The sequence below is a fragment of the Xiphophorus couchianus genome, chromosome 9 (genome assembly GCF_001444195.1).
Source record: "Xiphophorus couchianus chromosome 9, X_couchianus-1.0, whole genome shotgun sequence".
Taxonomy (NCBI): Eukaryota; Metazoa; Chordata; class Actinopteri; order Cyprinodontiformes; family Poeciliidae; genus Xiphophorus; species Xiphophorus couchianus.
Genome location: NC_040236.1, coordinates 30533968 through 30665397, shown reverse-complemented (window position 1 = coordinate 30665397; position 131430 = coordinate 30533968). Strand labels below are relative to the sequence as shown.

The 131430-nt window shown below is 37.6% G+C and overlaps 4 protein-coding genes across 7 annotated transcripts; 1 reads left to right on the top strand and 3 right to left on the bottom strand.

The window, feature by feature from the left end:
- Positions 1–9750: 9750 nt before the first annotated feature.
- ccn1 (cellular communication network factor 1) lies at positions 9751–12623 on the bottom strand. Its single transcript, XM_028026712.1, is given in 5 exon segments — positions 9751–10763; positions 10884–11086; positions 11191–11535; positions 11814–12042; positions 12186–12623. Coding segments are annotated over 5 exon segments (1503 nt in total). The 5' UTR covers positions 12609–12623; the 3' UTR covers positions 9751–10460.
- A 6429-nt stretch (positions 12624–19052) lies between these two features.
- On the top strand, positions 19053–89624 carry ddah1 (dimethylarginine dimethylaminohydrolase 1). Of its 2 annotated transcripts, none has more exons than XM_028026714.1 (7): positions 19053–19068; positions 20191–20530; positions 68484–68583; positions 69890–69963; positions 74216–74335; positions 80003–80146; positions 86587–89624. In XM_028026714.1, exons 2-7 carry the CDS (start codon positions 20237–20239, stop codon positions 86701–86703), a joined length of 849 nt encoding a protein of 282 aa, XP_027882515.1. In that variant the 5' UTR covers positions 19053–19068; positions 20191–20236; the 3' UTR covers positions 86704–89624. The 2 variants fall into 2 exon arrangements, with proteins under 2 accessions (XP_027882515.1, XP_027882516.1); XM_028026715.1 differs by lacking the exon at positions 19053–19068 and adding an exon at positions 19811–20031.
- Positions 88324–99878, bottom strand: mpl (MPL proto-oncogene, thrombopoietin receptor). Its single transcript, XM_028026711.1, has 12 exons — positions 99683–99878; positions 97510–97630; positions 96491–96666; positions 95885–96036; positions 95281–95431; positions 95063–95171; positions 93701–93861; positions 93187–93329; positions 92354–92507; positions 92066–92147; positions 91784–91871; positions 88324–91163 (listed from the first exon to the last, which is right to left on the bottom strand). The coding sequence occupies exons 1-12, from the start codon at positions 99795–99797 to the stop codon at positions 90723–90725; spliced, it is 1893 nt and encodes a 630-aa protein (XP_027882512.1). The 5' UTR covers positions 99798–99878; the 3' UTR covers positions 88324–90722.
- A 3470-nt stretch (positions 99879–103348) lies between these two features.
- Positions 103349–127292, bottom strand: tie1 (tyrosine kinase with immunoglobulin-like and EGF-like domains 1). Of its 3 annotated transcripts, XM_028028285.1 has the most exons (24): positions 126986–127289; positions 125323–125613; positions 125127–125237; positions 124835–124990; positions 122118–122249; positions 121594–121740; positions 121373–121501; positions 120871–121016; positions 118670–118814; positions 118413–118571; positions 117802–117942; positions 114031–114333; positions 113365–113655; positions 112781–112974; positions 112524–112670; positions 112366–112429; positions 111728–111838; positions 109113–109303; positions 108677–108790; positions 107676–107746; positions 106404–106444; positions 106021–106117; positions 105770–105869; positions 103349–105135 (listed from the first exon to the last, which is right to left on the bottom strand). In XM_028028285.1, the coding sequence occupies exons 1-24, from the start codon at positions 127047–127049 to the stop codon at positions 105064–105066; spliced, it is 3417 nt and encodes a 1138-aa protein (XP_027884086.1). In that variant the 5' UTR covers positions 127050–127289; the 3' UTR covers positions 103349–105063. The 3 variants fall into 3 exon arrangements, with proteins under 3 accessions (XP_027884086.1, XP_027884088.1, XP_027884087.1); XM_028028287.1 differs by lacking the exon at positions 114031–114333; XM_028028286.1 differs by lacking the exons at positions 103349–105135; positions 105770–105869; positions 106021–106117 and adding an exon at positions 106124–106305 and having other exon boundaries at positions 106357–106444; positions 126986–127292.
- Between the last annotated feature and the right edge of the window lie 4138 nt (positions 127293–131430).

Genomic DNA, 131430 nt, shown 5'->3' with positions numbered 1-131430 from the left:
GCTCACATTTGTGAACTGACTCAGATCCACAGCCTAGGTTGGAAAACACCATATGACAAACAATTACCACAAAACATCAACCTAAACTAAAAGTGTCCGGTTCCATCCCCGAAGGGCGGGTGCCCTGCAGATTTTATGTTAACAACACAACTGAATTACCTCCTTAAAATGTCACCTAGTTTTGCAGAAGTCTGCCAAACTATCTATTTGATACAGATGTGTTGAAACATGAAGCATGTCCAGGCCACCACCTCCACAGTGAAACATGGCAGTGGCATCATCATGTTGTAGGAATGCATTTATCCACCAGGAACAGGTCAAATGGATCAAGCTAGTACAGTGAATAAAGGGCTCTAGACTGGGGAAAAGAAAGGTTTGTACAAGTGCTTGCAGTTCTTGAAAGTGATTGAATGTCAATAAGGTGTTTTCAATGTTTGGAAAGTGCTTGATTTCTCAATGATGTAAGAAAACCCCAGTCTGCCTTTTGATGAGTGAAGCAGGTGAATAGGACTGGCAGCTATAAAGGAGGTTAAGTAAGGATCAATAAATGAAGCCAAGTTTTTTTATTATTATTATTATTAATGATAACAGTGTTATTATTTTCCTTCCACTCCACAATTATATTACATTGTAATTTACTGTCATATAAAATTATCTCCAAAAATATGCTAAGGTTTGTGGTTTTACTCTTTTTTTTTTTTTATCAAAATTGCAGAAGGTAACAAAGTCCACCTTCCTGTAGCTTTGTTTAATAAGCCTCCCACAGTGTAAATCGAAATTGTCATTTTTGCTTGAAAGAAGTTATTAAAATGTAAGGATTTAGCCGGTTTAGCAACAGCTTGAAGACAACCTTGGTCTGCTGAAAGAACTGCCTGTCGGCACCAGCCACTGCAAAACTGTGAGTTGGCTGTGGCTTTGCATATATGAAAATAAGAGTATTATGTGCAAGACTGTTTTATGCAATTTTGATTGTTTCTTTTTTTTTTCTTTTTTTAAATAGCTGGGCTATAACAATTTTAGGCCACCCTATACCACACCTTGGCAGTTCTCACAACATCAACTGCTATTTACGAGAAAGTTTCTTCACATACATCTTTATTAGATTATAGTTAAAATCTGTTGTCCATCAAGTTTCAAAACTCTTCTGTAAAAAGTGACTTATCTATTTATAAACTGATATCATACATCAGCAGCCTGATGAAAGCATAATGTTCTAATCTGTGATGCCTGTACATCTGTTTCTCCATTTTTTTTACAACTTTGTTGAATTACTACACGCTTTATTTTATCAGATCTTTTAACTTTCTGTGTCCATAAAATGACTCAATGAGACCACACAAAAGCTTTTTTTTTTTCTGTTTGCTGTTAAAAGTAATCCAGAGCTGTTTATAGTCTTTTGATTATGTAAGTGTTGGAAATAATGTCTCAGTATAACTTAATGATGCTTTGAACTTTCTGAAATTGGTTTTCACTTAATTTGCCTTAATTTGGTGGTTAGGGCACAATTTTGCAGTGTGCAGAACGGGTTGCTATAAAGGCAGCTACGAGGGTATGAATTTACTTTGGTGGCCTAAACAATAGATTAGTTAAGTAAGGGTGAAATAAAAAAAATTAAAAAAAGTTTCCAAAAAATGGTTTATCCCTAATTTTCACAAATATGAGTCTAAACTAAGAGTCACAGTAAATGTTTGGGAGCAAGGTTTATAACTAAACGGAAAATTTCCATACAGCGTTTTAAGGTTTTAAAAACCATTCAGCCTGATGTAAATAATAATGAGCACTTATATTGTTTACTGTCACTCCAAGAAATGTTATAATGTGCTGGTTGGCATTATCTCATTATGCAGAGTCTTAGTCTTATTTTAGAAAAGACACATTTTGCCCAGTGGTTACTAGAGTATGCTTTAGAACAATAAGAACATTTGTCTTTAATTGATAAATATGGACTTACTGAATAGTATGACCTTATACTGTACCGTATACTCACTCGGTAGCCTACTTACTTTAGCTCATCTTGCATGAATTACCAGGTTCATGTGGTGTGGTATGAAATCATCAGAGGTGCCTTAAGGTTGCCTTAATACAAGCCTTCCCATTGTCTGCATTATTGAACATTTCTTGTTTTATTGCTGACATTACTTGTCAATCAAACACAGTGAAACTGTGAGGTAGCATAGTGAGAGTGGCAAGAAAGGTGATAAGAAATCAGCATCAGCAGACCGTGCAATGTTCCTCCTGGTAAATTTTATTCTTTGCCATCTTGGTTTCTGACATCATAGCGTCACAGTAGCCAAATTCTTACTGGTGTTATACAGAGTTGGCAACAAACTTCATTAAATTTAGTTTGTACCATTAGAAAATATGTCACAAAGAAACAGGAATAAGGTTACTCACCTAATTTACACTCATCTACTCAACTAAATATGTTAAACCGTCAAAAAGTTATTCTAACCCGGACCTACCAACTTCTATTAGAAGTATTGGTCTATTGACCTGGGCCTCTTCAGGGGCCTCATGCATAAAGCGTGTGTGCGCACAAAAAATGTGCGACGCCATATTTTACACACAAGTCGGCATGTATAAAAATGAACTTTGCGTCAAAGTTTGCGTAAATATACACACACTTTTTCACTGGCGTGAAAATGTGCGGAATCCATGCAAACTTTTTCTGTGGACAATATCAAACTACAAAGCTTCAAAACTCACCGAAAAACACTGAAATCTGACTACATTCGGTGTTATCTAGACCAAGAAGCATCAAACCCGATGTTTTTCATGATTTTAATATTTTAATGTTTAAACGTCAACGATGATACTGAACCGCATTTATCCTCAGACAATAAGCTAACACGCACACAAAATAAAGAAAATAAAAGTATGTGAAAACCTCGCTCGAATGTAAATAGTACTTTTTCTCAGTTTTTGTCTCATAAAGATGTAACGCATTGGTCCGTGCGCTGAAGCGCCTGAAATGCATCTATGGGGTCATTTCATTCGCACTAAAAGAAGAAAACAGAGTTAGATCAGCAGATTAACTCAAACCTGCTGATTAAAAATAATCAACAGGTTTGATTATTTTTAAAGTGATCAAGGTGTTTATGCAATCACAAGTATATACGTAGCTGCGCAAAGGTGAGCCATGTAATTGTGGAGCGCTTTGGCTCTGATGGAGCACATCGCCAATGGAAGGATTCAGAGGCAGCGATTGATCAGAGATCATACTGAGCTGCTGGGAAATGTTGATGATGGTTTATGAGCGTTTAGATTGCTCAGACTGATCATCCTGGAGATCTGAGCAAAAAAAACAAAGAGCCGTGCGGTCCAGCTCCAGTCTTCCTTCCACCCGCTTTGTGAATGCGCCTTATGGACATAAAGCATTCTACTATTTAAAATAAACGTCCACATTCCCCACTCAAAGGACTCTCTGACACGCTGTCTGTCTTTAAATCCCGGCTGAACGCGCTACTGTTCAAAGAGGCGTTTGCACGATCTCTTTATTTTTTATTCATCAATTTAAACAAGAAATGCTGGGCCGGTCCCTCCCATACACCTGCTCTGGCTGCAGTAACTAAAGTGGTGAGTGCAAAAGAAACAAAAGTAATGTACCAGAAATTTACCTTGCACCCCCCTCTCCACCCCCCGCTCCCCGACCCCATTAGGAACAAGGGTGTTAGAAAATGGATGGATGGATGGATGGATTTAATTTATTTAATAAATTGCAACAGGAGAAACAAGAAACATTCATGTGTTAGCTTTAAAAACAAATGTTTCAATGTAAACTGCAACATAATTCGATCACAAACAACCCCAGGATATTAAGTGAAGCAATGTTTAAACTAAAGCATATGGCCAACTATAGAAAGATTAAGTAAATCAGAAAGATGTTTAAGGGACATGTAGTAAATGTGTCAGATACCTAGGTTATTACAGCAGGTATTTGTACTTTTGGCAGTATGGACAGTTGTCATGTCGTGCTGGGAACCAAAATCCTGGTCCAGGAATGGCTTAATAAAAGAACTGTGACTGTTGTAGGCCTTGTTCTGCATATGTCTGTGTGTGGTGACTCTTGAAACAATGACTGGAAGTCTCTCAAAACCTTTTGCTTTATGAAGACTAGGATTTTCCTTAGTCTTCATTGCTTGTGCACCTTTTTCCTACTGCAATTTTACCTTCCTGTTAACTTTTTATTTATATGCATGAATCCAGCACTTTTTGTACCTCCAGCTTCTTTGCTAATGACTTTTTAATGCTAGTCTTCCTGTTGCCAACTGATTTACAGCTATCAGTCAAGTTATCCCCATTATTGTACATTCTGTGATCTCCAAATGTAACAGAAATAAATGCTTGAAATATATCAGTCTGTGAAATATTACATCTGAGTTTCACTTTTTTCAGATGAATTGCTGAAGTAGATAAAATGTGACATACATTTTCAACACTTTTCATAAGACTGGCATTGTACGTTAGGACTGAACAGTGATTACTACTGTTGCCTAAAAGAAAAATAGATCCTGGAGTTAAGTCTCGACTCTTTCTGAGTGAAGCTTGCATGGTTTGTTCGTACATTTGGAGGTTTTGTCCCTTTGTGCTCTATGTTTCACTACTTTAGTCTGCTGGTGACCTGTCCAGACTTTATCCCTATCCCGGTGTGATTCTGAACAGAATCAAACATAGATGGGCATTCTATCTGAAAGCGTTTTAGTCTTGTTTGCTTGAATGAATTAAATTTTTCTCTCAATAAAATAAATGCCACTGCTATGCTTCAGCCCAAACAGATCATTATCATTGCCCAGTGTCAATCATACAGTCTAAGCAAAAATACACAAAATGCAACCTATTTCTTTTTTTTCTTATCGCTGTTGACAACTCTTTGTTGGCTAAAAATGTTCACTTCCCCTTCAGATCGCTTTTTCATACTGATTCTTTCAGTAAGAAAGACATTTCGACTGAACTTGATCCAATGAGTCTTACAGCCTTCCACTCATTGATTTATCTGTCTGTGAGCTACTATGCCTAACCATCTGGAGAATGTCAAATTTGGAGGAAGCATCTTGTGCACAGGGATAGCTTAACATTGAATCATCACTCAAATCCAAGCAGTTTTTCACAAAAAGCTGTAAAACCTGTGCTATGTTTCATTGACTCTCTGGGTGGCCTTGCGGCTCTTAAACCTTAAACCATATAAGTAGAGTAAGTGTGGAAAACAAATAGCGTTGTTTTAGACTCTAAAGCTAGGTCACTGTTCTTCTTGAAGACTGACATCTTCACCCAAGTAACATGTGCCTAAAGAGAACGAGATAATAAGCAGTTTCAGAAACACAGACCTTCTGCATGTTGATTGACTTGTAGCATCACCAGACTAAAATAGTCGGTCATCCTCCTGGTTTTTGTTTGTATGGTCTTGCCCTTGGAGAAAATGGAAAAAAAAAAACAGTGATTGTCCAAAATCCTAAGTTCTTCTCTCACCATGTAAATTCAAACATTTTGAAGTTGGTTAAGCAAGGCTGAGCCTGAGATTGACAGTGTGAGTTGTGCATGATTGACTCTGGCAGTGCAGGGATTTTACTAATCTACACCCACATCTAAATGTTCATTCATGGTCATGAATTCAATACCTTCAAGACTTCAAAAGGAGAGTCAAAATGGAGCTCCTTAGCATTTAAAGAGACCAAAACAAAATAGAAAGGCTGCCAGTCTCTCGCTGCAGAGCTATAATTCACCAACTACACAAAACTCTGATAGTTTTTTTCACGCAGAATGTAATATTTTTTTTAATTTGTGGAGTTTATGTTGAGAATCTGGAGACTTAGGTCAGTATTTGACATGTTTTAACAAAAGCAAAAGAATAATAAAATGTCAGATTCACAGTCATGGAGCAAAATCAGTTTAGCTTTATACTCTTAAGATGTTGTTTTATCTCTATTGACAAGGAAGATAAGATGATTAATGCTCAGCCACAGTTGATAAGCAAATAAGCAAAATATGTTAAGTCTTAACATCTTTTTAAATTTAAAAGATGTTAAGCAGCGAAACTACTGCATCAAAAATATTGTCAGTATTTCAAATATTTTAAAGTATGGCACTGTATCAAAGAATATCCTTCTCATTATTCTGATTATTTTTATTATTTTCTCCCCTTATATGTGTCAGTGACTTTACACATGTAAAGGAGCCCTTCGTTTTTAAAAAAAAAATAAAATTACTGTTGCAATAATCAAGGTATGATGAAATGAAAGAATGTGAAGGAGTCTCCACTTTTACCTTGAATAGCAAAAATCTATGATTTGCTATCATCTTCATCTAAAACATTGAGTTTCTTACAAAATGTTAAGAGTGATGCTTAGGAGCTAAAGATTCCTTAGATTCAGCAAGACACAGGATCCTAAGGCCCCAATATGCTACTTAATTGAGATGATTTTATGATCTGGAACAATAATTTGGGTTTCTCATCTGTCAGAATATAGTTGTCAAGGTAACCACTGTTTGCATATTGTCAAGCAGCTGATGGAGGAAGGCATTTCGTAAAAAAACTGGAACCACATATACTGTACATCAGTAGAAAATGTCCTAAAACTGAACCTTGAGGTACATCACCGATAATTTCGGCACTAATTATTGCACTAAATTATTGTTTAATTTGAAAACTTGACTTTGTCAGCTCTATCAACGATGATGAGAATAAATTTCCCAGCAATGACTCTTACCTATTTCAGACAAGAATTGCAATTAAGGTATTGGTCAGCAGTTATGTACCTGTGAAGGTTTTAAAGTGGGCTTCTGGAGTGTATATGAATAATGTTTAACCCTGTTGACAATTAAAACAAATCACTAAAGAGTTCTCCTTTACAGTTTTAAGAGAGTAAATCTTTTATTGTTGGACTTATCTGGTGTGCCTGTGCCTGCCAACAAAAAGAGTAACAAAAGCTTGGTTGATGGTGTCCACGTCTTAAGACGCCCAATAAGTGAATCTGAGCTAATAATTTCTGCAGTAATAAGTAGTTATCTAGCTATAGTCACAAACAGGCCAAAGCCTGGGAGGAGAGGACAGATTTGCCCTTTCCAGACTGCTCATCAGTTATATTTTTTTATGTAATTACAGCTGTAGATCCTATGGGTGTGACAGAAGACTTGCATCACTATCCATATGTCTCCATGTGTCCAGACTCATTGCAACAACTTTCTCACAAATCCTGTGAAAACTTTACTCCATTTATTAATTTAGTTTAAAAAAGTGAAAGTTAACTTTTAAAGACACAGAAGCTGATTACTTGATGCAAGATGTTTTACAATGCACAGTTTAAAAACAGAATGCTGTTTCAACTTTTGACCAGCAGATGGTACTTTATGTAACAAGGAGCTGCCTCTCTGTTTTGTGACTACCTTCCAACCCTCGTTCCCTCCTGCCTGTATAACAGTAAATATTAACTGAAGGTTATAGTCTAGGGGACTGTAAAATTGTTGACATCAGCCTTTAGCAGTATCCAGCATGTTGTAATGGTCTCTCTCGGTTCTCTTAGCTGCTGGTTGCACACAAGATTACGTAGCTCTCGATGAAACTTGAATGCAAATGTGTTTGTCATATAAACACATATTGGGTTTAAGGAACAAGGTAGCTGGGGAATTATTTAATTGCAGGAGCACCTATGTGTTTCCAGGACTGTTAGTTTTCACATTTGTGCTCTGTTTGAAGTTTTGTCCTTGCAATAAACCCAGTTGTTTGGCTCCCTGAACATGCAGAAGGAAGGCCTGCCATAAAGAAATTTTATAGTTGATAGATGGCATCACTCGCATAACCTATATATACCATTACATAACTGAGTGCCCCACAGTCCGTTATCAGAATTGCTGATAACCAGATAGAACGACAGTTGGCAAAGTCTCTGAGACAAGATGGAAAGTTTCTCCTGCAGGAAGCGACAGAGCAAAAACAGGGCACCCTGAAAGTGTTTTGACTGTAAACCCTGGCTGCGAGGGGGGCAGCCACACATCTTTGTGATTAGGTAAACCTCAGAAGCCTTTCATGTAAGCAATCTGTAAAACCTCAGCTGGTACATCCTGTGAGGCATTCAGCTCAATCAAAGGCTATGCCCTGCTCAGTCTCTTATTAAACACACTTGATCAAGATTTACTGCCAGCAGCCTTGCAGGAAAGATAACAAAGATGCCATACAGTGTCAGCTAGACAAGTTCTTAACTGTCGCAGAGCGATAAATTGCTTTTGGTTTACACAAGAGAGTTCTTGGAGTGTTTGGCGAATTTGGAAAATTTTCCCAGCTAAAGTGAACATGTTGCTCTGAAATATTTTCCAACATCTGCCGCCCATCAGGATGTCTGCTTTCTGAGCCACTGCTGCATTCCTGAGCCGCTCCCTCTACCTGGGTCTGAAAAGAAACCCTTCAGTGTCGTTGCCCCTGAGCTGTACTCTGTATGCGTCAGTTCAAACCCCACTGGTGGTACAAACATCAAAACTGGGAAGAAATAAAAACACCTCTGTGCGATTTGTTGTTGTATTCTTTAATCATTAAGTTTATATTATGCAGTTTTCATGGATATTGAAGGTCATAAAATGATAACGAATACAGCTCCAGTGTGAAGTTAGGTCTAGTGCTGTGGTAGTAGATAAGCACATAGCAATCCCATTTCCCCCTCCATCTTTAGTTTTCTCCTTGTTTTGTCCTCATGATAGTATTTGCTAATGCCTGCTGATCTGAAACCTGAAAGGAATGGGTGACATTTTCTGCCAGCTTTGACAAAGTAATTTAAGGAAAATTTCTATAATCAAAGTCTATTGTAAAGAGATGTGTTTTCTCCTCCGATAAATAGATATGTACAAGTAGCAGGTAAAGTAGTTGACTGAACAACTTCAGTTACAGTTGATCAAACTGTAACTTCAATTTGATCAAGGGGCAACAAACCCAAATATGGATGAGAAAAGTTAAACCAAAATATACTTAAGCTTTTTCTACATCTCTCATGAAAATACTTTACAACAGGAGAAAGTAAACTGATATGCAGTGGTCAAGTGGATGGGTATAGACTAGCAGCACGTGGGCACAAAATCGGAGTACAAATAGACGAATGAGTGAATTGACCCAAAGCCAAAAGGGAGACTTGAGCCTTGTCTGCTCCTGAGGGCTGTTTACAACTGTTTAGCAGACCCCTGCAGTTTAAGAGCTTCTATAGACCAATGAAGCTAACTCATGTTTAAAGGCAGCTGCTAATGAATTGGGTCAATTTGGTAGAACTACGCTGTTATGTGTGAGAAGAAAAAAAAACATGGAATGCATTCATTAGATACTGGCTATTGTACACAATTATAGTCTTTGTCCATGTTGCATGGTGTCTAATCCCAGCACATTGAGAGCAGCACTTAAGATTCTTGGCATACTACTGCACTCATTGCTACCCATGGACTTAATCTCCCTCTGAACCCTTCTCAGAATCAGTCAAGTGAATGGCTTGGGCAGATCAAGTGAAAGCAAGCTAGCTCTCCCCAGAATGGCATTCCAAAGCACAGAAAGTCAGTGGAGGGAGACTCCAAGGTTGGGTTATATAAAAACACAGTGACCCTGCTCCTTGTCTGCCTGAGAATCTTTACAGAATGACATAACTTGAGGAGTTCCTCTTTGGATATCCTCCCCCACTTCTGCACATGCGAGCATTGTGTTTTTGTTTTTTTGAAGGGGTGGCGTTGAATGTTTGTACCATCCCACAGCAAACTTTCAATAAACCAAAGGAGGCAAGTGTAATATTTCATAAATAAATCAGTTTTATTGTTGCATATAAAATTAAATCATTTTACAATTTATTCCAGTATTACACCTAATATCCAAATAAAGTAGCTACATTTATTAGATAAATAATATTAATAATAATAAAAACATTCATCCTTTGACATGTTTCGCTTGTCTTTTTTTCATGAAGGGACATCAATACATCAATAGCTGCCACAAAACATGAACAATAATGCCCACGTCAGGAAGGAATGAAACTACGCGCCTGTTAGACAAGTCGCCGAGTTACATTTCGTTGTCTTGTTCTTTAAGATATACCATGGTATGCTAATTGAAGATGCGCGTGTGCATATCAACATATACACACACAAGTCTACAGTCTGGGTCATGTTGGAGAAAGGATCAAAATATACACAGTGAATTGATATCAGCATCTAGCATAAATGTACAATTAGTAATTACAACCTGCTCCATGACGAAGCTACTTTCAAAGCTCCAATAATATGAAGCAATTCATGTTAAGAATGCTGATGTAGTCACAGCAAACAGTGCACTTCATTAAGTCCTCATGATGTAAGTCCACAATTCCTTGGGAATCTAGTTACAACAAGAAGATGGTAGTTGGCTGATGGTCTGCCTTCACCCCTGCAGTCATCTAGACTGCCATTGGCTGCCAATGATGCAGCTGATCTATTTCTCACTGAGGGGTTTGGATCCTCTTCACCAATCAGTCTCTGAATTTGTGGATGTCATTGGAGAGGCGGTAGAAAGGGTAGGAGGCTTCGTTGGCATGTGGACAGTTGTAAGTGCACTTGCAGGACTCAATCATCATGACGTTCTTGTGGAAGGTCTCGCCGTCCTCACAGCGGAACTTGACACGGATGGTTCTGGTGTCGTGGGGACTGCAGCAGCGACCATCCACGCAGGCCCCGCAGTATTTGGGCCGGTACTTCTTTAAGCTGGAGCAACCAGCATAGTTGAACTTCACTGGCTGGCTGGACTTCTTGGTTCTGCTGCACTTCTTTCCTTTCTGCAGAGGGATGAGAACAAAAAAGATGGCGATCAGTTGTGTGCGCAGAACCAGCAGTAAGATATTTTTCTGTTTCATGCATATTTCTATATCATTCAGTTGTGGTTGGCTCAAGCTTACCTTCAGACTGGAGTAAGGTGACTGGGTGCATGGGCGCACTTCACAGATTCGTGTCTCTTTGACCAGCTTGCACTCGCTGTTGTTGTTGGTGACTCTGGTGGAGATACCGGTTCCACAGCTCTTGGAGCAATGGGACCAAGGTGTGGTTTGGACGATGCACTTTTGACTGTCAAACCTGTGGACTTCAGGTTCTGCTCTGAATGCTGAGAACAAAAGAAATAAACCAAATTAGCAAATCATTATATGCTTCAAATGTTAAGATAGAACCTACAACTATTTAGAAAAGATTGACTGAAATATTTCTTACCAGGTAGGGACTTGAGTCCTCCTTTGAAAATTGCAATGAGCTCATTCTTCTTGGTGAGGTCTTTCTCCAGCTCTTCACTCAGCATGTCTTTGCCAAATATCTTTTCTAAGATGTCGGTCTCCTTGCCATCATTACACACCCATTCTTCACAGCACTGGCCAGCAACTTTCACCAGCCTGGGATTGGCACAGCCCAGGTTGGGCAGGGAGAGCTCTTGTGGACAAAGCGGGACGCATCCCACTGCTCCATCAATGCATGTGCATTGGTGTTTACAGTTGGGCTGGAAGCTCTCTCCATTCTGGTAGATCCTGCTGTTGTACTCACAGGGTCTGCCCTCTGATTTAGCTGTAAGAGGGGGAAAAACAGAAAGAAAGGAATGTTATTCTTTCCCGCTCTTCTCAAAGATGTCTGCTAAAGACATCACATGGCTGCCAGATAAGGATCAGTTCAACTGAGAAATTATTCAGGCTGCCTGAGGAGTCTCCCTCCACAGTGGGCTTTGAGGTTTGGACTACTTGCATTCCACAGTGTTGAAATCACCTAGCTCCTACTCCTCTCATTTACAGAGAGGGGAAAACAGACTGCAGGCTAATTCAAAGAGCAAGTGTAGTCTGAATACATACCACGACAGATGCCTCGAGTTGTAGCAGCAGCAAAACTGGCCCCAAAGTTACACTCCAGCCCTTTGGTGTGATCACAGGGCTCGGTCAGACTGCAGTCCTCATTCAGCTGCCTGGCGCAGACCTTGCAGCACCCGCAGCCGTCCAGGACCACACTCACGCCAGGCGCGCACTTGGGCATCTCCGAGGGACAGTCACACATGGAGGGGCAAGAGGAGGATGAGGAGAGGACCTGCGCGGTTGACAGAAAAAAAATATCTTGATTTAGACTTTAAATCTTGACCTCAAATCTCAAGGAAAGAACAAGTTGTTCTTTTCTCAAACATAATATTTGAACAGTATCTGTGAAAATGAAAATAACGAATAAAAACTCACCACGTGATGGCTTACGAGGAAGAAAAAAGTAGAGATGGTAGACATCAGCATCTTGGACAAATTTTCTTTGCGCGTAAAGAGGAATCCTTGTGAAAAGTCTGCGCCCGGTACTATTCCCTGTCTTGGTCGTTTGTCTCTCTTGTTTGCTGGTAGTCTTTGTAGCGTTAGAGGCTCGTTTAGAGCAGATGAGGCTCTCAGTAAAGCAGTTGCTGTCTGCTGCAGTCTGGCCACCTCCGCGCTTATATTGGTTCATGGGAAGCTGACGTCGTCCCCGCTGAAAGTCGGCCAAACTATGCCAGGAATGTTTCTCGGCGCATTTTCCATCCAAGACCTAAGCTCCACCCTGTCTATACCTTTCTCTTTTTTTTCTTGTTCAGATAGATTCCCCTTCCTCTTGGATCCCATCTGAATACTCTTTTCCATATTTTCTCAACTTGTTTATCCTCTCTTTCATTTCTTCCTCTTCTTGCTTTTCACGTCTCAAACAGATTACCTAAGATACTTCCGAGCATGTGTGATTACCCTGTGAAACTTTGATATTTTTATTTAGTTCTCCAAATTAAGAAAAAACACGACTCTGTAAAATAATATACACAAGTTCCACTCAAATCTAAACAAATCTGCAGCTGGGTGAAAAAAGTGTTGGTTTCACCTTAATTTGGCTACTATTAGTGAATAATCCCGTGGCATCGTTTATGCACATCGAATCCATTCATCTTTATCAAATGTTGCAAACCATGTCTAAGGTAAAAAAGGTGTTTTTCTCTCTGTTAGTGTTGAAGGTGTGGGCAGAAATACGTTTAACAGCGTCTATTTCTGGCTCTCCGGTGCCTTTATTCAGAGAAGTCTAAGCGTTTCCAGATGCGCACCAAGAGCTCAGACGTAACAATATTGCCATATTTGGTATGGCAGTAGCCTACATTATTGACATATTTCTCCCTCTTTGGCCGGCATTCCTGACAGCTTAAATGCTGGTAAAATATGTTCCCCACGCAGGGAGATTCTTTTTTAAAAAAATTTTTTTGCACTCATTCCTTGGGTTCTCCTGACTTTTCACACAAACTGTCCACTTTTTGCTGGGTGGGGAAGAAATCTGCTCCTTTCGTGTGTCCATCTTTCCACATGATGTTGGTGGTGGGGAGTACAGAAAAATATTCGCCTACCTTTTACCTCGGGGGTTTCAGTAAGACCCTGCTACATGAAACGATTCCGATTTATTGATAGTTTTCAACCAGATGGGAAAGCTGTGCGTAAAGACGCAACAACATGATGCTTTAAACAGCTGGTAGACTCCCAAAACGTTTATAAGAATATGAACTTTTACCATTTCTATCTTGATATAGTCTTTTATATTTGTTTTAAATTACTTCAAATGCAGCGCCGACCAAGACGGCTGATGAGCCTCACTGGTGAGTTTGGATTTGGTTTTTAGTTTGTTCGTTTTTTATTTTTATGTTCTTTTTTTACTCTGTTCAATATTAAGTATATGTTAGTAGCTTTTCCTTTACATGTATCTGATCTCTTTTTCAAAAAGAATTTATCAAATGGAAATATTATTCAATACTATCGTGACTTGTTAAAATAAATTATTGAAACCTTTCCTCCTCTGCGCAAAATGTCTTAGGCTGGATTTTCTTTTCCTTTCCTAGTTTTCAGACTTCCAGTTGAGGACACTAGATGGTGATGTGACGGGATGAGTTTGGAGGATGATGTGTTTTTTATTTTGGGACTTGCAGGGCATATCTTCGTGGTTGCACTATAAACCCTCTGCTGATGTCTGTTTGCGCTCAATGAACAGCCTTATGAGTGAGTGAGTGCGTGTGTGCGTGAGTGCACACAGTCCGTTAGGGTAGGGGGTGTGTCTTTTGAGCACATGTGTGCTGTGCTGGACTGGAATGCAACTCACTTGTTATACAAAGTATTTCACAGTACTTTGCAAAAGTAGATCGTCTTGATATATATATATATATATATATATATATTTTAAATTGTGAGTTTATGTAATGGGCCAGCAAAGTATTTTATGATTGTGAAGTGAGAGGGAAATCTCAAACAGGTTGTCTTTCTGAATTAACTTATGTTGAGATTGTTTGATCTTTCCAACAACTTTGACCTGTTTCTTTGCAGAGGAAGGGCATCCCCCACAACATGATGCTGCCAACACCATGTTGTCTTGCTACCTTTCCGACAATGGATTATGAAGGCTATTTAATTTACCGCATACAGTCAGATTAAATGAGACTGACAACAATTTCATGCCAAATCTTTTAGTTTTTTAATGGTGAGAACGTTTGACAACCATATATTATTTTCCCTTGCCTTCAGAATTATGCACAACCTTGTGTTGGTTTATCTCAAAGCATCACAATAGCACATATCTCATATCTCAGCGTTTTTTCATTGTAATGTGACAAAATAGGAAAACATTTTAAGAGGTGTGAATGAGTTTACGTGTTTGTGCTTCTGACCCTTTGTTAATGTGACAGGAAACAGTGTTTTCATTGTACGTCAAAGGAAAAATAACATTCAGGAAACATCCCTGAAGGCCAATGCGTGTTTCTTTGTCCCAGTTACAAAATAGTTTCCATTCAGGCTTTTTGAGAACCTTCATAAATTATACATCACACCAAAGAGACAATCTTTAAATATTCCTAAATGTTCTTCAATGTGCCTGTCCTGGCAGTTTCTCTGTGTCCAAAGGACACGTTTAAGAAAATTCACTGTTCATCCCAATCCAAGACATTGCGTGACTCCTTATATCTCAGTGTAATGGAAACCTGTTGTCACATCCCATAGTTCAGAAGACAGCAGCTCTCATAATCAATGCTGAGGAAGTCTGTGGCCAGCAGCCCACCTGCCTCTGCATTCAGAGAAACAGAACAGGACGATGTCACATGTTTGGACAATAGATTCCACTGTGGCGTTTTCAGGATTAAATATCATAAGCAGAATACTTTGTGCATGAGCAACACATCCTTTCAGTGTAAGGACATGGAACAGCCGGAAGTCCAAAAAATTATGGTCGGCACTCTTAAGAATGGCTGCCAGAGTGAATCCAACAATCAAAGCAGAGTCAAGCGCTGAAGAAACGCAGATCTTTAAACACTGACAGAAGGCAGAAGTTAATGTGTACAGACCATTTTTACTGAATCTGTTTATGAAACAGTTTTCTGCAAAGGATTAAGATGCAATCCAAGACGATCCCTGTTGATATCTTGTTTGTACAAGGGCCATAAAAACGGACTATTTCAACAATAAATACCAGTAATAAATGAAACACTATTTACAAAAGCATATTACACAGTACATGTGTTACCTTGTCATATGGCTGTGTGGCACTGAGATGACAGAGAGAGCAGATTCCAAAAGCCTTACATACTCTGACTGACTGTCAAAATAATCAAAGTGAAAAATATGCATAAAAATCTCTGAGAAGTGATGACTAAGTTGAAAAGAATGGGGATTTCCAAAGAAAGTGGAGTAAAGAGCTTGATGCCTGCAGGTCAGATTGCATATCCTGTCAGAGCAATCTGGGTTTCTTTTTTATCATTTTACAGCTGATTGTACAGGCAGTAATCAAATACAAACTCACAGAGACAGCTGCTCATGCACAGCTTGGAAATGATCATGCGGGTCAGGTCAATCTTTGCTGCTTATCAATTAGGACAACATTTTTATCATATAGCAATAATATCAGTCACATGGTTGGAAAACCAGGGATCAGGAAGGCTTCCTGGTTCCTGGTGCAACCCTGCCTACCTCAGAAACACTCTTTGTGGGATGACTAAAGATGCCTGATCCCTAACAAAAGGCAGGTGTGGGAATAAGTGAAGTAGAAAGTGTTGTGCTCCTCAAAGAAATAGAATTCAAATTTTAAAAAGCGGACAGAAAATATGTATTACAGGAGCAAATAATACTAAAACAGCTCAATAAAACATTGAATAATAACATCATCTAGCTCATATTATTTATGTTTTCTTCTTGTATCATGTTGGTAGAGTTTAAAGCAGCAAAAATGCACTTTTCCCAGCTTTTCTTACTATATACTTAGCCAAATTGTTGACATTTTAAAAATTTATTCTTATGCATTCCTAATGTGACAGATCCAGATTTTCTGCTTAGATATTGAAAAGAAAATGTAATTATGTTTGGGTGTGTTTAAGTTACTGTCCCCTCCTGACACATGGTACTGCTCAACTGTTCCCTCACAAAATAAGCAAATTTAAAATGTTGCTTCACACAAACCATCATCACTATTGTAATTCTTTAAAAAGAATGTGCCAGATGAGGTTTGTAGCATTGAAAAAGGGGAAAAAATCCTGTTCAGTCTTTGGTGACAAGTTTACTTTAGTGTGGAAAGCACATATTGCCCCACTATGAGGAATGTGTGCTGTCAGCTGTGATGCTAAATACCAAAATTCAGCATCATGATGCTGCTTTCCATTCGTCAAGAACTCGAGCTGATCGGCCCCTAACATTAACAAATCCACACCTTATAAGTAAGCCATCACCTTGCAAAATAATTCATATCCCTTCAACATTTTTGCATTTTCTCAGCTAAAAAAAACAAAAAACATTTACAATTGTTGTGTCAGTCAAAAAGGAAAACTCAAATTTTTGTTCTTTACATTTTATCTTAAGGCACTGATAAATCAGAACCTCTAATTCACCCGACTTTATTCTTGACAGTTTCTGGTGGCAGAACAACTTCATAACTTTTTCTGTAAAATAGTAACAAGACTTTAAATGTATCTTCATAAAGTAGGACAGATGTTAATTGAATATTGATTTATTTTCCAGTTGCTCTGGCACAATCATTGGAAATGATTGATTTGTGTTGTGTTACTTGTATGTCAAAACTGGATTGGAATTTGATGAAAATTTAGACAGAATAACGTTTTTCACACAATAATATCTTAAAGCTAGTCTATCTTCTGGAAAGTAACAAACAATGCATAGGAAGGGATTTAAAATGAATGAAATGAACTCAGCCCTCCATCCTCTGCTATACAGGAATAAAAGTAAGAAAACTCACTTCTGTTCAAAGGGGGAAAAAAACATAAGCATTATCCATTCAGAACCAAGAATGATGGAAAAGAAGGGGGGCTGAGCAGGGGGCAGGTGCTGGTATTGGGAAGAGGGTGGGCAGTGTTTGGCCATCTTGGCTGGAGTGGAAAATGGAATGTGGGGCTCCTCAGAATGTGCTGGAATGTTTAGCACAGTTGAGGATAATTGAGTGAATCTGGAACAAGAAAAGACAAACCGAGATCTTGTGGTGGAAAAAAAGTGCTTCTGGGACGTCTGAACAAAACATTCCATCCATTCAGACGGCTTCGCCAGGCCCAGAACCTTCCTTAGATGGCACTGTAGGGAATAGAAGCCCCCACCCGCCCGCCATTCCTCCCATACTTGCCCTACACTTCACACAAGCAGAAAGCCCCTTTTGATATTCTTTGCCCTTGAAGTTTGTGTGTGTTTTTTGCTTGAAGTCTGCCAAGAGCAAAGCTTTTAAACATTGGGTTGAAGAATGGCGCTGTGCTCTTATCTTCTTGCTTTTGAAAAGCATTTTATTAAACATGGCTGGAATAATGAAAATCAGTGCTGCAGAAATCAAGTAAGGATACATTTGTTTTTCTAGAATTTGAACTTCTTGTTTTATGTTGGTATGCATGTGGTTGTTCTCATTCATTTTTTTTTTCTCGCTTAAAGGTAAATGTAACTTTTATATTAACACCTTCATTAAGGTGAACCTCCACTTGAAGCTCAAGGTTATTGTAGTTGTTATACCTTATGTAGGTATTTTTCAAGAGTTGAAATAGCTTGATCCATCTTCCCATCAACTCTGACCAAGTTCACCGAATCTACTGAACAAAAGAATCTCTACAGCATAATGCTGCCACTACCTGATTTCAAACTGAGAATGGTGTCTGAAAGGGTGGTGTCCAGTGTTTCTAGACCAAAAAGTGTCATTTTGGTTCTACCTGCTGTAGACAAGATCTCTTAGTAAAATGGGACTTCTTGTGGCTTGTTTTCAACAATGCCTTCGATGCCAAATAGACGTCCTAATAAGAGATTTGACCACCTGAGCGGAGCATTTAAGCAGCTCCTGCAGTTACCATTGGCCTCTAGGTGGCTTCTCTAAATAATGTTCTCCTTGCTAGTCCGTTTATCTGGTCGGTTTTAAATTGTGTCATACTCTTTACATTTTTGTATGATGGGTGGACGGACTTTGCTCTGTGAGATAATCAAAGCTTGGGAAATTGTTTTATGACCTAATGCTGCTTTAAACTTCTTGAAAACTTTATCCCTGACCTGTTTGGGATTTTTCTTGGTCTTGATGTCATTGTTTGTTCTCTGATTTGCCCCAACACCTCTAAGGCCCTCATTGAAAAGCTATACTTATACTTTTTTCCCCCACATTATTTAGGAGTATCATAGTAAAGCACATTAAATACACATGAATCCACATTTCTCACATTTTTATTGAATTTTTTAAAATTGATTGCTTCTACTTAGCTGGAAATAAGCACCAGCAACCCTCCCGACCCCATTAGGGACAAGGGTGAACAGAAAGTGGATGGATGGATGGATGCTTCTACTTTACAAATATGTGCAACATTGCACAGTAATTTACACCGAAGTGATAGTAAGATCCATCCATCCATCCATTTTCTTCCGCTTTATCCCTGGGTCAGGTTGCGGGGGTAGCAACTTCAAAATAAAACAAAATCAAGTCATGAATACTACAAGTATCATCCAGAATCAGTGTTACTGCTACTGAGTAATACTGATTCTCGGTAGCAGAATCTTTTTGGTAATGGTTTGTTTTTTTTGCTTTTCTGATTTTGAGGTGTGATGAAGAAGTTGACAACAACATCTACAGGTAAGCCCAAAAATATTATTTCCCCTGGGAGATTTTTCTTAAAATGAGTTTTATTCAACCAAAAAGCTGGTTTCTGATAAGAAACAAACCTCTTGTCTGATAAGTTTGTTTCTTACCAGAAACAAACTTCAGGTATCTCACAGAAGATAACTAAACAATGTAAAAAGACTATAAGGATTTTAAAAATATTAAAACTATGATTAAAAACAAGGGGCATGTTTGATTTTTTAGGGATCTTTTTTAATCCTTCTGGATAATCAACAGAAAAATCCTTAATTGTATTGCAGCAATTAAAGGATCAGGACCAGGATTTTGTATGTTTCTTTTTAGTATTTTGACCACAAGTCCAAAAAGTCTTTAAGGTTTGAGGCCTCTGTGCCATCACCCTAATCTTTAACTCTCTCCAGAGAATCTGAATTGGATTCAAATCAGGACTTTGGTCATGCCAATCTAAATATTCCTAAAACGTCAGTCAGAAGAAACAAGTTGATGTATTTAAAAGATTACAAATCCTGGTATAAAGATATTTGGGCTAAGTTACCGTTCTGCTAGTTACTGTTTGACTAACTGGTCAAGCTTGGTAAAGCTTAACGTTGCATATTTTCTTTTTGCAAATAATTAAAACAAAAAATAATTATTCATTTCACAAACTACTTCATTTTTGTAAACATGTTAACAGTAAGACGCTGGTTGTGGGTAATACCATACACTGGCACAGGGACAGTTTGAGAAAAAAAAAGAAAAGGAATAAAGGCGTTTTACTCCAGCAGTCCTTTGATTTGAAGGCTCAGCTGTGCTGAGACAGCGTGAAACTGATTAATCGATCAGCCTGGTGCGTTTCGGTCACTTGTTGGACTGATCGCCTCTGAGGGCTGACAGCCTCGTAGCGCTACACGTGATGATCGGCGCGCGTCACAGAAAGCTGTCGCTCGCCCAGAGACTGGAGCTCGGCTGACTGACACTGTGTGTTGCAGGCTGTTGTAAATAAAGAATAAAAACCCAACAAACTGACAGAAAATAAGCAAGACAGGCAGCACTGCGTCAACAGGGTGGCTTTTTTTTCTTATTCATTCGCTGAATTGTCTCTTAAGGTGTTTTTTTTCTCCAATCCCTTTTCCCCAGATTTGAGCGTGCCAAGAAAGAGAGAGAAAAAGAGGAAAGCGAAAACATGGCTGGTTTGATGGCAGGTTTTGGTCACTACACCCATGCGGTTGTCCGAGGAATCCCCGCGTCCCTGGCCAAAGAGGCGCTCAGGACCAGCCAGGCGGAGGTGGACCTGACAAGGGCGCGGACGGAACACGAGGCGTACGTCGAAGTGCTGCGGACGAGGCTCGGGCTGGAGGTGGTGGAGCTGCCCGCGGACGAGTCGCTCCCGGACTGCGTGTTCGTGGAGGACGCGGCAGTGGTGTGCGGCGAGACGGCGCTCATCACCAGACCCGGGGCGGAGAGCAGGAGGAGAGAGGTAAGGGATGTGTCAGTATGATTCAACGTGCCCAAAATAATACAATTGAAGAGAAAAAGTTTGATGTGGGATTGTATGGGTTTGCTTAATCCCTCCTCTCCTTGTTGTCAATTGGATGCAATTAATAGGTTTCAGGGATGCACAGAAAGGTGACAAAACCTCCAGGTGACCAACATTAGAGCAGATTACTCAACACATAAAGCGCCCATGTGTGTGATGGTGATGACATAGTTAAATATTAATTAAACCCTTTATCTCTCTTCAATGTGCAAATTGTGCACAACATCCTCAGTTATGGATATAAAACAGTAATAAATAACCAATATGTGCAGTCTGTTAACATGTTTTGATAACTTTGCAAGACAACATCCATGTCAGTCATATTAAATTTTGTAATTGGTGTTAATGCATTTTTTTCCTGTATATTTTATTTCAAATTAATTTGCAAGTTCACAGTGTTTGCTTTCTTTTATTGTAGATACTATGCATTTCAAGGCATCCAGTGTGGTGTTGCCTCATAACTTACACAATTTTACCTAAGTTGGAACACATGGCTTTGAGCGAAACACAGCGTCTCCACAGATATGTCCAAAAAATGAAATGACTGGAAAACAAAGGAAACAAATAAATACATTGTGTGACTGCACATGGTGGCCTAGTGAGGGGAAGCTGCAGTGTGGGGTATTCATGTGTGAGTGCTTGGCAATGAGAGGAGTGGTAGGACAGATTCTGTGAAAGCTCCCTGTCATTCCACATCAGAGTCACTTTACTTGGCTCACTGGTGATAATGGTCCTCCAGCCTCACTGACGGCACAGATATTGATCGGAAAGCTCAGTGCAGCCACCCTCAGCCCCGCCGCGTTTCACATCTGACGCACATGTTGCCAGTTTGGTTTGTATTGCATATGAATGTGCCCCATCAGCACTCTCATAATAATATGTGCATGCTTTTTGTGCACTGGTTTGGTTACTTACCTTTATTGCAGTAGGCAGGAAACATAGCAAGCCAGCAGCATATATAATGACAGAATACACGCTTGTGCAAATCGCAAGTGCAATTTAGCAAAATTAATATGTGACACTTATTTCTGCACACATGGTGTTTTAATAGCACTAGGAGATAAAACAAAGTTAGCTGCTTAATGTGCTGGTAAGGTTGCAAATGAATTTTTGCGTTAAAGTGACCATGAAGGCTTTTATTCTGGAATTGAGATTATGTATTTTGGTGGCCAATGATAAATTATGCTTTCATATAAAGTGTTTGGCAACCTTTTGCACTTTTGCTTTGCAGCGATGCATCCAAGCGCTGTCAGAATTACACTTAACCATTTGTGATGGGTTTTAACATTTCAGCTGTTCACAACTTTAACTCCAACATATTCCTAGACTTGTCTCCATTTTTTACTGCTGCCAGTTTCCTGTTTAGATCAGTAGTGCAGTGTTCAGGACTGCCCGTACTTGTTCTTCACATGGAATTAGGACGCAGCTGTGTCTGAACATGTGCAGACATTAATACTCCATTGGTTGTAGTCAGTTTGTTACAAGGTTTCATGAAAACAGCTTGGCTTTGTGTTCTTCAAGTGAAATTGTGAACTTTGCCCGAATCCTTCAAAGAGATTAATTATCTCTTTGCTTTGATCTTAGAGAGCAGATATTGTTTGTGGGACGATTGACATAGGAACCAAGGTGCTTGTCTAAGCTTAAAAGAAAAGCATTGAGTAGTTGGTTTATAATAGACATTTCAATCCCCAAAATCAGCTTAAAGTGTTTTCGTCTAATTATATCCCAAACTCACTTCAAAGAAACTTAATGACTTACTTGATGTATTAACATACTTCCTCCCTCTGTTCTTGGAATTGTGAGACCATCAATTCCTTAATAGAGCTGATGAATTATAGATTTTTATGATATGCCATTAAATAAAGGTGTAGAGCCGCAGCATATTCTCAGGTATTGGAGCAACAATCATCTTGAATGCATGTTGAAAATAAAATCTACCATGACTTGCTTTTTCTGTACCTTTTAGGGTAGAGATTATTGTCTTGATTTGAATAATGGTTAGTTATTGTGACAAAACATGTGTCTGGAAAATAATGGAAGATTTTGGGTGCGTATCCAACAAGGCCATATTCAGTTTCAAGCTGAGTTTGACGTGCCTGTGATTTATGTCAGGGTTAAGGCAGGATAAGAGACAGAAGTTAACCTGAGGCTTGTTGCAGCCCTGAGCATCCCAGTGAGGCAAACTCAAGGCCTTTGTAAAAAAGATCAATGATGAGCTGTAAAACTGAGCTTCTTTCAAAGCCAACATGTAAACCACTAGAGCAGGCATGTCCAGCAATGATATGTGCTCATATAAACAATGCCTGCATGAGGAAACTACCTTCCTAAAAGTACCTCTAAACAGTGGCACTGCTCACTCATTGGCCAGGTTCATTCCTGAATTCCCACATCATTTTACGGTATACAGTGGTTGATTTGTCAATATTGCTTATGGGGGTTGCTTATGTCCCAAGCTGGTTACATTCATAAAGTAGGCCTTGTCTCCATAATTAATTTAGCCAGAAATGATTACGATAAACGATAATATTGTTGTTTTGACACCGTTTTCAAATGATATAATGACAATGACACTATAATGCAGGAACACATCAACAAAGATCTTTAAACTTTAAATTCTAGTCATTATTTAACTCTGGAACTGGAAGATTTTTTTTAAATGTCCAAAATAAATAAACAAAGCAACATAAACCACAAATACAATGAATTATAAACAAAATTATCTGAAATAAAGGTCTAGTTGACATCAACGCACTAAACTGAAGACTTTTGTCCTCCAGAGAAGAGAAAAATGATAAATCATGCAAATGGAAATTATTGAGGTAATTTTAATTTATCAGGTGATTAATTGATTTCCTGATTACTGCGGCAGACATATTCACAAAATGCTAACAGCCCTACTGCTTTAGGTGAATCTGACAGAAATATAGGGTGTGTAGTAGTCAGAATGATTACTTAAAACAATATAAGTAAATCTAAAGCTTTGCTTGAACCAACAACTGTATTTGTTTTGCTATGGACTATAATATGTCACACCATGTGAGCTCTCCTCAATAAAATATCAGCAGTAACCTCTGTTGTGCTACAGAAGAAACAAGACTTCATGCTTGGATTTTTTATTTGTTTTTACTGCAGCTGCATCATGACAGACAGATCCAACAGAAATATGAGTCCAACAACAAAAGTACTAAAAGTTTAGGATGTTAGTCAGCTTGATAATTGAAAGAGGGAGAGACGACTGAAGAAAAGTAGAGAGCAGAGGACACTTAGGGCTTGAAAAAGTGGACAATAATCAGATGTCTGTCAGTGACAGTGGTTTTCACAGAACATTTCTGATACTGATTGATGTTGTTTGTTGGTATTTGTTTACGAGAGTGCTCAATAAAGCAGTCAGTATTTTTGTCACCCTCACGACCTCGCCTTATGATCATAACCAGAGAATTTATTCATTTCTTTTTAGACGGCTGATAACCATACAATGTGAACCCGACATTAGATCCAAGTATTTCTGACCTTAACATTCAAATATAAATGACATTTATATTGACAAAAAAAGTAGTATAGCATTCTAAAAATCATAAATGTATTTTTTCCAATTTACATAAAAGAAGGAAACGTGTGCTCTGCAGATATCGCATTGCCGGATGACTGCTTTGATAAATTCTCTGTCTCCTCTATTTTCCATTATTCTGAATAAGATCCTATTCAGGTTAAGGTGATAAGAAACATTTTTTTCTGTAATGTTTTTTTTACAAGTTGTTAATATCCTCATTTAATGCCATAATGCTATACATGTGAACATTGTCACTGTCCCTGACTTCTGATCACACAGTTGCTGCGTAATAAAATAGAGAATTGGAAATAGTAACTGTGGGGGGAAAAAAAAAAATCCTCAGCGCTTTATTTTCAGTAGTTGTTCGTACTGCTCTTTGCTCATTAGGTTACTTCTGTTTATGCATTTGCATTTTAACTGTTTTTATCCACTATGACTTTTAAATGAGGAAGAAAATTCAGGCTGCAGGGTTAAAGGAAACTCATATTCAGGAAGTACCAAATCTGTGTTGAGGGCAATAATACGAAAAGAAGATGTAAAATGTAGGGGAAGAATGTAAGAGTGCAATAGGATTTACAAGTAGAGGTTCCCTTACATGATACAGTCTGAAGATGTTGTGTGGTTTCCATAAAGAACCCACAGAAATGTATCTGACTAAAATAGCCTTTTGAGCAATCCAAAAAAAGGTTTATGTGTTAAAAGCTGCAGTCATGCAGGATCATCAACCCATCCAGCCAAGTCTCCATTTTGATTTGTGCTGCCATCGATTGCTAGCAAAGTTCAATGAGAAGCAGAGTGACATGTGACCTTTTGGTTGAAAAGACACCAGATTTATCTTTGCCTGGTCCATCTCTGGGGATCTCCTTTCTGGATGCTAGAGTAGAAAAACAGAATCAGGAGATAATCATATCATCTGGAGCAGGGGTCCCCAAAGTCGATCCTCGAGGGGCGGCATCCTGCATATTTTAGTTCTCTCCCTGGTGGTAGTAACAACCTTTACAGCAAGTCAATGCTCTTCTTAGGCCTCTAACGAGCCATCATTTGATCCAGGTGCGTTAAACCAGGGAGAGAACTAAAACATGCAGGATGCGGCCCCCGAGGACCGACTTTGGGGATCCCTGGAGGCAGGGGCGTAGGAATAAGTTTACAATTGGGGGGGACACATGTCGGAAATCTGAGATTCGTAAATATTCAACAGAAATATATCTTAAGTACGCTACTTAAAAAAAAGGCTATTTAATCTTTTACTTTATTCCTTTATAAATTGTGTCTTGCAAAAATAATGCATTTAAAACTTACATAATGCATTTGTTCATAAGATGTGAGCATATCACCAAACAAAATGACTGGAGTCTTTTATTAAGCAAAGGGAGATGTCTTTCAAGGGCTTCAGCCCTTGGCATATTTAGTGTCCGCATACACACTAGAAAATCAAATATTTCAGTTGGATTAAAAACAATTCAGTAGGCCACACAAGTGCAAAGTTTGATATGTTTTATTTTGTCAAACTTGCAATAATGGTCAAAAATGAATCTTTGATTAAACAAAATTCTGAGATGAAAGAGCCCTCACAGACAATGTAGTGAACAAATTATTCACACTTTTAACATTAAGTAAAAGAAGAAAAGAAAATCAATCAAAATATGCTTATTCAGTTTGTCGAACTGTATGACTAATTAAACCAAATCAAAAATGAAGAAATATTTACCAACAATAAATACACATTTAATAGACAAGCTTTTTAACTCACTGACTACAGTGTGCTTTAACTGTTGGAAAAGCAGTTAGCACAGAGATTATAGGCCACATAACCCTAGGTAGAGATCAACACCTCTGTGCTTCTGAACAATTGCACTTTACAGCCATGCATTTATAATTCGCCAAAAATGTGCCGGAAACATAAAAGGATGGCAAACACTGGCTTAGGCAAAAGAGCCAAAATGTTTTTTCCGCCTTTCATTTGCAGCCACAAATTGCTTGCAAACTGACTTCTTGTCCAGTAAATCAAGTTTATCTTTATGTACATGACAGACAGCAACATGATTAAGCCTGTTTTGAGTCATTGTAGACCGGAGCCACGTTTTGAGTCTACGAAGCGCACTGAAACTTCTCTCTGCCTCAGAGGATGAAACGGAGACCACCAAAAGCAACCTAACCAGAGTTTCCACTTGCCCAAAAAGTCTACGGACCTCTCCAGGCAGTCCACCAATGATCCCTGCAGCTTCTGCGCTGTTGCTAAATGAGTAGTTCAGTCTAAACATAGGAAGTTGCACTGAAAGTAACTCTCTATTCAACTCTGGGTATTTCCCAATGACTGCAGCATCAATCGTTCCACTGAGAAGTGTCTCTTCCAACTTTTGCAAAGTCAGCAAGTCATCCTGGTTAAATAGCCCAGTGAGCTGTGCATCTACAACATCCAATACTTTAAAGAATTCACCTCTGTAGTGGTCATTGGCACATTCAGGTTGATGTGTCTTAGCTCCTTCAGTGAAGCGTTTTGGGGGTGGCCTTCTCTGTGTAACTGTGATGGGTTTAACACCCAAAGACTGAACCTCAGCCATCGCCTTTTCAAACAGAGTGTTGAAACTTTCTTGATTTCTTTTAGCCTTAAGTGAAGTCTGAACAACTTTCACAGCAGTCCTCATTCCAGCAATGGTTTGAGTTCTCTTCTGGAAAGAGATGCTCAGGCATTCAAGCTCATCAATCACAGGTGAGGCAAGGATGAGACCCAAAACTGTTTTACCTTTCCTAAACTGCCCCAGCAGTCCATTAGCAGTGGATGCTGTGTTTGAGGCACCAGAAGTCATCTCCTGCAAGCTAGCCAGCACTGACCCATACTGTGACAAAACATCTCTGATTGCTTTGCTCCGTACTGCCCATCTTGTGGGGCAGAGGGGTTTTATTGCAGTGCACGATGGATTCTCTGTATGTGCTGTTGCTGCATGGATTGCCTTAAACTTCCCTGACTGAGAGAAAAGAACTCCAAGCTGGTTCACCCAATCCAATGCGTCTCTGATCAGAACTGAGGCTAAGCAAGCTTTCTGTGCAATTAAATTAGTGCAGTGTGCTCCACAATGAACAAAAAATGCTAGTGGCTGCTCTTGCTTTATCAGTGCCTGTGCACCTGCATGCTTCCCAGACATATTGGCTGCTCCATCATAAGTTTGACCTCGTAAACCATGCATTGGTAAGTTTAATCTGAGCAGCACATCTTTAACAACAGCAGCAAGGCTTTTTCCTGTTGTTTCAGAAACTGAGTACAAGCCAATAAACTCTTCATGGGGCTTCATGTCACTGTCAATGTATCGCAGACAAATGCTTTCTTGTTCTTTCCCAGAAATGTCCTGTGTTCCATCCATAATAATTGCAAACTCAAAAATTGGTAGGTTTCTGATTGTATCTGCTATTTCACTGACAATACTATTGCTCATAGAACACAAGATTTCATTCTGTATCTGTGGACTTAGGTATTCTTTCTGAGACCTCAGCAACCACTTAGCCAAAAGGGCATCATCTTCTGCCAGATTTTTTAACAATTGATACAAATTGCTGTCATCATCGTCATGCCCTCTCAAAGCTTGTCCCTGCCGTACCAAATATTTTATGGAGCTCACAATTTTCTCCAGACAGTGCCTATTGTCACCTTGCTGAGTTGCCAAAGCACTGGATAATTGGGCATTTATAGGATGACTTTCTTGTGCAGTCACAGAAACAGCATGACGATGTGTGTGACTATTTTCATGTGCTTTAAATTTTTCGCATGCTTTTTTCCAATTTTTAAATCCAGAAGTGATAAAGGCGGGTTCGGATTTTGCACCAAATGGTGTGAGTTTGTCCTGGTAAATTGCCATGCAATAAAAACACAAAATGCCATTTTTCACTGCATCATAATGTAGCCAGGGAAATTCCTTGTACCACTTTCCTTGGAAATGTAAAGTTCTGTTGGCTAGAGCTTGAGGGTCTATGAATTTTGGATGTGGCTGATTTGGCTCTGTTCTCTGTCCACTGACTTCAGAGTCTCTCAGCTGTGTGTCCCTAGTCTGAACTCCCTAGAAGGAAAAGTTACAATGTCACTCAATGCCCCTGAACTACACTTACTACAAGCAAAAGATTAAAATTTTCAACTTTTTTTGTGGACTCTCATGAAGTATCTACTCGTATGAGTTACTCTATCTTACCTGTTGCTCCACTCCTGTCTCTCCCTCACTCTGACTTCCTGCCTCTAGCCCGGTTGCACTATCCTCTCCTTTTCCTGTCTCCTTTGTGCTGTCCCTGCATTGTTGCTCCTAAACATATGAGATGGTTTCAGAAATGAGGTACAGCTCTTGAGCCTAACATGGCCAATTTTAAATCAAACAAAACATTTTATTTGTCACATTACAGACTTTACGCGCAGAGTTAATCGCAGAGGCAAATAAAATAAATCCATTAAAATCCTTTCAGAGTATTATCTTATGGACTCTGAACTAAAGTCTTTCTGACAGGGAGCTGACAGTGTGTTGAAGAATTATGGACAGGGCGCTTTGAAGCATCTGGTTCAAAAACGCATTCTAAACCTTTGGTAGAAATCCATCTATCCTTCCATTTTCTGTACACCCTTGTCCCTTAGTGGGGTCGGGAGGTTCTGGTGTGGGGTACACCCTAGACAGGTCGCCAGTCTGTCCAGACCTTTGGTAGAAATGGCGCCTTTAATTCCAGTTTGCAGTACAGAACAGAGAAAACTACAGAGTTGTCAATGTTGTGCTAATCTATTTATAGTCTAAAAAGAGGAGCCAGCAGTTTATTTGAGGAAATAAAGGTGCAGAAGTTAATTTGTTGGTTAGCCGCTGCTAAGAATTAAAATTAACTCTCCCTGTGGTTTTAACTAACGATCAGGAGCGCGGCAGGTATAATATCTGTCCATTTCGGCGAAGCAAAACCACGCAAAAAATAAAAAATCCTCGTAAAACGCACGCCCAGACCGGGCTAATTTCAACACAAGGGCAACACAGGTGTTGCCCTTGTGTTGTGTGACTGTTACTCACACTGACGTTACTCTTTTTAAAAAAGCTGAGTAAGTCCTGCTGCTGTTTCAGCCTTTTAGTTGGTGGTGGCATTGTACTGAAATGAGATATATATATAAAAAAAAAGACATTTTGGCTAGCGTAGCAAACGTCTAGAGAAAGTTAGCAGTTAAATATTGGATGAGTGATCATCTCAAGACTAAGATGATTAAACCAAAAAGATTCAGTTCCTATATATGAAAGTGAACTGACAACAAGACGTTATAAATAAGCAATATTCATAGCAGCATTCCCGACAGACCATTTTACCTCATTCGCAAGTTTCTGACTTCTGTGTCGCTGTTTCCCTCCCTTCTAAGTGCTCACTCAGCAGTTCAGAGAGGGGAGGGGGAGTACCGTGACGTAACGCGATGCTGCGCCTTCAAAATAAAAGCACGCTAGTTAAAAAAATGTCAAAATCCAATATTTTGCGGTACAATTTTTTGGGGGGGACATATCCACCTGGCTTCAATATTGGGGGGGACATGTCCCCCCCGTCCCCCCCGCTTCCTACGCCGCTGCCTGGAGGAATACCAACTTAAATTGAACAAATATGGAAATATCATGTATTGCTTTTTAATTTTGTATTAAGAGTGCAGCTGTTTTCTCTAAGCTTGAGTGTAAACAGTTAGCTGAACATTATATTTTTCTCAAACTATTAGTTTGAGACAGCCTACTTGACAAATTAGATTATTTTACTCTCATATTTTCATTATTCAGTGATTTGAGCTAAACATCATCTTAACAATTAGTTTTCAGTGGAATAGGGAGTTGTTGGAGTCAGGCGGAAAAAACAAAAACAATAAAGAGTCCACTCAGACGATTTCTTGTTTTTTTTTTCTCTGTGACAGAGTGGGCACTTGAGAAGTTTCCCATCAGTCTGCTTCTAATAAAATGTTTCCTTGATCTTGGTGATTCAGTAACATAAGGTATGATAAAGATCAAATTTGAAAGTGGCTTTCGAAACAGCAGCCCACTGTTTGTGGTTTTTCTTTGTAATAAAAGATGGAAGAACAATTTCATGGGCGAACGGTTTGAATGTTGCAATTCAACACACTATCTACTCAAACACAACTTTTTTGTTGCCTCTTCCCACACCAGGAGGTTAGCAGCTTGTCAGCTCTGAGGTTTTCAAAAACGTCAGAACATTTTCAAGAACCCCGACACAGGTAACTCCTGGAAATAAGAAATAAGATTTAGTGCAGGAGTTTCAGAATCACGTTGCTGAGATTTGATCTCATACCTTCAGTTTCAGCATTGGATTTTTTAGAACTAATGTTATTTAAAATGTTTTTAAATCAGTTAAAATCTGAAAACATTAATTTGACTTTAATATTAACTCTTCAGAAATATGTTCTGTCTATTATACAGCATTTTACAGAGCTGTAAACAGGATTACCCTTTTTCTTTTTCTATTTGCTAAATGCCAGAACAATGAAAAGGAGAAAATTTAAGACATTTTTTTATTATTCTAGCAAATAGAAAACATTTTGGTCATCCTAATTGACGTAAAGGGAAATGTTCATTCTGATTTCACATCAGACAGTGTGGAAAAAAATGCATGTCTTTTTGTATATAATGCATGCAAACTTCTGGTTTCAACTGCGTCTTCAAATATCGATTGTCAGCCGTAACATTAATATTAGTAGCAAATATGGATCCAAATATTTAGATCAATGCATTAATAATTATTTTTGCTGATGGACTGTCAGGTTGACAATGCTGCCAAATTTAATCACCCAGAAGTACAGTATTTTTCTTTCATTTTTTTCCATTTTATTTCATTTTATTGAAACAGCTAAAAGAGTTCACTTAACACCAGAGAACTTGGAAAATGAGTGCAATTAAAAAATTGCTAAATTCTGTTATAAAATAAGTATAAAATGATTGGGTGAGTCCAGGTCTGCAGTCTGGACGGAACCTTCTGCTCCACAGCCACAATATTTAGGTCATGTTTTTGTAGACCTAATATTTAAGTTTGGTCCTCGTTATTTGTGTTCCTGTGGGCCCCCTTTCCGGTCAGGCCTCACGTTTCCACCCCCAAACCATCACCAGACAGCAAAAGAGGCCTTGTTTTGACTAGACAACCTGCAGATCCTGATTCCTCTCCGCCCTCCTGCCTCTTATATGACTTCCTTTCCGGAAACAACTTTGTTTCCTACAGGGAGACATGACATCCGAGTGTGATCTGAGGGGAGGAAGGTGACTCAACTGCATCCCACCTGCAGCAAGTGGGTCGAGGTGATCATGCCTTGTTTGACACATTCCTCCCACAGTTAACCCACCCGTCCCCTTGCTGTTTTTTTGCCTCACTGCTCAAATAGATGAAAACACTAAATTCTCCATCCTAAAACACTTGAGGGGTCAGAAAAAAGTTTCAATTGACTATAAAGAAGGTAACTCTGTTTTCAACAAAAGAGAATAAATATATTACATAATGGTATTGGTAGAATACCACTCTACTAAAAAATATAAATCAGATTAGAAACTGGGTTTTAAGTTGGCAAAAGGTCTTTGAATTTAAAAGAGGCTTTGAATAACTTAAAAGGTGCCAAGACATTCAAATATATTTACAAAGACATGACTTTAAATAATTTAATGACTTCCTTTGGCAACTGCTTTTACAGAGATTGGCACTCATGTGTTTGGTACTCCTAGGAATAAATATAAAATATAACCAAACTATTAAATGGGTCTTAGAAGGGAGTTCACCCGATCATAAGTGGAAATTAACTGGGATAATTGGCTACTTTTTCTGTCCTAACTTGATTTACAGTGTCTCGCAATAGGATTTCAACCCCTTAAATTTTTTTTTATGTTTTTGTAAATAGAGATTGAAATCTTTAGAAATTCCAATAAAGTCAGATACTTAACAGGCTATTACATCTCGTTGCTTGTACTTGTGACAGTGCAATGACAATAAAGTTGAATTCTATTCTATTAATTTCTTATTAGTGCAGGGTTAAAAAACAGCTTTACAGTTTCAAAAGGGTCACTTGATCTGCAGAGTTCATAGCAAAGACAGTTGATTTTCTTTCCTGATTGATGCGCCTGGTGTTTACTTTTCATTTATGTGGAGTAGAAACAAAAATGTAGACCAGATGGCACCCTGTGCCATCGCCTTGACCTCTAGTCCATTTTAGTTTGGTCTACTGTAACCGCCACCTCCCAGTACAGTGGAGAACTCTGTGAAACAGCTGCAGGACACTTGCGAACAGGAACTCCTTGCAGGATGACCCGGTCACACTCCGCCGTCACTGTGGGTGTGTGAATGTCTGGCTCGGTGTGCGAGTCGGAGTAGTGGAAGACACAGGAAGTGAGCCAGGCAAGGCGGTGCTAAGAGAAGTCTTGCTGAGCCCAGTGAGGGTTCTTCACTGGTTGAGACAAAAGCCCTTTTACTGCTTGACGCCTTAGGAGCAAAAAACATGACATGTAATCTTCTTTTCTTTGTTTTGTAAGTTTAGCCTACTGCACTGTTATCAGCTTTCTTAGAAGACACAGTGGGAGGACATTTTCAGAAAATGCTGTTGTTTCAAGTAAACTTTATGGATAAAAGATAGGTACTTTTATGGCTTCATGTTCTGCTTCTGTTTTTCTCAAAAAAGGTTCAATGATTGACTGAGAGGCTGTTAATCTTTACCCTTGAAACTAGTTTGAACAGTCTCATGAAAATACTAGAACAAACACACTAAGCTTTGCTGTTTCATGAAGTCTGAAAGCAGAAATAATGTCCTAATTCCTATAGCTTTTATTCATTACATTTTTAAATCCCATCTGTTGAACGTTTGAATATTAAAAAAAAAAATTACATTCTTTAAACACATGGTCATAGATTTATTTGCATTCTAAATCTGGAGATTTCATTGATGTCCTTAAACTGTAGTTTGTGCCAAACCATACAAACAACTCAGCTGCAGCTGGAGATGCACTAATAAATTGGTTAAAATTTGTTGAGTTTTGTTCTTGTGACCAGCCAGTCAGACACTGAAAATACAAAATTTTGCACATAAACACATAAAGATAACAGGGCATGAATGTTGTTACTGACTGAAGAAGACTTGAGTGATAGCTAGAAGTACAGAGATGCAAGACATTTTTTAAAGAGACTATTTATATGTGATGCCAAGACTTGTGTGCAGTTCCTTCATTCTGCGAGTCGGTGAGAGAGTGAGTCTTTCAGCTGATAATAGAAAGGATTGAATTGGAAAGGACATGCTGGATTTGGACAGGTTTGCAGTCTTTAGGAAATATTTATGGTGAAGACCTAAATTCTCTCGGGGATAGACATGAAAACATGAAAGTAGGCATTGCTGTTATGGCAATGCAAGCTACACTAATTATCATAATCACTAAGATTTTGACTTTCTGTGAAATTCTGAAATCCTGTTTTGCAGTTGCAGGTTTCTCAATGACCAGTCAAGGGGTGAATTATAGGAAAAAAACATGTTTTAAATGCTGTTCTTATACTTTTAGAGAGAGATTGAAAGCATCTAAAAGTACTATGGAAAAGTCAAAACTGTGCAAAGCTGGAGATATTCCAATTATGAGTCTCTAATTGGAATATTTTTTGTCATTTTATCTTTGTCATATGTGTAGATACATATCTATCAAGACTGAAATAAATCATTGTAGGTTTTATCTTCAATATTACAAAACCGCACACTTCCTTCCTCTCTCTGTTTTCCCTCCCTCTCTCTCTGAGATATAAACTGTAAACAATGTCTTTATTGATTGCCAGAGATGGAGAGCCTGAGGGAATATTTTATACTTTGCAGGCTATTGCCATTAGTCTTGTCTGTCATGCCAGCTGTCAGCTAGAATTAAATGTCCAGTTAACTTGCCACAGTCAGTCTTTTAGGTTTTTCTCTTGAGGAGCATTAATGGGATTTAACAGTTACCATTATTGGCAGAAAAATTCTAAATTTAACCTTGCAGAACTTTTAATTAAATTTTAAGTTATTTATTATCACAGTTATTTGTTACCACAGTTGGTTTTTACTGTAGTAGAACATGCAGTAGAAGCTGTAACTCTGATTAAAGTTTTCTATCCTGTCTTTGCAGGTTGCCATGTCTTGATAGGTTTGCAACTGGGTGACAATTTTTCTGTTGGTTGATCAGTGTTGTTTAAAATACCCAAAGCTTGGCATGTTGTTTTATAATCTAGCTAGTCATCATAATGCTGTTTGCTTGCTGGTGTTCTTCACCCTTTGAGGCCTTGAGAGCACAGCTGTATTTAAACTCCAAATAAACTACACACAAATCAACTTTGTTTAGCTGTTTCCTAATTGCACAATATTGTTTGTTGAACAGTGGGCTGCATATAGAGGGACATCACAGTTTTCAGATTTTTCAGTCCTTAGAAAGTTGCAAGAAGTCAATGAACTAAAATGAACTTGGTACAACGCTAACATCCATTCTGATGTAGGCTGCATCTTAAAGAAAAGTAGTTTTTTTTTTTTTCTACAGTAGGGTGGGCTTCTTTCACCTGCACTGTTTAACTTGTACATGGATGACTTGTCAGTGGATGTAACAAATCGGCTTATTCAGTTCTAAACCAAAAGGACATGCATGTGTCTTTCTTTGAATTCCATTAATGTACAACACTTGTACATAGAGAGAGTCCTGTGGACAAACTTGTTTTGGCAACAAGTATCAAATCTATGGATCCTCAGTATCCCTGCTCCCATAGAAATACTGTTTTCACATCTGCTCAGAACATTCTGTTAATGTACCTTTAACAGGATTTTTCTGTCAACATCAATAAGCAATGTTTCTGTTGCACACACTTTATGCTTAATTTCTGTCAAACATTTTCATTCAGCTTTTTTCTTTTTTCCTTTCATACATCATTAATTTACATTTATTTTATCCACAGGACACCGGGGAACTCATTAATACAGCAGTCAGTCGATATTAATCTCAACTATGACTTCAGCATATAGCCATGTGAAAGTCGTTATCTGGAAACCTTACTTTGACTGAGAGCTAATTTTTATCTCATGGAAACTTTGAGAGTTGATGTAAGAAATGATCGGTAGTGTGTGCGGTTTGGGACCTATTTGTGATGAACTTAGTATGATCTTCATGAAGAATGAAAGGTGTGACCTGTGGTGCTATGCAAGTCGTTAATTTTTTCCATCTACTTTAAGATTAATTTATTTTTATTTTTGGCCACATTGCTCAGTTTTATGTTTTTGGCTTTTCATGTAATTTCACTCTTGATATTTAAGAACTGGTTATAACCACATTATTGTGAATCCTTACAGAGTTTACATTGTGTTCATTGAGTTGTTGGTCTGTGATACAACATAAAGCTGAACATTCCTGACAGTGTGATTATCATTTGCCTTGTAAAGAGCCAATCATCAGCTTTCAACAAAAGTGATAAGTCTGTGTTTAGTAGTGCGGCTTTCAATTACAGCCCACCAAAATTAAACTTTATAGTTTACAATTTTGCCAAACTAATGAGAAAATCTTATGTATTTTATGATTTTTGAACAGAACATTCTGTTTTATCTACTCTTATTTGCAACGCGAAAATTACATAAATTAGCCTTACTGGTAAACTAATTATGTAATTGGCAAACAAGAAGTCCAGTGATTTAGAGGATTGAGGAGAAGTACTCAGATCAAATGTAAGGAATATCCTGTCCTGGCTAGAAAACAAAATCGGTTACATCAGTTCCTTTTGAAACAGTTTGAATCTAAATTACGATACAGATTCATTCTTAAGTTGTTAATGTTCAAAAAGGTAATCAATGTGTCAAGAGGAATTCACATAGCTTCTCTCCATTAATGGAGGGTAGGATGAAACGGATTCCTAGTTTCACTGCAGGAAATTATACAAATGCAATATACACACGTTTTCATTCATACAAATATGACTAATATGTGTGCGTCTCTGAAGGTGAGACTGAGCTGTTTAGTTTCCACGTCAGGTTGAGTCAGAGGGAGATGTTATCTATCAAATGGATGCTAAAATGTTCTCTTAGTGTCAGGAGGCTGGAGGCCCCTGAGGAGAAGGCATGTCTCCTGCACCTCTTTCACCTACATGCAAGTTGTGTATGTGTATAACATTGAGACATACATCTTTGTGGGCTTAGCCTTAATGAATGAAATTTGAACGTTTATGCTAACCCTAAACAAAAAACAACCTAAAATCAAACAAATTTTGATGCTGTATTATTAATTGCTGGGGATAATCACTAGCTAAATGTAAGTGAAGTAGTACTTCACTTTACATTTCACAATTTGATTGAGCTAGAGTCAAGCTCAACTTTGATTCCATACGCAGCAGACCCTCACCTATAAACGGTTCAGTTGTTGCAGATTCTCCTGTTTGCAGATATTTCTATGGAACGTAACTCTAAACTATACGCAAACTCTAAACTATAAGCATTTGTACAATTGCAGATTTCATTAAGCACATCTATTCTATGCTACATGACATTGTATTTACTGGCATTAGCAAAGTGGCTAATCTGGAAGCTGCAATGATTTTCCTTTCCAATGATAACCTCAAGAGGGAAATAAGGAAGATAGTGGATGTTAGCTTCTGAGGTAGTGCCAAGATGGCTTTGCTAATGCATTTTAACATGTATGTTTATACCCATAATGTTGGTGGATGAAGTTGATTCTGATTGTGATATCAGAGTCAACATTACACCACTTGTAAGAGAGAGGTCTACATAGCACAAAGTGCAAAGAAAAAAAATGAACAGAGATAACATTTTTAATCATCCTGTTGGTTTGCGATCCAAAATCAGACAAGTCCAGCCATTATAGAGCTCTAAACTTTTCTTTATATCCGTTCTTTGCACATTACATGACAAACTGACAAACATTCCAAACAAGAGGGAGCCACCCCTCTGATTCAAACCACCTGGCTTTTAAAGCATGGCCAGGACTAATTAAGGGGCGGAGACAACAATTACATTTCCAGGTAAACAAAAGAACAAACATTTGTGCTAAACAATATTCCTAAACAAATATTCACAGAATTACAACTAACAATTTAACACAAACAAAAATAAGCTGGTACCAAACAAAAAATAAAACAGACATCTCTCCTTCTCAAAGAATGGACCTTCCCAGTAAGGTAAATTGGAAACACCAGGTCCGAGGCATCACTGCTCATGGGCGCGCCTCCATGGCAGCACATGACCTCAAAGGAAAGAGAGGATGATCAAAACAAAATATTAAATAAAGCAACAATACAGGAAGCACAAAAAAACAACAACACCTGTTGAGGGGGGGTAAATCCCTCACACATCCATAGGATCATTAATCTGAAAATCATCCAGTTCAGCAAATTTCTTAGTATATCTTGGCAAATATCTAAAATGTATGAAGCATATTCTCAGCAATACAATAAGTTGAGGCACTTTACTGGTGTCTGTTGCAACCAACTAACTACATTGTGTTTTAAGTCATGTTTCTATTTAGGCAAAACGGATTTGATATATGCTTTTTACCTTTTCAGTTTTTTCATGAAAAAGTTGTTATTACTTGCATTCATGTATGTAGTTACATGTAGCAATTTTATGTTGATGGGTGACAGAAATAAAAAGGGAAGCTAGGCCCGGAAGCAGGGTTAGAGTGTGATAGAGAGCCATAGGGAGGTGTGTCTGTAAAAAAGTGTGCATGTGGGTGGGCGTGGGGGCGTGTGTGTGTGTGTGTGTGTGTGTGTGTGTGTTCCCTCCTCTGTCTGCCCTGTGCTGTCACAGTCTGGTGTTATATACACTCTAAGTCTGTTCTCACGCCAAGCTACACACTGGAAACACTCTGTCTTGCTTTGCTCTGCTCTCCTCAGTCACGCATACTCAAAAAACGTTGATAATAACTGAATATTTAAAGCTCCATAATAGTCTTCTTTTTAAAAATATTTGCAGAATTCAGAGATTAGGCTCCATAAACCATATTTGTCTTAGGTTCTCAGAAATGATCCACAAGCAAAGTTGTTTTTGTTAGATGTTGTTTGATGATTCCAAGCCTCCAGCATCGAGCTTAAAGTAACTTGTATTATCATAGTTTTGGTGATCCTTAGGAAAATTTGATTGGTCTACCCATTTTTCATTTTTCTACGGATCATTCACTAAACCTTGCAGTCAGAAAAAGAAAACAATGCATGCACAGTAAGAATGCTGTGTTTGTGCATTTATGTGTCAGTGGAAGGGTATTCATGTCTAGGGCTGTGAAAACTTACTTTTGGGCCACTGGATGGCTTCTTACATAAGATCCTCTTTCCATTGTGTAACTATGTTTATTTAGCTTTCCAGCAAGTGGTTTGGTGAAGAGGTGAATGTCGCAGACAGGCTACAGAGGATACACAGGCCTTAGAGGTGGAGCAGATGTTGTATTTTGTTTTTACTGTGTTTGGAAAGAAGGAATTAACCCCGCCGAAAAATTCCAACGGACTGTTTAGAGAGCTGGCAATGACAGATTTATTTGTTTTTTCTTTCATGTAGATAATTTTAAGATCGTGTTTTAATTTGACCGTTTTTACTTTAGATGAGGAAAAAGTTAATAATTTTACTTACTCTAGTGTCATGTTGGGGCCAAATACTTGAGATTTGCTCAACCATGTGTTACCTCTGTTGATATCTTTTTAAGCTGCTGTATGTTTACAGAGACTCTCTCTGCACCCCATAAATACTCACAGCACTAACCTGTTACGGCAGTTTTATCATTTGAGAATAAACACTGTGATGATAGACACCTTAAATGTGACAGGAGACTCGGAGCTGCTTGCAGTGTTTTCCACTTTTACCAGTAATCTGATGTGTAAAAGGTTTAAGGTAATAACAGCTTTAAAGCAGAAGCCTTCTCCCACACTGACAATTTTGCCACAATTCCCAGCTAGTAGATCTTGTTTTTGTTTTTTCTTTTTGCACAAAAAATGTTCCTCCTGCCTTTATGCTTTTTAACTGATTGCTCTGACTGGCAAATTTAGGTTGGAATCTACTTTCTTGTCGTCTGATTTAAAAAGTTCAAGGCACCTACCAATTTAAGGTTAGCTATTAGATATGAGTTGCTGTGTCGAATAAAATGTATACCTCTCCAAAGAGTCATGAATAACTAATTAAAGGTTCCTGGAAGACTCAAAGTCAACCTAAACATATGTTCTTACAATTTCTTTTACAGCTTAGTCTATCTCTGTGCTCTCTCTGACGTCATTTAAACATCTCACTATGATTAAGCGTAGCAAACTTCCAGACACTTTTCAGAAAAAAAAAAATTAAAGTCTCTGACTTTTCAGGCAATAGACTGGGGCAATTCTTTTTATTGCATATTTACCTGAGATCTACAGTACTTTGATTGAAGGTTAATGATATTATACTTTGTCTTTTGAATAATATATTGCTTGACATTATAGTAACCATGTCGCTATTTTCTTCAAAATGTATAGGAACAAAAAATGTTGAACCAAAGTGAGAGCTGTAGGGTTAAAAACTTTTTAAAAAAAGTCCTATATTTGTCCACACTTTACAGCCCAGTGAAGTAGATGTTTGAAGTGAAAGGGGAAATCAGCTCTGACAGAATGGCAAGGTTCTCTGCCTCTTAGTGCCTACCATAAACTCATCTAATTGCTCTGAGGCTCCAAACCCACAATAAAAAGTCATCCGTTGGGGCCCAGAGCTGTGGGGGGCTCCGGTAGACTTCCGGAAAATTGGAAAGTGAATGAATAGCTTGCATACAAGTACGCACACACACATACACGCCCACATGTAATGTGCTTAGTTAAAATGTTACATTTTCCTCCGCTAAGTAACCAGTTGTCCACAACACACTCACTTCAAAGGGTCATTTAGTACATTTTTTAACATTAAAGTATATTTGATAGCAGGAAAAATGGGAGTGAGAGTTTCTGCAAGTGCATGTTAAACTCATGTGTGGTTGCCTTTGTGTCGTCATGAAATCAAGTTAATAATATAAAAACAGCAGGACAGAAATCTCACTAGTTAAGCCAGTCTGCTGCTTACTGAGTTCAGTGTAAGAGGAAACAGTCTTGGCATGTGATCACAGGTCAGGGGCTCCGGGGTTATGGAGACAGACTGATGAACTGGAGCCTACTGCCCAGTAAAGGATGTGGCATATCACCCTGTTAGCGGACAAGATTAGCACATCAACACCCCAGGAAGCCAAATTGCCAGTATCAACTTTAAAGGTCACACAGTTATATGAGCAGCTGTAATTGAGTGCCAGTGCCCTCGCTTTGACCAGCTTGATAGTGTGTATTCTCTACAGTGTACTTATTGTGACTTGTAAAAAGATTACTTCTGACTTCTGAGTCTTTGAACTCAGAACAAAAAGCTCACCACCCAGACTGATTGATTCTGATTCATTGCCATCTTGTTGTATTGCAACTTCTACCCACATATAAGTTGCAATAAATCCTGATTTATTTGTAAAGTATTAAATTTAGTTTTTTATAGGCACAGCTCTGTTCCTCATGCTCAGTGTATCATCTGCCTCTGCCACAATCTGAATTTCATTGAATTGCTCGGATAGAGATGCAGGATGAAGTGGATTGAACACAATGAAAAAAAAAAAATCAAAGCACATGACACTTCTTGCACTTTCTGTTGGAGCAGGTACATGATGCCTGAGGATATTAAAGAAACTAACTTCAAAGGATATCAGTAACAGTTTCAATTATTAATTTTAAAAGATTAATGAAACTGATGGCTAATCTGTTTGGCACGGTTTACAACACAAATATGAATTAGAATTTGTTATAACAAGCTTTATAATTATCCTGGAATGCATTAGTCACTGTCTCTCCAAACATCCACACACACATTTTCAGTCATCATGAGTGGTAGAGAACAGAGAAAAGTATGGATTTCTCACATAAGAATTGGCTAGAGCCCCTGCTTTACATAATATAAGAATACATACATCAGACAATCACAACCATGCAGTCATTATAATCTTTTTAAAGCAAAAAATCTGATTTTTTTTAGGGCCTAGAGCAAAGTAAGATGAGATCATTCATAGCTGTAACATTGTAAACTATGCTGTTCATAATTCTCTGCAGAAGCCGGCTGAGACTGAGAAATGGCCAAGCATCTAAATGAATGTCGGGGTAGCACAATGTCATGTAAATGCCAGGGCCATTACAACAGAACTACTCGGAATAATTTACCTGTCCTTCTTCAAGTTAATGTGTTCATTTCCTGGTTGCACCTGTTGAAGGATATGAGTATAATTGTCATATAAGTCTGAGGATTAGTCAGAATCTTAAAGGAGTTATAAACAGACTGTACATGGAAAAATTTCTAATACTTGCAGACACATGTCAATACTTGTGGACCACTGGAAATGTCACGCCCTGTTAACCAGAAGGTCTGCATGTGATGGAGATGAGAGTGCAGGGCTTGTTGTGAGTCTTGTTTGCCTTAAATGACATAGACAACTACAACAAAAAATTCATTCGGCAGATGAGACTGCAAAAATAGCACCGTAATTTAATAATGGAAGAGCAGATCTTCCTAAACATCAGACAGAATGTTTGTTCTCGGGGATAGGCTTGTGGCTGAATGTTCTCAATAAAATGATACTGAGATAAGCAGATTGCTGACAAATTAAAGGAATAGTTGAACTGGGAGTCTTGTTCTGTAAAAAAAACTCTTTTGGAATAATATTTGTCTAATTTGAGTGTCTGCAAAACTGCTTAATTATGTTTCTTATCTGATTAGAAAGACACAAAGTTCACATTTATGTAAGGACTTACCGAAGGGTTTGGCAAGCAGAAAACTATGTGAATCAGAATTTCTCTACAGATCTCAATCCAACAAACAAAGTAGGGCCAGGATTTTGAGAAGATGTATCTAAATGACAGTCTTTGAATTAGAGAAGGTTAATTCATTAAATGGTGCACCATCCCATTCTTTGGCTCCCACAGCGAAGACTCTCACTGTTACCCTTTGTTAGATCTATTCCTAGTTAAAACATTTCCTACTGGTTTTCTTCTTTAATTTTTTCAACATGCTAAAACTCTGTTGCCTTTGCACCAGATTGTTGCAGAAAAGTGTATTTTGAAATTTCCAACACCCTATCTCCACCTAAAAGCTATTGACATATTTGTAGCTCCAATAAAAAATGTTTAATTTGGTTTGCTTCTTCATTTAGTCTGTTTTGATTCATGTTAAGGAATACTGTAAAAACATTTTTGGTGGCCTAGACATGAAAACAGACATTATTTGTACGTAGCATCACCTTGATGCATTTTTTTAATTTTAAGAAGACAAAGCAAAGAATAATCAAAATAGATTTGCATGTCATGTTGTATTATGAGTATTGTTAATAACAAACTAATGGTTTGAAGCTCTCATCCGCATTCTTTGTACATTCCACTGAGTTCATGCTTTTTGTTTCTTCATGGCCACGTTCGTCCAGCCATGGCTGTATAATAGAAACATGGAAAGCCAGTTTTGACTATAGATGTTTGTGGTTGGTGCGGTTGTATCAGTTAGAGGAACGGCCTCAATGTCAGACATGGGAAATCTTTGCTGTAGACTACACAAACAGTTCTAAGTAGTCTGGAAGGAAACACTAAAAAGAATCTGCCAATTTGGAATCCATGACTTGTTCTGTTCACTGTTGGTCTTAGTCCTCACACAGACGCTCTCAAAAGATTAAACAGACTTTATATACAAATACACTCTCAGGCAGACAAATACATGCACATACTGAAAATAAGTTCTGAAGCTAAAATAAAACCCATACACACAGACATCCCTTTCAGACACATACACAGCGCAGTTCATTCAAACGGGCGTAAATGTACTTCCTTAATATTTTATTGTAGTCATAACAGGCAGCACAGTTCCTCCTCATCAACGCTACACTGTGGGATACTATTCCTCTAACCATGTCAGGTCAGCCTTTGCTGCTCTGTGTGCGAAACCGTTTGTCCCACACATCAGTCCGCTGTAAGTCTCAGGAGAAATTCAGATGATGACTGCCATAGAAATTACCCACAGAACTGCCCAGAAGCAACAGGAGCGCTCTGCTGTTGAAATCATCTGCCTCATTAACAACGACTACATAATAGCACATAGCACAAAGCCACAGTGTTAATCAACATCATAATGTATTTTAAGGACACCGGCTCTTGTTGAAGAGCTATGGAAAAAGTCATGAGACATATCACTTCTTGTTAGTAGCATGTGACATGACAGAAGAATAAAATAAGACAGACATAGATTTATAAGCCCCATGTTGGTGTTATGACAATTTTCCAGTGCAGTTAAGTTTTTACTGTGTTTTCTGTTATTTATTAGCTATATTCAATATCCAGGTCAACTGTTTATAGTACTTTGATTTATTTGATCCAATCTGACTTACTCAAGGCCAATGTAAGATGTATGCCAATGGGTCTCTGTTTTTAAACCTGCATTCACAATGTATTTCCCTTGTTTATTCTACAGCAATATAATTTTGTGGTGATTGAGCATGTGTTGCTTTAGGACATAGTTGAAAATATGCTGTTTGTGAGTGTGGCTTTTTTACTTCCGTTAGTTAACATCTTTCTTTTTTGTGGAGCTTTACAAAAATCTTTGAGGAAATATGAAGCATTATCCATTTTATTGCTGATTCTTGGCTCCCATTTATTTAAAAAAGTGCAGTTTCCTTTTAATTAGATAAAGTAGAGCAAAAAATGTACCTAACAATTATGTAAAAATACACTATATTTTAGAATTGCGGGGTTAGGCAATGTATTAATTTACTGTACAATGGAGCCTCTAGTACATTCTGTATTCTTCAAATAAATAAATTATAAAAATACAAGAGCCACTAACTATTCAGGATGCATGAAGATCCATTTCAAGATCAAGCATTTTTGAGGTCTCATAGTCAGATTTATTTAATCAAAGCTTAATGAAATGTCCCATATCTGGGTTTGTTTGGGTAAATTTTTATTCTATCTATGCTGATTTGACTCAGTTCTGATGTCTCTTGAAGATCTGTAACTAGATTTGTAGATCATAAACGTCAATCATAATTGCAGTACCAGTGTGTCCAATATCAATTGCAAAGATCTGCTTGGATGGCAGTTCATTTTATTTCAAGTGTTATACACTAAAGCTGGATATGGATATGAATATTGAAAATATTTATTGTTTTCTATAGTCTAGTCATGTTCTCTCTTGCTGTCATGCAGCAAGAATAAACTTCAAATGTGTCTGGACAAAAAATAAAGTTTTCTTTAAAATATTTTCATGTACTTCTATGAATTCCCTAACTTCATTTGAAATACTTCACATATACTGGAAATGGCAAACCAGGGCTCTTTGTGCAATACTAACTTCCACACTTTGTTATTTTCCCTCTAACCTTGTAATTCTTGGAATGTTAAAAAAAAGATTGGATTTCTGAGTTTCCAGCTACCTAGACACCGGTAAAAGGTGAAAATTGGTCCATTCTGGTCACTAGTTGAGTTCTTTGCTTCCTCTTCTAAAGCACATTACCCTTTAATTCAGTAATTGCTAAGAATAAGACTTATATTCTTATAAGTTATAAGTTTTAAGTTGCTTATATACAAGAAAGGTAAAAGCTATCATCAATAGCTCTACTACAACATAAACGAGAAGACTGCAGTACCCTCTGCATGTTAGAACATTTAATGTAGTTAAGCTTGTTGAGTTCATTGATTTGTCCTACTAACTGAGAAGCTAACTGAGGTAACCTTTACCCATTGCTGTAAAGTAGTGAGAAAGAACCAGATGCCATTTCCCTTTTTATCTCAGATAGTTCATACAAATTTTATAGCTTGTCCACAGCTGTTGATGTTTAATTATCAAACTGAGTGTGTTGCTGGTATAGAATTAAATTGTTTGATAATGTGAGTTGGATTTCTTTGTTGTATGTTTTTTTTTTTTTAAAAAGTAGCTCCCCATAAAATGCTTATGAGTTTGGAACTAAAGATAGGTATTACATCAGCCCTTTAAAAAAACATGACACACTCAAACAAGTATCAGCATGCTTTCTGCATGTTGTCATCCACTTTGAAGGGCCATTCTGCTGGCGTGTAGATAAAGTTGAGGTCATTAACCATTTCTGCCCCCTGAACTGCACAAAAGCCCATGTGTTGCGTCATTTGATGTTGCTCTGTGAGTTTGCATAATATTGATTGTTTCTCCAGGCTACTGTCTATAAAGAAGATGACATCAGTCTGATATCTGTTAGAAGACACTTCCTCTCCACACAGACGAGACCAAATATCCGCATCCTCTTCTTTTCCCATTGCACCCACGTATAATTATAAGTCTAGGAGTTGTGCTGGCCGGAGCAAAACTAATCCCGTTGCGTACTCTGTCTCCCACAGAGAATAAACTAATGCTCAATATGTTCCTATTTCCTCACTGATGAGCCTGCCAAGAGTTTGGAGATGTGAGGTGTAAGGATTGAGGAGGGGTAGGGTGGTTGAGTTTACTACAGTTTCTAAACTTTATTATTCTTTTCTAAATTGGCCTAAACTGTGAGATTTTACAACCGTTTTTTTTGTTTTTTAAACGTTTGGACTTTTCTGATCTTCCTTGTTGATGATAGACCAAATCTACTGATCTCACAGCGGAGGAAAGTGGCGGCTAAATGCAACCAGACAGAGTTGGACCTTGTCAGAGAAAATTAGGGTAAAAAATGATCATTGTTGTAATTTTTCTCTCTCTACCAACATTTCCCCTTAATTTTTTCTCCTCGAATCATAACACCTGTTTTACCCATCGTCTCTATGCATCCATCCTGCTCGGTACACAGTGCACGATGTGCTGTTGTACGGCCCGCTGACTTCAAACATGAGCCACTTCAGGAATGATAATGATAGAAACATGCTTGGAAAAATTCAAACTGACGACCAAAAATACACTCTGGTCTTTGTGTTTCACGTCCTTTTTTTTGTTGTTTTTATTCTTTTTTGCGGTTCCGCATTTGTGCATGTAAGTAGCAGGAGTTTGGCCTCAGTGTACAAAGTGATTGATGGCTGTTTTCGTCTACCTGTTCACCTGTGTTTTGCATGTGATCGGCTGCATACTGTGTGGCAATAAAAGGCTTTCTGGGCAATAATCGAGATGGTTCTTTCCCAAGAAAGCACACCTGTGTCATAGCAGACCTGAGGAGGGACAAAATCATTGCACACTCGCACACACACACACCGCAAATTATGAGACATTCCCACTGTGCTCGATTTCACATTCCAATCTGGTGACACCATGTCTGCTTAAAAATGATCATATTCAACCTTTGCAAAAAAATAAAAATGACACTTTCAGCTTTTGAAATAATAGTTCGTCTCTGATTTGTCTGCCATTTGGAAATAGAACCCAGTAATTTCTCAGATGGATATCGGTTTGGTTGTATTTCACAGAAAACCAGACAAATCAGTCTCTGTTTGACTAATTTTATATTTTTGGAAGGCAATTTTGAGTTTTCTGTGACATTATCCAGCTTTTCATGAGGTCCACATAAAAATAAGACCCGAAATAAATGGACAATTTGAGAAAGAGTAGTTATCTGAAACTGCAATTAAATATACAATTTCACATTATATACTCAATCTCAATTGCTTTTGACTCTTTTAATGGATAAAGTCAGTGAAAGTTGAAGAAAACTGTGCTTCAGTGAACAAAATAAAAAAAGGCATGGGTGTGTTTACAGAGTTTGGCTTTAGAGTTCAAAGCTGAAGTGTAGCACATTTACATGTAAAATGAAGTTCTTTACACTCAAGACTCACAAATCATTAACCTCATCAACAGAAAGAAAATTTCTGTATTTCATTAAATGTCAGTGTGAAAGGTTGAATCTACTGGCTTCATTGTTCATTTCCGGTGATAAAAGTTGAATATGTGAAGGGAGTCAAATAATGCTCTGCTAATGATACAAGTTAAGGTTGTACCTCAGATGCAACTGGAGGCAGATGATTAGCATCACAAAAGCTCAAATTATACATGAAATATGAAGTCTAAATCCTAGAAAAGTTTGGAAAGCAGTCTTCATGGAGGCAGAACAGAACCACTTTGTATTGCCTTTTTTCCTGAAAATGTGCTATATAAATAAAATTACCTTTACCTTTCCCTTTAACCAACGAGAGAGAGAAAGAAGGACAAAGTTCAAATCATCTCTTCCTATTTTGCGAGGATCATATCCGGTACTCCAACATCTCTTGCCATCAGCGTGGCTAAAGCAAGTGAAGTATTTTAGCAGTGATTGCTCACAGCTGATGGTGTCTTCCAGGACATGTTGATGTGAAATATAATCTCTGTTGCCCAGATATTGAGCAGATAGCATGTCTTAAAAATGACAGTGTTCAGTCAGAGGCCTCTTTATATTTGATATGGTGAAGGTTGAGTGGTACTGGTGATCACTACAGCATCAGCATCCACAAGGACTACTAAGGAAAATACTACAACAACATTTACTTTCCTTCTGGGTTAAATGTTTTTTTTTATTTAAATTGAATTAAATTTCAGTTGTGTAGACAAAGGATTGACCGCAATGTTGACAATATGCTGAGACTTCTTATTTCCAAAACATGAATGAACTATATTCATCTCACATGTTGAATGTTTCTGGTCAACATTGTGTATGTTTTCAAGTAACCACATGTGTTTTGAAAGGGGCGGCACTGACGTTTGCAAGTTTCTCTGATCAGTTTTTGGGAAAACATAGAACTTTTACTAATTTTAAAATCATTTGAAAATGGTGAAACATTATGTACTTGTGTAGTTTAGCTGCAGAAGCTTTCTTTATGGCCAAAAGTTAATGAAAATGTAAGATGTACGAGTTATTTAAATGTCACATTACCACTGATGTAACTACTGATAAACAATTATAAAAAGGCAAGTTCCTCTTCACATATCAAATTTATATATGTTGAATATTATTTTCACAAACCCTTACTGCTCCTTTTTTGCCCGATAAGAGTTATGACATCATGTTTGTCAACATGCTGAGCACATTAAAGATGCACACAGATAAAAATGTCACAATGGAATGTTCTTACTGTGGTCTGGTGGCATTAAGTTTCTTCTGGAATGCTGAAATATCCTTGGCCTTCAGCTGCTCGCTGTTAGTCAGAGTGACTGCTAGGCACACAAACAGATAAGGTGACCATGAAAGGCTCAGGTCCAAGTATGGAGGGTGACTCTGTGCCATATCTGTGACCTTATCATTCAGTCATTCACAAAAAATGGATAGAGAGGACTGCTTTATTAAGATAATGCAGTCATATTAATTGCTGAAAGTCAGTTTTAACCTTATTATTTGTGTTTATACAATCTGAATACTTCTGCTTAATATTATTTGTTAATTTAATATAGTCAATTTTTCAATTAGGGCTGCACAGTGGTGCAGTTGGTAGCACTGTTGCCTTGCAGCAAGAAGGTCCTGGGTTCGATTCCCGGCCTGGGGTCTTTCTGCGTGAGTTTTCATACCTCTCAATTAATGAATGGGGCCAATAGGGTCCAGAAAAACTGTAACCCTGCAGGGATAAGAGGGGGTAATAGACGATGGATGAGTGCATATTTTACTGAGTATAGGTTAAAGATTATTACAGGCAACCCATGCCAAAAAAAACCCAAACCTACTTTCACAACTCGGTTCTCACTTTCAGAACCAACTTTTCCAAAATGTTGATTGATTGAAGATTTTGTCCCCCTCCTCCATCACTCCCAAAAAGTATGAAAGAGTTTTACCAACAATGGCTTTGTACATGAACAGAAACCAGTGACTGACTCATGGGGGGAAAAATTTACATAACAGTGGAGCAAATAATGATGAGTCAGAAAGCCACAGTAAGACGTACATTTTGGTGCCCTGTCCTATTCACTGTTCAACATGTGAAAATGACCCCCTTTTGCTAATGCTGTAGAAGAAACATGCATCTCAATTGCTTGAGGTCTAAATAAAGAGTTAATATGATATTGTAGCTGTCAGTCCCAGTGTTGCCCGAATATTGTTTATCCAATTTGCAAATGATGTGGAATTTGTTTGGGAAAGTGACTGTGATGCAGCAAGAGATTGTGAGGGGGGTAACTGAAGCAGAGAAGCAATGTCAGCAGTATGGGTGTTTTTTTCTGTGTCAAAAGAGTAAATGTATACTAATTATTGGTGTGACAAGCTCACTTATGCTTGACTTAACTTATTAAAAGATTTAAAGAAAAACTATTTCAGTCACAGTTCCCACTTCCTGACCTCAAGAGGCTCTTATTGGAGGAAGACAAAGCCATTTCTGGACTCTGTTGGACAAATGAAGATGCACCAAAGCAGACCTTTTTGAAATAGAGACCTTTTTCATGACAGATGCTCTTAAAATAAACCCCGCTGAATGTAAATTATGTGTAATTTTCAAACCTGGAAGGTTTTATTTGTCACACAAACCATATTTTATCACTTAGTGACCTGAAGTATTTTGTTGTTGGAAAATGTGCTGCTAAGGTTGATATGTGATGGAATGTTATCACAATCAGTGGGTGGCTGCATTCTTTCACATCACTTATTCTTTTCAAGGATAATGACTAACATGACCAAAGTAATCAAATCTTTTGCTCTGATTGTTTAGCAGCTCTTTTTGTTCACATCCTTTTATTGTCTAAGGCTGATTTTATTATTTCCTTGCATCTTTAAGTCACAAGTTGCCCATGTTTTGGAAATAAAACCTCAAGGGTGAGCATTTACAAAGATGTTTTTTGTTTCCATCAAATCCTTCTCCCTAAGAAGGAAGAAATAAAAGTGAAGGCAAATTCCTTCTCATTCTTCCATAGTTTGTCAGCAGGAGTTCACATTTTCCTTGTGCGTACACTCAGTTCATGTCTCCTACCATCTGCGTGATCTCCTCATGCTGAATGCATGAGGTCATCGGGAAATGGAAAGCTTTCAATTTGCAAAATGTTAAAATGCTAAAAGGATTTTAAAAAACAGTTTCTGATAGGTGCCTTTTCTAAATGGCTACCAGTAACTAAAATTGTTTAGTTATATAATTTTTTTCTGTTCCTTTTGCAATCTATTTTTCCTATGCAAAAGTAGGATAAATAGATTTATCCTACTGATTTCTCAGAGTGATTGAGACTATATCCATATATCTATAGTATATCTGTGTTTGTAATGATGTAAAGCACTTTGAAATGCCTTGCTGCTGAAATGTGCTATACAAATAAAATGTGATTGATTGATTGATTGATCCACATAACTGTTACTGTTTTGCTTATGTACCTTTTTATACTCCAGGTGCCGTGTGCTCTTTGCTTTGCTGCAAACAATCATTACTTGATGAAGTGGATAGACTAAAACGCTATAAACTATGAATCTTTTCATGGTAATAAAATTTTAACGCCTACTAAGATATCTTGTCTTAAATGTCGAATTTCTGAAAATTTGTTGTGTCTATTGTTTGTTTTTCAATGGCTGTTTATTAATAATTTTCCCAATTTTATTCATTGAATAACTTTTCATATTTTGCGACATTTCTTATGTAATATAAAACTACCATAGTGTTACACATCTGCCATTTAGCAAACTATCATGGCTATGCATATTGGATGCAACATTGCAGTCTGTATGAAATAATAGTTTGATCACTTGTGAGAAGGTTTGACAGAAAAATAATATCACGTGTTTCATGGTATACTTGTCAGTGTCGGAACGCAGCCCAAACCTTATATGAACAGGTTTAATTTAGCTTCCACACAGGTATTTGTCTTCATGTACTACATAGCTATGACCTGTGATTCACTGAGTGAGGTATTTGTATAATCATTGGCACTAAATCAGCACACATGCATGAGTACCTCAGCAGCTGTTGATTGGACAGTTGTACAGCACATGCACGCTTAACTGATTATGTCAAGGCTCTGTGAGTTTGTGCTTTCACTGTGATTCACCGCTGGGGTCCTCGCTGTTGAACTCTGTGACCTTGTCCCTGTAAGGCAGCAGGCTGCACATACTTCTTCTTTGTGTTTGCCATAACGAGGACACACAGTGTATGACGTTACTATGCAACATCAAAGATCTAAGTGACTCAATAAGTATTGCATTTCAGACCTCCACAGCCATGAATATCTGTAACATTCTTTTGGTTCACACTTATTTTGTGTCCTTGTGCGACAGAACAGATGTAGCCTGGACATTTTCTACTATTGACATTACTTTTTCTACATTTGTAACTTGAATGAAAGATGTTAATCTTTCTTTTGAGGTGTATAAAAAGTTAAAATAAATAATACATCTTTTATAGTAACATAAACTCTATAACTCTCATAAACTTTATAATAAAAAAAAATGCACCTAAAACTTTATTTCATGCTCACAGTCCCTTTGGAATAAAGGTAACTGATGCATTTTTGTTATTACTTTTTAACTGAGTAGCTTCTGAAAACACCTAATTAGTAATCTATGTCTTTCAGTTTCCCAAAAAATGCTTGCCACAGTCACTGATTTCTCTTTGCCTCTCTTCAGAATGGGAACAGAAAGAGAGCATGTCATTCAAGGGCAAATGTGGATTCTGTTTAGGTCAGGAAACGGACAGAAAAAAAATAACCTACCACTAAACTGGGCAAAAAGATTTAAGTTTATGTTGCTACCAGGTGCTGTCATAGGGATGGTGAGCGAACCAAAGATCTCAACAGCTCACTGTCAGAAAACTGCAGGAATGAGCTGCATCATGGTCATTAAGTCTCCATAACAACCTTTAGATGTTATCTGCATGACAAGATGATATTTTGGAGGTGAAAATTAAAAGTTTGCTAAACTCTATTGAGACTTTAAAAGAACAAGTGATCCAAACACTCCATTTGGGTGTGAGGTGAGATTAAAAGGGCACATGTAGAAAAATAAACACTCCCCACAGGAAGATGTGTGATATTATGGGTTTGTTTGTTTTCCAAAGGGGCCGGGAACCTTTTTAGAGTGCATGGTATTATGGATATTTAAGATTTTAAATGAATAACCTGTTGGACTTCACTAGTAGACTGAACACAAAACATGAAATTAACTGTCAAAGTAAAGAGTTCTTAAGAGAGTATCCAAAGAATCTGAGGAGTGGTCAAAGATGGCTCTATATTTTATTTTCTAAGTGTACACTAAGTGCTTTCTCATTGGCAAAATAGGCCTGTGCTTTTAATATAATTTCATAACAGGATTTTCCCCTACTGAATAAATATACTTAAAGTTTTTTCTAAAACATAACAACATTCTGCTGCAATAAAAAAAATGCTTTTATTATTATTTCACTCATTTATAGCAGTGAAAATGTTTATCTTCTTCTGCATCTTCAAAGCTTGCTGATTTTCTTATGATATTGATGTCAATATTCCTAATCCCAAGAAGCAATTGCTTGGATGTTCTTGGATGTAAACCCCAATAACCTTTCCATAGAAGGATCATATCCTACTATGGAAAAGACCACAGAGGTTTACTGCTTACTATGCGGTTTCAACAATTTTCCAGACAACCGTATATGTTTGCCTAAATGGTTCAGAAGCTTCAAGAATCACAAAACCTTTGCATCAGTGGTTGCTTGGATTTCAACAATGTTCCACCTCAGACCACCACCAGTAGGTTCTCTGTGTGTATGGGGTGTGTGTTGATAGCATGGATTGGTTAAATGGAGCAATGTTGGATCAAGCAGTAACTGTGGAATTTCTTTGGTCATCCACCTCAAGCTTTCCCAAACCACTACTGACAGCGCCAGAATCATCATTTCTTCATGATAACAAAGACTCACCAGCTGGCGGAAATATTCTTCCCTAAAACTAAACCTGGCTTCCACAGCCTCCCTTCAAGCAAAAAAAGCTGGTCCAGTCATATAAACCATAGAGACCCTTATAAGGTAAAATCACAAGTAGTTCAAAATGCATTTGTTCAAAGTTGGCTTTATATTTGCAGCTGTAAAACGCATCAACTGCTCAGAAAAGACTGTTTGTTTATTTTGCTGCTTCCCAGTATTCACCTTGTGTATCTGAATTACTGGCTGCTGGCATTACGTAAAAGCCAGACTACATGCTTCTAAACTTTTTTCCATCTTATTTATGGTAAATGATTCAGCAGAGACTGACATAATGGATGTTTTTAGTTCCGGGATATTTCTCTTTATGAGAGTATGTGAGGAAGTTTTTTGTTGATAACTCAAAACTCTGGCTTCTTTGTGTTTTGTACAGCTAACAGCTTAGTGTTAGGGAAAACCTGGCTAAGATCTGATTAAATATCCTTGCCTTTTTAGGAAACAGATCAATCTGTTGTCATCTGCGTGTATTTGCATGTATTTGTGTGTATGTTAATACCTGTCCTCTTACACACAATTATTTGTAGTTATTCATATCCAGTCAACTTAATTTGGTAAACCCCAGTAAAGTAAGAGACCCACAGCTATTCCACAATTCAACATTCATGTCTGTTTTGTAATCACACGTTAGCAATTATGGATTCCAGTGAGAGGTCTGCAAATAACTCGGCACAAACAAACAGATTTAGCCTGATTAACAAACCTAATGGATCAACTTTATTTGTATTCCAGAATATTGCTTAAAGCAGAGATCGTGTAATTGTTTTATGGCGTCAAAAACTGCCACAAGCACAACTGCAGGCCACCTTGAAGGAATCTGATTGCATCACTAAATTATCTGATTCATTAAATAGATGAAAGCTAACATTTGAATAAAGACTTTTGTTAATTTATACATTGTCAAATGGAAGTACGTTAATAAGCTATTATCGAAATCCTAATGGAGTCTAGATTGTAAGCTAAGTTAGTGTACAGAATTTTGTGTGATTCATTAGCCTTTCATTTTTGTGGCATTTAAAAATAGAGTACATTATAAAAAATAGAGCTCAGACATAGTCTTTCTCAGGATTTAACGCTGTAGCATAAACATATTAACCAGCCTGCTACTAATTATTTGGACCTGTCCAAATAATAGTAGCAGCAAAGTTCTCACAAGTCATGTAATCTGCAGATAAGCACCACTTGAACAGAATCAGTGCATGCTACCTGGATATCACAGCTATGGCATTTTAAAAACAATATTTACTCTCAGGGAGCATTAGTGCACAAAGAAAATTATGAAGACTACTGAACACACCAGACAAGTTAAAGATGAAATAGTGGAGAAATTGAAATCAGGGTCAGTCCAGAAAACAATTTCCCAAGCTTTGAACATGTTACAGATCACTCTTCAATTTGTCGTTTGCAAATGGATAGAGTGCTGAACAACTTCAAACCTACCAGGACATGACTGACTACCTGAACCTACAGGCCTGACAAGCAGAGCAGCCAAGAGACACATGGTAACTGTAGAGGGCCACAGCTAAAGTGGGAGAATCTGTCGACGAGGCAACTCTTAGTCACGCATTCACAAAAATAGCCTTTATTGAAGAGTGGGAAAAACAGAAGCTTATACCGCTTATAAGAAAGCGGTAAGATGTCATGTTGGCAGTTTGCTATAAGCTTTGGGGTCAGATGAGAACAAACTGTCATTTTCTGGACTACGTGCAAAAATGTACAGTAGATCCAGCCTAAATGTGTTCAGATATGGAAAGTACAGAATGTGGCGTTGTCGGTGTTCATTGCTCAGTGTATCCTGCACACATGTGGAAGAAGTATAAGCGTTTCACAGCAAGGGTAGGAAATTTGAAGCACACAGTTTGCACATACAGTCTGATCATCAAACTGTCTGCAGAATGCACTTTCAGAAGGGAACATTTTGTTTTCACTCAAACTTGACCACAGCAACAGTCAAGTTAATACGAAGTCATGCATTTTTGTTAACTTAAGTTTCCATGTTGAAGCAAAGGCTCAGCCGGGGGCTATTTTCCTACTACCTCTGCTTGCCCAATGAGATCACACCGTCCAGTATCCAGAGAATGTGAAAAATGGCGAGGTTTAAAAGCTTCTGAAGAGCACTGCATGTTATCAGATGGAAGAGGCTTATTGAGAGGAGGGGTTGGGATGAAACGTGATCCACTTCTATTACAACAAAATGAAGGAGAAGGGAGAGACTGAAATGCTTCTTCAAGTTATAGCTGCTTCTCTAATCTGCTTTCACCTATAGCAGATGCCAGAATTCACCTCGACACCAGTTAATTTTCACAGTTTTAAATATTATTTGGCGCTTATGTGTTGTGTGGTTAAAAAAAAAAAAAAACAGGATTCAAAACAACAATCTGTATGATTTGAATTAGACTCAAATATCTGTTTAAATGTAGAATATGTATGACAAGCTAAAATTTTTACCTTGACTAAAATCTGGGGACATAAAATAAATATATGTGATATTACAGAGGTGCACTGTCTGGTTAAACTAAGCAATTATTATCCATTTAATAACCAGTTTCTGAAATTCATGCAGCATTTTTCATGAAATATTAATTTAGTGGATATATTCAGTACATGAGCTTGTCAGAACAGACATACATTCAGACTTAGCAAATTATTAATTAATCCATTCATAATCTATCAAAGATAATCCATATTGGACTGTTGATAGTCGTTTTTGCTTGCCAAAGCCCACATTGGGAAGTAAAAGTTACACTAAACCTTATCCTTAAATATGTGCAGACCTCTGCACTAAGTGTGGAATGTAACTTCCACAGCCAAAATGGGATACCTAAGATCCTTTAGGACTTGGAGCTCCGTACTTACAATCAGGCAACGGCTAGCCAAGCAGACTTCATAGTAGTGTCCAAAGTTGACAGGCAGGCAATAATAATTGACATAGCAACGCCAAGATAAAGGAACATTGAGAACAGGGAAAACAAGTGCCTTAATAAACATTGAGACCTTAAAAAGCAAAGATAAGTTATCAAGGCTTCAATGGGATCAAGGATCATCAGAGCACTGAGGGGGACACCCTTCCACTCTACAAGAGTGGCTATTGCAAATTTCAGAAAGAAACAATTTACCCAGAGGAGCACATTCTTTAGGAACACCTTCCATCTGGCAGGCTGCATTAATTTGCAATATGATTGTTATGCAACACGGTTTCTACAATTTGAATCAGAAACATGTCTCTTTTCAGCAGAAGCTCTGAATTCAAATTAGGAAGAAAACAACTGACAAAATCAAACTATGTGGTCATTTATCTACATTTTTGTTTTACTTAAGAATTGATATCATGTTGTTTTTGCTGTTTTTGAAATGTTAGATTTGGTGGTTCATTATCAATTGTGCAATTTTGTCATAAAAAAATCTGCTGTGATATTTCCCTTCAGTGTCCCTCAGTCGAGACATTGTAGGAGCCATGATTTGTGTATTTTTTTTTTTTATGGGGCACAGTCATAGATGCTTGTTGTCCCCTAAAGTGTCTGGAAAGTGTGCTGTTTCCATTACAGCCTGTCTCGTTTTACTGCAGTACTATGTTTGTGCGTGGAGAGCCAAGGTTTAGAGGCGACCATTGTAGCCTCCAAAGTTTTTGTGTGTGTTTGTGTGTGAGGAGTGATTGTGACTCTTGTGGTTACACACATGGGCTACATGTGGAACTTCAAAGACTTAGCGAGTCACTTTGACGGCTGGCAGTCGGTTATCACTGACAGGAAAGCAGAGGGAGGCTGCCTGGCACTGGGTTCCAACTAGTTATCTGGATGACTGTTGTTGCTGAGAAGTGGGATAATAGGGGAAGCCGTCAAATTGCTGACTTGCTGACAAATCGGAAGAAATACCATAGTGCATCATCATATTTGGAGCTACAACGTAGAGTCCCTGTTTAGACTTAGACTTACAGTACAGACCAAAAGTTTGGACACACCTTTTAATTCAATGAGTTTCCTTTATTTTCATGACTATTGACATTGTAGATTCACACTGAAGGCATCAAAACTATGAATAACACATGTGGAAATATGCACTAAACAAAAAAGGGTAAAACAACTGAAAATACCCCTTATATTCTAGTTTCTTCAAAGTAGCAACCTTTTGCTGTGATTACTGCTTTGCACACACTCTGCATTTTCTTGATGAGCTTCAAGAGGTAGTCACCTGAAATGGTTTTCACTTCATAGGTGTGCCCTGTCAGGTTAATAAGTGGGATTTATTGCCTTATAAATAGTCATGAAAATAAAGAAAACCTATTGAATTAGAAGGTGTGTCCAAACTTTTGGTCTGTACTGTACACTTAGACTTAGATTTTATTTTATCGTCATTGCTTAAAGAAACTAGTGAAATTGGCAATGAAATGTCATTGCTTGGCCACCGAAGCACACACTAAAACACAAGTGTGCCTATAATTACATAATAAACAAATAATATTTTGCTAAATATATAAAGCATAGTATTTTTCAAGCAGTCTCAGACAGTCTTAGTGATGGGATTGTTGAGCAATCTGATGGCCAGTGGGAGACAGTTATTTCTGAGTCTGGCTTTTTTGCAGCGGATGCTACAGAATCTTCTGCCTAATGCCAGTGGGATGAACAGACCATTTGATGTTTGATGTTGATGTTCATTAAAAACATTTGTTTCACCACAAAAGATTAATATCACGAATCATTATTTAAACCTGAATTTCTTTAGTGCTTTTCTGGAGATAAAAACAGGAGGCAATAACAAAAATTACATCCAATAGCTCACCTTACCTATAAATTGATTGATTAATAAGATGGGACATTTTCCAGGGGCATTCCTGATCTACAGTTATGTGCACCAGGAAGGAACAGTAGAGAGCTGGTGACAGTGGCACAGATGGCCTAAACATGTCCATGTAATCTGATCCAGGAAAAGCTTAATTTCTGTCTTGCATGGTGTTGCATTTATGGCAATCATGGGATTTGAACCTGGGAATTTCTTGCAAGAATGCTAGCCACTGAGTCACAACAACCTAATATTTTTGCTTTACAAACATGTCTCTCAAAATTATTAATAAAACATGTGAAATGGTCGGAAATCTAGATTTTTTTCCTTTTTTGAAAATGTCAGCACTACACATGTGAGTGCAGATGAGGTTCCTCAGGAGATTCTTTGAATAACAGATGAGGTGTAGAATTCAGCCTGTGGCACTTTAAGAAAACACTTTTTCTTGACACCTTTTACTAACTTGGGACTGCACCATTTTTAAATGTATAATTCAGTGGCTTATGAAGCAGATATTGACTGAATTTGTAGCGACACGTTGCTTAAAAGGGTGCTTGGTCAGAAATAATCAGTTTTTATTTTGCTACTACACAGTTATAGATTCAAACTTGAATGTTAGGGCTCAATGTCATATTGCTTTAATACGTTTCTAGGACAACACAGAGGTTTTCAGCTCTTATGCCAGTTATTTTTAATAGTACAAGATGATTCATGCAAGTCTGATTTAGGCCCTTTTATGACTAAGGCATGTTGGTTTCTCTGACCGATCAGGCATTGTTAGTCACCTCTGTAGTATCTCTGCGGTAAGATTATCTCCACGTGGTTTTTCTCTTGTGCACATTAAAGGAAGATTTCTTGATCCATCCCTGCTGTTTAGCATTAGCATTTGACCTCCTGTTTCAGTTTGTAAGAAGGAAAAAAAATCTTTCTTCTGGGAAAGCCCTTCATTAACATTTATGAGAAATCTTTTGGTCCATCTTTTTTTTCCCTTTCTGCAATAAACATAAGCTTGGTTTTCTAATTTTTCCATACAAGGCTGTCCAGTATGTTTAACTTCACATACTGTGGAGGTTCTTTTGGGAAATCCCTTTTAACTGGGCGTTAGTGGATAGCATGCATGGCAAACTGATTTTCCTCTTTTGGGACTATTTCCAATTTCTTTCTTTGGAAAATGTGGGTGTAGTCATAGTGTTATGATAGTGTTTCCTCTTCACAGAATGTACTTTTTCCATTTTTGCCATTTTTATGGAACGCTGGACAGAACAAAGGCAAACATCTGGTGGAACACCTCAACAATGAGAAGAATGCAGATGTGAAAGTGCATGAACACATTTTCTTTCAACCTAACCAATATGCACAGCTTCAAAAATTACTCACGTTCACAAATATTAATGAAATATTAGCTGCATTATGGGCTGGGCTTTGCTAATACACAGAAAATGCACTTGTTTTTCACATTCTTCAGCTTGTGCTGCTTGTTAATCAACTAGTCATGTCAACAACTCAGTTCAGTTGGACTTCTAGTCATAAAATAGTGGTAGTGAAGATGAGTTATTGAACTTCAAGTCAAGCATCAGACTGGGGGAATAAAATCTCCCAAAAAAGTAGGAAATATCCAATGAGCATGAATTATGTGAACATTCCTCTACCGTCACTAGATCTCAGTCCAATTGTTCACCTTTGGGATGTGTTGAAACTGGAGATTTACAACATGAATCTGCAGCTGATAGGTCAGCAGCCACTTCATGATGCTACAGTGTCAATATGAACCAAAATCTTAGAGGACACCTTGTTGGATTTTTGCCACAAAGTATTGAGGCAGTTTTGAATTCTAGGCAGGGTCTAACATATCTACAATTACTATTACTTCTTGCCTGGTACACTTAATAAAGTGGCCAGTAAATGTAAGTGATGTAAAGAAAAATAAACATGATGAGAGGAGTTTGAAAAGGAATAGTTACTTTTTCACGTAGTCCTTATTTATACTGAGGTTCAGATTCTCCCTCTGCCTCTGTGAATCCTCCCTATGGCTTTCCTGACCTTTGAGCCTGGGATTCCTCTATTTCACATAAAGCCAGTGACATACATAAAGAGGACTCCCTTCATGGGAGTTAAGAGCAAGAGAGGGAAATCCTGCAAGGAAAACTTTAACTTTATATGACTCACTCAAACTCTCCGCCTCTTCCTTTGACCTTCTCTACTCCCCAAACACAAGGCATATTTCTCCTCGCCTTGAAAGGCCATGATAAGTCAGACTCTGGACCACATAAATCTAGAGAAACCTTACAGACTCTGTGTGGTTGGACATTCTGTTCTTTGCCCCATCTTTGGCCTCACAAGTGTTGAGATAGCTGAACTGTGTCAAAGCTCTAGGTATTTTTTACTTTAGCTTTCCAGGGGCCTCCAGAAAATGGAACTAAAACAAACACAATGGGGATCCCTGCTCAAACCATCTCAATTGAATCATTTTTTGTACACGTGAGGCACATGTCGAGCTTTGCTTCTGTCAGGCTAATAAGAGTTTGTTGGCCAGAGGTCTGGGAAAGCCTCACAAACTTTGGGAAAATATTTCTTGTGACAGGAATTGTCAGGAATTCCAATTTCCATTTAGCTGTGAATTATCCAACATCTTCCAAAACCCTTTTTTTGCACGTCTCCTGAAGGTTGAATTGCTCTGCTGTCATGCATCAGCTCAATATTTTAGATTTTGAATCGTCAAATTTAAGATTTGCATATTTTATACACTTTCCAGATATTATGGTACAACTTTTGCTTTATAAAACCATTTTCTAATATATAAAAACAGAGCTTTAGCACTATGAAATGAAACTGCTTTATGCCGAACACTGTATTCACGTGCTTTTTTCAGACTCTTGGAGATGACACAAGGCAGAGTGTTTACATTTTTTTACTGATTTTGTTACTTCATACATTGGTTATTTTTTGGAAATTGCTTTTTGTGTAAAATACTTTGAGTACTACAGTACTATGTTAACTTTGTAGTGACATTTAAACTAATGAAAATCATTTGCAAAGGAATGAATGTTCTGCTCTCATGTAGTGTTAAAATTAAGCTGATAGAGCCAAAGGCATTCAATAAGTGATTTCCATCTTTTACTTTCATGGTGGTTGTTTTCATAATAAGTTATATTTATTAACTTATTGTAAAAACAATAAGTTATTACTAACTTATTATTTAATAAGTTAATAGCATAGAAATGAAGAACATTTTCTATGCTTACTTTTATGTTCATGTACTTCCTATTATTTCACGAATAATTAAAGAAATATGTTATATTCATGAGAAAAGTTGATTAGGTCTGTGGCCACACCCATGTTTTTGCATGAGTACTTCTACTAGATTCGCCTATCTTGTGGATGACTTTTCTTTAGCACTGAACTGTTAAGTATCTGTTCAGGGTTTAAGGCCTGACAGGCGCTCACATTCTTTTCCTTTAAGAAATAGCAGCCACTGCTGACGTTCTATTAACCTGCTGCAAATTGTTCCTCAGGAGATTGCTGCAAATGTTGGCCTTCCCCCCCACACAAATCAGTTCAGCATGAATATTTGGCCGAGTGTTTGGTGTGTAATAAATCTTCCCTCTTGTGGTAGCAATACTTTTAAAGCGCTATTGTTTTATAGAGCCTGTTTTGCCAACCAGTAATGAAATGAATTTCTCCATGAGATATAGTAGTTTATTGGTTTTTCCCACTTGTTTGGTATAGAGGTTCAGTCTGCAGGGGTCAGATCCAATAAACATGGAGGAGTCTGTGCCAAGCAGAGATGTGTTTGCTAAAGCCCCCCCAATGTTTTTCTCCGCACCAGAGGCTCAGGTCCATTCATAAGCTGCTTTCTCTATAACTCTACAGTCCAGCCGCTCCTAGCCTGCAGCTCTGCTGTGTTTGTGGAGCCATGACATTGTGGGTTATGCAGAAGCATATCTCCGCAGCCCCGCTGATCGGAGCAAGTCCTTTATTTGCTCTGGGACACACACTAGACTTGTCAAACATACTCATATTTCTGTTTATTTTTCTAGTGTTTGACCCTGCTTCGGTGTCTACGTGGGCTACGCTGTGAGCAGCAAGACGTCGCTGTACAAAATGTTCATTGAAGAATACAGTGCCTTATTATTAATTAAATCATGAAAAGAAAAATGTTGATAGATATAAGATAAAAAACATATTTTTATATGACCATTTTGCCTCCATCTTATAATGAAAAAGCTTCCCTTTTTTTTTTTTTTTTACAAATAACAGTTGGAAGCTTTTATTTCTAAGCTTCTATCTTACAAATAAAATCTACAAATTGTAAGAGGTGACTGCGTATATAACACAGACAGTTAGGGCGTCTCTTATCTAAACATTAAGTTGCTTCTTCCTTTGCCATTGAAACTGCTGTGTGTGATAAAGCGTTGCCATATCTAGTCAGAAACCATTAAGGTACACCTAGGCCTGTCAGCAAACAAATGGAACCATCTCAATGACGTCCGCTTTGCTGTGCCTCAAAGGTTCAAATCTTCTTATCCGTTTAGCTGTTGCATAGTTGAAAACATTTATGTGTTCATTTTGAATTCCACTTGCTTGATTGCCCTGATCTGGAACCATTATTCCAATTTTGTTCTCCATTGCTCTTTGAAGTTTACATGAAGCCTCTGATATCAGATAGTCTCATCACCGGTGTCTAAAATCTCAAGCCAAAGTTCCAGTTATGACGCACAAAGTGCATGCATCAAGCATATGTCTGTCTTATTTGAATAAAATCAGTTGGCCTCTCCGTCATGTCCGTTGACGTTTTAATGTCAGTGAGTGCTTTAATAAACGAACTTTGCAATTTAATCAGTTCTTTACAAAACTCGGATGTCCTCAAGTTAGATTATTTTGTTCATTCTTAAAGCTTTACATATCTAGTTTACTCACTTCTTCTTGGTTTGATGTTTCTCAAGAAAACTAAATGAATGCCAATAAACTGTAAAACTGAACTGTCTGTCAGATTTTTAATGAATGTAATAATTTGGCTAACAGTGACAGCTAACAGTCATTCAAGTAGGTTAATCCCATTGTGTTTGAGTCTGAGAGGAATGCTGCATCCCCATTATACTGGAGCGTGGGACTCTGTTGTCTGGTCCAGGGAGGCTAGGATGACCCTCAGGAATGCTATTGTTGTGTTCTCAATTCCCTTTTCCAAGCGAACCATGCTCTATCAGACTGATGGTCCTCTTTAGCAGAATGCGATATCCACGGGTACCAGGGGCAAGAGAGGGGAGAATCGCTCCATAAAAAGGCCCATATAAAAGGCTGTTCTCTCTGCTCCGTCTGTGCTGTCCTGTGTTGGAACGGCAGGAATGTGGCAGGCAGACCGGCTGGCCCTCAGACCCTTCAGCCCCTAATGAATTTTAAAAGGCCTTTTTCATTCAAAGTAGGGTGCTGACTAACAGCGTGTCGCCTGGCCAAGCACTCAGAGGGGAGAAAAGGGGAGTGAAGAGAAAAAGTAAAGGATGCCTGGAGAAGGAGGACTGGCAAAGTGAGTTAGCACCTAGATAGACTTTGGTATTGGATGTCCCTAACTGTAAGAGATAATGGCCACTCTGCATGAGAAGACACTCTGGAAGCATTCTTGACCTCGCCACGAGGGTCCAGAGAGAATAGAGAGAATGTGGGACAAAGAGCAAAGCGAAGAAGGTGAGATGAGGGTAAATAGGTTAGACATACTCTACCGAAAGACATCTGCTTACAGGGTGTTACACAGATGTTTCTGGGTCAAAATGTGTTTATTTTGTTTTGAATAAAAAGCTATCCATACCTTATGGATCATATGTTAATCCTCAAATGTTAAATAATAAATTAACTATTATAAATCATTTTTTTGGAATGCTGGATTTAATTTCACTAGCCACAAACTGAACTCAAGAAATCACATAAACAGAAACTTTCCTACAACAGTTAGGCTAAATGACCAAAAACAGATGCGAAACAACAATGTGGATATTGATCAGCCTAGGAAAAGGTTACAAAACCTTTGTAAGACTTTGTACCCCAACAAATCATTCTGAATACATTTATCCACAAACGAACAGTGTTCAAACATTGAATATTGGTCACCCTGCTGCATTTAAAGAATTATGCAACCATCCATGTAGGAGGACACAAAAGAACCCAAAAATACAGTAAGTACACTAAACAAAGTTTAGATGTAAATGATATTGAGAAATTCCATATTGGATGCCCTTTACATCATTTTTTCCAATAAATGTCCAATAAAACATGGACAGATGTACTTTAATCTTTTTAGGATTCTCTATGATTTAAGTGTTATTGGTTGAAACAAGATAAGAAAAGCACATGTGCTGATTTTTAGCAATTAAGACATAAAATGACTGAAGGGAAAAATTCTTTTGCACACAACACTGTAGATCCTCACTATTTTTTGCACTTGTGAATTTTTGCCAAGCATGTGGGGCTCAGAAGTCAGTGGAGAAATGCATAAATTTTAAGCCTAATGTACTTTAATTGGCAGTGTGTCTGTGGGGAATGTTTTAAACCATTCTTTTAGAGACCTTTGACAAAACCTATCAATCTTTTTTTCTTTAAACCAAAATGAGAATAGAGTTACATTTGAAAAAAGAATTTGCTTTCAGCATGAGCACACCTGCTGGTGTCTTCTGTCAGGAGTTTGGCTTTGACTTTAACTGTATGTATGGCAGAGATATGAGCTTAGGTTATACTTGTACATGCTGTAATAGTGCATGTACAATGATCTCATTTTAAGCACACTCATTTATTGGGATATACATATTTAAAATGACATGTCAGCAATGTTTTATAAGCAGTGAAATTTGCACTTAAAACATCGTTTTTTTGTGTATTTTATGGTGGCATCTTGAAAATAATTATGTTCAACTATGTCAATACAAAATGCAAAAGGTCCTAGATTTTACAGTTGTAAAAGTTGGAAATGATTTTATTTTAGTCTTGTCTGTATCTCATATCTCAGTCTTACCTCAGTTATTCAGTTGTGTGTATAATAACTATGTGTTGACTGCAGCCCCAAAACACCATGAACAACATGAGGCATGTGTTAGATTGTTATGTGAGTCATATTGCCACCAACCGTACTGCCTGTACAGACCTTATGACTGAACAGACGAATCCATTTTGGATGCTTCTTACATCCTTTTTTTTTTTTTTTTCCATATTTTTCTCCGAAGAGTTTTTGCGGCGCTAGTGGCTCGTATTTTTTGTACAGTAGGCAGACAGGAAGGTGGGTGAGGAGAGGGGGGAAGACATGCGGTAAAGGTCGTCGGGATTGGGAGTCGAACCTGCGATGTCCGCATCGAGGACTAAGGCCTCCAAACGTGGGGTGTGCTAACCCCCTGTGCCACCACAGCACGCCCCACATCCTTTTTTCCAATGAATATATCAGACATGATTTAATCCTTTTAACCCTCTAGGTTTCTCATGATTTTAACTGCCACTGCACTTATCTTGATTAAAACAAGATGACTGTTGCATCTGGGATTTTCAGCAATGTTAGAAATGTTTGGATGTGTTTAAAGCAAATTTCACAAATTCTTACCAATCCTAAGACCGTCCTAAGACCATCTACTGGTCTTAGGACGTAAAATCTTATAATCCATTACAATTAAAATTTACATTCCCAATCTGAGAACTAACAAAATGCTATAAATTCTACTCTGGAAATAAAAAAATATATAGTTTAAAGGTAATTACATATTGGTTTTTAGGAGACAACCTGTTCTAACTGGGGACATAAAATGTATTGGAATCATTGATACAATGATTATTGTTCAGATAGGTAAAAATGTGGCAGTGCTAATAACCAAGTTTTATTTACATGTTATTGCTGTTAGCTGAGGAGCCTCTAAAATGAGCCGAGTATTGTGGGAATATGTCTGGATGGATAGATGGATGGACAGTTTACATTTTACATGGCATCTTAAGGACTTTTGCGTGTAACTTGTTGCTTTTTCTCCTTTCAAATAAGTCTGTATTTAATTACAGCTAGAAGTGGATGAAACCTTTTGTCTCGTTCATTCTTACTTTTCATTTAAATTTGAACATGAAGTTTTTTGCAAATGTGTCAGCACATTTAGAAGATACCATACAGTTGAGTGGCGAGGCAGCGTAAACACATTTTGGGTCACATTATTTTCAGTGATGTCACAGGAAATACTTGAGTGTTGAAAGAAGGGAGTCTCATTTATTTTACAAAATTCCAAAGAAGAAGAATTCTTCAACAAGACCCATGAGATAAGAAAAAAGTATTCAAAAAATATCCATCCCACTGAAATAGACCCAGCTTTTTCACTGCACATGTGACCTTGGTGGAGGAGAGACTCGCTCAAACATTTTTCCTAAAGAAATGTTTTGATGGACTCATTTAGATGAAGTTGATAATGTTCGATGAATCACCGATTGCACAGGAAAAATGTGCAACAGTCATTGATTATTCCACTGAAATGACACACAGAGACAAACATCTTACCCACCTGGCTTCCTCTTCATTATCTGACTCAACTATGTGTTTTTCATTTTGCAGAAAACAATTGTTTTATCCCTACTAAATAAAACCAAAGGTGTTTGGCAGTTCAGAAATAGAAATGAAAAACAGCTGGATTTGTTTCGACCTGTAGTTATTATGCTGCATGCTGTGACTTTTAGAACATTTAAGAAACCATCAAAGGATTTGTGAGCACAGTTCAAAGCATAGAAGCATGCCGTGTTCTTGGAGCAATAATGCTAGTAAGTGGAGCAGTAATGAATGATATCTGTTAGTTACACCTCAGTGCACCTCAACAAGACTGTCCATACTTTTTCTTCATCTGAGATTGTCCTCATGCTTAGACACAGCTTGGAAGAAGGCTGGGTGGAGACTGTGCCTCCTTTGACAACTGAAAGAAGTGCAGCTAGTGTAAGGAACATCTTCTATGCTGCTACTATTCGGTCATTAGGAATGACCCTCAGGTTGCAAGTTTAGGGTCAAGAAAAAGGCAGCTAATATCTCTACAGACCCCACACATCCTGGACACAAACTGTTTAGACTTTACCTTCAGGTTGGGACTATTTGCAAAAACAAACTGCTACAGAGAGATTGTTGTGTCTCTGATGAACACACTAACAGGAGTTCCCACCTATTCTGCTGGGAGTCCGCAACATACATTTTTAAAAAATTAGTTTTATCACCCACCAAATTGATATACTTGTTTGAAAACAACATGTACACTGAGAGCAAAGTAAACAAAAGCCAAATTTCTTGTTTCTAGGCCAAAAAAGCTAATTCTGATTCTGGTATTTTTTACACAAAGCTCTGCCTGTGTTGTGCATAGGAAATTAAATCTGTGGATTCAAAGGGGAGAGAATGATCTCTGACCCCCGCTGCATTATCTGGGAGCACAAGCAGCATACCTGGATGACCTCATGGTTCAGTGTTTCGTGGCTGAGGAGAAGCAGAAGCAATGTTACCCAAAATCACTCTGAGCAATGGGCTGAGGTCATAGTGAGATAGGGCTTGTGGAAACACTGATGCTCACGGTAACATGGAAAGTACTCCCAGAGGAACCCCAAAAAGCAGGACAGTAAAATCTCTCATGGCGGTTCGACAGGAGAGCAGACTTATTGGGAGCTTTTTGTGTTTAGTAGAGATGATATGGAGAGAGAATGTGGATTTCCTCTAATTTTACTTCAGGTGATTCACAATAAAATACATCTTAATGTTAAGCCGGTGGCATGCCTGAACTTTCTCCTTGTAAATTTATGAAATGCAGGTGGTTCTGAAACAGGAGGAGAGGAAGAGGCATTTCTTGAGTTTGCAATTATCTTTTAGCATACCTATTTTCCCTGGTCACTGCCTTGTAAAACTTTTAACGTGCTTCCTACTAAATTACATCATGACCCGGCTCATTTAAATGATGTAATGGCAACCTGCAGGATAGAAAGTGTTTAGTTACCAGTCTCAGCAACTATCTTAAATATGTTGAAAAGTTGAACCTGTACAATTTTTTAATTATGTGAAAAATTTATCTTTTAAAAACTGAGTCTTATCATCGCATTACTCTGTACAAAAAATGGCTTGAGGTAGCGATTTCCCAATTTGGAAATATTGTCCTCAGTCTCAGTCTGAGTCATCAGACTAGGATTTCATTGAAATTTGTCTTGATTTGTAAAGTCAGAAATTCAGCAGCTTTAAAGGGCAGTGAAAAAAGTTATAACATGACATCAGTGATCTACATTAGTAGAGGGACTGGGTCCCACTTACCTGACTCACCTGTGATGTTGGTGATGTGTTAAGGCAGGGCAGCATTTACAGTATATAGTGCTCCAATACGGTTAGTTCAGCTACAGTGTTCTGACAACACAGTCAGTCCAAATATCCAAATCAGTCTGTCCTTCGCTGTGGAACATCATTGTAAATGGTGGAAAAAACGTAAGCTTTGGCTTAAGATATGTAAAAAAATAAATAAATAAATAAAACAAATCAGATCTTTAGCACAGTTGCCATAAGCACATATGCTAACTGTGCAAGCAAACAAAAATACATGTTTAATAACTGGCAACTGAAGACTCACTGGGTGTGTGGCTATCATAAAATAACAAATCACCTCAATACTAAGCATTTGAAAGTGGCTTGATTATAAGACCGTGACCTGATCAGGATAGTTCTACCTGGAAGAGCTCAATTTCGTTTTATTTACAAGGTATCCTTTTCTTTAAATATTTGTTTTGTTTCAGACTGAAGTGATGAAAGAGGCTCTAAAAGATCTAAATTTGAACATAGTGGAAATGACGGATGAGAATGCAACGCTGGATGGAGGAGACGTTCTGTTTACAGGTAGGTTTCAGTTGCAATCTGACTACTCAGCGATTTTCACCTGAGGCTTTTCTTCTGTGCTTAACTTTGCCTAATTATGGTTGACTCATAAGTCATCAAGGTATGTTGTAATCTAATTACTGCAAATATAAACTTGATCCAATAAAAGCACATCCTATCCCTTTGATTTAGGGAAGATTATGGTGAAAAAAAAAGGTCTATGAAAAATGTTTTAAAAGTGACTTGCTCAGCTGTTATTGCTTGAAATATTTTAGGACAGTATGATGAATAAATACTTTCCTGTAGGATATATCATTTGACTTACGCATATCACTTATAGTGCACCTTACTGTTAGTTAACATTCTGGTGTTTCATTATTTTTAGAGTAAGATACACTAAATTAAGAAGAGGACATTTGGATTTTATTCATGTTCACTTTAGTACACAATAACTCAGATGACCATTGCTTTTCATGTTGTCAGCAAATATATTTCACTTTATTTAAAATGTATGCCTTTAGTTACATTTTTCAACAAGACACCTGCAGAGAAAATATACATCACTTTGAGCTCAAGGTAAGAAAGTAAATGTATAAGTGGCAACTAAATGGGAAATTGCAGAGATGGATGAAATAAAAGAGCTCCTATATTCCATATGCGAGCAGATGAGTCAGTGCCTTTGAGCATGTCTCTGTGTTTTTGGATTCTCTAGCAAAACATTCCTATGTGTGACCTCCATGTCCTCATGCCCATGTACACACACCGGAGTTTCATCTTTAGTAAAACTGTTGTGCACCATCCTGCGGATCACTTCAACTCACCACAACTGTTAAATGTGTTAGGCAGCAGCCAACAAAACCAATGAACACACTCAAATCAGAAACATGGTGGTCTACATTACACTCAGAACATTGTGTTACACTCCGTGGCAATGTAAAATGTGGGTCAGTGGCGTCTTCACTGCATGAGCCAGATGGAAAAAGTACAGTACACCTAATTGAGTTCCTAGACATTGGCTCTGTGGTGTCTTTCTTTTCAGATGAAATCGGTTTCACATGGTAGGGTAAGAAACATTTCCTGCTGGCAGGGCCCAGACTAATGGCTCATATTGTAAAGGCTCAGCAGCAACATAAGGAACCCGTCCCTGAGCTCAGTGTGCGGCTGCATTCTTGCCGAGAGATTCAAGGATTTCTTTATATATATTTCCCACTATGTCTCCACCGTTCATGCTGAATGTAGTTAAAATTAAACTGATAAAACTACCTGATTTGTTGACTATTTCTGCTGACTTTGCAAAATTCTAATTTTGAGATGTTTTTTTGTCCAGGTCGAGAATTCTTTGTTGGTCTTTCTAAACGGACAAATCAGAGAGGAGCGGAGATCCTAGCTGATGCATTTAAGGTGAGTTTATGTTGTATATCCATTAAAACATTTAGAATACCTTATTATTCATTACTGGGGCACAAAGCCAACATGAGTTGAGACACAACCATGTACACACACACATCCTGGGGCAACCTAAAGTCATCATTTACCCTTAAGTGTATGTGCTTTACACTGTGGGATTAAACTGAATCACCAGGAGAAAACTTACCGGTACATGCATCTGAACCAACTTCATTGTTGGCCCCTTAGGAGCCAGATGTATTTAAATAAACAGAATACTGTAGGTGAGGAGCTCCATTACATTACATCCCTGGCTTGCTTGTAAATTGATGTTTTAAAATCCTGAAGGAAAAAGTGAAGTTTCAGAGTGAAGCTTTAAACCTTAACTTGATTGGTTGGTGAATGTAAAAATGTCTGTTTTCAGTTAGGTAGCATTGTGCAAAGTCTAAGATATTTTATTTGCTGTTGTTGCTGCTCAGCATCATTGAAGCGGATGTTATTGATTGACACATCTGTAAAGAGTCCCTGTGATAATTATCTTTTAATGCTTTGGATGAAGCCTTAGCTGGCTTCAAAGCATTTTTAATCAACATTTGATGCAAACTTTTGCCAGTTATGTCCTCGGTGATTAATAAAGCAGACAATAAAAAAAGATTTTAAAAGCTGATGTGAAGGAGTAAACCTTGCATTAATTACCTTATGAACAATTTCCTCTTTTGTCATTATTATAAATCATCTTGTTTACTCTTGGCTGATGTGTTGCTAAACTGTTTAAGTGTGCCACCTAAGCAGATGTTTCTCACTAGGCGCTGATGATTCATATTTGTAATTTGAACCTATAACTTGGGTTCAAATAATCCCTTCATAAGCAAGTGCAACCTGTGTCAAAATTATGCTTTTGACTATAACATAAAGAGTCATCCAATATGGCTCTTTATGTGATATTGCATAACACATGCAATCGTTCCAGCATAAGCACGATTGCGTGTGTAGGCTGGTACGTATCTCCAGTAGTCATTGGGTGAGAGGTAAGGTTCACTCTGGGCAGGATGTGGACAATTTAGAGACTGGCTGCTGTGGGAAGCCAGAGTAGCCTGAGAGAACATGCAAACTTCATACAGAAAGACCCCAGGCTGGAATTTGAACCTGTAGCTTCTTGCTCCAAGGCAACATTGCTAACAGCTGCATCACTGTGAAGCCCCATATAAAGAGCCCATGTTTCTAAGTATTTAAGGTAATAATTATCTAACCTCTTGGAGTTATCTGCATAACTTAATGATAGAGTGGCTCAACATATAAAACAAATATAACATTTATTCTCTTTTTCAATGCATGGCATACTTGAGCATCTTAGTAACTTCAAGACATCTAAAATATATTACTGCACAAAACGTGGGGCCATTCACTGAGTTGTAGAGTCTGATTTGATGGGTCAAACATCTGTTTGTGGTAAGTAAAGGAGCAACACCTATTGGCATGATTTTTCCTGTTTTGTAGAAGTTTGGTCTCAGTCTTTTCAATGAGTGTTTGCACAGAATAACTTCAGTTCATTTTTGTTTGGCTTGATCATACCATGCTCACCAAAACCTGCATCTAGCAGTTATAAAAATATGCCAAAAAGTTTTGCAACAGCAAGATTTATTTCAAGCAGGATTAAAGGCATGCCGCCTTCAAAAAGAGTCAGAGTGACTGATCTAATCCATCTCCTTTGCTGCCGGTATAAATTAGAGATACTTTCTGCTGCGATCTTTTGTTCATCACATTTGGCCTCTCTCCGAGAAGGTGTAGCAAAGCCGAGAAGCACGCTGACAGGCAGATTCAGCGCTGGGTCATAATGTCAAGAGTTCAGCACATTACGGTAACTTGAACTGCCTTATTCTCCCCTTGTCCCATCTGTATCTGATTTGAGAACCTCATTACAGATTCCTCTGTGTTTTCTGTTATCTTTGATAAGATGGGACTAAATGATGCGTTCCTGGCAAATAACAAAAGGAAAAATTACTTAGCCATCAATTATTGTTTTTTCCACTTTTTATCTGATTGCTCCATCCTATCACTGTTGGTTTTTCCTTTAATTATCAAATGAAGGATCATTCTGTTTCCAGGTTTGTTTAGTGCTACACAACTGCATGCAGATGTGAGGGCTCTTTGCTTTAAGGTTCTTACAGATGTTGGGATAATGGTGTTGCTGATGGAATCAATTAGTTTGGGAAGTAGTGCAGAGGTTAAATTATATTTTCTTCTATTTCCATGTTGTAAAAGTGTTGATTTCTTATTTGGGGTATCTAGCAAGGAACTGTCGGACTTTCTTCTAAGCAGTAAATAGACTCTTTTAGTTCAAAGTATGAAAGTATCTCAGTCCAGATGAAAAGTAACAGTTTCTGCTTCTTTATCACATTTATCTTGATAAGAGAAGAAGAATGGCTTCCATTTCTAATTTCACACAGACACTTCCTGTTTGTGGATAAGGAATGGAGAAAGAACATCCTGTAATTTCCATTGGTTCCCAGTTGAACCCATAAGCACACTCAAGAAAAATTGTTCAGGAGTATATCATACATGGCTTTTTTTGGCATGATGGAGTACAAAGTGCCATACTTCAGTTTGTTTGTAGCGATAAATAGAAGTATTGTGCTTAATTTGAACTAACAATGTGTTACAATGTGGTCACAGGAACCTTTCACAATGGAGTCTATCAGGAAAACAAAATGTTTGTAAGTTTGTGTAAAATCTGCTAATTAAAAGAACAAAAAAATATTATATCTATGACTTCAGATATTTACAAAATATTTCCTGCATTCAGCAACTTCTGGAATATTTAAAAATATTCCAGAAGTGTACTTTCAACATTCAAAAGAAAATTTCCATCATGGTTTGTCAGGATGTTGCTTCTAAAATAAAGTTGATGTTGGAAATACAATGTTTTCACAGGCTATGCAGTAAATTTTATAAGCACAGGTCACTTTTTAGCTGGCGTTTGAGCCTATCCGTCCAAGATCAACGGATGAAGCCTTAAGTTAAGCATGAATCTGTAGGTTCTAAAATCGTGCCTCTAAAATAATTCTGTTATAGACGGGATGTATTCAAAGTTGTTGATTTCAATACATGCTGCGAAAGACTTTGAGAGATTTTAATTCCAAAAAAGTTTATATTCAACATTATCTTGTAAAAACTTAATAGAAGCGTTGTGCGCTGATTCAGGTTTCTGTTCAGATGTTTCATTTTCTCTCTTTTCACAATATTGAATTCAGCATTCTGTTCATCCGCAAGTCTAAGTTAGGGAACTATTTGTATTACTGCTGTTTGGTTAAACATGTTCTTCTGCCAGTTTTGTATCCACTGATTAAAGATATGGGGGAAAAAAACAAACAAGAAAGAACCACAGTGGAATAATTTTAGACAGAAAATAAAATATCTAAATCCAAATTTAAGTACATGTGCTCAATGTGGAGTCTAAAGAAATAGTTGTTTATGCTATAATCACAGATTTCACTGCTGGCACCCTTTATAATTATAAAACAAACGTAAACAGTACTATTCATTGTAATTCCTGTGTTCCATTCCCACCTGTTCTGATGTTTTCTTTCACAAAAAAAGACAGTTTACCGCCTTCATTCTTTACTCACAGACTTGAGTAGTTTTTACCTTCAAACACGCTAGATAGATGGAAATAAACTGTTTTCAGTTTCCACTGTGAAAATACAATTTTATGTAACTTTTGTTTTTGTAACAATAGTAATAACAGCATTTGGCAAGCAGACTTCCTGCAGCCAGAGAAAGTGGCTTAAATCAGGTTCTTACAAGTCCTGTGTAATCTTCCCGTGAGCCTGAGGCTCAGTGACATCACCTCTCAGACACTTCTGCTGTTTCCACCCCTAAATGGTGTTACTTTATTATAAATGGGCCCTCTCGAGAGCCCTAAACACTGTTATTATTTTTATTATTATAGTGGAATCAGATGTACTCACCTTGATTTCTTCCAAGGCTTTAATTTTTAAACTCTATTACGATAATTATTTTTTTGTAAAATGCCTTTGTCAAATGTTCTCAACCCTATACAGCCAAGGTTATTTTACCAGGATTACATTGTTGGTGAAAATGTTAGACAGCAGGTGGAAAGGCACACTTCTGAAAAGTATTTTCACATCACTGGTTCTGTTTGACTCTGGAATGCGTAGAGACTACTGAAATCATTTCCATCCTGTATGCATCCTGTGCTCTTGGGACTTATTTTATTTAGCTCCTATAATTGGATTGTGTTTCACAGGACTATGCTGTTTCCACTGTGCCTGTGCTGGAGGGGCTGCACCTGAAGAGCTTCTGCAGCATGGGAGGACCAGGACTTATCATCATCGGCTCCAGTGAACCAGCTCAGAAGGCTCTTAAAGTAGGCAGCTGCTTATTCTACAACGTTGGTCTTGACACAAGTTGACAGATTGAACTTCTTTATAACTTTATACCTTGATGGCACCCTCTTACTGCAACCATATAAAAAAGCATTGTCCCTTTAATCCTTCTGCATTAATTCATATTCTCTGCTAATTTGCAGGGAATGCCTCTGGCATTTGCTCTCCAGCTTTAATTACAAAGGTTTTGTTCTCCTATTACACAGCTTGAGCTCATTACTGCATGAAAGGCTTCTAAATGGAAATTCACAGGATGTTGGGCGTCCAGACAAGAGACAGCTTACAGCCTGACAGAGACAGATTGGTGGGTTACACCAAGAGAGTACTAAATCTCAGCACATCCCGGCTCGAGAACTATCCCAAAAATTCACAACCATCTGCAAGTCAGTTGTTTGTTCATGCTACACTGAAGTGAAGCTCACACACACATACGCACACCCACCCCCACACGCCTACACACGTTGATTCTCTAATTCTATAAGTCCAAAAACATACACTAGATCATACAGTACACTCTTGGCGTTCTCCTGTCTGGTGTGACAGCTCCTCTCCGCCGTTGCTTTCAGAGTCAGAACTCCCCCTACAGGTCAAGCACATAATTTTTATTGTGTAAAATACTGGTTTGGTGTATCTCTGCCAAAGTGTACACAACAATAGAAGAATCCGTGAATAAGTACATGAGATAATTACATTTATTTTCCAGCTCCAACTCATTAAGACTTCTGGCTGTTTGATCACCCGCAGTAATTAGCTGCTGGAATGAGGAGTGGCCTTTAGCGATATTTAATAACAGAGGGTTCGCTTGCTAATTATGGCTTACGTCACCCTCTCTTGCAGCAATTAGCTTCTGTTTTAAAGGACTTTCAGCACCCCAGCATCTGCAGTTAGGCGATATTATGTCTGTGAGGAGAGGGTGCTCTTATGAATGCAGCTTTAATGAATTCGGACTGCTTGTTTTGGATATGGATGCTGGTCTCATGACAATACAGGTCTTCCTCTGCATACTTATGAAACAAACCTGAAGCTCAATGGATTCAGTTTTTTCTATAGACAAAGAAAATGTTAAATGGAAATTTTATGGAAAGTTCCACTTAAACCTTTTCACATTTTGTGCCTTTTTAAGCACAAACTATGGTGATTTTTTACTGGAATTTTATGTCACAGATCTACTCAGAGTGTTGCATGTGAAGTGTAAGAAGAAGAGTTGTTTCTAAAATGGTTTCTTCTTTCCAAGATCAATTGGATTTGATGGACAACATTTTGCATTGCAATTTTTAACACTTGCTCTACATCAGTGGTTCCCAAAGTGTGGGGCGCGCCCCCTGGGGGGGCGCAGTGACATTGCAGGAGGGGCACGGGAAGCGGTATGGATAACAAAAAAAAAAAAAAAAACATCTTTACAGTGAAACACTTTTGTGTTTCACTGTAAAGATGGTTTGTAGTGTGTTTTGTTGCAACCTGAAGTGTGAAATAAACTTCAGTGGAGTTTGAAAACAAAATATGTGTATAGATTTATGTCTGGTTGAACAATGTGTGTGCCCAGTTGATTTTTTTTGTTTCTGTTTTGGGGGGGATTTTATTGTAATCCATAGGGGGGTGCAGAAAATCTTTGGGAACCACTGGGGGGGCCCAGAAGAAAATCTTTGGGAACCACTGCTCTAAATTAGTAGTTAGATTTAGTTCTGGACTTTGACTGCGCTGTCCTGTTGTCCTGCCAGGAGATGTGGTTCAACCGTAGTCCCACATTTTTTCAGCCTCTATCCAGCTGCCTTCTGTGTTTATTTGGCTCCATCCATTTCCCATCAATGCTGACAGCTTCCGTGTGTTGTCGGTTCATTTTTGTGTGATGGGTTGAACAGCACTTTGTGTTATAGGCAGGGTTACAATCTAACCCTGCTTTGAATATTCCCACATGTGTTGTGTTCCTCTGTCTGCACGCTGCTGTTTTTCACTTTATAGATTTCCCCCCCCTTGTTTTATGCTTTTCTTCCACGAAAGATTAAGGGAATTAAATTTATCCCTCATAATGTTTAAATATCTATTATAGGATTTTTCAAAATAATTTTTAAAGAACCACCATTTTATTTAACTAAAAAAACATGTAAAACATGGTTTTTTTTTTACACATTTTATTATTTAGGATGTTTATTTGTAGAAAATTATGTAAAGTTTCCAGTTTCAATAGGCAGCAATAAACTACTATTTTAATTTCATTCTGTTGTGGAAATTCCCTGCAGTTATTTTATAAAAAACACAAAAACCTATAAAACACAAAAACCTGCATTTTTTATATTTATCTTTAAAAACATTAGTTACTTCTTTATCATTTTTAGTCAAAACTATTAAGAACCAGTGAGTTATGTCCAAAGAGCCTCTTAAGCCACATGTGGCAGATCTCGGGTCTAGTGTATAAAATCCCTGAAATTTGTTCCTGAAATGGGAAAGAAATGTGATAACGTTCATGGGGCATGAATACTTTTGATAAAACACTGTTGTTTTCTGATGCTTAAATAAGCTGATGGCTTTGCTTTTTCCTATGCAACGGGACTCAGAACTGTGGATCTGTGTTTAGCTCTCATAGGAATGGGAGTACACACTGATTTTACTGATTTCGTCATCTATCTGCGGCCGTCAATTCCCAGCTTCACCCAGAAAGTCATCATCCTAAATACAGCCCCTGTCACAAGCCTCAGCTCCCACTCCCTGTAATCACACATACACACTAACCACACCCTACAGCAGACTGCCGGCAGGTTTGACATCATCAGTCACCACTTCACATAGCCCTGCTTGATTTATGAGGTCATCCCTTCCCACTGGTCAGCATCTGATCTCTGCCTCAAGGATGCTAACATGCTTCAGTTTTCAAAGATGATGAGTTGACCACACACTAAAGGTCAGATTGAGTAATTTTTCCATATTTTGTCAACATGACTATAGATTTTTTGTTCCCCTCTGTATTTTCTGGAAACAATATATATATATACTTACTGTATATATATATTAAGTTTTAATATTTCTTTTTACTGTTTTATAAGGCCAAGATGTTAATCTGTAAAAGTAGGTACTTTTACACAGATTAGAAAAATCATCTTGCATTTAGGCAATATAACTATAGTTTCACCACAGCTCCATATAACTGTAGCATTTACCAGAAAGAGAGTAACTAACTGTGTTCTTCAGTAAGACAAGTCTGGCATTTTTCCTCAGGATTTTGTTGGAACCGTAAGCAGAATTTACTTCATGTGTTGCTGTTGCTTAGTGAAAAGGAGAGTTGTAAAACTTTTAAAGGCACCATGGGAAGTTTTAGAAATATTCATACCGGGGTTCAAAATGCAGATTATGCTGATTATCACAGTGGAGGGCATCAGATCCAGTAAATTGTGAGACTCCTTGTTATCTGCTTGCCAGTTCTTTGCCCAGTAGGGATTTAATTACTTTCCTGTAAATATTTAGATTTACCACCTTTGACTGGGCACTTTATGCTGCCCCGGTAACCACTCTCTGTATTAACTGGATCTAAGCCAGTGTCCAGGCAAGAGTCAATGTTTATTTGCATGAGACTTAGACTACCATTTGCAGCTAGGATGACTATATTGAACTTCAGGCCCAAGGTTTTACTTCATAATTTTTGCCTGGGATTCAGTCAACTTCTAAATTATTTGAGTGTAAAATTAAGAAGATTAATAAGGTTATGCTATTTGGAAAATAATGTGATGTTTGGTGGAATCAAGGTTTAGTGCTGTGATTTTAATCCCCCTTTATAAGAGGAAGCACACCCACTCATGACCTGAGTATTTACCTGGTATGGTTGCACATATAGAGATATTGTCACTCACACTGCCTATACTTAGCAATTTGGAAATTATTTTAGCACCATCAGTTCATTACAGGGTCATAAGTTGCCAGCTTTTAATTCTGTTATATGCATGGAATTATTAGTTGCACATAATAACTAATATGACTAGCAAAATTGACCTTTTGCTAGTCCATTTCATAAATATTAGATTCCTTATTATTAGTTTTGAGCATTTTTGCCCCCCAAATTTTCACTTTAATAAAACATTTATTAAAATTTAACTAAACCCTGTGAGTAAGTAAAGTGGGCGGAGCCAAGAGACTGAGGGACACTGTCAAGTGTGGGGATGAGTGCAGGGGGTTAAGCAGGACTGTTGCCAATGTAACAACTTTGTTGATATATTTAGCAACTATTCAGACCCCTTTGAAATTTGTTTTCTCTTTTTTTTTTCAAAAAGGCAACTTTTTTGTGTTATTGAAGACGTACAAAGCACCAAACACTACCTGTCTGGACTGTGTCAGAAGTGAGTACTGCTGTCAGTCCTTCCTACTTCCTAATCACTGCAGTGAGTCTCAAGCCGCCTGCAGTCAGAACAGAGGAGACCCATTCTACTCCGTGTACACATTGCAAATTAATTGCACATGTAGATAACTGAAAAACACTATCAATTAATGCACACCACAATCGCTTTTCCAACTCCATCTCAGGACTGCGACATAGACATCAACCAAGCTGTGCCATTGTAAGAAATAAGAGAATTCAACTGCAGTAACTACTTTTCAGCCCAATAAGACAGCAATAGCATGTTTTTAGACCAAATATTGGAGAATTAAACAAATTTACATAAAAATAACAATTTGCACAAAAGCATAAAGATGGCACTCTTATGGACCAATTTAGACAACTTTTCTAAAAAAAAAAAAGTATTTGGAGTTTAGTTCTTTTAGAGTAGTGACAATTTGTCTTAAGCCTTCTCTTTAAAAGTGTTATTTATTACTCTCTAATCACAGTTTTTTTTCTTAATATTATTGATACAACGGATCCACTTCCTGCGAGCTGTCTAGGTTCTCCTATGACGATAATAAATAAATAAATATATATATACTTTATACATATGTGTGTGCATGCGTGCGTGTGTGTGTGTGTCAGTAGAAAATTATATTAAAACTTGACCAAATGAAAACTTTGTGCTTGAAAATTTTCACCAGAAAAAAATCTATTGCTCCTTTCAAAAACACTTGGCTGAGTTCAAAGAATTCCCAAAAATCACAGTCAAAATATGAGAAGGCAGGCTAGTGCAAGCTGCTAAAATGTCATGTGCCACTATTTAAAATGCAAATCAGTAGCGAGTATGGCCCCCACATGTTTGTAGAGATCCAAATGTTTCTGTTGCAACGTCACGTGCTTCCAAGGTGCACAGAGATGGACAAAGAAAAAAAATATCTCTTGAAGAAAAGAGATATTCATCCACAGATGTTCTGCTCATAAACCTGCTTTACTTCTAGTCATAACATCCTCAACACTGACTTTTTCTCAGCAATATGACCATCTTCTTTTCCTGGCCCCCACTTCTTAGCCTCTCATCCCACCTTAAGCTCCTTCTGATTACATAAAAACATGACATCTGCTGAGAAGGAATGTCTGTCTGCTCCTGTGTTCTCCATTAAGCCCCCCCCAACCCCCTCAGTCACCCACAGCGGTTTGGCGAGTCAAAGGATGCTGAGCTACTTTTGGGATTGTGGGCTCGATCCTGAGTCAAGGAATCTGAGTGGAAGTCTGTTTTGTGTTTGTGTTTCTATCCACTGTGTGGACTCTCATATTTACATCAAAATGTATGTTTCCTCATCAGATTATGCAGCAAATGAGCGACCATCGCTATGACAAGCTGACGGTGCCAGATGACATTGCTGCCAACTGTGTCTACATGAATCTTCCCAACAAAGGACACGTGCTTCTTCACTGCACAGCGGAGGAGTATCCAGAGAGTGTGAAGGTAATATTCATCTCAAATCCCATACTTACTTTCTCTCAAATGCACAATTACACTGTCATCAAGGATGCTAACGGTAACACCTGCGGTAGGAAGGACCACCATCAGGACAGCCAGATTGGCTTGGCGGCTTAGATTTAAGGAGAGGCTGTCTATGTTGCACTTCATCCTCCCCAGAACTCTGAAAAAAACAATTGGCAAGAGAGAGAACCCCTGCATGAGCTACATAGTTATTTTCCTCTGACCACAGTGGGCTTTTTTAAACAAAAGAAGCTGCAATTTTCAATGAATTGAACTGTTGTGGACCAGGTTCGGACAAGTCTAAAACCAAGGAACACCAAAGCGTTTTATCTTCTCCATCAAAACTTGAGTCGTTCATTGAGGCGGGTCCAAATGGATGTTTTCAGTGACAATGAATCAAATATAATTTTATACACAAAAGAGTTTAGTTATAGCGATTACATTGAAAGTCTCCAAACCTTTACATCTTCGTTGAGAGGTGCAAGTTTTTATCATGCCTGTCCTATCCATTCATATACATCCCTTTGTGATGGTCATCATTATGGGTGAGTCCAGAGGAGTCCGAAGGAGTGGCACTTTTTGGAAATATGGCTCTCACCCAGGGCAGCATAGATAGCTCTGCAGAGATCAATAGTCTTCTCAGTCGCTCCCTGGGCAAGTTTTTTATTGCTTTTTTGCAGCCCAGCTCTTACTTAAAATGATTTTTATTCCATTTTGAAGGTCTTTCAGCTGTGTTTGAAATCCTAAATATTTAAACTAAAACCTTAACTTGACTACTCTAAGCTGAAAATTAATTAATTGTTGTTTCAGACAGGTACCAAGCTATAGATGATAAACTGTTAAAAGAGTACATTGTGAGAAAATATTTTTCTTGATAACTTTAAGAAAATGCCACATCAAAAATTATTTTAACCCCCCCAATAATTGGACTTTATTGAATGGTACAATTCCAAAGTTTAAATTTAAACCTTTTATTCTCAAATGTCTGCACAGTACTATTATGTAAACATGTATAAATAACACTGACCATTTTCAAGTATTTTTATTGTTGAATAATCCATCCATCCATCCATCCATCCATCCATCCACCCACCAATCCATCCATCCATCCATCCATCCATCCATCCATTCATCCATCCATCCATCCATCCATCCATCCATACATACATACATACATACATACATAAAACACCTTTCATTTGATTTTCTAGATTGAAGTGAACCAAATTGATTTTGTTACCCAGGTAGTCCTTGTGATTTGTGAGCCTCTTCTTCACGAGAAACACCATTTATACCAAGCTTACCAATGACCAGAGGAGTGCCATTAAAAAAAAATCTTTAAAATTGTTTTCTTTTATTGAATCACCCTTTGTGATTAAAATTTAATCACAAACTTAAGAAAATATGTTTGCACAGTCACTTGTCTAGAAACATACACGGCTAAATGTTCCCCACAAATATACAGTACAGTAGCATTAAAGTCTCAAACGGCTTAGATTTAAGGAAAATTGTGTCTCTGACCCATGACATGTATATTCCATGTGGCTGCTTGACATGAATTATGTGTTATTTTCTCCATTTGTCTGCTGGGTCAGGGAAGACTGAGCAGTAGCTGTGTTATTTTGATTCTTTGGGGTGACTCCAAATCACAACAAGTCATAATGGTTCTCACAAGATTAAACTTGGCAACACACAGTCTGCAGAGACAGTGTTCAAACCTCAAAATGTACTCTGTGGTTAAAGGCCCAATCCTTGCCAGCTATTTTTAGAAGGAGGAATTCACAAAATGATGTGTCTTTGGACCTAAATCTGCAAAGAAGTTTCTGTTTTTTTCCAGGAAGAATTGCTGATGGAATTTAGCTTGAGCATGATAAAAATCTATTTGTGTATATAATGCTGCTTGCTTTGGGAGTACCTTTTAACAGTCTATTTGGATAGGTTTGTGAAGAATGTACAGTGCCTTGCAAAAGTATTCCTCCAGAACCTTTTTGCCATCAGCCTCAAACTCCAATAAATTTTACAGCGATTATATTGGTAGACCAACACAAATTAGCACATTACTGAGGGTTAAAAAGGAAATGTCTGTGAACTAAAGCCTCATGAAGACTAATAATCAATCAAGGTCAGGGGTGAAGTTGTGGAGAATCATAAGGGGAGGTTACAGTATATAACAATATCCCAAGCTTTGAACATGCTATACACCACTACTCAGTTCAATGCAATGATAGTACTGTTCAGAAAAGCAGGTAAGAGTCTGATAGAGACTCTGAAGGAGCTGCAAAGATCCACAACTCAGGTGGGAGAGTTTGTTGCAAATTTGAGACTGAACACAATGACACGCCATGCATTTTTTTTAAATCATTTCTGAAAACCATGTAATATTGTTTTTCTCTTATTACCCCAAGTTGAGTTGGTCTATCGCATAAATTCCCCAAACATTTACATTTGTGGTTTACAATGTCTAAATATAAGTTCAAGGATTAACACACAAGGCACTGTTGCTGATTTGTGATACCATTTCATCTATGTTTTTCAAGCATACCAAAAACTATTACAAAGTCTACTTTCTGTGCCATATTTGCACATATATAAGATTTTGTAACTTAGGGAAATATATATTATTAACACCAGACTCAGTAAAACAGCAGGAGCTGCTTAATCAGAGCAGACTGTCATGTTTTGCGCAGTGGGTCTGGAGTAGGTAAATTTTTCCCAGGGGAAATTTTTGCTTACTCTTCCTGTGAGATGTGGAGATTTGTCTACATAATCACCGAGGAACTGTGCAAGACATCTGCCTCCAAACACTGACTGCCCTGACCTCCGCTCTATTTTTAGCTGCTCATGAAGTTACATAAGAGTTTTACACAAACAAAACCAGGGGGTCATGAGAAGATTGGTGGGGTATGACAGACTAAAGGTCTGGCATATGAAAGGGTTAGCTATGTCTTGGAAGTCCGGAGTTAAATAAATGAAGCATATAAAAGCCCCAGTAACTTATGATCCTACTATTTGGGACTATGTCAACCTGACCCAAAACATAAGTCCTTTCTGCTGTAATAAGAAATAGGCTTGATATGATTTTAAAAAGATGGAATATGAGGGTGAACAGGTTCTGTAAACAGAAGAAAAGTCATTAATGTGAATGTGTTTCTAAAAGCCATGCAAAATCTCGACCTTTCCTGAAAAAATTTTTATTTGATAACCTAAGGGTAAGACTTCTTGGTGGCAGTAAAGCAATCCTCTAAGTTTTTTTCTTGACTGAAAACGGAACTAAGAAAATGAAAAACCTGTCACTGAAATGTCTACTTTTGTGCACAAGGAAATCAAAATGGCAAGATAAAAGCAAATGCCATTTTCAAATATAGACTTTTCAGTTTGGCTGTCTAATGCTCCTGGAGTTCTGGAGAGTGCATGCAACTATGTCTCTTGGGCTATTTTGTATGGGTGTTGTGTTGGAGAATTAACGAGTGCTGTGTTGGAGCTTTAGGTGTGAAGGTTGCTTTTAAGCTGTTCGGTCCTTGAATAGCCAAATTTAGAGCTGCCTCAGCGTTTTGGACAGAAAAATGAAGTCTAAGCCTTGTGGCTTACCCTCGTCATGGATAAAATCTTAAAGTGTGGGGATAATGGGGTCTGATTTGGAATCTCAGGCTCTGTTTTTTTGCCGATGATCTGATTTTGATGCCATTTGAAGATAACAACCATATAGTTATCCTCGGTGAACTGTATGGTTTCTGAGCTGATATAAGAGTCAGCTCTTTTGCCCTACAGCTTAGTGCTGAGTCTCTTTTGCTGAGGAGTTGAGATATCCTGGAGTTTTCTTAACAAGAAAAAAATGGGAGATGGATAGACTGTCTTAAGGACTTGGGCTGTTGAGGTAAAGAATGAGCAGAGCCAAATAGGGAAATCTTATGGTTTATTATGACCGTTTAACGATGAAAAACTGAAAGAACAAGATTTCGGATATAAGTGGCTGAAATGTGTTTCCTCCATAGGCTGGGTGGGCCTTAGTGAGAGGGAGAGCACACAATCATCCAGTGGGAGCTTGAAGTGGAACCGCTGGTCCTCTGTTATGAGTCATTTGAGGTTGTTTGGGCATCCAATCAAGATGCCTCCCATTAGAGATTTTCTGGGCACCTGCCTGTGAGAGCAGACTCTTGGACAGAACCAGAATTTAAGGCTTAGGTGTTGGGGTCCTGCTGATGAGCTGGATAGTTTAAGTAAGGAGAGGATAAGCAAAGTACAATATATTGATGGATACATCAAAAACATAAATTACTTTTTATGGGTGTCTGTATTAACAAAAGGTCAAGAAGTACAGAAGGATGGAAATGTTTGCAAATTTCAATGGACAACTAATACTGCTGAACATTTTAAGCATTACAGCTAAGTTCGTCATCACATTCCCGTTGCCATGTAGACATTTCTTTTCAACAGACGGCAGTTGGGGACAAATGAGCACAGGCAGATTTCCACAGTGTAGTAATTTAGACAATGCACGAAAAAGGAGTAAAGTGAAAACTGTGTAGGAACATGCATTAACACCATAGTTTTGAACACTACAATACTGTTTGTGAAAGGGGAGTGTCATTGTTTCAGCTGAGATCTGGCTTATGTTGCTCCATTACACAACATTCTAAGCAGTCATTGTAGTGACGTTAAAGATATCATCTGCATCAACAGAAGCTTTGTACGCCATATTGCATCACTCCTTTGTAAGTGTGTTTAGTTGGTCCCCCTGGTTGTGCTTTAAGGCCTCACTTGATATCACTACAGGGTTGAAGCAAAAGTTTAAAGAGAAAAATGTCCTGGTTTGGAAGTGCAGTAGGAAAACAGTGGTTTTCTTTTGGAAAATGGCCACAGTGTGACACATTACTTTACAAGGGTCTTTCGAGAACGCTGTAATAGTTCTCACTCCATTTTCTTTTCTTTTTTTTTTGTTTGGAGAATTTGCTTAGAGATGAGAAAATGTTTAGAGCTGTTCTCTTGCTTAATATTTTGTGTCTCTCCCCTGGGATCTATGCCAACAAAAGCAATTTAACAATCACTTGTCTGTCCACAAATAATTGTATTTCATTTGTAAAGTTCATTCCGGTTAATGCTAGAAATGACTGGCGGAAGCAGTATTTAGTTTATTTATATAAAAAAGCTGCAGCTACAGTGAGAAAACCCTTAGTATGTTAATACTAAGCAAAATTTACCTTTCATATGAATAGTGCTAAATGTCCATAGAAGACATTTTGCGTATTTTGCACATTTCCCTGTGGCAGTTATGTGTTCCTCATACAACATCACTATGATGTACATTATTTTTAATTTGTGGAATATTGCAAACAAAAATAAGTCACTTTTTGGTTTCTTTTTTCTCTGTCCTGTTTTCATCTAAACTACAGATAGCCCAACTAGCATCTCAGGTGATTGGGATTTGTCCTGTAATCGGTGGGTTGCTGGTTCGAACCAGCCGCTCAGTTCTTGTCTCCTGGCTATGATGCTTTACTTGATTTGCCTGCTGGCTGTGGTTAGAGAGTCCAGTGGCGCTGATTGCATAGCAGATGTGCTTGTATCAGTCTGCCCCAGAACAGCTGTGGCTACAATGTGGCTTTCCAACATGAATGTGTGTATGAATGGGTGAACTGCTCTGAAATCATCTGACTTGATAAAGTGCTATACAAATTCAGGCTATTTATCATCTTACCTGTAAAAAAACACTTTAGCTTGTTTTTATTTACTTTATTTACCCAGGATCTATGGGGGGCTGGTGTCTAACTTCAGTGGTCAGTGAAAAAAAATTGGGGTACATCGTGGACAGGTTTTCAGACCATCACGGGACAAACAGCCCTAAGGGCAATTTAGAGAAACAAATAAATCTAAGATGCAAACTTTGGGACTGTGGGAGCAACCGAGAGTACCTGAAGAGAACTTGGAGTGTACTTTCTACTAGAAATGTGGTAATGTAAAGACTTCCCTTGGTAACGCAACTCTTGAATCACCATAATTGCCTGTGGCAATAGCTGTCATGTCTTGCAAGCTTGTTACGGCTAGAATTTTTGCAGCATTCAAATTTTATATTTGCATTTATTAAGTCGTTTAGCGTTTCTGAAATGAGACAAATGCACAAGATTTCAGGATAGGGTTGTAAAAAATCTGCTTTACGGAAGGATTCACTCTGAGTTCCTATCTACCTGACTATCTGGCAAGATCTTCTAAAAAATTCTCCTAACTTGGATCATCCAGACAACTTTTTTTTTTTGATGCAGCTGAGCCACTGACTGAACTGGGTCAGAAAAGTAATGAACAGAGTCAAATTCATAAGACATGTTTTCCAATTTCACTAGACTGAATGTGGCATAAATTTTCTAAATATCTTGTAAACACAAAATAAAATTGAAGGTCTGTGCTGATACTCTTGTCTTTGTGTCTTGCAGGTGTTTGAAAAGCTGAAAGACCACATGCTGATTCCTGTGTCCAACATGGAGAAAGTGAAAGTGGATGGAGCTCTCACATGCTGCTCTGTGCTCATCAGCAAGAATCCAAACATCTGAGCATGTTGAAAAGTGATCTTTCAGTGCATGGTAATCAAGCACTGCAGCTGGTAAACAGCTTAATGTTGAACAAAAAGAGCAAGTTAGAGGAGAGAGGAGCACTTTCAGTGGTTTTTATTGCATAAAATCTAAAGGGAACCATCAGGTCATCTCTCCAGTACACTGAAATTACAATAAGACTACCGGTAGTTAAAATGTGAGAGTAGTTTAGATGATCAACATAAAGCATCAGGTTACCAATGTCTTTATAAAAAATCAGGATTGATAATCGTGCTATTTTGCCCCAAAACTTAACACCGACAGTGTTCACTATGTAAACGGTGAACAACAGGACCAAAACAGCTGTCTCTTATAATGTTAGATATTGTTTAAAATCAGTAGAGGAATGTATGTGCCATGTTGATTTACATCCTTGAATCTTATGAGGATTCATAGCTTATGTATTGACTAATCTGTGAATACCATTCAGTGTTTATGACCCTTACAGAGAACCTCAATGAAATTAACACAGATTCAATAGATTCCTATTTTGTCATTGTAAGCTGAAATATTAATAACATTGTTCTGCAGATCTAAAAGAAGATGTGTATAGAGTTAGATTATATTGTTTACATGCACCATTTTGACTGTGATTTACCTTTTGTGTGCTCTTGTGCCTACATAGTGTGAGTAAACTTGCATTTTTAAAGAAATGTATTCTGGACCAACATCAAAGAAACCAGTTCAGCTAGAACTGTCACCTAAACCATAGTTTCACTTTTATTACCCATTCACAGCAAAATTCTGACTGTTTCCATACACTTGGTGCTGAATCTAATTCTGAAAATACATAAATATGTTTAAAAATGGCAATGTAGCAAAAAGCTTGAAAAGTCTTCTGGTATGATGATTGTAAACTTCTTTTTTTTAATCCATTCTTGTTTTGATGTTAAAATGTCTGCCCCTCAAAATCCATTATCACTCTTACTTTTAATAACTCTTGATTAAACAAATTGTTCGTTAAAATCCAGTTTGCTATGTAATACTGCACAACCATCAACAGTTACAGCATGTTTGTTGGAAAAAAAAAACAGTTAAATTAAAATATACTGTACCAACCATGCGAAGATCATGAATGTAGTGCCTTGCATAAGAAATCACACACATTCAACTTTTTTCACATTTTAGTCATGTTACAACAACAGATATTTCATTTCACTTTATGTAATAGACCAACAGAAATCAGTGCATATTTGTGAAGTAGAAGAAAATTACACATAGTTTTCATTTTTTAAAGTAAAACTTTGAAGAGTTACATTTATTAGTATTGAACCTTCTTAACTCTGATACCTCCAAATAGCAACCAATTGCCTTTAGAAGTCAACTAATTAGTTAATAGTGCCACCTTTGTGGGATTAAATTTCAATATTAATGCAGTAATTCCTTAAAGACCCAGTATTAGACCCTTATCAAACAATCATGAAGACCAAGAAATACAATCATTTTGTTGTGGCATAAAATACGAAGAAGATTATACAACCCTATGCCAACCTTTGAAAACCTCATTTCTGAAGTTGAACAAACCATTTCCACTTTGAAACAAGGTGTTGGTATCGTCATACTATGGTGTTGCTTTTTTACCATCTCTTACCAGGAGCTGGTAAAAGATGACAAAATGATGATGATGGGGAATATGACCATAGTTTAAGGCAGGGCAATACTGGAATAAAAGCTGACTGGGATAGATATTCATGTATTGCTTTGTGGTAAAATATCACATAAAATACAAGGTAATGTACTGTATGTACCTTATTTACATAAGGTAAGAACATTAACATTTGTGGTTTTAACATGACAAAATGTAGAAAATACTTTTAAAGGCACTGTATGTTTTTATTGAAACCAACACAACCTTCCTTCCTACTTCTGCCAGTGCCTTTGTGGAAAATCAATGACTTTTTTCCCGCTGAACGACTCTGAGGTTGCTGCACTTTCTCCAACATCATTAGTTCTGCCTGTGTTTTTGATTACACTGGATGTTTGTTATTCTTGTTTGGCAGTTTTTCCGTCAGAATCTGATGTACGCCATCCTGTCAGCACTCTCTATAGCACAAAATTCAACAGGACCAAATGTGATTGCAGTCAGAGTTTTCAGGACCAATTAACCACAGCCGTGTGATGAGCTTCCAGTAGAAGCCTACCTGATGTTGTTGCTGCTTAAGTAGCTTCATTTCCGTTGTTGGCGAATTCGTGTTTGAGGCCTGTAAACATGACAACACGATAAATACAAACACATGTCCACAACCCTGCATGTCCATCACATCTGAGGCAGCTCTGGTTCTCGGTGTGATTGTCTGTGAAAGTTGAGGAAATGACATCAGGAGGTGACTCAACCTCCCCCCATAGACATTAGCGTATGGGCAAGAGGGCAGTGATGAAACATGGAAAGAATTCATGTCGGGAGGAAAAGCAGCTTGGGGAGTAAACACTGGCCCTTTCAAATTTTCTTCTTCTGTTGCCTCTCACTTTGAACACATTCTGTCTCCCACCTTTCTCCTAATTCCTCATGGACAACGTTGGGCTACTTTATGACTGTGACATCATATGCCCTGGCAGACTCTGCTGATCTGCTGCTGGTGTGATAGCAAACAGTAGTTGGACTGGATAGTTTTTTTTCTAATGCCTTAGCTGCAGTATAATGATCCCCCATACTTGGACTGTAATTCAGAACTAATATAGATAAATTGCAAAATTATCTAAATTTGGGTTTAGATAAAAAATATCTTAAAGCTTTTAAAACGTCAAACATGTAGGGTTTACATCCACTCCTAGTTGTTAAGATGTTATTGTTCCATCTCAGGTGTTTTGGTTTTAATTCAAATTGTTGAACTCCTCTATACTTGAGCCTTTTCCTCTTTTATGAATAAATTAACATTAGCTTTCATCTGTGTTGTGAGTCATTTATTAACCTTAGAGTTGAAACTTCTTTTAAAACAAATAATGACATCTTAATCCTCATATCTCATATGAGTATGCAAAAAGTTCACAAGATCACAAAGCCTGAGAAAATGTGAGTTTATGATTTTGGTACAGATTCAGTCCGTGGCCCCTTGAAGTCCCTCATTGCGGTAGCACATATCGGCAAGTTGATGTGTGCTGCCACCTAGTGTTATTAAACAAGAACTACAGAACAAAGTACAAGGTGCCTGCGCAATGCGCATAATGTACTATATATGTTTCATACTTTTCCAGATTTACGACTTACTTTATTTAAAACAGCGACAGTATATAGTACACATTAACCACAAGAGGAGAGATGCACTGTATCAGGATATAGCTCATAGTACTAACTTTGCATTTCAAAAATTGCCTGATACAATTTAAAAAAAACACATAAAAACACCTGAATTATTATTATTATATTACTTCTGTTTTATTTTTCTATACTTATCAAAGACTTTGCAAGACTTTTCTCTCTAAGAACCCTGACGGCCTTTATTTTTTAAAAACAAAATTTCAAATTTATATTGTAAGTATACAAGCTCTGAGGCAATAAAGTAATGGATTACTATACAGAACAGCTACAAATAGTTTTAAAAAATTACTACTATATTGCCCCATACAACAGAATGTAAAGTTAGTTGCTAATATTTGAACTTAATGTTACATGAAAAATATAAGAACTGTTATTATATGTTCAGCATAATCCAAAATACTCTAAAAACGACTGCATAAAAAAGAGCATTTATGACAGCACTTATTTTTACACCAGTTATAATAAACATTTCAAGCTTTTTTCTATATATCCGTAGTAATGTTTTAACATAAAACTTCCTTTTCATTTTTATCGTCACCCTTCTTGTTTTTAATTGTTTTTCAAATGTAGATTTTACTGAAAATATAACAGGACAAACCAGCAAGATGATTTGTTCAAAACCTGCTAACTATGCTTTGGTGAAACCAGTATCTGTTAATGCTCTATGTGAATTGATCGCTTCTGTACAGAAAACTTAAGTTGGAAGCAGACTTGTGTTGCATGTTTAGTCGAGGGAAAGGTTAGTATAGAGGTTACTTTCATCGTCTCTGACATTAATATTTTTACTCAAGCTGTCTGTAGACTGAGACATCGGTAGGTAAGAATGGTTAAAATAGTTGTTGCACGAGCAAGGCTTAAGACAGCAGCATGTAGTATAAAGTTTATCTCCTTCTTCAGGATATTTTCCATCTTTAAACTGCTCATAAACATAACAGTTTTCCTTAAGGCAGTGTATGGAGAGATCTTTCTTCAGAGTTACATAGTCTCTGAGGGTTTCGCTCCCAGAACTTCCATCTGCCTGTTCCTCAATGGAAAAGCTTCCATCAGAGGAGAGGAAGTCAAATTCTTCAGTAGGCTTGTTGAGTACTGGAAGCTCAGCAGACATGATTTCCACTACAGAGGACGTTGTTTCTTCAAAATACAGCTTCGATGTGACTGGAGGGTCCTGTAAGGTGAGTACAGTAACTCATGTTGAATAACTTAGAATTTATTTAGACATTAAGCTTTAAATGTATTAATTCTGTTGACATTTATTATACATTTGTATTTGTTTTATGATGAAGTACAAAAAATAGTTTTTGTATTGGTGAACATGTGGGGGGACAAAACAAGATTATAATTTGTGTTTTTTTTCTTGAGGATTCTAACAAAATGAGAGCAATATTAAATAAATTAGAAGTTTTACAAAGTGGTGGATTTTTATTTAAAAAATGTCTCAGTGACAGCAACATTTTTTTATTTAATGGAGCCTCTTCTTTCATAGAACAGAATTTACTGGTATTTTTTTTTCTGGGTTTCCCAGTTTGTTTCCTGGTAAACTTAGGAGTTACTTTCTGGACTATTCAGTAAAGTATCTGAAATGTCTTACAAAGTAACTTACAAGTTGCAGGAACGCAACCACTGTGTTTCATGAAATTTTCACAAAGGTGGCTGGTAAGTCCTGGAAATGACTTTTAAGTTCTGGGAAATTACACACTGTGTTATTTTGTGCTACCATTTTGTTTTTATTTGTTGTTGTTTTGTGTATGATTGCTTATAATTACTTTAAATCCTGTCAGACATTACCCATTTCTGCTGGTTGATGTCTGTCAGGAAGCCCTGCAGAACCTTTTCAAAGTTGGGCACTGGTGGCCAAAAAAACAGCTTGAGCTTCCTAAAAAAAACAAAAAACCAAAATTAATTCATAAGGATGTTGTTTTTTTTTCTAATACTTTTCCATTTCTTCAAATACTAGATCAGTTTCAGAAAATGTATTATTTCTAAATAGTGATATTTGTTTTAAAAAGGACATAAAATAAATTTATAATTGCTTTTACAACAAAATGAAATAGTTGAAAACAAAAGTACCTGCGACAAAGTAAAATGGTTGTGATGAAGCTGATAGTTATGACCAGGATGGAAACATAGAAACACCACACGAGCTGCATGTCTGGAAACAGTGGAACTGAAGTTAGAATTATGCGTTTCTACAACTATGTTTTTATTCATGAAGCAAAATTAATAAAACTACATTTAATTAGGTTGCTATTTTTATTTTTTTTATAAAAATAAAAATGGAACATTTTCATTCTAAACAAATTAAAAAGTTTTTTTTAAAAACTTTAATATTTTTTTTTTTTATTATTTCAGACTTACCTGTATTATCAGTGGTGGTACCTGAGAGGACATCTGACCAGTCACTCCAGTGTCCTGAATAAATCGACCCATCAGGTTTAGCTCTAACTTTTACACTGAACTGGCCTCCTGATGAAAGACGCACACACATGCTGGTGTTTCGCTGTTTTGTTATCTGCGGGTAGAAATAAAAAAAGTAATTAAATAAATCCATATCCATACTATTTGTCTTCATATTTGATGCATGCATTCTCATTTGTTTATGCATTTTTGGTACATTATTTAAGGTTTTGTAGTACCTCATAAATACAAACCTTTAGAAACCTTAATTTTACATACATTTGAAATTTTGGAACATTTAAGGCCTATCATGTTGACGTGACAATTTCTTTCTTTTGGCGCCATCTTGTGGTATGATAATGAAACTTTCAAGACAGGATTAACACTAACATTGAGTACAGGGTTAAACAAAAGGTCAAAACATAATACTTTTTTTTTTTTTTTTGTTGCCTTTTTCGGATTACCAAGAACAACAAGACTGTACATGATTGTAGAACCGTCATGGTGAGCTCTGAACTTCTGCTTCTTTTGTTTTTGTTTCCATATTTACATAATAAATCCAATTAATTCTGCAAACCAACCAAAATTTGAAAAGTTTGTCTTTGACTAATGCTGAGTATTTTCTGTGTGTCTTGTTTTGTTTTGTGTGTGTCGTTTCCTTCACTCCTTAACTTTTTTCCAGATGAAAAAAAAGTATGTAGGGACGAAAATGTTGCCCACCATTGTTATTCTCATTGAAAGAGTATTTTTTAAGTTGTTGATCAGTTCCGCTTTTGTTGGTGGATCTAACTTACCCTGAAGTCTTCAACTGCTTCGATCTGAACATCAACCTCATACACCATGTGGTTTAACAGAGACAGGAGAGGAGCTTCCCACTCCAAGCACAACTTGTCGTTAATCAGTTCTCCTTTCAGATGACTTGGTGGGCCACTTTTAACTGTTAACATGAATCACAAAAGGTTATGTAAAAGTCTTACTTTTTTGATGAAACATGGCCTGTGAGAAAATCAATAACTTACTGCATTGTTTAAGAAATTGAGCACAAGAAAAGATTCCATTAAATTTATTTGTGTACTTTGATGACCTATAGAAATAAAAATATTATTGATTGTCCATGATTGTTTCTCTTACATATATACCAAAGTTGTGCATATTTGATAGATTTATAGAAATAATAGTGGTATTCTGTACTTCCTAATAAGGATTGACCTCATAAACACAACTTCCCATAAGAACTTGAACTGTTCTAAACAAAGAAAGCACATCTTAGAGTTTTTCTTCAGTGAAGTGTAACTCAGTATTACTCACTGGACTTTTTCAGCTCAATCTCTTTGCTGAAGAACAGTCGTTTGAGTGGAGCTGCAGTGCTGCTGAGCTTGACCTTCATTGCTCCAGACTTATCTCCATGAAAAGAACAGGTGTCAGAAAGATTTCCATCATCCTGACACTCCATCCAGTTCAAAGGATGACTGTAAGAATTGGAATATAGCTCATCAAAGTTGCAGAAAAACAAATAAAAATCACAACTGTTTTGACAAAATCTCTTTGAAGGCTCTGTATAATATGTCCAGAATTTAAGCTATATAAACCCTTTTTGCAGACATCCTAGATGCCCATATAATATCAACACGTAATTTATAGTCCTAGGAAACTGTATTATTTCACTTGTAAGACTCTATAATGACATATCAAAAATGCTTTTGTTGATATTTTTTTGTTTTATATTAAAAAAAGGTGTTTCCACCCATGTTTCAGTATCTTTAAGAACCACTGCTAATAGCAATGCCTTAGATTGTTTCTATTTGTTTACTTCCCCATATTGGCCAACGTTCAACAATTGGACAGATGACCTCATGATTTATACTAGAGTACTTTGACACAGGGAGAAATTTGTTGCCAGCTGAATAACTTCCCGCAGATTCTCTGCCTGCAAAACAAGACCAAATCACCATCACCGTCCCACCACCATGCTTGACAGTTGCTTTGAGGTTTTTCTCTTAAAATGCTGTTTGGTTCTCATATGGAAATCTCTATTTTGGTCTCATCTGCATTTATAAAGTTGTAGTACTGTATTGTTTTTTTGTGAGAAGTGTTCTCCCGGCACTTTAGAAACTTAGAAAGGAAAATGGTGGCATGGCTCTCCCACAGCTAAAGCATTGTTATTATTATTACTATTATTATTATTATTACTATCATGTTTTCCAGCTTGCTCCATTTCTCTGTTGGTATAATGAGGACTATATGTCTAAGTGGAAGGAAATGTGGGAAGCTGGATTTCCTTTAAAAGCCCTGATTTGTGATAGCAGTCTGTTGGCTCACTTGGGAGTGATAAATTGTTGGATACATCTAACATAAAAAAGTAATGAATGCTTACTCCAGTGGTGCCCAAAGTCTGTCCTCTAGGGCTGGCATCCTGCATGTTTTAGTTCTCTCCCTGGTGGTAGTAACAACCTTTTCAGCATGTCGATGTTCTTCTTAGGCCTCTAATGAGCTGTCATTGGATCCAGGTGCGTTAAACCAGGGAGAACTAAAACATGCAGGATATTGGCCCTCGAGGACCAACTTTGGACACCACAAGCTTACTCTTTTTCTATCACAAATATCAATATTTACATGCTGAGCCCTGCAGAGATTGAACACACACCTATATATATATAAGGATATTAGTACCTAGAGTTATAGAAGAGCTTGTATTCATTTTCTGCACCATATTTGGTGCTATTCCAATGACAGGTAACACGTTGCAGGTCAGAGGTGAAGCATACCAGGGAAATATCATCTACAAGAGAAAGGTTGTTATTTTTTAAGTATAAGCATCAGTTGTAAGAAAGTATGTATATGTATGTGCAGGCATTGCATCCAGCCAGTCTGTTTTCAGTCAGACACACCTGTACTTTGGGGAACTATTGCTCGCACAGGTTTCGACCAGGCACTCCAGTATCCAGGATGTGCGTCTGGTCCATTTTCACATTTCACAGAAACCTGAAACTCAACCTCCTCACCTGGTTCCAGTGAGAGCAGAACGCTACTGTCTTTTCCCTGCAAACAAGAAGTATTACTATACAGTAAGCATTTATCTTGAACTATTACCTTATAGATTGATTAGAAAGAAATGGTTCATGTTTTATCCTTTCTTCTTTAAAATAGTTCAACTTTCTAGCATAGGTTGGTCCCAGACTAATATTTGACCAGTCATTTGTTATTTATTCAAGTATGAATACTTGAATAAATAGTATTTATTGTGTACACAATGTGTGATTGTGTACACATCAGGAACATAAAAGAATGTTCCTATAAAAGTGAGTTGGAAATGCATTTAAGTTTTGACCAAAATATGATAAATTCATCTATTATAATGTTTTATTTCAAGGTGTTTTATGGCTCGGCTTAACAGATGGGCAAAATCTGTGAGGTGGCTTTACTGAGCACTGTATGGTATAAATTCAATTTAAGCAAAAAAAGTATAATAAAAGTACTTAAAACGTACATTACCTCTACTGTTTTTTCCCCAAGTTTCTTGGAAGAATAGCAAATTCTATATTTCTCTTTCCATATGTGTTTTAAATTTGTGTCCAGAGAAATAAGCATTTTTCCCACAGTGTCTCCTGGCTGTAGGGAGACAATGGAGGGGGGATCCAGAAGACCTGCACATAAAATATAGCAAAAATAAAAAATATTTATTCTAATACGACTGGAAGTTCTCAAAACTTTGACTAAGATACATCAAAAGGCTAGCCTTGCTTCTTTGTTTTACATCACAGCCCAAATTAAAATGCAAAGCAGACATGAAATTCAAATAGAAATATTGAATGGAATCAGCAGCTTGAGACGAAACACAATATCTCTAAAATAGATTTGATCTCTATATTTATAAAGTTAAAGAGAACTCAAAAGAACAAGTGTGAATCAAACACCCTCACAAACGGCAGTGAAAACTGCATTAAAACAATATAAAATGCTTAAAGGGGGAGATCCATCTTTATACCTATGTTTATGCACTATCATAGCACTGAACACATCAAACTTTGAGCATACAGTGTTAATGTTTGTTTATGATTTCACAAGAAAAAATTCACAATGTTAAAACAAGTTTCTTACAAAGATCCTCCACATAGACTGTCCGCTTGTACAAAATGATGTTTTTGGTCTGATCCACCACTTTCACTTTAGTCCCAACGTATGTAAAGATATCCCACCGTGGAAACGAACAGACATGTAGGAAAGTTCCGTTTTCTGTTTCATCGATGGACATTTTACACTTCTTACTTGGGTCCCTTTAGTGATAAATTTGTGTACACAAGAAACATGATATATTAGAAAAGAAAGACATTTTTACAGAAAATGTCACACAGATCAAAAGCAGTTTAAACCAAAATATTCTCAAAAATATAATTTCAACATCCTCTGCTTTAAGAAAGCTTAATGATGATCCTTTTGGTTGCAGCAGGGAAACAAAACAAACACATATTGGAGCATACACACATTCTACACCTCCCATATAGTGTTTTTCCTCCAAGCTCTTTGTACAAAAGTAAGTTTCCATCAGACTCCAATTGATATTTTTCAAACTGCAGAATAATGGACCTCTTGCAGCCCTTTCTAGATTGATGCTATTCTAAAATAAGTAAGTAAATAAACTGTACCTTTTACAGGTAGGAAACAACAGAGTGCTTTACAAAACATAAAAAACTATGAAGATAAAATTTAAGTGGAGATAAAACAGCATACATGTGACATAGGACAAAATAAAACTACCGTAATTAAAAGCCACTCCGAATAAATGTGTAAAAATAATTTTTTACACATGTACATGCTGTAGTTACTATAAACATGGTTTCATACAGTAACAATGACATGTTGTTTTATTAGGGGTGGGTTCACCTACAAAAAGAGAAAAAAGATTTACTTTTTATTATGACTGTTTATATCAGTGGCTGACAATTCTGGTCTTCGAAGGACCAAATTCATGCATTTTCTTGCAGAAGTTGGTGAAAGGCTGCAGAGATAATTGAACTATTTGATTGAAGACAACAGGTCCAAAGAGCCCAATTTGTGTACCTGAGGTTTAAACTGACTTACAAGTGTTACAGAGAAAAACTGGACTATTAAAAACATACCCTTCAATATTATAGAGAAAATCATACGTCCGGTTGTCTGTGGTCTCAAAGAAGCAGGTGAAATCAGTCATTGTTCGAGTGAAACACTTTGGATCTTCTTCATCTTGTATGAGCAAAACATCTGGTCCAGAAAAAAAATCACATAAATATGATGCATATATGACAGACAATATAGTTGTCAATGAGAGCCATTGAAACATCAGAACATCACTAGTTGGTAATATCCACTTTGACAGATAGGAGAACACTTAGGCTTTGTCTATGACATTTTACAAAGTTTGAGCATGCAGAGAAAGAAATCTTTGACCGTTCATCTTTACACAATCAAATGACTGAGATGACAAGAGTTCAGCTTTCTGGTCTGCTCAATTATTTCTGAGTTGATTTGGTCAAACATTATCCTGCTGAATGCGACAATTTCCACGTAGACCAAAAACGACCTTGTATTTTAAAGCCCTCATGACACCATGCAACAACAAATGGGAAACAAATGAGCCCACAGCATCACAGATACTACACCACGTTTAAAAGTGGGCATGAAGGTCATGTCTACTTTCAATATAATAAAACTTATGTACAGAAATGATGTAGGTTATTTATTTTAAATGAATTGTTGGTGGTGCCAATCAATTGGGGCAAGGAAAAAAGTTCCCTTTTAATATGGGTTTGTTGTTTCTCAAGTTAACTGTTTTCCAGTTCAACCTGCTGGATTGATAATTCAGGGAATTACGAATATCCCAGTTTATTTGGTAAGGAAAAAGTGAAGGGTTCAGTATGGAACTTTACAACTTAGAAAGGAAATGGGTGGCATGACTCTCCCACAGGTAAAGCATTATTATTATTATTATTATTATTATTATTATTACTATCATATTTTCCAGCTTGCTCCATTTCTCTGTTGGTGTAATGAGGACTACATGGCTAAGTGGAAGGAAATGTGGGAAACTGGATTTCCTTTAAAAGCCCTGATTTGTGATAGCAGTCTGTTGGCTCACTTGGGAGTGATAAATTGTTGGATACATCTAACATAAAAAATTTGGCAGAAGCTGGGTAATTTGACAAAAATGGATAAATCATTAAACTTATTTAGGTGAAACGTATTTGTTACAGAATTCCCTTCCAGACTTCAATTTTAAATCCTGTGGATAAACAAGGGTCTTACAATCTGCCTCACACTTACAGAAAATTATATTCCGTTAAAAGTTTCCAGCTTATGCAGAACATACAGTATATGGCTTAAGGAAAAAAAGATTTCTTTTAAGATCTCTAAAATTTTACTGCAAGTGGCAAAACTACAGGGTCTTGCGACAGTTGATACAGAATTCTATGAGATTTTAAAGTCAGCGTATTGGTCAAAGACACATTTATTAACATACACCTTTGTTTATAACTGATAAACAAATTATGGGTTATTGTTCCACTAGCTCCTCAAAAGCTAGTTTGAGCTTCCACTGGCTCTTCATTCTGGAAAGAACATTGCTACAAAGCCCTAATAAGATAAACTAAGACACCAGTCCAGGATAAATATGATGCGCATAGTTTCTATCTTTACTATTTGGAATTAAAAAGATGCTATGACACATCTTAGTAATATTTGTAGGCTAAGTCAAATCTATGTAAGAATATACTATCAGATTGTGCAGATGTTTTGCAGTAAATAAGTGGTATTGGAGAGTTTGAAAACAAAAATAGGAAAGATGTTTGTAATAAGCAAAATGTAATTTTTTGTACAGCTGTCATTCTCTAAATAGAAATGAAACAATTTCTAAAAATTCCAGTGTGACATTAAGAATTTATTTTTAGACTTTTCAGGTCTCCTTGACAATAGGTGCGGACCAAAAATATCTCAACAAAACTTGTCATGTTTTTGGGAATACAAAATCAGGCATGAGGAGTCTTAAAGAAAAGTAATATTTGTTTTTCTCCAAAGCCAGAGTTGCATTTTTTGCACCTTTGTCTTCTGCAAGATGTTATCTTGTTCTGACAATTAACCCACATTAAATTAAAGATAAAATTATACACACAGTCTGACAACAAACTTAAAATATACAAAACAAATGTCTCTATGAATTGATAGGCATTTCCAGCAAAAGAGAAAAAGTGCAGTTAGTACAGCAACAGGGGTAAACATAGTTTAAATTTCACCTGAACATTTCAACATATGTACACTTACCTTGCTTTGACAAATTATGCTCAATGTCAGCATTGCAGTGCAAGAAGGGCATCAAGTCAAAATGCATCCACAAGCTAAAGAGAAATATCTTCCATATGCAGTGCTGAGTCATCATTGACTGAGGTGTTGTGCTTCCAATCCTGATTTAAGCTCAGCTCATGTTTGTGTTTATTGTGTCTACTTCATGCAGTTTTGAGTGGGTGTATGTGGGTGGGATTTAAGAAGTTCAGAAGGGTTGAACTAAAAAGCTGAGCCTAAAACAGGAAGTGCACTCTATCTGTGGTGGAAGCTGACACCAAAAAAGGCAAAATAGGAGGAGAAATGTACAGTGTTTTTTTTCTTCTTCTTCTTCTTCTTCTTCTTCATATTTTTAGGACACAAGAGCATAACAAATGACTCCTGGAGATTCCAATTATCATGCTCTCCGTTGTATGTATTTTTAGATATTCTTATTTGTTGTGTAGAGTAAAAGATTAGTAAGTGAATAATGATAGTTAAGCCAATATAATCTTTAGAAGACTTGGGACTTACCATTTCTCGGGATAATGTACTTTACAATATAAAGCGCAGAATTTCATAAGCTTTCAAATTCTTTGTTCTACAGTTCATGAGACAGTGGTGCCATCCTGAAAAACAAATAAAAAATGTACCCAAAGAGAAAGCCATGTGTGCTGATTAACCACATCCTGACCTACTGCACAGCACATTTGGTTTTATTTCTCACGTACAGAGGCAGGCCCCTGTTGCTCATAGCCCTGGCAAATTTAGACAATATTAATTACTTTCATTGGTTTGTCTTTGATAGGAAATGAGACTGGCATCTCCCGAAACATAAAACAGCACAAATTATGTATCAATGTAAAACATATAAACAACGAGAGTTTTTATTTATATATATTTTTTGACTCACCCCACAACAAAATGTGACGGTGTTGTGGGAACCACTGAGGCCAGAAAGTTAAAATTCTCCTGAATACATGTTTATGCTCTAATTTTGTTGTTACAGCAAATAAAAAATACCATATTTAAAAACTACAGAAGTCAGATGTTAACAATGTGTGGATTATAGTTAAATATTGACTTTGTATCGCAGTAAACGTTATAGCAAGTCCGTTATAGCAGCGGTTACACCGCTCGCTGTTGTTTACATCTCTGCTGTATTTGCAGTTTTTCTACTTCTTTCAAAATGTCCTATTTTAAATAACTTGTCACATGCTTGTCATGGAGGTCGAGCAGTCATGGAGGTCGGACCCAAACGGTTGAAAGAATAAAGCACAGATTGATATCAGTTGAAGCTTCAATGTTAGTGCAACAGAATAGCCAAACCACACTAACCACATGAACAATGAAAGACAAACTGCTTAAGTAAGATCAAAAGTAAGAAATCAGTATAAGAGAACTACTAAACTTGCTAACTAAAGAAGAATATTTATATTAAATGAAAAGCTAACAAAACAATACATTATTTATTTACTATAATGTATTTACAACAACACATTATTGTAAACACCATAATACGTTTACAGCCTACTCCCTGGAGTTGAGTATTCATAAGAACAAACTAAACGGTCATATTTTACTTCCTTAATATGTTTACATTTTGTGTAATTATAGTTTCATTTCATTAAGTACTGAAAAGTTAAATGATCAGTTGTATGCTTTTATCTGTGTGCTAATCTGCATGCATTACTTTTGCATGTCACTGCTGCTGACTCATCTGTATTTCCCCACTGAGGAATAAAAACATGTTTCTATTTCAAATTTTCTATTTCTAAAAGGGACTTTCTCACACTAAGCACTACTGCTTAAAATGAAACTTCTGAACAGAAAAACAAAATGGCTGGTAAAAGAAAAAAAAATTCAAGAGGTTAAGTGTCAAAGTGATTAAATCACCTATTATCCGAGTTTCTGAAATCAACAAGACACTTCTTAAAATGTTATTTTTTTAGGGGAGGGGTTATCTTAACATCTACTGAACATTTTGTGCTAGAGTATGAACTCCATTTGATTAACAGAATGTAATCAGGTGTGGCTATACTATTTTATTATTTGAAAGAAGTAAGATAGAACCGGAAGATTTTTATTACACAAAATTTACAGCTGAATTGCAATGCTTTCCTGCAAAGCTTTACAGATGACAGATCTGTTGCTGGCTCTGATCAACCAAATAATGGCGGCATCACCAACCACACTGGTAGATACAGCAGCTACTGGTACTCCAGAAAGTTTGTCTTTCAGATCTAACAGTGTTCTTTCATAGTGCTCTGCAAAAGTTGAAAATGTTTCACATGCTGTCACGTTACATCCACAGATTTCTTTTAACAAGTGCATCCGGCAAGTATTCACAGCGCTTCAGGTTTTCCACATTCTGTTATGTTACAGACTTGCTCCAGATTTTATTACATTTCCTCAAAATTCTACACATAAATACTAAATTAAGACAATGTGAGAAATTGTTTTGCCAATTTATTAAAACTAGAAAACCAAAAAAAATAAGTTAATACTTTGTTAATCCACCACTGGCAGCAATTCCAGCCATAAATCTAGAATATGACACCTCAAGTTTAGCTCACCTATGTTTATGCAGTTCTTCCCAAGCTCCATCAGGTTGGATGGTAGATATCCGTCAGCCATTTTCAGGCCTCTCCAGAGATGTTCAGTTGGATTCAGGTCTGGACTGGGCCACTCCAGGAGATTCTCAGTGAATCTGAAGCATTGAGTTGTTGTCCTGCTGAAAAATTAACTGCTTGCATTGTATTTCTTTGGGGCTTCATGTGATAAAACATTGCAAATTAGTCTATTAGTCTGGAAACTAATGAGTCCATGACTAATGGTATCTCTGCCAACAGATTCTCCCACCTGAGCTGTGGATCTCTGTAGCTCCTCCAGAGTTACCACACACCTCTTGATTGAATAACTGATGCTCTAAATCAGGGGTGCCCAATATGTCGATTGTGATCGACCAGCAAAATGATACGTTTTCTTCTCTAATCTTCTCAAATTTTGTAATATTCACCCATGAGATACTGAGTTGTGTCTAAATTCATCCTCCAGGGTTTATAAAATGTGTTCAGTTTTCAAAACATATCAAAACGTTTATGCGTTATTTACAATAAATCTGCTTAATGTAGGTAAAGAATATTATATGGTCAGACAAAACGGTAACACGTTAGTATAAAATCTTCATAGAGCTCACATCATCGGGGTCAGAAGTTCACCCAGACTAGTTCTTTAACGTAAAATTTTGAATGCTGTGAGCTATAAATAAACCTTGGGCCCATGGTGTTTTCCTCACATGTTAGAAGGTCCTCAGGAAGCTTGGTCACAGAAACCGTGTGTGACAGACAGCTCTGTGCATGTGGTCGGTTTGTGGAGGAAACCCGGTGACAGATCAGTTCAGCGCAGCTGGGCAGATCAGGATTTCTTTTTCTTTTTTCACGTGTCCTGTTGCAGCATTTCACACACACACCATATAGAAAAGCCAGTTGTCGACATGTGCGAAGACTGTTCTGCTCTACAAAAATGTTACCTCAAGACAAACTTTATAAAATCAAGACTGCAGATCAGCTTCCCTTAGCTCTCCCAAGACTCCAGTTCTCTGGGATGTACTTTTTCTTCTCATGAACAGACAAAAGACGGGAAAAAATAATAGTTTAAGAACCAATATAAATCCATGACAACCATGCTAACATTTTTATTACATGTTTCCTAACAGTACAACATTCAAACTGATCACTGCTCACACAGCACACTCCATACATAATGACACCCCACTAAACATGAGTAAAAAGCTTAACAGTAGATTCATCTTTGATTGATTTAGATTAATCACACACACAGAATCACTGGTGGAAAACTTCCTAGCACCTGCTGTTAACACAAAAGCATCTGACATACATTTCTCCAGTAACACTCAACCAGAGTCCTGGATCCTTTGCGCTATTATCCTCAACTCACCCCAAGGTTTACACCAGCGTTTAGACCTTGGGGTTAAGATAAATGTATTTTCTATTTGATGTTAACTGGGCCATGCATTTTTTAAATCCTCCTGAGAGATTCAGTTATGACCCATTTTATATTTGCTGGCAGAGCTCTTTTCAATTAACCCTAACCCTAACTAGTTACATTTCCAGGGCATTTTGTAGAGAAACAGGCCCACAACATCATAGATCCTCCTTTGTACTTGGACATAAGGTCTTTCTTTCCCAAATTTTGTTTTTCAAAAGCCTCAATTTTAGTCTCTTTTTCAGATTTTTACCTAACATTCCTCCCAAACTATTGGTTGTCGTGTAGAATCCAATAGAATCTATGAAAACTTGATGACTGCAGCCCTCTAATAGTGAACTTTGGGATTTTTTAATTTTACTTATTTATGTTCTGCTTTCTTTATCCATCCTGCTCATCTGTGTATGGTTTCAACTTTTAAGAGTTCCAGTAAGTGTGGCAACATTGATTTTGTAAAAAAACACAAACAACCCCGCTACCCCCAAAAAACTCAGAAATGTTTTCCTAATAATCCAGATTTTTTTTATAATTCTGTGTGAGTGTGAGATAAAATATAATTTCATTATAAGGCTTTTTACACATATTTACCAGGGTTCCTAAAAGTGTTGAGTGTGCTTTATGGTGTGGAGATAATTTCTGATTTCAACACGCCTTCCACATTGTCTAAAAAATATATTGTTCTACAACTCTGCCTAATTTGAATACATGGCTCTAATACTTTTTCAAAATTCTTACAAATGTATCAAAATACAAACAGCGGTATTTTCACAGGGCAGCGATAGGCAGTACACGGATAATAACTATGACAAATGGCACATATCATGCTGCTGTAAGTGCTACAATGGTATCTGTCACAATTCACTCTCAAAAAAGTTTAGAACTTCTGTTTGCAGTCCAAACTGTGTCCTTTAAAGTTTTCTCCACAAAAATAGCTCCTCCTCCACGAGTAAAAAAAATAAAAAATCCAGCAGACACCCCACAGACCCGTTGGTGTTTTAGCAAATCACATAGCTCCACGTTTGTAAGTCCCCCCCTCAGGGATCAGAGGAAAATATAAAATCAGAAGAAAGAAAGTTACGTCTGTTGATTTTTGTTTTTACATTGAATAGAAAGAGAGGGGTATTTCTTCCAGAAGGCTTTCTAGCAAATGCGTCTTTCCACCGAAGGCTCAGCTATTCTCCACATCTCCTCATGCTTTTGGTAACCCAATAAAGTGTCCTGTCACAGTCCTCCATCTATAGCTGGGTGGTTGCGGTGAAGCGCCCAGTCCTCCTGTGTTGCCGTTGACTGGCAGGATGGTGGCAGTAACGTGGCGGCCTGCCGCTCGTCTTTCTCTTGGAGCTACGTGGCGTGCGAGGGTCTGGGGGGGCTGGTAGTCAGGCCTCCTCTGCGGTGGCATCTATCCCAGCGTAGGTGAAGTTCTCAAACAGAGCCATGTTAACGTAGGCCTGGAAGACAGGTGAGGTTTGGAATTTCAGGGAAACCGATGGAGAAATATAAAAACTATTTACAGCATTCAATTGAAATTAGCAGCTAAACTTCACGTAAGTGACCACATTTCTACCTCGCTCATCGTGACTGTTAATTTGTAACAAAGGGAAAAGAGAAATTGCAGCAACATGATGATTTATGATGCAACACTTTTTGTAATACAGTGCATGGTGCAAGTTTTTATACCCTTTGAACTTTTTCACATTTTGTTAAACTGTCAGAAATGTTACAGATTGAAATCTAAGAACTATTATGTGTTTTTCTAATCAACCGTGTCAAAGTTGCTGATTGGAAATAGACCTATGCTTTGAGTAGGCCATTTTAATACATGATTAGGCTTTGGTCTAAACCATTTCATGCTAGCTAAGGATGTATATTTAGTGTCATTGTCCTGCTGAAAGATGAACCTGCAGTTTCTCTTCCAGTCTGGAACTTCTCAACAACTCTGACTAGCTTCTCTCTACCTGCTGAGGAAAAGCATCCCCACAGTATCATGCTGCCACCACCATGCGTCATTCAGGTAATGGTGCATTCAGGGAAAAAGTGAAAAAACTTAAAGCGGTTTGAATGCTATTGTGAATCAAGAATTACCTTCCTGGCTTCCTGCATCCGGCTGAGTTGGACAGAGATTTGTGAGAAGGGTGGTCTCTCATAGGGACGATCCCTCCAGCACTGCCTCATTAGTTCGTAGCTGGGATGACAAACAATGACAGAACTTCCTAAATAATGTTTGGATAAAAATGCTAACACCCTATCATTTTGATAAAACTCCTAACAATTACTAAAATAGTAGAACAGAGTTGAATAAATCAGTTAATTGCCTTTTGGAACAGGATACTTACACCTCATCATCACAGTTTTTGGGTTTCTCCATCCTGTAGCCCTGCGGCAGTTTTTCATACAGTTCAGCACATGTCATTCCACAGTATGGTGTACCACCTAATTCACACACAAACAAGAGGCAGAAAATAAATGCAATGTAAAAGATGAGACCAGGAAATGCACAGCAGAGGTTAAAGTAGATCTATTATTCAGACAGTCAATTGTGCTACACGAGTAGATTTGGAGAAGATAGCTCTTCCTGAAACTATAAAAAGAATTAACGAAAAGCAGAAATAAAAACAGAACTTTTCTGGGACTTGCATTGAAAGGCCTTTGGCTTTGCAGTCTGTACAGAAAAGCAAATTGAACCTGCATTTTATTACAATGTTGTAAGCATTCTTACCCAAGCTTACAATTTCCCAAAGTAGAACTCCAAAAGACCATCTGTGAGGAAGAAGGTCAAAAAATAGTTGAGATCAAGCAAGTTAGAGAGAACATAAAAGTTTTTTTTTAAGTCATAAAAGAGCAGATGCACTTTGTTGATGATATCTGGTGCCCTGCAAACAGAAACTAGCTGTGCTAATCTAGAAATCAAAAACCGTACAACTTCAAAACAATCTTATCTTGCATTCATACAAGTTTTGGCTTTGACAAATGCATGAACTCAAAATGCATGAACTAAAAAACTAGAAATTAAAAAAACTACACAAAGTTTTTAATTTTAATCATTTAGTAGTTGAGGTTTCTATTTAAAAATGAAGATGTGTTCATGTCATTCATTTCCAAACATAAAGCCACAATCTTTACTAGATTGATAAGCAAAACTTTCTGACACGAATAACCATCCATCCATCCATCCATTTTCTGTTCACCCTTGTCCCCAATGGGGTCGGGAGGGTTGCTGGTGCCCATCTCCAGCTACGTTCCGGGCGAGAGGCGGGGTACACCCTGGACAGGTCGCCAGTCTGTCGCAGGGCAACACAGAGACATACAGGACAAACAACCATGCACACACACACTCACACCTAGGGAGAATTTAGAGAAACCAATTGACCTGACAGTCATGTTTTTGGACTATGGGAGGAAGCCGGAGTACCCGGAGAGAACCCACGCATGCACAGGGAGAACATGCAAACTCCATGCAGAAAGACCCCGGCCGGGAATCGAACCCAGGACCTTCTTGCTGCAAGGCAACAGTGCTACCAACTGCGCCACTGTGCAGCCCTACACGAATAACCACCAGTTTTATATGTCACAAGCTGGTGTGGTAGATTACAAAATCAGACAAAATGTTGTTTGTGCTCAGTCTGTCTTTTTGCCTCACAGGTATCTCTGCTGCACTGGTTCCTACTAACATTTCACTCATTCTTTTTTCACTAATTCTTGGTACTGTTTTGGTCCTCATAAGCAAGGTTTTTTTCTTCTTCCTTTTGCTGTCCTGTGCTCTGCTGGCCTGCTCTCTGCTGTATAAACAGGCTCCAGTTGACAGAGAGTCAACTGGCAGTCTGTTTCCTAGGCTTCCTGGTTTGTGCTTATCAGTTACGTTGCACACTTTTATCAGTGTAACAGTGACAGGGGATGATTTGTTGTTTTCTGAAGAAAGACACTTTGTGTTGTACATAATGAACAACTTTACAACTTTAATCCCATCCTTTTGTTCAAATAAAAGACTCACACGTCACTCTTGCTTGTATACACGCTGTAATTCAGGGACTCAATGGCCATCCATCGTACAGGCAGTCTGCCCTAGAAGCAAACCAGCACATTTATGTTAAGGTGGTTAATTTTCACAAAGTAACTGGAATGTCAAATCCTGAACAATATTACACTGTCTTTGAATCAGTTTAAACGTACATCTGTTTTCTCAATGTGATGATTTAAGCAATACAAAACACAATACAATTACTACACACGAAGACAGTTTGCATGTTTACAGAACACTGCCCTCTAGAGGAGAACCTTTTATTGATCCATTACTTGTCTGGATGTTTCTGTAAAAGAAAATGGACCCAAAAGTTTAAAAACAATTCATGGGTTATGTGCTTTCTTTTGTGCTGTTTATATATATATATATATGTACATATATATATATATATATATATATATATATATATATTTATTAAGGTAAGATGTTAAGGTATTTGTGTGTGAATGGTTGTTGTTGAAGCACTTGACAAAAAAATCTGTCATTAACTGGGTCAGATAATAAAGCTTTTCTATTCTATTGTAAAAGTAAATTAAGATTTGTTCATGCTGGTGGTTGTGCTCTAAGGTCTGGATCAACATAAAAAAATTTGTTTAAGGTTACTTTGCCATTCATAATCACCTTTTTAACCCCTCAAATATTCAGATTATGTCATCTCAATCAACCTGACTTACCCATTGCTCAGGGCAGATTTAGTTCCTCCCCCAGCCGTTCCCCCATTTTGTGCCCAGTGAATGTACAGTTTAATTAAACTGTATGTGAGATTAGACTATGTTAATGAACATGTACAGGATTATAGTGTGCTAAACTAGCAAAAGATAAAGAAAAAAAATGCAGGACAGCAACCCCCAGGTTTGGTATTGGACACCAAATTACACGACTGGTGTAATTCATCTACTCTGAGATGCTTTCATTGCCCTCTCTTGGATTACTTTGTTAAAAACAACAACAAAAAAACCCAAACAACTCACCATTGTTTTCTTGACATACACTTCTTCTCCTCTGGACAAACCAAAATCTGCAATCTTTGCCACTAGGCTGTCCCCTACAAGAACGTTCCTTGCTGCCAAATCTCTGTGAATGAACTAAAACCAACACAGAGGAGATGAGAAGGGAAGTAGTGATAATTGTAAAATGAACATGCTTTACAAAAGGGCGAAAATAAACTTTACCTGAAGTGTGAACATAATTTACAGACAGAATAGAATTTTGAGTGAATTAAGAGTCATTACTGAAGCCTCTTTGCATAGATTAGTGAAATCTAGTATGTAACATTTAAAACATTATGCAGCATCGCAACATACAATGACATCAACTATTAGAAAACAGCTGTTTTTGAAGTCCAAGCTCAATCAGAAATAGACTATTCACTATGAGGCAAATTAGAATTTTTTTTCCCCATCTTACCTGCTTGTCACTGAGGTAATGCATGCCGGTTGCCACATCAACAGCAAACTGCAGCAGCTGCTGGGAGGTGAGGGTAGAAGCAGTCCCATGTTCTTTTGCAAAAGCAGGATCGGTCTCCAACACGCGACTCTTCCTCAGAAAGTCCAGGAGGTTCCCATAGGGAGCGTATTCTATGGCTATGTACAGGTAGCCTGAAAAAAGACACACAGTTCTCGAAAAAACTTCCTGGCTAGCTCGCCAATTTTAACGCGTAGTTCTGTTACTGTCAAAGTGGCAGTCACTACCGCTCCAGCCTGCTATGATACACATACGCTTGCTGTAAGCCGGCATATCATGCACATTTAGGGTTTTAATGATTTATCTGAAGCATAACTTTTCAAATTGGCCAATAGCATCCAAACAAGAATTAGATTTTAAAATTCATGTTCAAAATCAACTTCCCACTTTGGGTAGCTGAATGTCGTCTATAAATAACTTTTATACTGTACTTTGATAACAAAATGAAGGTTTAATTATTTAGTGGCACTTCTACAAATTATGCTTCTAGTTGTTAACTGGAGATTTTCAAATAAAAAAACACCAACAACTGTCTAACATGGTGTCATCCTTTGGTAGTAGTGCATTGCACCATGGAATAAAGCAGGAGGACAATATCCAAGTTCCTGTACTTTATGTTAATTCAACTCAGCAGATCAGCATTACTCCCACCAAGGAGGAAGACATACCAACCAATACCATGATATAGATACTGTCAGGCCCAATCAATATTTAAAGACCAAGAGTCTTTCAGCATCGCATTCAAATAGTTTAAATTATTCATTTTTATTTTTATTCCACAACAATATCCTGTCTGTCTACCTAAAAACCCTGAGTGAGGCCTTGACAGACTTGGTTGCAGTTGCTCAGAGAGGCAACCGGCTACAGATGGTAAGGGACTTGGCCTTGAACAATTTAAACTTGACTCAGACGTAGGCCAGACCTTTTTATAAAATCCTCACTGAACTCAACCAGATGGCTGAATCTCTGTCAACAGATGACAGCTTTCAGCCTTTCCACAGGCTATTAGGCATTTGTAGCTGTTGGAAAGGTTTCATGCTGATTTCACCAGGATCAGTAAGAGTGCCAACACAATTAGTGAGGACCGTATGGGGAAGGAAGGAATAACAGTCTGATGGAGAGGCTGGATAAATATCTCACACAGAATATTCGGTATTTCCAGCAGAAAAAACACAAACATATCTGCCACACAGGAAAAATGTAACAAAATATATTAATAATTAAACAAGATTTGAAATCACTAATCTTATCAAAACTTAACAGACTTTGATCTTGCTTCATGTTTGTAATTAAGAAGCTCAATACATTAATAACAACCATGATAATCATTTAGAATTTTATTGTGAAAGGAAATAATTGCAAAAGGTACCCACTTGTAAATTCTATGCAAATAGTTTTTATTCCACTGTCTTATGGCTCCTTATTTATTCCCTCAATTATTAACCCACACTTTCTCCACTGTTTCCCCTTGAAAACATATTTAGCTTTCACACATTTGTTGTTGTAACTATTCACAATAACCTAGCAAAGCTCTTTTTGCTTTGTTGTCTTTTTTGTTCATATTATTCAGTAGATTTGTGGCGTAGATTCTTGAATTTGTCAACCGTTTATATTTCAAGGCTAAATTGGATTAGTAATGCTTCATCTAATGTGCTTACCACTAAATTTCCTCTCTCATATGTTATCAGACTTTGATCAAACAAAAGTAATCACATTATTTGGGTTGGACTGCTATTAAAAGAAACTGATACATCATGGCAGGAACTGTTTTTCAGTTCAGCCATGGAAAACAGATAGCAAAGAAGTGAGATGTATGGACAAATCCCTTCAAGCCTCTAGAGGGAGAGAGGTTTTCATTTTGGATTCCTTCCTTCTGGTGCCTTCAGTTCAAAGATGAGAGGAAACAGTTGGGAGGAATGGCCACTTATTATTATTATAATTATTCATATTACAAAATTGCACAAACTGATTTTCATGAAAAATACCAAAACCTGGATGATCTTTATTAAAAAGAGTTTTTACAAAAATGTTTTCATATGTTTTTTAGGTTGTAACATCAAGCACCTCACAAATGCGCCTCAATACCTTTTCACCTTTTGTTACGTTGCAACCAGATTCAATGTATTTATCATGCATTGTTTCAATGTATGATGCTACCACTGCTATGTTTCAGTATGTAAAATATGAGGTGGAATGATGGGAAAAATTAATTTTCCTTCACTTAGCAACTTGTATGAAGGCCAAAGAGTTCATATTTTTTCACGAGATAAAAATTGCAAACTAGGTTATTCACAGTTTTCTTTTTCAAATTTGTGGACTTCATAAAAAAAATTTTCCAGCATTGTTATGCTCTTTTCGTTTAGGATTTTAAATTGGGCAAACAAAGCTTACTTTATTACTTCATAACTTATTGTGGTGAGTTGTGTAAGCAAATAGGTGCACAGGATTTTATTTAGGGGCTCAATGGTGGAACAGTTGTTGGGACTTTTGGCATGGGATCATCATCGACTTCAAAACAATTCCAGACCCAAATGCACCACTAGATGTCGCTCACTCACCTCTGTTTTCACAGGCTCCTATCAGGTTGATAATGTTGGGATGCTGGCCCAATTTGCACAACACTTCCAGCTCTCCAGCAAAGTCTCTGTGGTCATTCTCTGAGGCAAACTCTGCAGGCAGAACAGCATGCTTCACATTCTTACACAAAACACAACCAAAAATAATGTTCCAGAATAAATCTCACAGGTGTTCACTAGAATCTCAGAAACTTGTCTTTTAAAAATCTTTCAAGCTTTTCTATGAATATTAGTGGCTTATTCAGAAATATCCAGAACACTATTTAAACGTTTGTATGTAAACATTTGCTCTAACCTCTGAGCTCTCAGTCATTTGGAAATGAAAGAGATTCCTAAATTTCAGCTCTTTTCTCTCTAGATACAATGAACAACTAAGAAAAGAATCAGTTTCACTGTACTTTAAACAATGTAGATCTGTTTTTTTTTTAACTTGTAATGCTGTCATAATTAGGTAGAAGGACAAAAATGAGTTTAAAAGCTGTTAATATTCAAAGAAAACCTTGGGCTTTCAGTAACCTTGAGAATGTCTGATCAAGACCATTTTAAATATCAAACTGTGTCTCATTGCAAGAAAAGTATTAAGAAATTTGAGTTGGTTTAAAATGTTGAAAAGTACTTACCTTTTAGCATCTTGATGGCTGCACTCATTTTGTTGCCATCCTTTTTGATCATAGCTTTAATGACCTGTTATAAAAAATATGGTTAGCTTAATTGCTTAAAAGCTTGATTGCCATTCATACATTGATCAACGTAGTAAAAATGAAATAGCAGTATAAACCTGGCCAAAGTTGCCCTCTCCAATGACATCTTCAAATTTAATGTCCTCCCATTCAAGGATTGGATATGTGAGCGGTTCTGGCGTGGGCTTGGGTCTCCTTGTTAGGGTCAGGGTTCCTGAGTTAAACTGCAGAATAGTTTCTTCTCCCTACCATAAACGTTGGCAAATAAACAAATAAATGTGAATGTTTTGTTTTCACATGTAGTCTTGAAAAAGGTTTTTATATTCTTCCAAAGTTAATACTAGCACACCCTCACCGATCCAGACTGATAGGTAAATGTGCGCCGACGGTTGAGCAGCATCTTCCTGATATAGAACAGAGCCAGCAGGGCGAGCAGTATGGTCACACAGGTAACAGTTACTGAGCCCACCACTGCCACCAGGAGCTGATTACCGTCCCCGATGGGCTTTCCAGAAACACCTTGGGTGGTTGGTGCTAAAATCTGTGAGTCTGTTTACATAGAAGAGAGAAAGTACAAAGGAAAAAAATGAGAGGAGAGACGGGGATTATTTCTGTCTAAGGAAGCAGCAGATGTAGTTTTAGTAGTCATCTTAAGAACTTCTGTTCCAATTGCCAATGTTATCAAAAAAGAACATAAAACCTACTTCAAAAGAAACAATAAAATATTTATTTCCTTCTTATCATAATTGAAAAAGCAACCCAAGGACATTGGGATTTTCTCTTTCCTATCGTGCCCTGAGACGCAGTGTTGTGAGTGTGTTTTGGTTAAACAATGTTAACGTCATGCAATGCCTTCAAAGAATTTTTACGTCCAACTACATTATTACAACCCTAACCCCCCAAGAAGCACTTAAACATAGAGAAGAAGCTCCTTCTTACCATCTCCTTGTGTCTTCTCCTGAACAAATGTACTCCACTCTCCAGGCACTTTGGAGCAAGCTCTTACTCTGAACTGGTAGAGGGTGCTGCTGTTGAGCGCCGTCACGTCTTTTGTGGTCTTGTTTCTGTCATTGATGTCCAGCCAGTGATGAGGGCTTCCCTGGCCGACTGGCTGGTACTCTATGACATATTTAATTATGCCTCCGTTTGGATTCTCTGGGGGCTGCCATGTCACCTGGACGGCAGATGTGGAAAGGGCTTGGGCCTGGACACTGCGGGGAGGTGAAGGCCCTGAAATGCAGACACAGTTACTATTAGCTATTTTACAACAAGTTTTGCAACAACAACAAAAAGGCTGGAATAAGATTTTTTTTTCAACATTTTCTTTTAGTTTGTGTTTTATGCTTTTTAGTTTTATGTGCTTTTGTGACTTTCGGCAGTTTTGATATGTTATTTGAGACACCAACATTTTTGTGTCAAAGAATTATTTAAATTGAGTAAAAGAACAAAAGTTGGGTCTCGTAGCTCCTGTTTGTCTTGTAAGGTCTCTAAACATCTGTACATATCCATTCAACTATTTTAACAGTAAAATTTGCAGATCTCATTTATTTTTCCACAACCATGAAAAAAATTGAGCAATAAAAGACACCAGAGGTTTCCATTTACCCTGGCTGTTGATGCGGAAGAGGAAAGGTTTGGAGGCTGGCCCCTGGCTGCCACAGTTGATGAGGCGCACCACCACACTGTAGTCATGATGATACTTCAGGTTGTGAAATTCGGTAGAGAGCACATTGAGCAGGGTGGTCTTCTCCCAAAGTTTTTCATTGGACGGTGGGGGTTCAAAGAGCTGCACTAAAAATCCAGTGGCTGTGCCAGGAGTGATGTCACTGTCTGTAGGTAGTCGCCACCACACTTTAGCATTATGGCCGTCTACTGTCCTATTTTCGATCTCGGGCTGAACCGTGGGTTCTGCAGCAAACAAGTAGAAACAGTTACACTTGCACTTAAAACCAGAAGTTTACATGTGCTATGTAAAAAGTTTTATTTCTTGCTGTCTGAAGTTAAATCAGTCCAAACTTATTTTGATTATGTCCGTTAGAATTACCAAATTTATTTCTACTTGCTAAATGCCACAATTATAAGAAAAATAATATGTGATAATTTTTTTATGAAGTTTACATACATAATGATTACTGTCTTTCCAAGCTAAGAGAGTCACCTGGAAAGCACAGATGACAATATTATGGCTTTCGAAATTTCTGATGGGTTATCTGACACATTTGAGTTGAGTAATTACACAGGTGTGAATATATTTAAAGGCCACACCTGAAGCCTGCTGGTTTCCAGTTTGACAAGACAGGAAGGTCAAAAGAAATCATCCTAGATATCAGGAAAATAACTGTGGAGCTGCACAACTCTGATTCATTCTTTGGATCAATGTCCAAATGCTTGAAGGTGCCATTTTCATCTTGTCCAATGATTAAACGCAAGTTTAAACATAGTGGGAATGTCCAACCATTATACTCCTCAGGAAGGAGATTGGTTCTTTGTCCACAATGTGCAGAATAAAAGCCAAACATCTAGTTAAGATGCTGACTGCAGCTGTTAAGAACGTGGCATTAAGACGTTAAGACGGTAAAACGTATCCTGTACCACCATGGGCTAAACAGTCATGCTGCAAGGAGGAAGCCATTAATCCAAAAGAAACATATAAGCAAAAGATTGCAGGTTTACTAACACATACAAAGACTGTCATTTTGGAAGCATGTTCTCTGCATCTGATTTAACTAAACAATTGCACTGTTTGGCCATAACGGCCATCATTACATTTGGAGGAAAATTTGGGTTGCTTGTTAGCCTGAGAACACCATCCCGGGAATAAAATATAGAGTCAGTAGCATCAACCTGTGGTGCGTTTTAGCTGCAGAAGGAACTTGTACACTTCATAAATTTCAATGGCATTATGAGGAAAGAACATTATGTGGAAATATTGAAGCAACATCGAAACACATCTGCCAGAAAGTTAAAGCTGGGGTGCAAATGAGTGTTCCAAATGGATAATGACTCAAAGCACGAAGCCAAAGTTGTTACAAAGTGGCTTAAGGACAACAAAATCAATGTCTTGGCACGGGTGTCACAAAGCCCTGATCTCAAGCCAATGGAAAATGTGAAGGGGGATCAGAAAAAGCATAAAAATAATAAAGGGTGAAAACTGGGACATCAAAGGTTAGCACTGTAAGTTCAAATAGGAAAGCTTTAACAATGTCAGTCTTCTCTATTTTACCTCTCATTTCTTAAACATAAGATTTAAAGCATATCTACATGGACTAAAGAAAAAATACAAACTTTTCCAAAATGCCACATTCATTATTTCAGTGTAGACAGGTCATTCTACGTCAGTAGTCTTGCTGTGTTTTGAGTTTTGGGAAGTGTTATAATGGTGACGTCCCCTTGGCATTTTTTGTGTTGGCTTATGATTTTGTCACTCACGCTTAACCCTGTTTCTGTTTCCTGATCTCTGTGTTTAGTTTTTGTTAAGTAATTTCCACCAATCAACTTCTCTAACTTGTCTTATCCTTTTGATTCCCTCTCATTTGCTTCCATTCTGTTAATTAATTAGTAATTAGACTTTCAGTCGCTCCTGGTACCCACTCAGTCTAAATGCCTGTTGTGCTTCCCTCGGTCCCCATGTCTCCATGCAAGTTATTTCAACTCATGTTGCCTGATTTGACTTCACTCCTTCTCCCTACTATATTGGGTTGATTTCATTTTTAAGTTTCTTTACAATTAAGTGTTTTATTTTCCACCTCCTTTGGCTGTTCGCCTACCTCTTGTATTTGGTTTCATCACTGGAACAAATCTTGATAAAAAAAGATCAGACCTGAACATGGACCTCAAAGGTGAGCTTATAAAGGTTTTGCAACATGTGATAATATAGGAAAGCAGCGGCTCACCTTTCTAGGATTGAAGACGGGAATTTGAAAAAGATAATATTGCCCCAACCCAGCAACTCCATTGTTGCATGTCCACGTACCTTTCCTGCGTTCAATACTTTATTGCCACTGCTGTCTGAACACTGCAACGTGTGCTGCACTTCCTTTCTGCCGCAGTTTCAAGCATGACATCACAAACACAACCAAAAACGTCATTGTAAAACTTTGTCAGAAAGCAAGAGTTTGCTAGATGCTTCACTGTAAGTCTTTAAGGGTCTGATCAGTGACAGCTTATTGTGTGTTTCTAGCAGCCTTCAAATGCACAACCTAGACCATGGCTTTAGGATTCTACGGACTCCTCATCGTCACCATATTGGATTCATCATCATCACAAACATACCTCCACCAGTCTTTGTTCCTGTGCTCTTGAAGGAAGTTGTGGATGAGTCACATCCACTACAGCATGTTTCAGTGTTCTTGAAAATAATCTTCCTCTGCCAAAGACTCTTTAAGCAATTTAAGTATGAACCCAGATCTGACTGTTTCTATGCTTTGGGAGCTAGTTCACTTATTTAAATGGCCCACAAGTTATCCTCTAGACCTACCCTTCTGTCCTATGGCTGTATTCTGCTCATACCGCTGTAGCTGTAGAGGGCTCCCCCTTTACTTCCACAGCTACTTGGCCTCCATTTCTAATCCTCTTTGCCAGATCCTTCAGCTTCCAGGCCAGCTAGTATTTCTGTCATTTCTCGTAATGGGCTCCAAACCACCCTCCAGAGCTTCATCGTTGGACCATTTAGCTCCCCACCTGAACTCGCAGCATTGTTGGGCCAGCCTCCATGCCCCCCACCTGAATTATTTGCCTCATTTGCCCTTGTGAACTCTCGTTTTTTCTTTTTTCTTTTTTTTGCTCTGTTCTTCAGGCTTTGCTTCCAGTTAGTTTTATTTGGACCCTTTTCAATGCATCTAGAGAGGTACATTGGGAGTGGTTGTACTATGCGTAATGTTGAGATTTATGCTAAGTTTTGTCAGCTTTATTTTCACATTAGGATAATATCTGTCCAATGAGAATAATTACTTTCCCTTAAGCAGGTGTTTTGAGTTAAAATTTACAATGTCCATTCATATAGCATAAAACTGTGATTAATTCTTGTATAATTATAGTGTAATTAAAGTGCAACTGTAATAATATAGTAACTGTAATAATATGTAGTTAAGTGAATCTTATTATTCTTTCTCTACTATTGTTGTGCCGCCCAAAGAGGCAGAGTTTCTTTTTTCAATATCTTTCTTGCATGCACATACTAAGACAGTTGTTTCATTTGTTATGATTGTAATCACAATACTAACTCATGTTTAATTAAATTATGTCTTTATTCTCTGGCAGCTTTCCCTGTCCAGAATATGCCTGATTGTGCTGTGGTATTTTTTTCAGATCAACAAGCATTTGTTTTGAACGTGTGTGGCTGTCTGAACTAACAATTCAATTATACATTGGTCTCACCAGGACAGTCTGTCTCCATAACAGCTTCTGGTCCAGATTCTCCCTCACCTCCCTCCCCAGGACGACTCAGCTGGACGCGTACGCGATACCTTGTTGAAGGCTCCAGGTTCATCAAAGTGATGGGCTCCTTGTCACTATAAACTGAAACAAAACAAAGAGTTGATATGATTACCAAATATTTCAATTGTGGTTGTGATGTTTAATTTAAAGTTTGGCAGTCCACGTTTGTGTCCCTGGTCCAATTCACCTTAATGTGTATAATGTAAATATGTCTAATCAGATACATTTTAGTTTAAGCAACAAAAAATGTGGATATTGGACCCTCTCATGACCATCTGTTTAGAGATTATTATAAAGAGTATTCTATGTATGTTTCTCACAAATATTTGTTTTGTGAGCAGTCTCTGTGTTTATGATTAATTCTGATCTATTTGTTTTACTATCCCTTTTCCTTTTATCGCCAACTTAAGCAAAGCTTTGTTGCTTTGGCTTTGGCTGACATGTTACAACATTTGAGACTCCAGGTTTTACAACTGCTAAGGGGGGAAAATTGCTTAAACATAAAAATCATAAAAGCAATTGTACTGGCTTTATGTTTTTTCTCAGCCCACCTATAATTGAGGACCAAAAGTCTCTGTTCTCCACAGGCTTGTACAGAAGTTTGGTTGAGATTATGGGGCCATCGCCTTTGTGTGACTCCACCGGCATCACCAGCAGCTGCTTACTCCTTTTTTCAAGCAGCTTTGGAGCTGTAGTTGGCACTGGGGGCACTGTGTAGAAACATGAGATGATTCACCAACAAATGTGACAAAATGTACTCTTTGTACACACATGTAAGCGCTGCTCATAAGTAATTCCACACCCAGACCTTTAATAGTAACGTTGAATTTGCGAGAGTCCCGGCCTCCATTGGTGGACACCCGGCACTCCCACAATCCCCCTTGTTTAACACTCAGTGGAGGGATCTCAAACAAGGCTGTGCTCCGATTCGACTCCTGAATTGTTTTAGAGGCCTAAGTGAAAAAGATGGAAAATGGCTGAGCAATACAGGATGAAAGTCACATGTTCATTTCCTGTGCCCACTTCTGTTCCTGCTTAACTTTTCCTCAAGAATGTCCTCCGAAGGAAAACGTTCTTTGTTCCTGTGGGAAATGCTGGGACAACTATTCATCAGATTGTTTCTGTTATTAAGGAAACAGAGCAGTAACAATAACATAGTCTGAACATATCACATCAAGGCAATACATGGTGACTGCTGCAATGTAGAGTGATACAGCCTTATCTGGTCAAACCATTGTTGTGTTGACTTCCTCAAAATGTTACGCCGGCTTTGAAAGCATCACTCAAGGCATAGTTCATGTACATTTTCCCTCTCAACTTCCACATTTCTGAAACTTTAGTCCTTAAATCTTACAGCTGAGGGGTCTTTATGCCTCTTTATGAACATTTCTTCTCATCCATTATTGTCAGTTCACGTTTCTTTGCCTTTTTGCTGTTTTCAAAGCGCTAATTAAATGATGAATTGAATTGTCTGACACAAAGCAGGGGAATGGGATGAGGCTTGAAAAGAAATTTGCACTACTAGGAAAAGTGATTACAATTTGTGAAAGAGAAGAGAGCAGTTTTCCTGAAACATTTTGTAGCAGCAGGGTTATTAAACAAGACAAAATCTTAACATTGTATGAAAGAATAACACAAGAATGACTGAGGGGACAGTGTCTATGTGGCACACCACAATCAGCAGCCAGACCATGAAGACTCACTGGGAGTCTTTGAGGAAGCATGATGTTTTTTCAAGTCAAAATATGCATTACAAAACAAATAAACCAAAATGACATGACAACCCCCCCCCCCCAAAAAACAGAATAAATATTCTCACATCCACAGACTGTATAAAACTGAATCAACTACTGTCATGTTCTGTGTTTTTCTGTGCATTTATTTAGAGTTTTCTGTGTCCCTGAGTCCTCGTGTTGTCCTGTCCTCCCTTTGATTGTCCCCAGGTGTTTCTCGTCCCCGTAATTACCTCCTGTGTATTTAGTGTCACCTGTGTGCCTGTGTCTTTGTCGGGTCCTCGTCTAATGTGCGCTCAGTCCTTCGTGTTGTCCTGTCGTCATACCAGTTGCTACCGACGTTAAGCCCTGGCTTCCGCTCAGTCGTGCTGCCTGTGTTTTTGGACTGTTTTGGTTTTTGTTAATTAAATCATCATTATTTGTCTAACCTGGTTCCATCTGCGTCTGCCTCACCACCCTCAACACGCCATTTCATGACAACTACAGCTCTCTCCAAACTTGTGTTTGACCCATAATTACCCGTAGCATTTTAATGTACATATGCTAGCTGTAGAAAAATTCATATAATTCGAGTGGAGTGACAGACGGTGTTCTCGGATAATGTTTTAGAGGCAACTTGTTTTAGAGTTGCAGAACCCAAATACAGTGAAACTTGAACTAGTTGTACACAGAAAAAATGTTAAAAGAAAAAAAAAGTTTTACATTACCATAAGATGCTAACACAAATAGTTCTGGTGACATAGTCCATGGAGGACTATATCACCTGCACACAGGTCCATCATTTCTGTGCACTAGAGTAACACTGGTAGTTAGAATTGGATCACTTGTGAGATATAACTACATGCTGACTGAACTTCCGTATTTTTCTTTTTTTAATTTATCACCTACAACCATTCACCGTTATGGTAAATCACAGATAGACGAGGCTCACCACAGAGTGCTTTTAAATCCCTGGGTAAAGTGCCAGTCTGTTAGCTCCCCAAGGTAGTTTCAGCAAACTTTTCCCCTGAATTCAACCTGATCAGAATATAAATGAATTTCCACAGCAAAAACCATGTATGATTTTTCCTTCATTACATTACTTTGTGTTGGCCTATTACTTAAAATCCCAATAAAATACATTCACGTTTGTGATTTTAACATGAAAAAATGTGAAAACAAAATACCATGCATTGTGTACATTTGCATTTTAACTAATTTATATGCTATATTTTCATGTCATTTTAGCTAGGCCTTCAATGTATTATCCTCCCAAGACTGTTTCTGATCTACTGACCTTCAGCACAGTGTTGTCCAGCTTTCGAAGCTCAAAGCTGTTGTGGCTGGGTAGGGGGTTGCCTGTAGCTGAACATTTGACCTTGGGACTGGAATTCAGATTACACTCCAGGTCACAATCCAATTCCAAAATTTGAGGAGCCCGTTCTGGAAAAGAATGGAAAATATTTGGATTAATGGTTTATAGGTGATATGAAAAGGTTGCAGTTTAATCTATAAGAATATTTTGAAAGTTTAGATTTTGAATCATTGGAAAAAATACAGTTTTATCAGTTTGGTGTTTGGTTAAATGTGGTGTATTTATCACTACATAAAAGCTGATTAGCCTTTTAAAGCTTCAGCTTTCAAATGTTTGGTGAGCAACACTTAGACTTTAACAGCTTCTACATCTTTCGAAAATTATGCGAGACTGCTATTTTATTTTTGTTGCCTTAACTCAGAATAGTAAAGCTTTTATTTTTTATTTTTACATAAAGGGTTAATATGTCTGTTATGATGCTCACCAGACTTCTCACAGTTCTGTCCTCTCCACCCTGTGGGACACTGACATCCACTGAAACGGTTGCAAACTCCTTCATTCTGGCATTTGCAGCTTAACCGGCAGTCTGGCCCATATGTGTCATTAACACAAGCTGAAAAAAAAAGACAAACCAAACATCATATAAAATTTAGATAGTTGAATTCAACTCTAATATGGCTACAAGGAAAGTCAGGTTTTACACACCTTTTTCACAGAGCCTCCCAAACCAGCCGCTGGCACAGGAACAGCCATAAGGGTCTGGGAGGCAAAAGCGAATCTCTTTGCAGTTGCTGTTGTGGTTGGTTCTGCAGGACTCCTGGCAGTTTCTCCCAAACATTCCTGTCCTGCAGGCTGCTCTCCATCAGTGGAAGGTAAAAATTACAAATGTATTTATTTGTATTCCTAAAAATGTGCTGTCTTTCAAACTGTGTTGCAAAACACCCTGACTGTAACCAATCTGTCACCATCATCAGCCAGAAAAGCTGCTGAAACATCTTTTCAGTTATTTGTTTTGTCACACAATAGTCAATGACGTTATAGTGAAAGCAAAACACTCGCAATCCAAATGTTACAGAGCATAACATTTACATAGACTAGGTGTTTAGATAAAGTACATTTAAAAAATACAGATGACCTTTTTTGTATATTTTTAAGAGACATACAGACAGATAGATAATCAACTTTTATGGATATTATTCTGCTGTATTTTGTGTCAGTGTAGTACAAACCTGTCTCACAGCGTGTCCCCATAAATCCAGGAGGGCAGACACAATCCCCATCTAAATCATGACAAACTCCTCCGTTAAGGCAGTCTGGGCAGTCTTTGTCGCAGTTATGACCCCACTTCTTACTGGGACAGTCTGCAGAAATAAAGTACTTTATTATAAAATATGTTTCTTACTTTGTCATGACTTGATAAGGTTTTGATATGTCTAAAAAGTAATTCCTGTATATGTGTTTTATTTTTTTAAGCATCTACTGCATAACCCTTCTTTACAAGGATGCGAAACATTTTTACATGCTTGTAAATATTAAGGCTTGAATTAGAAACATTTTCATAACCTATCTTTTGTCTTCAAGGTCATTTTTCTTAGAGGTTTCCTCTTTTTCATGTAGAGCTTTTTGACTCACATTATGTATGAATGGGGACACATAAATCAACTTGCTTATATTTTGTCCACATATCATCTTTATAAAAACATAGAAGTAGAACGAACACAAAATCATGAATCTTAAGCTTACTGTGAGCAATTCTCCAAAGCGTCTCAGTTTCAGATAACTTTGAATATTCAGAAACTCCAGTGTACATTAAAAAAAGAGACTGAAGATCAACTAATGAAAATTATCCAACAACATTTGGGCAACAAGTTGTAAGTTGTAAGCAAGTTTTATGCAAGGAAGAGTTTTAAGAATGAAGCAAAAATAGCAAGGACACAAGCCAGGAGGCAACTGATAAATGTTTTATGAATACGCAACCGCATGAGTGTTTTTAGAGCAACATGTTCTGCTTTTTTATGTTTCGTGCAAACCACATGGGCGAGAAGCAGATTCATACCTCTATCTGAATGTCAGCAAAAAGGCAAAAAACATCCACAGAATACATTTGGATTTAAAAATCACAGGCATCACCTGTTTTCTTTCCACAACAGACACAAAACCAAATTGGCAGGGTTTTGTTTTGCAACTCTCTATAAGTGCATAAGCTCAGCTGAAACATTACTAGTTGGAGAAACCACAACAGCTTTTGTGAAGCTATGAGAAACAATGTGAAACATGAAAATCTCTCAGACTGGAATGCAATCTCATCTGGTACTGTGGTAGTATTATGGTTTGGGCCGGCTCCAACATCTGGGCCAAGAAAGCTTTCCACAATTAATGAAGTAATTCTGGATTAACACAGTAAACTTTGAAGAAAACCACTAATGTGTGATAGAGTAAGACAATAAGAACACAGTGGTTTTAGGAAATACCGTGGCTATTTATTTTCCCAGGGAAAATCTTTTTTTCCCAATATAAGGTTTTTCAAATATATATAGCAAGAAACCGATTTAAGAAAACCAGAAGGTTATTGCACAGTTAAGTCGGGCTCATACAGAGCAATGGTCAAAAATGAATTCAAGCTGTTGGAACGATCAACAGAAGCTGGAAGTAGTTAGTCGGAGTTGTTGCTGCACATGGGCTCCATGCAAGATAGTGGAACTGATGGTTAGTGCAATTCTACCACTCTTAAATAAAAGGTTCCCACTTTCAAAGAGCCTTTTTAACCTCATGCTGAACAATGTTTTAAAATGTGCTTCTTATTCTCCTATTGCATCACACACACTCAGAGTTTAGTGTGCTTTGTCACACTTTATCACATTTATGCATCAACAAAACCAAAGAACCATGGCACTCCTTTCAGAAAGGAAAGAGCACAATGCTTTTAAGGCGACTGAAAAAAAAATGGAAAAAAAAAAAATTCAACAGAATGACTTTTATTTGAATTCAGCTCCCCAGAGTCAATATTTTATAGAATCACATTTTGATGCAGTTACAGCAGCAAGTTTTAGGGAGTAGTAGGGACCTTTGCCTCACTAGAGTTTGTATTTTGCCTATCTTTTCTTCTAAAATAATTTTTCTCCAAAGATTGACACACATGTACCTCCACTCATGTTTCTACTATCCCTAGAGCATAAGGCTGCACTACCATCTTTCACCATCGGGCTGATGTTTGCTGGCTTTTTACTCCACATAGCATTCATCAGATACTGTCAGTCAAAAACCAGAGAAGCATCTTCCACTGCCGTCCCCTGCATACGAAATGACAAACTGCAAACATTGGGGCTTCTTGTGACTTTCTAGAAACAATGTATTTTCATGAAGCTCTCCCATAACAACCAGATTTGTGAAGCATATGACTAATAGCTGTTCTTTTTTAGAAATTATTCCACCTGAGCTTTGGAACTGTCTAGCTCCTCCAAAGTTACTAGAGTCTGTCGACTGCTGCCATGTCTTGGTAGGTTTGAAGTGTTGCTACAATCTTTCCATTTTCTGTTCATCGAACTCTGATATATTGTTTTATAACCTAACCTTCTTTCAATTTTACCGCAACTTTTCCTGTGTGATTCTTTATCATGTTTGTTTTCTGACTTTTTCCCACAATGCTAAGAGACCTTCGCAAAACAGCTGTATCTGTGCAGGGATTAAATTACACATGGATGGACTCTGCAGGGAAATGCACTATTTTATTGGACAAAGTTCCAATAAATGTTTGACTTTGGGATTGTAATGAGAAAAAAGATGAGAAAATTCAAGGGTCAATTTTACTTTTGCAATGCGCAGCATCAAAAATATGTATACACAGCACTGCTTGCCCTACCACATATGCATGCAAGCAGTCTCACATCTTCATCCAGATATGCTCCTCCAACATAGCAACTGGTGCAGTGTGTTAGATTTCACAAACCTCTAACGATAAGTCTCATCCAGGCGCCGTGGAGGGGGCTGTCCGCAAAATAGCTGGCGCTGTAGATGCCTTGATTGGCCAAAGTTGCATTCTCCACTGTCAGCGTAGCAGTGCTGTTAGTCACCTCAATCCAGTGTGTAATGTAATAGTAGTTTCCTTTGAAAACATGAAAACATTTTTTTACAATACACTGTAATGTGTAGTTTCTGTTTCCACTTCCTTCATTATATTTGTGTGAGTATTTTGTCTGGATGGTCTTTTAATGTGTTTTGAATTTCTGTGCTTCCCTTACCGTTAAATTTCCAGGTCACGTCCCGCCGTTCAGAGCCCAGCATCTCCATGCTGAGATGTGCGGTCTCTCCTTTGTTCACAGTCATTGTAAGGTACTTTGGAATAAAAGTAGCTGGAAACGCAAAGATCACCAATGATTTTCCAGCTAGATGAATAAACTCATACTTCAAATCTGGTTGTCTAGAAGCTGAACATACCTCCAATAAAGTTGTTTATCATTGTGAGCTTAAGTGGTGACTCCTCCGGAGTCTCACAATAGAAGATTCCAATATTCTCAATTTCACGGAAATCCTTTGCCACAACAGTTCTGTGAGAGTCCTTCTGCACTTTAAAACTAGTTGGTCTTGGTAATTTGAGGATACTGTTATCTCTCCTGACATTCAACCTAACCTCCGCAGGGCTGTGCTCACCATTGATACAGGAGATGGTGAAGTGACTGACGCTGGTGATCTTTGCTGTTGAGGTCATCGTCAAGTCCATCACTGCACCTGCATTACAGGACAGCACATAACAGTTCCTGTATGCTAAGTTGTTTGCTTTCAAGTCCAGAGTACACATATTTTACATTGAGATCCATAGCTGTATGGGTAGTTAAAGTTCAGATAAAAAGAAAATACACCCTACAGGTCTAGAGCTTAAACATTAAAATAATATACCACAAGTAACCCATTGCCATTATTTACTAAACAAAGATGAGGTCAAAACAGGAAACTACTCTTCAAAACTGAGGCAATATTTTGTTGTTAAATAGTTACTTATATGCACATATACATATGCACATGCAGTAATTTCCTGGTCACATAAAATGTATGTATCATAAAATGTTAGGCTAATTAGCCATGGATCAGAAACAATACAAGTTCCACTGATGGTACTTTTGCAGCATGTAGTGGTACCTAAAAGAAATTTTGACACAATACAAAGTAAACAGAAACAGATTAACTGTGATATATAATTAATTAATAATAAAACAATAGCTGTTTCCATAGCATGTCGTTTTATCTGCACAACCGGATTTGTTAATAAATTTGAAGTGCAAATTGAAAACAATAGTTTTGTTTATTTTTTAGTTTTTTGTTTTCAAACAATAACTTTAGGTCCTGTTGTTCTTCTGTCTCAAAAGCGTATATCAGTGTTGGACAGCTTAGTATTGTATTACAAATTTTAGGAGAACAGGTTGATTCCTCTGCAGTTCATTAACCAAACATTTCTGCATTCAGATTTATTCACATTTATTTTCTCCTCTTTGAGTCACATACATTTTTCATACGTGATCAAATTATTCCAATCCCCAATCTAAGAGCAAAATTTGGCTTCAAAAATTATCGTGCGAGTTGTTTTTTGGTATTCTGAGATGTTCTTATGAAACACTAAACCTCAATCTCAAAACACAACTGATTACAGCTGCGTGATCCAAAAATCTCAGGAAACGGTCCCACGAGCAATTTAGGATCATTTGGACCTACAACCTCAAAAAGGTTTTAAAAAAACATAAATAAAAGACTCAAATATGAACGTTTTTAGATTGATACTAGAACAGTTACCTAAGACATATCGCTATCTGTTAAGTCGTGCCAAACACATTAAAGGTCGGCCTACCCAACATCCCTTCTCCCTGCAGTCCACAAAACAATGGGAGGAAACTTGGATGAGCTTCGTTTTCCCCTGAGGGTTTATTGAACTAAACTCTATCATGCCAAAGTTTATGATACTGTATCAAATTATTATAATTGCAAATTCACTTAAGTCATAAATTGTTAGCTGAAAGCGACACATGGTCGATATCACGGTTTCCCTTAAATACAGTTAAACATTTTCTGAGTTTATCTGCTGCCATGTCTTTAATAAACTGCCACTCACCTGATAAGTCACAGAAGCAGAATACCAACACCCACAAGATCCCCATGGTTTGTGTAATCCTCATTGGAAAAATAAAACACGTTTTCCACGAAATCACTTGCCGACCGAACTTTTGGAACTCCACACCTAAAGCGGCGCCGCTGCGAGACGACGACGCGTGTTTTTACGCATAGCGTATTCCAGAGCTCGCGGTCAGGTGAGAAAAAATAAATATTTTCGGCAATAAAGCAGTTGTCAGAGAAGGTACATCAATACTGTCACGCTGACTGCGGTCTAAGCTGTGGTGAAGCTCAGCCTCCTCTGGGTGGGAGAGGAAGGAAGAGCGTCACCAGACAGCGGAGAGCTGTTGGCGCTCCAGACCTTCCCGATGCGAAAGATGTTTTAATTAACCTAATGTGCTTAAGTGATTTTCTCCACACACACACACAAAAACAAAAGACACGAACACACACAAAAAAATAAAATAAAATAAAATAATAGAACACTATAATAACTGCTGAGATTAACCTGAAAAGAGATAAAAGAAAATCCGCTTAAAAATAACAATTTGTTAAGGAAACGACAATTTGAAAGTTTTACATAAAGTTGATATCTTTAAGTATTTTATATTAGATGTAATCCTTTCAAACTGTGTTACTTTGCAGGAACAAAGGAAAGCCTAACACATATTCTTGCTGTCTTCAAAATCCATCTGCGTGTAATTTAAACTCAGTATAAATACAGCTGTTTTTCAAAGGACTCCAAGGTTTGTTAGACAAGATGAGTGAACAAACAACATCATGAAGACAAAGCATCACAGACAGGTCATCTACATTACAGAGAGAGGTTTAAATCATATTTATCAATATCCCAAGCTCTGAGCATCTGACAGAAAGCTGTTCAGTCCGTCACTGGCAGATGGAAAGAGTACAGCACATCTGCAAAAATGACCCGGCTGACCACCCGAACTTACAGTGCAGGCAGGGAGACCAAGGTAGATCTGATCTGATGGTAGATTCAGAAATAGATGACTCAGGTGGGGGAATCAGTCAACAAGATGACTATTGTGCACAGCACAAATTCAGCCTTTGTAGCAGGACATGAAGAAAGAAATAGTTAAAAAGCTATAGGTTAACTCCAACTGTAATGTATGCTGCTGAGAAAAAGCATTTTACTCATTTGTATGACTCATATTCAGCTTTTTGGTGTATGTGTACAATGTTTGCATTTAAACCCCCCCCAAAACACACTCCCTAGTGCAAAACATGGCAGTGGCAACATCATGCTTGGATGTTTTTCCATCAGCAGAGCGAAAGACGTTCGTAGAAAGATGAATTTAACAAAATAAGCAAGAAAACCTTTCAAAGGCTGCTTGAAGAGGTTGTAAAAATATAAAGTAGGACCTACAATGTAATGATTTAGACATATTGATGATGAGACATATTGATATTGATTGGTGGTGATTAAAGCATATAGATGTGTTAGAATTGTTTGGCAATTATACCTTTCATAGACACTTTCCACTCTGCCTGACTGAACTTGAACTATTTTACAAAATAACTAAAGGTTCAGCATCTAAATGTGCAATGCTATCAACACTGACTCACAGGTGCTTAATGCATGCCACACTTTTCAGATTTATACTTGAAGATTTTTGAAAAAAATATTTAGTTTTTACTCACATGTAAGAAAAAAAGTTTGTTTTAATATAAAAGTTTGTGTATTGTACACCTTTTGTTCAAAGTGGATATCGTACAATTAAACTTGCTTTTTCTTTAAAACCAAATAAATATGAAGTAAGTCTAAATAATGCATCACTAGATGATATGTATTGTTGGATACATGACCTGGGATTCATGTGTCTTCTAAGACTGACTTACTAATCTGCTGCTGAATAACTTGTACAGAGGAGAGTGCAGCAACAAGCCAGTGTCAAGTTCTGCCAAATGTAACAGCTTTGTTCTCTCACTTCGATGAGCTGCTTACAATCCCTGCAGCTTTTATGGTCAGCCAGACTCCCCTCTTCCCCCGTAATCAGTCAGTCTCAGGAAACGATGAACAATATGCTTGTTGTGTCTATTTCTACCACGATGTTTTAAACGCACCGCAGTGTCCCATTCTGAGATGTGTAGTTGGGACGAGTGCCCATGCTTCTTTCTTATTTGCTCTGCACAAAAACAACAAAAAAGAAAAACTACTTGGTTGTTTTAGTGCTTTTCCTACATTTCCTTGTGGCTTCAGACAATCGCCTTGAAGTTCAAATAACTTCTTATTGTTCGAGATTTCCTGTTTTCAGTTTTGGGAGATTACATGGGTTTCATTTGTAAGCAAAGCGTTTTCTCTTCTTTAAAAAAAAATAAAAATTCTGAAAGTAATGACATGTCCTATAGAGTGGGTCCGTAATGTCCCATATTTTCAGGTCAAATAAATCATAAATCTGAAAAACATCTAATTAATTTGTGTTTCAATTAGATGAGTTTACAGAACAGAGTGGATACTAAGTCATAGTACGAAAGCAATCTGAAATAGTATTGTTTCCTGATGAAAATATTTTTATTTTGCTTTTTTTCTGCAAAGAACAGGGTCTCAATGTTCGCCATCAACTCAGATCGATGAGCTCCTCAGCGACCTGTTATTGTGACCCGTTTGCCTCAACAGAAGAACTCCATCCCATTTTCTCTGCACATGCTTTTTGTACGTTTATGGATAAGACTGAGCTCAAAAACATGATCGGTTGCCCATCTTTTTACATGCCCAAATCAATCCTGGCTGAAACCTACACCTCACAACCTAAAACATACATTTACACAACTTCTATCTGATTTTTTGCATCATTTTTAGCACACTTTTCAGAACCAAATGAGATGGTGAGTAAAATAGAAAGTGCTAAGTGTTGCAGACACAGCTTGGTGGAGCCTGCATAGAGCGCCAGAGGAAAAGCCTAAAGGCTGGGTCAGCACCGACGCTTCTGCCTCTGGCTGCATAAAGTCTGTCAAGAGCCAAATAAAAAAAAAGGTGTGAGTGTTTTTTTAGTGACTGTGTGTATCTGAGCATAAAAACTGCACATGTGTCTGTATGTGATGGTCCCTTTGAAGAAAAAAAAAAACTGTGAGCAAATATGAGGAGTAGCTGTGTGTGTGTGTGTATGGAATCCAGTGTGTGTGCATGTGTAACTACAAAGGAAATGGCTCTTGTTGGTTGGATTTAAAGGGTGGAGGCGAATATCACTTCGACAGTGACCATTGTGTCCTATTATCTTTGTTGTTATGCAGCAATTATGGAGTGTGTTTATTGTTACAGCTACAGCCATTTACTTAATGAGATTACCAGTCAAGGCCATTCCTCTGTCAGTGTGTTGACCAAGTTCAACTATAGCACTTTGTACAGTAAATCATTTTCAAATATAATACGCTTTATGCATGATTTTGAAAAGTAAGCCTAAAAAATTAGCATGGCTAAAAATAACACAATCTGTATGTATTTTGTTGCACAGGATGTTTTACATACAGATTCCCTTCAGTAATAAATTGAAATCATGTCAAAGAAACAGTATTTATCTTATAATTAAACTGAGCTTTAATGCTGTAATTAAAAGCACATCTTAACCACACCCCACATTCGTGTGTTGTTTTTGAATCTGTATTAACCTTCAAATATCTTGAGGAGATTTTAACTTCACATGCTGTCATGTGAATTTACATCAATGTATGGAAAGGGTGAACGCCTCAATGTATTTTCCCAGGATTGTTTGTGCTGGACCAACAGAATATAGTGCATCACTGTAGTAGAATGAAGAGTACATATTATTCAAATAAAAATCTGAAAAGTGTGGCATCCATTTGTATTTAAGGCAACTTTAATGAATATTTTGTAGAACAAACCTTTGCTGGGATTACATATGTACATCTGCAACCTTTCTTTATAGAGATTGAAATTTCTGCCCACTCTTCTTTGCAATCAGATAGAATGAAGAGTGTGAATATTTTCAAGACCTAGAATTTGGATTTCATCCCAGACTTTGGCTGGACCTTTAAAACAAATGAATATGCTTTGATCTAAACATCCCATTGTGGTTCTCACAGTTCACTTAGGCTCGATGGTAAACCTCCACCCTTTCACAGCCTCCAACTAGTTTTCTTGTAGTACTGCCCTGCATTCAGCATCTTCCCAGAAACTTTTGAACAGGTTTACCTCTCCATGCTGACTTACAAAGACATCCTTAAAGCATAATGCTGCCACCTGCATCTTTAGTATTTGAGATGGTGCGTTCAGGCTGACGTGTTTTTTATTCTTCACATCTTATGTACATAACACGCTCTACCAAAATTGGCAGGTTTGTGAAATATAAAATTAATAGTTGCACTGTTGACATCTGATCTCTGCAGCTCCTGTGGAATTCCCATGAGCCTTTCTGCTACTTCATTGATTGATGCTTTTCTTCCTCAGTTTGGCAGTTTTGTGGACCG

Bases quoted from the DNA above. Each gene is read 5' to 3' on its own strand.
- ddah1 (XM_028026714.1), top strand. From the start codon at position 20,237: ATGGCTGGTTTGATGGCAGGTTTTGGTCACTACACCCATGCGGTTGTC. The intron at 20,531-68,483 runs GTAAGGGATGTG...GTTTTGTTTCAG, and splicing joins CGGAGAGCAGGAGGAGAGAG to ACTGAAGTGATGAAAGAGGC. The intron at 68,584-69,889 runs GTAGGTTTCAGT...TTTTTTGTCCAG, and splicing joins AGGAGACGTTCTGTTTACAG to GTCGAGAATTCTTTGTTGGT.
- mpl (XM_028026711.1), bottom strand. From the start codon at position 99,797: ATGATGACTCAGCACTGCATATGGAAGATATTTCTCTTTAGCTTGTGG. The intron at 96,037-96,490 runs GTAAGAAACTTG...TTTTATGTGCAG, and splicing joins AGTCTATGTGGAGGATCTTT to GTCTTCTGGATCCCCCCTCC. The intron at 95,172-95,280 runs GTGTGTCTGACT...TTTCTCTTGTAG, and splicing joins AATAGTTCCCCAAAGTACAG to ATGATATTTCCCTGGTATGC.
- tie1 (XM_028028285.1), bottom strand. From the start codon at position 127,049: ATGAGGATTACACAAACCATGGGGATCTTGTGGGTGTTGGTATTCTGC. The intron at 112,975-113,364 runs GTAAGAAGGAGC...CTATGTAAACAG, and splicing joins GGAGAAGACACAAGGAGATG to ACTCACAGATTTTAGCACCA. The intron at 108,791-109,112 runs GTAAGATGGGGA...TGTTGGTTTTAG, and splicing joins ATTACCTCAGTGACAAGCAG to TTCATTCACAGAGATTTGGC.